General features: G+C 44.6%; 5 protein-coding genes across 7 annotated transcripts in view; 2 read left to right on the forward strand and 3 right to left on the reverse strand.

Moving 5' to 3' along the window:
- Positions 1-752: 752 nt before the first annotated feature.
- On the reverse strand, positions 753-16417 carry C16H16orf87 (chromosome 16 C16orf87 homolog). Its single transcript, XM_055000497.1, has 4 exons — positions 16153-16417; positions 5115-5211; positions 3010-3192; positions 753-1304 (listed from the first exon to the last, which is right to left on the reverse strand). The coding sequence occupies exons 1-4, from the start codon at positions 16216-16218 to the stop codon at positions 1186-1188; spliced, it is 465 nt and encodes a 154-aa protein (XP_054856472.1). The 5' UTR covers positions 16219-16417; the 3' UTR covers positions 753-1185.
- Positions 16418-29065: 12648 nt separating this feature from the next.
- GPT2 (glutamic--pyruvic transaminase 2) lies at positions 29066-60236 on the forward strand. Its single transcript, XM_055000646.1, has 11 exons — positions 29066-29729; positions 42294-42383; positions 45391-45499; positions 49381-49514; positions 52568-52811; positions 53689-53768; positions 53879-54015; positions 54647-54821; positions 55679-55834; positions 56952-57064; positions 57727-60236. The coding sequence occupies exons 1-11, from the start codon at positions 29400-29402 to the stop codon at positions 57815-57817; spliced, it is 1659 nt and encodes a 552-aa protein (XP_054856621.1). The 5' UTR covers positions 29066-29399; the 3' UTR covers positions 57818-60236.
- A 2650-nt stretch (positions 60237-62886) lies between these two features.
- Positions 62887-71100, forward strand: LOC129344055 (borealin-2-like). 3 transcript variants are annotated; one of them, XM_055000535.1, is made up of 10 exons: positions 62887-63073; positions 63224-63352; positions 64804-64853; positions 65123-65183; positions 66567-66643; positions 67318-67382; positions 67898-67996; positions 68978-69101; positions 70166-70252; positions 70892-71100. In XM_055000535.1, the coding sequence occupies exons 1-10, from the start codon at positions 62938-62940 to the stop codon at positions 70937-70939; spliced, it is 876 nt and encodes a 291-aa protein (XP_054856510.1). In that variant the 5' UTR covers positions 62887-62937; the 3' UTR covers positions 70940-71100. The 3 variants fall into 3 exon arrangements, with proteins under 3 accessions (XP_054856510.1, XP_054856511.1, XP_054856512.1); XM_055000536.1 differs by lacking the exon at positions 67898-67996; XM_055000537.1 differs by lacking the exon at positions 63224-63352.
- Positions 71101-75230: 4130 nt separating this feature from the next.
- DNAJA2 (DnaJ heat shock protein family (Hsp40) member A2) lies at positions 75231-94794 on the reverse strand. Its single transcript, XM_055000559.1, has 9 exons — positions 94573-94794; positions 89055-89114; positions 86538-86761; positions 82603-82683; positions 82091-82224; positions 80860-81056; positions 78881-79025; positions 78632-78759; positions 75231-76085 (listed from the first exon to the last, which is right to left on the reverse strand). The coding sequence occupies exons 1-9, from the start codon at positions 94648-94650 to the stop codon at positions 75897-75899; spliced, it is 1236 nt and encodes a 411-aa protein (XP_054856534.1). The 5' UTR covers positions 94651-94794; the 3' UTR covers positions 75231-75896.
- A 39214-nt stretch (positions 94795-134008) lies between these two features.
- The window catches only part of NETO2 (neuropilin and tolloid like 2), a 14062-nt gene continuing 4747 nt past the window's right edge, over positions 134009-143323 (reverse strand). Inside the window, exons 5-7 of the mRNA XM_055000655.1 lie at positions 141242-141470; positions 139008-139121; positions 134009-134589 (exon numbers count right to left, since the gene is read on the reverse strand). Of these exons, the coding sequence (XP_054856630.1) occupies positions 134009-134589; positions 139008-139121; positions 141242-141470 (924 nt within the window). The remainder of the gene's footprint in view (positions 134590-139007; positions 139122-141241; positions 141471-143323) is intronic.

Here is a 143323-nt window from a genome sequence, read left to right on the forward strand (position 1 = left end):
AAATTGATTGATTGGCGCCAGACTGTCTGCAGTGACGAACCAAAAAACAAACCAAACAAACCAGCCTAAAGTTCATGGCAGTTCATCAGAAATAGGCTCTGACGAACCATCGATTCGCAAACCACAAACTGGCCCGGTTCGTGCCAAACTTTGGTTTGTATTTCGGTTCATGCCCATTTCTACTCATGACCTATAAAGTGAATATGCTCGACTTTAAACAGTAGTTAACAGGTGAGTGTTAAAAAAATTAGCAAGACAGGCTAAGAGTGTTACAATCTTCCTTTAAATAATGGAGAATTTCAAATCAGTAAGAATGCATTTCTGACTCTGGGAGAGGGACGTGCTCAATTTTCACTTTAATGCCCATAGATAACACCTCTGTTTGGATCACTAGTCATCTGTTTATTGACTTCAGAACCATGCATAATGAACCCAGAAGAGTAGCTGTTGCAACAGAGTTAAAAGAGAAATCCAGTGACACCTTAAAGACTAATTTTATTCCATGGTAAGTTTTCTGGTGTATCTGGTGAAGTATGCATGAGAGTTTACTTCATCAGATACAATTATAATTTCATTTTTACAACCTCATGGAATTTAATAAAGTTAAGACCCGACACACTGGAAATTGAATGTTAGTCTTCAATGTGTCCTGGACTCCTGTTTAACGTATACGAGATGAAACTGAAGTCAAGATGTATGGGAAAGGGAATACAGAATTGTTTTAAACTAAATCCATTACAGAGAGTCAGAAGGGTCCATAAAATACTGATTTATTAAAAGGTTAGAACTATACACATGTAAGCTTCAATATAGTTGAGAATCTATGTTGTAAAGAAAATTTAAGTTAATTAAAATATTGCATTTTGAGGCAGCAAATTCAGAACAAACACAACAGTTTTTAACTGTGCACATTCTGGAAGAAGCTGTCTTTGTAGAATTTAAAGGATTTTGCCTTGTTTTCCGCCACCGCTAGGCAAAGTGTTGAACGCTTTGCTTCTTAGGAGTTAGCTGGACAACAACAGTCTGTAGGCTCCTAAAACCAGCATCTGTAGTAGAATTTCAGCCAGGAAACGGGCATGACTCCCCCCTCTCCAACTGATGGAGATGAGAGGACGTGCTGCTAGAGAGTCCAAAATCCATTATTTGGCTTAAATGCCACGGGATGCATTCGGGCCATCGAGATAATCAAAGAATCAGTCTTTGGTTGATGATTTTTCTGTTTATTTCTGCCAAGGCTACTGAAAACACAAAAGCCTTTTCATCCGAGAGGTTTGCATACATGTCAACTTCTTTCTCTTGTTTTTCTGCAGAAGAAAAGGGGGGAAAGGTCAATGATGTAATAACCCTGCCCTGCGCAGGTCTTCTGTGCCCCTACACTCACAACAAACCTGTAAGGCAGGTTAAGCTGAAAGAGAACTACTTCCCCAACGTCACTGAATAGTTTTGTGACCGAGGAGGGATTTGAACTTACGAACACAAGCCCCGCAGGATCAGACTCCTGAATATAGAGGTTCCCTTTATTCACCATGGCTATCAGTCATCGATGGACCTATCCCAAACTATAACTTGGTTCTAGTTTGGTATACTGTCCACGATAGATGACCTCTCTCTGCAGGAACTAATTTAGCCTTTCAAAAGATCAGAGAATCATGAAAGTCAGGCACAGTGATGTAGAAATTTGTCGCATAGGAATGCAAGGACTGGCCTAAAAGATCAGAGAGGGCCTGCCTAGACTGGCATCCTGTGACCGACAGCAAACTAAGATGCCTCTCTGAAACTCAGGAGCATGGCACGGAACCAAGTCAGGCTCTCCAGAAGAGAAGTGCAAACATTTCTGCTCACAGAAAACGGAATGGTGGGGTGGGAGCATGTGGGGTGGTTTTCCTTAAACCACCGAGAAGATTTACACCCCGTGGTATATACAGGGTATTTATACAGTGGTTGGCAATGCATAAATGAAAACGTTTAATTTTATTTCATTTTCTTCCTGTCCGACCTGAAGTCAGGAGATCTGATGCCGTCACATCATGCATAGAAGAGAGAAGAACCGTTTTTCTACATCTCAACAAAGTGGGTTACGTTTCAACGTTGGGAATATCTTTGAGAATTGGGCTGAAGTTTTAAGAGTGTACCAGACAAATCAGGAAAGGTAAAGAGATGACCCATTTGTTTTTTATTCGGCGTTAAATTTTAGAGTGGCCGTTCCTGACAGCAAGTGTTAACCCATGAAGCACTGGGGGTCACTGCTCAGCAAAACACAAAACTGTCTTGTGTCTGTTTGGCTCAGATAGACCTGAAACTCTGATCTGAGGCCCCTGGCTCTTTATGGTTGATTCCACACACCTTGGATAATGCACTTTCAATGCACTTTATCAAGTTTGAGGTGGATTTTTTGTTCCGCACACAAAAAAAATCCGTTCCAAATGATCTATAAAGAGGATTGGAAGTGCATTATCCAACGTGTGCGGAATCACTCTATAGCTGTTCTGTCCAATGACTGGCTACTTGCACAAGCCGCAGAAGCGATTCAAGTCTAATACGTAAAAATATAAGCAGGCACAATCCTTCGCCCACGCAAGGACACCCATCACAGAGAAGTCACCACGAAGTTTAACAGTCTCCTACACATGGGTGTATAAAATCAGCCTACCAGGCCACCACCGAGAATAAGAGGTCTGTGCACAGCTCCTGAATCAAGACGGCAAGCAGCAGGTTTATAAACGATTAGACTTTCATCCAAGGAAACACGGCTGCTTTCCCTTCCGTAGCAATTCCAGCTAGTTTAATCAGGGCAAGGCAACGAGGCTGCATCCCACAAGATCTGCTCTGCTAATGGAAGTTCTTTCACCTGGCAGAAGGAGTCCTCCCCCCCACCCTCGCCACACAACAGGCTCTCTGAGATCCAACCCAAAAGCAACCTCGAAGCTCCGCCGGGCCTGAAAGCGATTCTCCAATCCATCAACCCACCTGCAGCCATCGTATCGCAAAAAGTCATCGTTCTGTTCATACCTCTTTCTTCTTCGTGCTTTTTGGTCGTGGTGGTCTTCGGCCGCCCTCTTCCTCTCCGACTGTGATCGGAACAGCTGTTGGATCTGGACCGCCTCCTGTTTTCCAGGTCTTTGTTGATTACAGAATTTATCCTCTCTCGTTTAACTCTTTCTGTCCGCCGTCTTTTCGCTTCACCTCTGCTATCTGCATCAACAGATTTTTTTTAAAAGCAAATTTTAATTGCCGATCTTCAAACTGTGGAATAATTTCAAATCTCAGCTTTTGACCCACCTCAATATCTTCCCGTAAGTTCATCCACGTTTTTCCCTCCGTGCAGAAATTTAACAAAAAGGAAGTTGCCTCTCAAATGTGATTTTTTTTAAAAAAAATTGAAAACACTAAAATAAATTCTAATAAATGAACAGGCCTCAATCAACACATTCCACAACTCATACTACATCAAAATGGTGTAGTGGTTAGAGTACAGGAGTAGGATCTGGAAGACCCAGATTCGAATCTTCATTCTGCCATGGAAGCCTGCTGGGTGACCTTGGGGCAGTTATCAAGTCCCAGCCTAACCTGCCTCACAAGGTTGTTGTGAGGATGAAGTAAGAGGGAAAGGATGCAAGCTGTTTTGGGTCCCCACAAAGAAAGGCAGTGTATAAATTAAGTAAATAAAACGAAATAATCTCCAGGTTGCCACACACAAAAAGAAGAGGGAGGCAAGAAGATAAACACAGGAACAGAGAGACGGAGAATGATCTAAAGTCACCCGCTGAGCTTCCACAGAAGAGTGGAGATTCAAACCAAGGTTTCCCAGATTCCAGTCTGCCACTAACCACTATACAACAGTGCCTCTGCCATCTCTGGTGGGAGTGCTCTCATTTCTCAAGGCAGCCATCCCAGTCAGTTGCATGATGGGTTCAAGCAATCCTAGGCTTTCGCATCTCCTTATGGAAAAAGTGGTAAGAAAAAAAGCGCCGGTCATGTGAAATAGCCAGATATGTGGCCGTCTATAGCTCACACGTGCACTCCGGCCGCACAGAATCCATTCTGAATTCTAACAAAAAAGTCAGTTTGTTGGGATTTTTAGCAAGCGTCATTCACTTCAGTCATGAAAGAGTTAAATTGCTGTTCTGTTTGTTTAGTTAAATAGGGAGTTTCAATAGGACCACTTAGCTGCAGAGTAAGAGTTCCCGCCAGAGAAGAGGGAATTATTATGCTTAATTAAGGGACCTAGGATTGTCGATTGGATCAGCTAGTTTAAAAGTAAAGGTAGTCTCCTCTGCAAGCACTGAGTCATTACTAACCCATGGAGGGACGTTGCATCACGACGTTTTCTTGGAGATTTTGTTACGGGATGGTTTGCCATTGCCTTCCCCAGTCATCTACACTACAGTCATCTACAGAACCAGTTTACTGGGGGGCAATTAACTAGCAACATATACTAGGGTTTTATTGCTCTTTGTTCAGCCAGTGTGTTAGAAGTGTTGAGATCTAGTTAGCCATCAAGATGCAGAGTGATAGCTATTCATTTATTTTCTCACCGAATGTACCCTTTCCCCTGATATGTAGTAAAAGTATTTTTCTAGAGCGAAAACCACAGGAGTCTATCCTCTTTTTCTGATTCTACTGTGCAATAATTACTCTGCAACTTTACCCCGCCCCCATCACAGTTGTAGAAAAAATGACTGGGAGGGGAGGTGCCTCTGGAACATACAACCTTGCTGTGGGTTTTTTCTTTGAAGAATTCTACGCTTCTTTAGGCAGGGCAACAAGAGGAAATACAGAAGAATTTATTTCTGATTCATCACTGTGAATATTTACATAGTGCCTTTGAGAGATCAAAACATTTCTCCTGAACCATGACGGCGGCTCAAACATCACCTGTGACTGCCGTTGATGAAAACTTAGCTCAAAGCAATGCTGAACGTACAATCAAGACACCCTTTCTCTCCCCAAACGGGACAGCTGATCCAGCTATCTCAAGAATGTCTTTCTTCTACCTTGAGTGTGCCAAAGGGATTGTTCTCTCAATAACACAAGCCAGTTCTTTGGAATACCCTTTAAAACATTTTTTTTAACACTACAAGAGCAGAAGGAAACCCATCAAGCAAAACAAATACCTGCAGAGGGCGGCAGCCTCTCCAAACGTTTTGCATGTAAGAGCTTGCGACTAATAAATATATAACCACACGGACAGGATTTGCATGCAACAGGAACCTGGAAAAGATAAAAACCAAAAAAAGTTTCAAAGGGTCAGCATGTTTATTTTAGCAGGAAATGAACAAGCAACTTTTAGCATCATTTAACTCATCATGTTTAATACTCTTCTGATTTGCTGCAGCTCTCAGATTTCTGGCTGGTTCCAGGTTTCTACGATCCAAATCCTATTCCATTGTTTATTGGGTGCCCCGTCCTGTGGGCTGTACTGACTTACTCTGTGTAATCTGCCTTCAGTCCCAGTGAGAAAGGCAGACTATAAATAACGTAAATAAAGGAATAAAATAAAGTACCTCTTCAGGGGAAAAAAAGACAAGATAGATACCCTGAAGTGAGCAAACTGAATGAGTAACTTTTTAACACTACGCAAGATCATGGCGGTGAACTTGATGAATCCAACAGATGAATACCGCAATGCCCTCCCACTCATGATGGCTTGCACTGGAATAAAATTTGTTAGTCTTTAAGGTGCCACTGGACTCCGGTTTTATTGCATTCCTGGATTTTACCCTTCAGACGATATCATTTCAGACCGCAGGTTGTGTGCGTGTGGCAGGTCTGAATGCTTCCTCTCCCATTTGGGCAGGGAAAATTTCTCAAATCTCAACTATAAAATAAAAAAGAATATTTGCTACCCTAGAATACTAGCCTCATTCACTACAGCCAATAAAATTGTTAGCCTGCATTTTAGACAAACGACCAATTATCTTCCTCAGAGCATCGCACAGTCATAACCGGTATGTTTCATATTTTCTGTCAATTTCCTTAGCGGAGAAGTTCATGCTTGTAAGGTTTTATGAAAAAAGGAAAAGGAAACCTAAACCCACAGCAAAAACGAGACTGTCCCCCCCCCTCGTAATTATTTCCATCTTGCTTTTCCAAATAATTTTTGTCAAAAAAACCCACTTTTTAAAGCTGCAATAAAAACCTAAAGAAATAACAGAAGCAGAAAAAAATGTACAGTGCTGCTAGTCAACCAGAACATAGGGCATTATGGGTTAGATCCAGCGCAGCGCAGGTGCCAGGACAGCCGCCGTCCAATCATCATTTTCTCAAGCTCCTTTCCGCAACAGGTGTCTGGTGAGATCCTGTCTCTGGCGGAGAGAGGGCGACAGGGACAGCAATTCAGGCTGCTGTGGGAGGGAGGGAAACAGAGAAGGTAGCCAATATGCCAATAAAGGCTTGCTTGACTGGACTGAAGGTAGCACTGCGTGGGTGGAAGTCGTTGTGGATGCAGAAACACAGTGCCAGATCCAACCCAGAATCAGGCTAAGGGATGCCGGAATTAAAAGGTATTTCATGCTAGCCACAAAGGCATCAGGCTTCACCTCGTAGAGAAGGCTGTTTATTTTATTTATTTTTATGTTATTTATAGTCCACCTTTCTCGCTGAGACTCAAGGCGGATTACATAGTGTGAGATTAGTACAATTAGTGGCAAGGACAAGGGCAGGCATCTCCATACAGTGTCAAGAACATTTCCATTAAAAATGTCATAGGGTAAATTAATACAGTTTCAAGAACATTTCCATAAACAATATCATGGGGTAAAAGAATATAAGTTTACAAAGACATAGTATTAGCAAGGATTCAGTATGGGGTTGAGGAACTGCTGAAACAAAACATAATCAATTCTAAGACTTACATAAAGCACAGGTGGGATATAGGAGTAAAATTTAAAGCAACAGATAGTATGTAAGGCAACATAGTGGTGAAATCTCACTCATTAGCAAAACATCTGGGATCCCTTTCCTACAATACCGCCCTTAGATGAGAAAAGAGGCCTTTTTGAATAATTCAGTTTTGTATTGTTTGCGGAAAACCAGGAGGGTGGGGGCTCTCCTGAACTCCTCAGGCAGGCCATTCCACAGGGTAGGGGCCACCATAGGGGCCACCACAGAGAAAGCCCATGTGCAAGCTGGCACCTGCAAGAGACCCTGTTCAGATGAGCGAAGCTGCCGTGCAGGGACATAGGGAGAGAGGCGGTCCTGTAGGTATGCTGGACCAAAGCCGTGAAGGGCTTTGTATGTAATAACCATTACTTTGCATTGGGCATGCCAAGCTATAGGAACATATGAAGCTGTCTCATACTGAACAGAACATTGCTCCGTGAGCATTGTCTACTCAGTCCGGTAGCTGATCTCCAGGGTTTCAGGTGTAGATTTTTCACATCGCCTACAACCTCGACCTTTTAATTGGAATGCTGGGAATTGAACCTGGGACTTTCTACATGCCAAGCAGACGTTCTACCACTGAGCCACACTGCCCTATCTCTGGCCACCATCCACTTTGTTCAGATGATGAGAAGGAGAGAGAGAAAGGGGCTTCCAAAGAGCATCTTGGTGAACAGACCCATCCACAGGGGAGCAAGCAGTTCTGCAGGTACCCCAGGCCCAGGCTGCTGCCATCTACAAAGCTCCAAAGCAGCGCTTTGTGCCCGGAAACAAAAGCAAACGTTCTTGTAAAATGCAATAAATACGCTTCCTGTGGTCTGTCACTGCTAACGCTCATGTTGGATCATTTTCTGTGGTCTTTAAAATGCAACCTCATGTACAGCACATGTCAATGGGACTGGAGCATGGGGGAAAATGCAAATTACTAGAAGCTTTCCCCAGTTATCTAGGACTTTTTTTATACGAAAGGTGCAGCACGGAAGCAACATTACCACGTCACCTGCTGTTTGTGCTGCCTGTTGTTTATACACTCATTAAACGACGTTATCTTAAAGATAAAATGAAGCCGGCAAAGAGGAAGTTGTGTTAATGCTCAAAACAGCACCTCCTGCCCCATTGTTCCCACACACAGTTGTAGTCTTGCACAACTGTCTCAGTTATATGGTCTCAGTTATATATTGAAAAAATAGTTTCAGGCGGGCAGCTGTGTTGGTCTGCAATAGAAGAGCAAGACTCGGGTCCACCAGCACCCTAAAGACCAACTAGATTTCCAGGGTGCGAGCTTTCGAAAGTCAAAGCTCCCTTCTGCTACTGGAAAAAGTGTGCATATGGCAAAAGCACACCGGGATCTGCTGCAGCTTTTATGGCCGTAACTCTAACCCCACTTAAATTTAATCCATTTGTTTCAGCCTGGCAAAATGGGGGTCAAGAAGCGCTTGAGAAGTTTCCAAATATGAGCTAATATTAGCAGAGGAAAATGCTGCCCGACTGGTATGTTCATTTGCAAAGCGGGGGGGGGGGGATTTTTTTGCTGTTTGCATCACACCAAACTGTTACTAAGAGAGGCAAAGCACTACTTCCGGTGCCAAACAGAGGCATGTTTATGAGAACCCAACCTCGGGAAAACAGATTATTACTCACCAAGAATGCAGAGCAGAATATGCACCAAGGCATCGTGCCATTAACAACTGAGCCCATTCACAAGGCAGCTGAAAGAGGATGCATAGGACAGGGAGCTTGAAAGAACCAGAACACATCCTTCCATTTGTGTAATTCTCTCCCCCTCCACCACAGCCCTCTTCATATGCAATCTTAAAACTGCAAGACTGACAATAACTCCCTCCTACCTTCCCAAGCTCACAGGGAAGGTGAAAAAGCTCAAAATCAAGAAATTGTGGATATTTAAACATCCAAAGCAGCACAGAAGAAGAGGCACACCGGACCACCTCTGCCTGCTCATTTTCAAAAGCAGCACAGAGCTGCTATTCCAAAAGGGTGGCGGTGGGGGGATGTTTCAGCGCTCATGCACAAATTCAGGCACGTGCGTGAGGAGGCTGGCTTCCAAAGAAACGCTGGGCCAAGCAAAGTAGCATAAGCAACCACTTCAGTTCCATTCCACTGGGCCGCAGGTTTTGATTAAAGCCCAGCGTGCAGTTGCAGTTGAACATCATGCCCGATATGAAGCTTATCTGTCATGATAGGGAGGGCGCAAAATATGACCGTCTTGATCTGGTGAGAGAAACTCCCACACATAAACTGTCTTCCTTGCACGTTGCCGATGCAAGGATTCGGTCTCATTTCAATTGTGACACTCTCGCCCCTTATTGAGCGGACTGCACAATTGTGCCTCCGCACTGGGTCATTACTCATGCCTAGTTGCCAAAGGCTGTAGTTGGAAGAAGGCCCTTTTTCTCAGGCCCACGAAACAGTCATCAAACGAGCCAGAGCGAGTTACATACAAATGCGTTTCTCGTTCTTAAAGCAGTGGGAGGAGAGCGTTTGCTATGGAAACCATCTACTGCAGGTTTCAGGTTGAAATTTAGTGCCAAAACGGCATTTTAGAGAGGGGGTGGATTTCCCACACAGAACTGGAAAACGTACAGCAGGTTTCTCTGCACCAGCAACCAACAGTCGATCAGAACTTTGGAACTCCCTCCCTCAGAGATATTTACCTATCCTTTTCTATCACTGTCTTCTGCTAACAGGTGAAGACTTTTTTTGTTATCATCTGGCATTTCTTAATAACAACAACATTCAATTTATATACTGCCCTTCAGGACAACTTAATGCCCACTCAGAGCAGTTTACAAAGTATGTTATTATTATCCCCACAACAAAACACCCTGTGAGGTGGGTGGGGCTGAGAGAGCCCCAGAGAGCTGTGACTAGCCCAAGATCACCCAGTTGGCTTCAAGTGGAGGAGTGGGGAATCAAACCCGGCTCTCCAGATTAGAGTCCCACGCTCTTAACCACTACATCAAACTGGCTTTCTTCAATAATCTCTCTACCCTGCCCTATCTTTTTAATTGATGCCTCTCTCTTTTTATACAGATACATTTTAATTCTGGTTCTTCATCTGTTTTATGGTGTGTTTTTATACTCTGTTTAGCCATTAGCCACCTTGGTGACCCTGATTGGGCAGGAAAACAGAATAAAAACCTTCTAAATGAATAAAATCGCGGGTCCCCTACATAAGATGCAGTGTGGTATAATGGTTAGAGTGTCAGACTGAAGATATTCGAATTCATAGGACTGTAGTTGGTTTTCTTTTGCCCAACTACACACTTCCAGACTTTCAAGAGAATTTCTATGAGACCAACAGACACACACACACCACCATTTTAGTATGCACTCAGGAAAAAAAATCCACAGAACCAGCCATAACGTATTTCCTCTACTCTCTTGAGAAAGCTAGCATGAAGTGCTTGCTTGCAAACCGCCCGCCCGCCCCCCCCCCAATCTACCAATGTGGAAAAGAAGACTTTGGAAAGTTGACTGGCAAGACACCAAGTGTTCAACAGTGAATTTTATGACTGATGGTTAAACACCCTTGTTCTCTGGGGATTTCATAGTTCCCCTCCCACCTCTCTTTTATGCCCTGTTGGACATCTCATTATTTGTAACAGATGGTAAACCTCAAGCATGAGTAAGGTCAGGCCATGAAACTGAGAAATGTCCTCCAAAGATAACATATGAACACGTTGAAAGATCAGAATTTGGGGTCACCTTTTCTAAAAACAAAACAGGAAACTTCTATTTAAATCAAACCTTGCCTCAACATAAAGCCTATTTAAGAGAACTTCAGAAACTTTTGGTATTAGACAAAACTGCGTTGGCGTTGAGGTGATACATGCCAGGTTGCATCCTACCACTTCACCCAGCTAACTGCAGAGTTTCCCCCACCTACCAGGGGAAAGAGACTGTGTTTAAGTAAACTGAGAAGGAAGATACAATCCGCTGCACTTGCTTTCAAAAGGGCAGACATCACACAACGCCAAATCCCACTTCATACTCCAGCACACCATATGCTTAGAATTTAAACACAATTTTCCAGAAGTAGCACAAGATGTTCTCTTCCATGGCCCAGCAGGGGAAGAGAAAAAAAAACCTGCTATAATATGGTCTTGCTTTTATCAAGCAAGCAAAACTGGCTCGCTCTGCCTCCATTGCACAACATTTCATATGAGTCGAAAAATGCATAATTGCTGCAAGATAAAATAAATTGCAGCACACACACCCCTAAACCTGAACAAAGCAACATGTATTCAGCAAGCGCTTAATCTTGCATCAACGTGCAGACTACTCCCAGATATAGCAAAGGCTGTCTAACCTTTCTAGACCGAAAATCTACTTTTCATCTCGCTTTGATAAAAACAGGACGCACTTTTGTCGAATTTTTACTTTTATTCACCTAAATCTGTCCTTTCCCCTTCTGCCTCTCTCTATCCATCTTTCTCCTTAACTTGCCAAAACTGGATTTTGCTTCTCTGGCCAGGCCCATCATTGGTAAGGTCACAACCCAACTGTGAGTCATAGTATAACCCATGAACTCGATAAAAACCACCCATTCCCAGTACCAACCACCTATTGTCAATTACTGTAGCAACACACGATGGAATTGGTTCTATATCACCTGCTCTTGCCTTGCATATAAAATGGTAATCCATTTTTAAGTGATTGTCTTAGCTATCCAAATAGAGGACAATTTTATATTTCTAGAAACTAAGAGTCCTGCCTCTTCCTAGGCCAGTAAGGAAGCGCAGAACACATAAAATTATTTAAAGTCTCAACCATAAAAGAGACCAGAAGAATGCCAATAAAATGGTGCTCTTAACAGTTTTTAAAAAAGTTACAAGTGGGTTTAAAATGAAACTTGTTTTAGTTTCTGACCCTTCACAGCTGTGTGCCACTCAGGCCTTGCACAGCAAATGACTTTCCGGTGCAGCTCACCAAAACAGCCCAAGCTCAGAGACTGGTGTTTGGCAATGGTTGCAATATTGGACATGGGTAAACCCTTACAAAACATGAAAAGTTAACCGGATTTGGCACTTTGGTGTAGTAGTGTTTATGGCGCCTATCCAGAGACACAAGGCTGAGATGGAAACAGCAAGCCGCACGTAGAATTCGCTGCATTTTGCATGAGGCTCTTGTTGCTTAAGAACAGATTACACAAAGCCATTTCTTTCCAGACCAGCTCTTAAGGGAAAGAGGAAATGACTTGGCCTGGTTTCAGCGGGTTACGGATCAAGATAAGGACACAATTCTTAATGCACACTGAGAAAGCCAGGGCTTTTTAAAAAAAAAAATATATGGGAGTCTTAAAAGATAACTGAGGATTCTTTTCAGGGGGGGGGGGCATGGGAAACCAAGCCTTATAGGGCCATGAGGCATCACAGAACCACTTCAGTGCCATGGCTTCTGAGTAACTTTTCCATGCTTGGTGAAGTAAATCCTTTTGACTGAACAAAACAGCTCCTTCTTCAGAAGAATAGAAAGGTTTCCCGATTCCTCAACCCTGCTGTTTCAGGTTTAAAATCCCTGCTCTGATTTGGTTCTCCTTTGGACAAACCAGACCCACAAATTCTTTATTTTTCTTGCACCAAAATTTCCCCATGAAATGTACATATTTGCAAATTTACTTAGCACACTGTACACATATTATACATGGGATCACACATTGTACATATAAATACTGAATTGCGCTTAATAACATGGAATGATGCGATTTAATCTACAAAAATTGACAACAAAAAAACAAGAGTATAAATGGTTAAGGAAAATATTAATTGATATAACAATATTAAGACTATTTGTTCATCTCTGTAGAGGAAGCATCCAGAAGAGAGGAGTTTGAGCATATAAATGCTGTAACTAAGAACATCTTGTCATATTTTATTGCCATGTGCTTGCTGCATCTATATTGGTGTTTCCTACAGCAACATGTGAATAACACACACACACACGTACTTGTATTTCTGTACTTAAATATTTTACCCTTTCCTTTCCCCAAAAGAATTATTTTTACGGTGGCTAGCCTATTAAAAATTATTAATTTCACAATAATTAAGTATCAGTTACTAAATAGCAAAATGGCAGAAAATACAATTACAGCTAGCCATAAGGGTTAAAGGGTCTCAGATGCTTCACTAATAAGTTAGGGACCATAGACTTCAGGATGTTGCCTGACATCCTATCTGATGCTTTAAGTATGCGCTCCTATGTGCTACCTGTGCTTCAAGTATGATCCTACTGGGTAGTTCTATGTTGTCTAATATCAGTCCTAGAATTGCTTATGCTCCATTTCAGCATTTCTTCAACTTTGTATGGGATTTTTGCTAATGCTATGCTGTTGTAAACTTGAATTTATTTACGCTATGGCATTGTGTATGGAAATGTCCTTGATACTGATTGTACTAATCTCACACTATGTAATCCGCCTTGAGTCTCAGTGAGAAAGGCGGACTATAAATGACATAAATAAGAAGTAAATAAGCTGGCAGACTCAAAATCAATAGGGGAATGGGGGAGGAACAGACCAGGAGAATATATTACCTGGCGCAGGAAAGAAAAAACATACAACACCAGGCAGGCATTCCAAAACTGGTGCCACAATTTAAAAGGCCCTGCTCCTATTTGTGATTCCCCTTACCACTAAACAAGAAGGGAGCAGAGCAGGGTCTCAAAGGGAAGACAGGAACACACAGGGGAGAAGTCTTTTGTGTAAAGCTCTGGTTGCTAAAGATGCTTGCACTTTACAGCACTCTCTAAATCTGTTCAGCAAAACACACAACATCAGGAATCAATATGTCCATGAATGACCAATCTTGGGCACTTTATCTCCAGCAAATATACCATTTTAGAAGCCTGTGCATACTAGACCTGCTAAATTATAGGAACCCATTGTGATAATCCCTATTAACAATGGCAGCAGAGAAATCTGAGAATGCAGCATCAAAATCCATGCCCATAAATAATATCAAACTTGGGAGGGTAGAAAGGTAAAGGGAAACACTCCCCTACTTAAATACGTTCCCTGAATTATTTCAGTGACTGTAAAATATTCATCTGTTTATACCACATCAATGTTAGGCAGTATATAAGCTTTTAAGGGACACAAACGTCTCTGGCAGGATGAAAGCCAATATCCTCGCTTACATAATAACAGAACATGAAATGTTAAGTATGCTTGTCCACTGAGGCCTTGCAGTATTATTTTTGTTTGGGGTTTTTTTTTTTGTCAGCTCAAGCACACACAAACAATGACCAGCAGTGGGCCACACACATTTGCAACGCCTCAAAAAAAAAATCTCCTACAGTTCCTGAAGGCAGGAACACTGGCAAATCTGAGAACAGCTGCTATGATGACAGCAAAGGGTGGGCTGCAAAAAGACACGACCAGGAGACGTGGTAGCAACTGCATTTTTTTTTAAAGTAGCATCAACATTGAGGGGTAACAAGTCAATTTATAGGGAGTACATGAAACAGAACACTTCGCCCTCCCTCCTTAAGAACTGAAGATTCACCTTGCCATTTGTGAGAAAAACAACATTGCATGGCTCTTTCCTGTCGTTCTGCCATCTACTTTAGCCTACACCTCAAGAAGCCACGTTGGTGCTTTTATTTCGGAATACTCACCACACTGCAGAATTTGACAAAGCCCATATCAGAACGCAAGAGCCCTACATTTAAAGAGTTTCACCCACCAACACAGCTCCTTCTTGTTATACGATTGCAGCAGAAACAGTACAAAGCACAACGTTTGTAGTAAACAAGCCCTCTGCAAAGCCAATGTTTTCGAACCCTGTCAGCCCACCAGCATGGCATGAAGGCAACACACACACACACACACACAAAGATACACACTGCCTTCCTGGCCACTAACTGCCAATCAAAGCTATTGGCCACAAATGTATCAAATCCCCTTTTAAAGCCATCTAAGCAAGTGTCCCCCTTCGCACCTTGTGGAAGAGAGTTCCAGAAACCAACAATACACTGTGTGACAAAGTATTTCCTTTTTCTTGTCTTAAATACACCATTCACCTGTTTCATTTAGACACCCAGGGTTATGGGAAAATAAAAATTCTCCCTCTCTCCACTTCCTCCTCCCTGTACATAATTCCTCAAACTCTCCCCTCTCCCTGGCTGCTAGAAGCTCCAAGCACTTCAGCCTTGCCTGCTCCTGCCTTTTTCCAGCTCCACAATCCACACACACCCTTTCTTTTTGGACTAGGAGCCCAACCCTATCCTGTGCAACATTCCCTATGCAACACAGTGTGAGTGGAATAGCTGAGTTGGTCTGCAGTAGAACAGCAGGACTGGAATCCAGTGCACCTTAGAGACCAACACACGTATGAGATTTTGAGAGTCAAAGCCCCCTCGATCAGATACCTGAAACCACCCATCCCAACACCCTGCTTCCAACAGTGGTCAGCCCAATGCTTCTGAGAAGCCCACCAGTGTTGCATGAAAGCCACACACACACACACCCAACCTGCATGCAAAGATACACACTGCCTTTGAATATGGTGAGTCCATTGAGCTCTCTCGGCCAGTCGCTGCTGATCAAAGCTAATGGCCAGAAATGCATCTCATCCCCTTTCAGCCCCCCATACTTGAAGAAGAGAGCTGTGACTCTTGAAAGCTCATATCTTGGAAGTCTGGTTGGTCTCTAAGATGCCACCAGACTCCAATCCTGCTGCAGAACAACACCTGATACCATTTGGGGGAGCAAAATTTGGGTCCACCTTAGAGCCCAACTAGCACCTTAGAGTCCAACTAGATTTCCAGAGTGTGAGCTTTCCAGAGTCACAGCTCTCTTCTTCTGGTGTGGGGGGCTGAAAGGGCTGAAGGGAGCTCTGACTCTTAAAAGCCCTGGAAATCTTGTTGGTCTCTAAGGTGCTACGGGGCTCCAACCTTACTCTTCTACTACAGACCAACACGGCTACCCACCTGAAACGATCCATCCAATGACATCTCCCCAGATGCTAAGGACTGAAGGACACCTACTGCAGTAAGTGCAAATAAAAAAAATGGTTTGGGCCATCACCGCGTTCAGCTCAAACCCTGGAAACTGGCTGGTCTCCCGGGCGCCACTGGACTCCACTGCTGATGCTCCTATGCACCACAGGAGCTCGCCTAGGGAAGCTGCATCCCCAGGTGACCCCATCAGGTACCCGGGCTGCCCGGGAGCCCAGCAAAGCTACCCACCGAGGACGGCCAAGAGCCGCCCGGGCAGCCGCCAGCTGCTTGCCGGGGCTCCGCCAGGCTCACCTGCTGGTCGCACTCCGGGCAGGACTTGGTGGCCATCTTCACTTTCTTGGCCCGGCCTGCAGACATGCTCCCTCCGCCTGCAGCGCTGCGGGGCCGGCCGGGGAGGCAGCGCCAGCCGCCCCGCCCGGATGGAACGCCCGGCGCCGCCGCAGCCAATGGGGAGCCGGCCCTGCTCTGCCCGGCTCGCCCGCGCGCGACCTCCGCGCCCGGCGCTCGCCGCAAGGCTCTCCCCTGCAAGCGCGCTCCCGACGGCCGGGCTGGAACAGGAAACGGTCTCTCGGCCCGCAAAGCCACGCCTCTCTCCCCCTCCAGCTCGAAAGCGGAGCAGGGGCGGGGCCTCGAGTGACTGGCACGCGCGCCCCGTGCTGGGATTGGCTAGAGGGCGGGGGTGGGATAATGAGGCGGCTTCAGTCGCTTCAGTGAGCGGCCGTTGGAGGGCGACGGTTGATAAAAAGGCGGAAAAACGGATTAGCATATATCAATGTATAATAGTATAGTAATACACGTTATTAATACACATACTATATTAATAATCACAATATAATAATGCACAATATATCATTATATCATTATAATTAAATAGTATTGATAGGTAATATCAATATTAATATTACTAGAATTAGTGTATTAGTTAATATTGATTATTAATATTGGTTATTGCTATTGATGATAATGATATTATTATACATTAATAGGTGTTAGTAGGCATAATAATATATAAGTATTTTAGAAAACATTGATATCTATTCTACATGGACCTCCACTGTATTTCCACAGTTCACATCGCTATACTGTATTGTATACATTTAATAATACATTTAAAAATAATCATATAATAATAATCATATTAATAATTTATTTAATAATGATCATATAATAATAATAGACATTAGTAATAATGATATTAACATTTAATGGGAATTTTTTTTTAAACCATATCTGTTCTACAGGGACCGTCACCACATTTCCACAGCTCATATCACTATACTGTACTGTAGTACATTTAATAATGATAGGTATTAATGATCCAGAGGAGTTAGCCATGTTAGTCTGTAGTTGCAAAATAGTAGAGTCCAGCAGCACCTATAAGACTAACCAACTTTATTGTAGCATAAGCTTTCGAGATGCATCTGATAAAGAGAGCTGTTGTGCTTGGATGTTTATGCTACAATAAAGTTGGTTGGAATTAATTATGTTAATTATGTTATTATGTTAATTATGTTATGTTATTAATATATAATAGGCATTTTTTAAAAAATAAAACATTGAAATCTATTCCACATGGATCACCGTATTTCCACAGTTCATATCACTATACTGTATTGTACATTTTTAGTCACCTTCTGTTACAAGGGAACAATTCCTATTTTCTGGTAAATTACAATTTTATATGACCTTTTAAGAAAGAAGATTTAAGGGATGTTAGCTGTGTTTCACTGGATCAATAAGCCGATGTTTAAAAGAAAAAAATGAAGTTTTTGACATATTTTATTTATTTATTTATTTTCTTTGAATTTCTTTTCCACCCTCCCTACAAAGGGTTCAGGGCGGATTACAGCATTTTAAAACACATTTAAAATTAATGTATACAATTAAAACGATAAATAGATCAATATTAAAGACCTATTGAGGCAGATGCTTTTGTGGACTGGACCCCACTTCATCAGATACATGAAGTTTGTCCTGAATATATATATATATACACACGGGGGGGGGTATAGATAGACACACACATAAACACACACAAACCTCCAGGGGACTCACAAGGCATCCTGGCGGGGGGGGGGGATCAGATTCTCTCCCCCCTACTTCCCTCCCTGCCGACCTCTTCCCTTTTCTTTTCTTCCACTGCTGAAGACTAAGTCCACAATCACCTCTCCACTAAATCTTTCCATGACAACCATTTCAAGCAGAGTCATTTATGATACCCAAGCAGGGACTGTGGCTCAGTCATAGGGCATCTGCTTGGTATGAAGAAAGACCCAGGTTTATTCCACAGCATCTCCAGTTAAAAGAATCAAGTAGAAAGTAATGTGACAGATCTAGAAGCTCTGGAGAGCTGTTGCCAGTCAGAATAGACAGTACTGATCTTGACGATGGATCAAGGATCGACTGCTGAATGCAGCTTTACACATTCAGCAGACCTGAATGTACCTTTATTCAGCTAATCTGAAGGAAACTGAATTTATTATTGCAAGATTCGGATCAAGTTAATGACAACGTATTATAGCTAGCTTCCTGACTAGACATGGGCACGATCTGAATTACGATTTCAAAAAAACCCTGATTTTGGCTTTTGCGCCATCGTGACTCAGCTAATCAGTTCCGTCCACGGCAACCAATCCAGCTGTCAGGGGTTTGCTTGTTCGGGACTTGATCGGATATATCGGTTTCTGTTTGGAATTGCAGACACTCTTGCGCCAGTAATTTATTCCCGGGGCAACAGAGCCAGGGGATTGAGCTGTGTTTGCCCTCCTTCTGTCGCCCTTGAAACACGAATGGAAGCCCAGCTTTCCTTGATTAGCAGGCTTCCTTCCAACCACGGAGCAGCAACCTAGGGGAGGGAGGGGGAAGGGGGTGTTCTGAAGCCATGGGCACAAAGGAAAGGCAAAAGGCAGCGCGGGAGGCTGGGAAGCCACCCGCGCCATTCGTCTTTCCCCAGGACAAGGGGCGCGCGGGCAACCCGGCCGCTCCTTGTCTTGTGGGGCAGGTGTACTGGGCACTGGCAACCGTAGATCCGGCCCTGGGAATGTCCCCTCCCTGAGGGAAGGTGGCTCGTTGCTGGGTTAAAAACTCCCCCCCACTCTAAGTGTGTGTGTGTGTGTGTGTGTGTGTGTGTGTGTGTGTGTGTGTGTGTGTGTGTGTGTGTGTGTGTGTGTGTGTGTGTGTGTGTGTGTGTGAATGTCCCCTCTCTCCCTGAAGGGAGGCGACGATGCCCGCCGGGCCTGGCGTCCCATGCCACCAACCACCGTTCCTATATTGCTGGAAACAGTGGGGCGCCCTCCCGCTTTGGCCTTCCCAATTCCGGATCGGAAATGGGACTTGATCGGTTAGAATCGGTGGCCTGGGTTCGGCAGCAGCCCGGATCCACGAACGGCTTAATTGGTGTTTTTTTTTTTGGATCCTGCCCATCTCTATTCCTGACTATCTAATTTTGCAAGATCCCTCCCACCCTCTGCCTGGACTTTCAAACTCCTACCTTTTCCCACCCCATGTCCATGTGTCTGATGAAGGGAGCTTTGATTCTCCAAAGCTCATACCCTGGAAATCAAGTTGGTCTCTAAGGTGCTACTGGACCCGAATCTAGCTCTTCTACTACAGACCAACGCAGCTACCCACCTGAAACAAACTTATCATCGCCACACTTTCTTCTTGGGTTGCTTCCCTTCCTTCTTGCTTTCTCCATTTCAAGTGTTCTGGTCAAGTAGTGGGCAATAGTACATCCACTTAATTTGAGGCCTGGTATTTCCCATCAAGTGCCCAGACCTGGATAGCCCAGGTGAGCCTGATCTTGTCAGATCTCAGGAGTTAAGCTGGGCTGGCCTTGGTTAGTAATTGGATGGGAGACCTCCAAGGAAGACCAGGGTGACAGAGGCAGGCAATGGCGAACCACCTCTGTTAGTCTCTTGCCATGAAAACCCCACCTGGAATTGCCATCAGTCAGTTATGACTTGAGGGCACTCTCCACCACCATTTCCCATGAGGTAGCCACATTAGTCTATTATAACCACCCACAACAGTTCTGTGGAGATGTTTATTATTTTTACATTTTCATGTTTAGTGGGCTTTATAACCTCTTTGACAAGCAAAGCAACAAGCACCGTGATACATCAATCTTCTCCTGCCCAAGAATAACTTTCTCCTATGGATTTTCGCTTTTCCACAAGGTTTCTGAAATGTCTGCTCTATTTTTGTTCTCATACAGCACAAAACTCTCTGACTCCACCAGTTGGGTTTCCAGGCTTCTGACATTTGCTTATAAACACCTATCCCTTCTTTCCCTTTCCCTAGTGTACACATTTCCCCCTATGGCTCATTAATCACCTTAAATACCTGTTAAATTTCCTGCCACGTTCAAGGTCAAGTTCTAGCTTGTCCCTATTCAGATTAGAGCATTTACTCCATCGTCCTTTATGGATGAGTTGTCCTAATCTGAATACTCCCCAATTCCTGTTGGCTCTTCTAAACCTTCCTCTCCACCACTGTTTCATCCATGTTTTGCAATCCCTTACCCATGCCGGTCTAGCTAACCTGTGTTAACCTCTGCCTAACATTTTCTTCCCTACCACTACATTTCCCAATGCTGTTGAGGACTTGCACCATTTCTGCTAACTCACCTCCCACATTAGCTACAGTTCAATAACTAATTTGTGCTGAGTGATCTTGAATATAAAGCCCTGATGTCTCAGTTATTGGTTTATTATTAGGTTCTGGCATGGTCTGGTTTGAGTACTTGAAATAAAAAACTTACACGTTCTTCTGTATTCCTCATTGAAACTGAGTAGAAAGCTCCCTCGTAAATACACACACAGTTTAATGTGTGAGGAGAAAGAGAAATTGTGAATTGGTGATTCTTCCGGATTAATCTATCTGGAATAAATAAGCATGGCCTGGTTTATACCCTATGTATCACAAACAAGTAGAGACAGGTTTCAAACAAAATATTGCCAAACAAGGACCAAACGGTCTACAGAAACCTGATAGATAATAACAATAATGCAATTTTAATGGAAGTGCAAGGTAAGTATTCCAGTATATACACTCCAAAAATACTAGGGACTATCCATCTGCACGCATGTAGCCCCAATGCATGGATTACAGTCCATACAAGTATAATAACATGCATATAAATACAAAGTCCGTCTTTCAAAATGTACAGTTCCAACAGGTTGATTCTTCTGTCTTGCAGGCAAATCTGCCAATGAAGGGCGAAGAGGGTCCGATGGGAGCCAGAAGGTCGATAGGGAAGCTCCTGGGCTGTTGGCAACGGGTGCGCTAGCAATTTAGACAGCCCGTATTCACCTCTGAAATTAGGTGAATTAATGCAAACAGATGTGAATTCCTTCCCTTAAAGTGGAACGATAAACCACCCAGACAAAACATCTATCATATTAAAGCAAGTTCACTCATGTCTCCTCTGTGCAAATCCCAAATTACTTTGTCACGCGGCCAGGTACTATATAATTGCTGGAGGGCCACATGAAGAGGATTTCTTCTGAAGTCCTTCCAAAAGAACTGTCTGCCTGATTTCTCCCTCCATGAAAACAAGTATGAGTGTTATTCTAGGACAATGGCTTTTATACATTAACTGCTGTCACAGCTGACTGCTCTATAAAAATACAAGCAGTGAGCACAAAAATGAAGGAAGTTAGCACATGCTTGATACTCTAAGCTTAGCTTGATAGAATTCTCTCTCCTTTTCATTAAACCTGCAGACCACACAGTCAACTTTTTTTAAAAAAAAGTAAAGAATTTGCATTTGCACAAGATCAGGAAATAGGGAGAGACAGAGCACAACAAATGTGTAAAGTGACTTTCGTGGGTAGTAAACCCCATTGAATTTAGGGTTGCCAACCTCTGTGGGGCCTACAATCTCCCCGAATTACAACGGATCTCCAGAATACAGAGATCAGTTCCTTCGAAGGAAATGTCAGTTTTGGAGGGTGGACTCCATTGCATTACACCTCTGCTGAACTCCTTCCCCAAACTCCATTCTCCCTGGGATCCACCCTCAAATCTCCAGGAATTTTCCAAGCTAATTGGCAACCCCAATTGAATTAAATGGGAATTACTTCTGAGAAGACTAGTTTAGGATTGCTCCCTGTGAGTGGGAGAGCTGGCATGGTATAGAAATTGGAGTGTTGGAGAGTAAGATCTGGGACACCCAGGCTTGAACCCCATCTGTGCTCAGTGGGTGACCTTAGGCCCGTCGCACCCTCTCAGCCTCACCTACTACAAAAGGGTTATTGTGAGGATAAACCAGACGAGAGAAGAATGATGTAAGCTGCTTAGGGTCCCAACTGGGGAGAAAGATGGGGTATAAACGGAGTAAATAAATAACTTGCATTTGCTATGTCCACAGTTCTAAACTTTTATCCATTGCATCACTTTAATTTTCCCCCTGCTCTGAGTTCTCAGCTGTTAACTGAGAATTCTACCATTTCTACAGATTACATCTTTTAGGACTTCTTCTAACAATGAAAGAACAAGCGTTGTGGGGATTACAACAACATTCAAACTAAGGTGGATGAATCGTCTCTGTTTATATAACATTATCTTCTATCTGTCCTCCAATTCATTCAGATGATATTTCATTATCAGCAGAGCCCCGCTGGCCAGCTGTGATGTTGGTACATTTATCCTGTATTAACGTATACATTAAGAACATGAGAAAAATGGTCCACCCAGTGCCAACAAACACGGCACGTCAATTTGTATATTCAGTTTTCTTTTTTAGCCAGACTGCAACCCTTCACTGTCTCAGATACGAAAGAAAAATCTGGACTTTTCAATACAACCATTTGAAAGTTTATACTTTTAACAGATCCAGAGGAGTTAGCCGTGTTAGTCTGTAGTAGCAAAATCAAAAAGAGTCCAGTAGCACCTTTAAGACTAACCAACTTTATTGTAGCATAAGCTTTTAACAGTTAGCCAATTTGATGATCTGTATAAGCGGGAAACACAGTGTATAATGTAATCAGTCACTCAATATAAACAAGGACAGAATTCCTGTATGTGCAATATGGAAGCGCCCATTTCTCATATGCCTTTTCCAAGTGGTTTGCATGAGCTGCGATGAAAACAGGCCCAAAGGGGAGGGGGCAAATCCTTTCCCCTTTAACACAGGCTTAATGACATGGTATTTACCAGGTGGGTGTTATTTACTTCTGTGCCATGAAAAACTCAGTTCTCATACCTTAAGCCTCTCTTAAAGGGGCAAGTTGTTTTTTTCCCTCCAGGTTGTTGGCAAACCTAGTGAAAGTCATCGCTTTCTGACAAGTTCATGGCTGAGCTCTCAACCAGGAACTTTCCAACCATTATCTGAGCCTAATAAGCATGCTATAATAACACACACCCAGTTATTGACATAGTTACAGTGCAATCCTAATTACATTTACAACTTCTAAATCTATTGAAGCCAATGGGCTAAGAATGGCTGTAACTCTGGTTAGGATTGCACTTCTAATCTCTTTCTCTTTTTCTAAAGGAACACCATGTCTCCAAAACCAACTTTCTGCATACTGGGTGCAGGCTATAGCATGTTATTCCAAGAGCCTTTCTGCTTGCGTGTATAAGGAAATAGCATCTTTGTTCTAAGCTGCAACTGGGGCAAATACATAGAACTGTGTTGTGCAGACAAAAAAATGGTAACCGTTCATTTGTACCACTCTTCTGGACAGATTGAGTGGAAGTTTGGTTCCTGAATTTTTTTTTTTAAAAGACTCAGAAATATTTTGGGACTAATTAAAAGAGGCACTGGATTTATTTTTAAATTAATGGACCCATCTCCCCAAATGAAGTGCTGTTTTATCCTACTAGATTAGTCCTAACCAAAATTGTGCTATGCACACTCTGTGCTTCTAAGAAACTTAGCTAAACTAAAAGGTATCACACCACTGTTGCTTTCGTATTTTTTTTTAAACGTGGATCAACATGGCCATGTATAATTTTTTTCAACTACAAACTTTTTTTGGTTCATTGCTTCACCTATTGGGCGCACACTATTTACATAATGTTTTGCCTAATTATTATAATGCGTAGCCTGCTATGCTAATTTTCTCCTCCCTTATTAAATTCTTTTCCCCCTCTGCCTCTAGCTGGTTTATCTCAGATAGTATCAGCGCATATCCTTTAGAGAGTTACATCATTCTAAGATGAGACCATGTCAGCATGCCAGTTAGTACGCTTGTAATCTAAATCAATATTTAAGTTGCAATACCCAAATGTGAAGCGTGGCTTTTCTGACGTGTAAATTTCAGAAATGCTCCAAAGTAGGGCTATAAATCTACAGTGTAGCCTTGTACCGTTGTAAATCTGCAACAGTGTAATGGAATGATAGCAAGAGGCAAAGTATTTTTTTTTCCAAAACAAAGAGGGGTAGAGAAAAAAGAGGGGGGGATAACAGGGTCCAAGGAACGGTAGGATTTTGCACTACAGGGGTTGTTAAAATACAGCGTACACACAACATACCTTCATCAGAGTTCATCAATGTTAAAATGAAGATTGCAACTACTATTCCAGCTTCTGTGTACCTTACTGACTAAATACATTCTTTTTCTACAGTGTTCACTTTTAGATCAACTAAAGATCAAAACGAGTGGACTCCATGCACATTCTCACTGCTATATCTTAATATGATCTAATGCTTCTATACAGATCATTTCTATTTCTTTTAACTATTATGTCAAAGTTTCCATATCTTGTATTCTACCTCATCAATGATATTTAAGCATTTTCCATCTTATCAGATCCTAACCTTATATTCAGTCTAGAACAATGTATCAGTATACTATCTTATTCAGATTTCTAAAACTAAAACATTTTATGCATTTTCTCCTTTGTGAGTAAAATAATTCCCCCATTTCTCTTCGAATTCTCTCATTGGGCTTCTGTTTAAATAGCTTGTCAGTTTTGAGGCAAAGTATTTTTAATGGTTATTTTTTATCTCTTGGTTCACTTGACCCAAGCAGGCTCTTTATACAACGTTCAGCAAGGAGTTAGCTACAAAACTGGTGCACACGGATTATTACATCAGCATTTTGCGAAGGATACAACACCGTCTGCAAACAGTTCTGATGAAACACCTGAGCTTATCGGCATACAGAACAAAGCAAGGCTATTCAGGCAGATTTTTGTACGGTGATAACATTTTAACCTTAGTCCCAATCTTGCTGAAACAAAGCAAATTCGGTTCTAGTTCTGAATGGGATACCAACTGGGAAGAAAAATGGAATATAAATGCAGTAAGGAAATGTATTACTAGGACTCTGCTTCAAAATAACTGAAAATGATATAATGCTCCATAAATCCTCTTAAAGAGAAGACTTGTTGCACCTTAGAAACAAGCTCTCATGGATTAGAGCTCAAATTGTCAGTTGCACGGAGTGAATTCTGACTAAGCATACACATACACCAGAGATTATGAAGGAAAAAAATAATAGTGGGGTCAAAAGGCCATGCTATGCAGGCCATAGCCGATGAGATGTAATTATGGAAAATTCAAGTGTAATCAAGAAAAGTACAGAGACTCTTCACAGCAACAGCAGAAATTGAGGCTCAAGCCCTTCCCAGGGTGTTGCTAAGTTAAACCTTCTTGATGCATCCCTCTTTGAAATCCGCCTCTCCATCAAATGACTCAACTCTTTCTCCTTTGCTGGCTGCCTGGCTCTTACAGCTGGATCTGCATCCCAGAACACCTGTGCCATCTCTCTCATGTAGGTCACATACCTCTGCAGTTCCCATGAAACTTTCTTTGCAGGGGCGGTATTAGCCAATGGACAAAAGGAGCAGCTGCCCTGTGCCCTGTAGAGGTGGGGGGGGGAACCAACTGCCCAAGGCCTAGCCCTTCCAATGGAAGGGGGGAGAGAAGGAAAAAAGCAAGCTGCCACAATTTGCACCCACCCAGTCTGAGGTCAGCTAGCTCAGGAGCAGCCGCGTGCGGCTCTTCCATCTGCAGCACATGCAGCCAGCTTCTACACCCATCTCACACAAGGCTGCCCCTTGCTTAGCCCCATTAGGGGTGGAGGGAGGCAATTATTCCGGGTCCCATCCTAGACTTTCCCCAGGCCCAAAAATCACGAAGGGCCGAACTAGATGTGACAGAGTCCTCACGTCCATCAAGAGATACCACCACCATTGTAAAGCCTAAAATGAGTGTTTTTAAAAAGGGCCTTGAGGGCCTTGTCCTGATTGGACCCGCAGCATGGCAGGTGAGGTGTTCTTGTCCACCCCCCTGCCTTTTCAAGGGCAGAAACAGCCGTGGGGTGCGGGCTGTTTCAGCCCTTGAAAAGGTGCGCGAGGGGTGGGGACAAGAGTGTGTCCTCCTGCAACGCTGCAGGGCCTTTGTGGCATTTTTAAATGGTGCAGCGATGGACACGGGGATGCTGTCATGTCTAGTTTGGCCCTGAGATTGTCCCTGCTTTTTTTTGGCACAAATCCTGCTTCCCATTCAGAACTAACAGCACAATCCTAAACGCAGTTTTACCCTTCTGCGTCCATTAAAGTCAATGGGTTTAGAAATGCCTAACGATGTCTAGCACTGCACAGTTAAGTGGGTGCAGTCCTAAGAACACTTTCCCCGTTAAAGAGACTTGAATAGGATTCTGAACAGACCGGCTTGGGATAGCTCTTTTCGCGTGTGTAACTGGAGGGCTGGCATATGAAATCTGTACTAACTGGTGATTTTGCAAACCGAGTCTCTGCGCTTAATACACAACTATCATTCACAGACCAGCCTCATTCTTATTTGCACACACATGCACCCTTCCACCCATCACTCAAGCCAAAAGTGTAAGTCGATCAACCAAGACCGTCCAGTTATTTTCCATGTCAAAAAAGATGAATAAGATTTTTGGGGACACTAAATAGCCTCAAGTTAATTGTGCAAACACCGTGGCGCTGTTGTCGTTGGTGGTATGCCAATGATATGACTAGTGCTGTTGAGTCACAAATACTTTCCCATGTATAACAGAGGCTGTTGCTTTTCTTTTGTAACTTCAGGCTGTAACCCTAAATAAAGTAACTGGAAGGTAAGTCCCTTTAAAATTCTTTTTAAACTGTAAGAAAGCTTTAAGACAATTAACATAAAACTTTCTCAGGCTAGAAGACATACAGAGTTACTGTAGTGTAGTGGTTAAGTGGCTGGGTTGTGAATTAGCACTCAGCTGGTTTGAATCCCAGTACTGCCACAAGCGCAGCCAGTGGCCTTGGGTAAGCCACTCCTCTCAGCCCCAGCTATAATTGTGGAAATAATCAGGGCTTTTTTTCTGGGAAAAGAGGTGGTGGAACTCAGTGGGTTGCCAGCACAGGGGGCAACTCTTGGCGGGAGGTGGCGCCCCTGGTACCACATGTGCACGCACAAAGTGCACACATGCTCCCAGGGCCAATGATGTCACTTTGGGTCCGCTGGAACAAGGGGGTTGTTTTCAAAAGTTTAAATTGCCCTTGGTGAAAATGGTCACATAGCTGGTAGCCCCATCCCTTGATCTCCAGACAGAGGGGAGTTTAGATTGCCGTCCTCGCTGCTCCAGCGGCCCGGAGAGCAATCTAAACTCCCCTCTGTCGAGATCAGGGGGTGGGGCGACCAGCCATGTGACCATTTTCAAGAGGTTCTGGAACTCCGTTCTACCGTGTTCCAGCTGAAAAAAAGTCCTGGAAATAATTAAAAAACCTGAATTTTTTCAGTACTCTAAGTGGGGCAGTAATCTGTCTAGAAGAGCAGAATATAAATGCTGTTATTATTATTATTTCCTAGGAGCAAGCCCCACTGAATAGACTCAATTAGGATTCTGAGTAGACCAGCTAAGGACTGCTGTGGCAAAGATGTCAGTCCTGGCTCATTGTGCCTATAGATTCTTTTAAAAAAGCAGAATGCATTCAATTATTGGAAAAACACCTTTGAAAATCTAAGATGTAGAGGGGGGCAGTTTCAGAATCACAGGCTTTGCAATTGCAGAAATATTTCTGCCTGTTCCAGTCTTTGCACTGGTCCTAATTGTGATTCTTTTTCCGGCCGAAATAGTGCATTTTGAGCAGGGGAGAATAGGTAACACTCAAATTTCTGAAATAAAACATTCCCCTTAAAACCGTAATAGTTAACTTTATAGTTTCAGGTGGGTAGCAGTGTTGGCCTGCAGCAGAACGGCAGGATTTGAGTCCAGTGGCATCTGAAAGTCAAGATTTTTAGCTATAAGCTTTTAAGAATCACAGCTCCCTTCTTCAGATAACTGGTATCTCAAGAAGGGAGTTTGACTCTAGAAAATCTTTTCAAGTGGGTAGCTGTGTTGGTCTGCAGATAGAAGAGCAAGATTCAGGTCCAGTAGCATCTTAAAGACCAACTAGATTTCCAGGGTATGAGCTTTCCTGAGTCAAATTAAGTTTATCTGCACATTCAGAACAATGGACCGCCCTGGGCTTAATAGGGACATTGCATTCTTCTCTAGCTACAGATGCTAATTTTTTTTGCTTTTCACCCCCAGCTCTATCAAGCTAATTATTGTTGTATCCTTAATTTAAATACCTCTCCCACCTCCTGTCTGGATAAAACCCTACATGCTTCCACTTCTAGCAGTGCAATCCTAAACAGAGTTACTCCAATCTAGGCCCAATGAGCTTAGACGGGAGTAACTCTGTTTAGGATTGCACTGTAAATATATCTGAAGAAAGAGGCGTTGACTCTCGAAAGCTCACTCCCTGGAAATCTAATTGGTGTTTAAGGTACTGCTGGACCCGAATCCTGAAAATCTTGTTGGTCTCTAAGGTACCACTGGACTCCAGTCCTGCAGTGAATACTGCAGTAATGCTTAAACCTCCCAACCCGAGCCAGCACCCTGGAAAGGTGGCGTGATCGCACATCATCACCCACTCCCCCAATTCCCTCGTCGGTTCCTCTCCATCCCACCTTCGCAGAGCCCACCCAGCGGAGCCGCCTGCCGGAGGCACTCTGGGCGCGGTAGTTTTTCCTTTGGCCACCGGATGGCGCGGCGCGGCGCGGCCCCGGGCTCGGAAGAACTACCCGCCCCACCAGGCAGCGCGGCGGCGAGCGGCGGCTGGTGCAATCTTATTCTCTTCCTCGACGGCGGTGGGAAGCCGGGACTGGAGCTCGCGTGTTGCTCCCGCTTAGGTGACTGCTTGGGCTGTCCGTGCGGGCGCTTTTCTGGAATTGCCTTGCTCCCCTTTTTGCATTTTCTTTGCCTCTGCGGAGAACCTGCATTGGAGCATCTCGAACTGTTGCAGCGCTTTAGCGCTCTTTCCTAACTGGGGGGAGAATCAGGGATACAGACCTTTTCTTGGCCAACGTCGAACCCTGCCCTCTTTCGAGTTGCCAACAGCTGGAGAGATCCCAAGGGGGAAGGCAAGCCTCCAAGCCAAGCCCCTCCCGGGCATGCACTTGCAACCTTCCTTTTGCAGATGAGGAGGGCTTGAGTGCGCTTCTCTCTGGTGCGCTATTGCGGAAACCTTTTCTTAGGGGGCTGATTTTTAAACTGTGGGGTTTTTTTGGCTTAGAGAAAAGCGCCCTTTCCAGCATCATGCATCGCTTCTCCGGGCTCGCCAAGGAAGCCTCGGCCCTCCAGGAAAGGAAAGAGCCGGCCGTTCGCTTCCTGGCTTCGCTGGTGACCGCGACCCGGCAGCAGCAGCAGCGACCCAGCCGGCCCCATCGCCGCCCGCCGCTGGGTGCCGCGGGGCCGGTGCGCTGGAACAGCGCCGCGAAGGCCTCGGCCGTGAAGCTCCAGGAGAAGCCGCCGCGGGAGAAGATCCTCACGCTGGAGTCCATGAACCCGCAGGTGAAGGCGGTGGAGTACGCCGTGCGGGGCCCCATCGTGCTGAAAGCCGGCGAGATCGAGAAGGAGCTGCGGAAGGTGCGCGGGGCGGAGTGGGCGTGCGTCAAGCGGGGCGCACGGCGGAGCGGCCGGGACCGAGGCAGGGGGTGGATTGCCGGGGCTGGCTGCTGGGGCAGGGGGACCGGGGGGGACCGGAGGGGGGCGCAAGGCCTGCCTGCCGCAGATTCCACACCCACCCCCGCCTGCCCAGTCTCCCTCCGGCCGCCCCTGCAAGGGCGACCCCGGGGTCTGGCTCGTCCGTTGCACCGGCTTGGCAAAGGCGCAGGCCAAGCGCCTCTCTCCAAATTCGCCGCAGGGGCTCGGAGCGGCCAAAGCGCCTTTGCCTTCCTCTTTTTTCCCTTTAATTTTTTCCCCCTGCAGCAGTTTCGCTGGCCTGCCTGGGCCGCCGCCTCCCCGGGCCACTCCTCCGCCGCTGCGGCTCCTGATTGGGGCGAGCCCGAGGCCGGCGGGCCGCCAGCAAGGCGCGCTGCTGCCTTCTGGTTTTCGGCCTCCCGACAACCCGGGGGGTGGGGGGGGGAATAACCCCCGGGGGGGGGACGTGGCAGTAGCATTAACTTCCCTCATGTCAAATCCCCCTCCCATTATATATTTTGTTCCTAAGGGTTGCTACTAGGTTACATATTTACGTTGTATATTGCAAGATTTGTATCCAGGTGCTCCTAAAAGCCCAATCATGAAGGTAGTTTCAGGTGGGTGCCCGCCTGTAGTTGAACAGCAAGATCCAGCAGCACCTTAAAGACCAATTTATGGTTGCCATCTCCAGGTTGGGAAGTTCATGGAGATTTTTGGGGTGGAGCCTGGAGAAGGCAGGATTTGAGCTGGGTATATCCTCAGTAGGGTGCCGTAGAATCCATCCTCCAGAGCAGCCATTTCCTCCAGGGAGATTGATCTCCGTTGCCCGTAGATTGCTTATAATTCTGGGAGATCTCCAGCCACCAGCTTGAAGCTGGCAAGCCCGAACCAACTAGATTTCCAAAGCATGAGCTTCCAAGAATCACCAGCAGGATTTTCAGGGCATGAGCATTCCTGACTCGGATGACCCAGGTAGCCCCATCTTGTCAGATCACAGAGGCTAAGTAGGGTTGGAATTGATTAGTATTTGGATGGGAGACCAGCAAGGATGCCCAAGTTGCTGTGCAGCTGCAGGCAACGTAAAACCGCCTGTGAACACCTCTTGCCTTGGAATCTCTGCAGGGTCACCATAAGCCAGCTGTGACTTGACAGCACACACATAAAGCATTCTTACTCATATCTGACCGAAGATGCTTTGATTCGCGAATGTTCATACCTTGAAAATCTTGTTGGTATTTCAGGTGCTACTGGACTCAAATCTTGCTCTTCAACTGCAGACCAACACAGTTGAGCTTATATATCATTACTGTTAATGGTACATAGGCTTCTACCCCCAAAGAGATTACAATCTGTAATGCAAAATGGGGGAACAGATAGAGGGAAAGGTGAATTATGGCCTAGTATAATTCTTTGTGCTTAAAGGTTTGCGTTGGGCTTGAGGATTCAAGGGGTAAGTCAAAGTGACAATATTTATATAACACTTGAATAGTATTTATGTTTTAGTTAGCAAGTTGCTTCACAGCTGTGGCAGTTGTTACTGTTAACACAATAGCATTGCAAGCTAAGCTGCTATTGTTTTAACTTGACAGCTGAGAAGCTACCTGCCTGGTAGAGTTTTTTCTTGCTCTTAGTCCAACGGGCTCAGGGAATTCTCTGTTTTGTCTTCTCTGCAACCCTGTGAGGTAGGTCAGGCAGGGAAAGTGACTGCATTATGTAACGGGCTTCAACCCAGATCTCTCAGGGTTGACACCCTTCATTTTATCCCAGCCGGATGAGAAAGACGGCTTGGCCAAGATCATGCAATTAGTTGATGGCAAAGCTAGGATATTTATCTCCGTTGCCCAAGCCTAGCCCCCTTGGATTGCATCTGCAAAAATGGAACCTATCTGGAATAAAACCGTTCTTTCTCATCAAATTAATAATTCCAGTTCACTGTAATTTGAATAAAGTTAGCTTGGCTAACTTTACTTTTTACAGTAAAGAGACTTGAGATCAAGACAGAATAGACTATAATGAAGTGCCATTCTACTCAGAAGTAAACAACCACTGATTTCAGTGGGATGTCCTTCCTAGTAACTGCAATTTATCTTGTAACTATGAGTCTCTCTACATAAGACATCTTATATGGGGATGCTCAAGTGTAGGGAGACGCAATGTTAGCCGGGAAGCATAGTTTAAAAAGACAGAACTGGTGGACATTGCTCCTCAGAGGGTTTGTTAATTTCATCTTCACCTCTGGGAAGGGGAGGTGAAATTGACAGAGCTGGGGAGGGAGCAAAGATGAAATTAACAAACCCTATGAGGAGCTATCTCCACTGGCTCTGTCTTTTTAAACTATGCTTCCCAGCTAACATTGCATCTCCCTACACTTGAGCATCCCCATGTAAGATGTCTTGTGTGGAGAGACTCTTATCTGTCTGTAGCCTAGATTATACCCATTATATTCCATGGATTTCAGTGGAACTTATTCATTGATGGTTTTCATATTTATTTGATGACATTTGAATCACCTCGATCACAGCATAAATGTGTTTATGATCAGGATGATACAATTGTTGCTGTTTTAAAACCAATTAGGCATTCCTGTATATCATTAAACATTTGTTTTTCAGTAATATTTTGAGAGAACAGCTACATTCAGACATCATACTAAACCATGGTTTGCTTAAACTCTGCTTTAGTATGATGTCCCTAATTCTGGCTTGGCCACAAACTGGGATTCTTAATCAGAGTTACATCTCAGCTTGTGAATTCTGATTTGTAGCAACAGGCCAGTTATGTCTGAATGCAGGAATCTTGGCTTAATTCTAGCTTATTTGGTAGTACCGTACACAGGGTCATAGCTGTGAAGTAGCAAAAAAGCTTCATGCTGTACTTGGCTTTTGCCAGCAATAGATAAACTGGGGTTTCCAAACATATTTTGGTGAGTTTCAACTGCATGTTGCATTCCCGTGTTGGTTCAATAAAATCACAGTTTAAACTAACCGTGGTTAGTCATGAGGCCCGGATGCAGCCAGTGTTTTCCAAAAAGGTCTTTGTGTTTTCTTACAACATTGAAAAGATTGGGTTTCCTTTTAAAATATACTTTTTTGCAGAGGGGGGAACTGAAAGAACGTCATGTAGTTCTGAAGAAAGAACTGTAGACGCACTTTGTAGTTTAAAGCATTAGAATGCTTGAGCAGAAATGTTAAAGCTTCATAACCTAACCTGGCCCCGCGTCTGTTCCAAAATTCTGTTTTGTAATAACTGTTGTTAAACAGTTACTCAGAATTCTTTAACAAAAAAGAAAAACAAACAGCCACCTCCCACCTTCTGTGTCATTCAGTTGCGTAAGTAAGATTATATGCTTTGTCAATGAATATTTACTTTTCACTTGCCTCTGCTATCCTCTGATGTAATTACCTATCAGGGCAGTAGATAACAGTCCGATTTTGCTATTCTGTTGTACGCTTACCAAAACTAGGATTTTTGAAGAATTCCTTATAGTTAACCTGGAATCAGTTTCTAGGAAACTAGATTAAGAAATGCATATATGTTTTCTTAAAAAAATCATTCATCAGATCTCTTGGTTTTGATTTCTTTGCTCAGGCCATATGCAGCATTTTTAAATGTTTGCTCAACGAATAGCTCTTGCTTGCATAGAGCCTCGCGCTTAGCAACTATTATAGTGCTTGGATCCCGACCGCCAGAGAAGTTTTCAAGCATTTGCAAGGCCTCCCTGTAGAAACTGTTGACTTTGGGTGAACCTAGAATAGCTAGTTGTGTGTCTTGTCTGCTCATAAGCATGTCGTTTGAATGGAGGTCAGTGCTGATAAGGAGTAGATGGTCACTCTATAAAATTAGGTAAAGGTAAAGGTAGTCCCCTGTGCAAGCACCGAGTCATTACTGACCCATGGGGGGACGTCGCATCATGATGTTTTCTTGGCAGACTTTTTGTTACACGGTGGTTTGCCATGGCCTTCCCCAGTCATCTACACTTTACCCCCAGGAACCTGGGTGCTCATTTTACCGACCTCGGAAGGATGGAAGTTTGAGTCAACCTTGAGCCAGCTACCTGAACCCAGCTTCCGCCAGGATCGAACTCAGGTTGCGAGCAGAGCTTGGGCTGCAGTACTGCTGCTTACCACTCTGCACCATGGGGCTCTTCTATAAAATTAGGCTATTGCAAATTAGGCAGTCGCCCATCCCTGTCCATAATTTTTGGGGTGGGGGTGGCAGAGGTGGCTGTGATTCTATAGCAAGCACATTGGCTTGTGTGCAGGAGAGTTCCAAGTTCAATCCCTGATTTCCGGCACCAAAGGACATCAGCTAGCAAGTTGGAAAAGACTCCTCTCTGCTTAGGACTTTGGAGAGTTGCTACCAACCAGAGTGGACAATGCTCAGCCAGATGGTTCTTGACTTTCGGTAGCCTCATATGGTCATTGGAAAGGCAACCTACCATCAGGTTTGCTCCAGATGGACAGAACGCACCTCCTTTCAGGGCCAAACTACAAGTGACAACTGACACTTGAACAGCAAGTGTATTTCTTCCTGTTCACTTGCCCTCCACTTGCGCTCCACTTGATCCACTTGCCGTTCAAGTGTCATTTGTCACTTGTAGCTTGGCCCTCAGACTATGGTCCTCTGTTTTAGGTGGCATAATGTAGTCATATGGGGAGCTCTGACTCTTAAAAGCTCCTACCCTGGAAATCTAGTTGGTCTTTAAGGTGCTACTGGACCCGAATCTTGCTCTTCTGCTGCAGATCCACACAGCTACCCATCTGAAACAACCCTATGGGGAACGGCGAGTTATTTTCTGCCCCTTCCAAGCATGTGTCTTTATTGGCACAGGGCTGTCTCTGTGCCTTAGATTGTTTTCTTTCCGAAGTTAAAATTATTTCAGCGGCTTTAGAAGCTGAGCTAGGGAACGCTGCTGGTTGTGATTGTTCTTAAATCGGAGCATAGCTAGGGCTGAGTTCTCACGGGGGAAGTAAATGTGAGTTGGCTCAATGTGGTTTCAAACTTGGTAGGGCTCATATGATGTAATAGCTTTCCATTACAAAAATTACACACACAATAGACTAATACGTCAGAAGAGGGGTTCTAGACTCCATGCAGGATTTAATTTTTTTTTAAGTATAAAAGAACATTGAATCACAGTGAAGGATACAATCCAAATTGACCGTCTCTGAGAACTAGAATCTAGTTAGACTCTGAAAGTGCAATCCTAAGCAGAGTTACACCCTTTTAAAACAATAGAGGCCAGTGGGCTTAGAAGAAGGCAACTCCGTTTAGGATTGCACTGTGAATTAAGTATGGCTGTAACGATGAGCGTGGGTATTCTAGTTATACCGTGAATCAATGGGTATTTCTTACAGTGCAAACCTAAGAAGAATTACTACAGTCTAAGCTCATTGATTTCAATGGGCTTAGATTGGAGTAACTCTTCTTGGGACTGCACCGTTAATGGCTGGAATGGTGTTAATATTCCCTTGAGTTCCACCGAGCTTCCAATTAGACTTCATGGGATCCTCGGGATTCAGCCCTTGGTACAGTCTTGATACAGTCTCAGAACTATAAACCAATAAATATTCACCGAGCATTAGCTATCAAGATGGCGGAAGAGTAATTTTGAGTACTTTCATTTAAAAAAAAAAGTTTCCAGTTGATCTCATTAGATAAGGGTTCGCTATTTGGAGAAATGGGGCGAGGGGCGGGGGAGTTCTGCCTAAAAATGCCTTCCCTCTTCCAAGCACCTCAGCAGGATATTACTGACCACCCGCAATTCAAGCCACGTGAACGTGTGTGCTGCTTGACGTTGGTAAGGCCCACAAAATGCACCATCCCCCAAATGTGTGTCAGGGGGAAGAGAGGGCGATATCTGAGAAAGCTGAGTAAGTTTATCTGCAGGGACTCCGGGACCAGCCTGACCAGGAAAGTGCTTTGGTAGCAAATACTTCTCGCTTCCCTGCTCGGTTCCTTCGCATGGTTAAGAATCTGTTGGCAAACTCTGTTACAGACATTTTGCTGCTTTTCCTTCCAAGTGCCACAGCCAGAGGAACGCACTCCCTCTTACATGCTGTGCCTGTTGTACAGCTGTCTCGAAACTCGGGAGACAGTCGCCCAAAGCGGTTACATAACCTGGATCACCAGGAGACCCTCTCTGGGTCTATATTTGGTTCGGTGCGCTGTTATTAAGTGGATGACGCTCAGCTCGATTTCACTGTTTCACAAAAACAACTTGAACGGTGTCCGGTATAGCTTTTCTCAGAGCTCACTGAGCCAGCTCACGAGCGGTCAGGATCCCCAAAAAACTCGAGCAACTAATTCTGCCTGCCCCGTGGCATCTTGGATTTCTTGCAGCCCCCTATGTCAAGCGGTGTTTGAACGTTTGAAATAGCTTTTAGGAGGGGTCGTCGTGACTCAGTGGGAGGGCATCTGCTGGCACGTGGAAGGTCCCAGATTCAGTCTCCAGTGTCTCTGGCAAGGACCAGGTTGTAGGTGATACAAAAATCCTCCACCTGAGAACTTGGAGAGCCCCTGCAAGTCTGAATAAACAGGACAGCCTTTGATGGTCCAGTGGTCTGATTCAGTATAAGACTCGTGTGTTCATTATATAGAGTCAGACCATTCATCTGGCATCGTATTGTCTATTCCTGAGTGGTCAGGAGTCTTAAGGCAGAGATCAGAGTTTCCCAGTATTTGATAGCAGAGATGCTAAGAGCTGAGGTTAAGGTCCTGCCTCCGCTGCCCTGAAAGTGGTTAAAATATGCCATGTATGGAAGATGCGTTTGTCTCCACCCCATAGATGCAGACGAATAGACTGTCATATCAGGGATATTGGAGCAAGGATGCTAGGGGTGTGAAGCATACGGACAGATGCTGAGTGGTGAACCCTAGGGTGATGGATATCCATGTGGAACGGTGGTTATGTGCAGCATCAATAATATATGTCTTGAAGCTAACCTTGTCACTAATGCTTATCAAATATACACTTGGAGGAGGTAATGTGTACATTTAAACGGCCTCGAGTCTGCATTTTTTCATGGCAAAACGTGGACCTCCCCATTTACCATCTTACTGCTTTTTACTTTTTTACTGCTTTTTACTTGCTTTTTACTTCTTACTGCTTTTTTTTTTAACCACTGAATTGTTGGGAGCCAGTTTGGTGTAGTGGTTAAGAGCATGGGACTCTAATCTGGAGAGCTGGGTTTGATTCCCCATTCCTCCTCTTGAAGCCAGCTGGGTGACCTTGGCTCAGCCACAGCTCTCTCAGAGCTCTCTCAGCCCCACCCACCTCACCGGGTGTTTGTTGTGGGGATAATAATGACATACTTTGTAAACCGCTCTGAGTGGGGATTAAGTTGTCCTGTAGGGTGATATATAAATCAGATACTATTATTATAAAATGATTGACTGTATAACACAGAGTAGAGTTCTCAAGGTGGGAAAAATCCCCAAATTCTACAGGTATAGTAAGATTCCTTAGGCAGACATACACCAAGCTGAACAGAGCCCATTAGGAGGTTTATTGAACTTCTGGAGGGCTGCATTTGACTGAAGCTGCAAGTTAGTGGAGACCTGTAAACTTTCTGGAGTCTTGGTAGTGTTCTCTGAATCTCCATGTCAACTATGACATTGTGTGCTGGGGAAATAGTTCTTACTGCAGATATGTAAATATTATTACCATCAATGCTCAACGGGCTTTACTGGACTATATTTAAGGCCGAAATGTTTCAACAAAGGATGAGAAGCTGGGTAGGTCTGGGCTGGCTTGGGCCCCTTCCAATTAAACATTTTATACCTAGTGGCTGATGTTTTTGGAAGCGAGCCGTTAAGCATACTTGCATATGGAAGTGTATTAAGGGCAAACCCCAAAAAGGGTCCAGCACCATTCTGCTCATAAACCAGTCGAATCTGGAAGCAATGACCCCCAAATTCTGGGAAGGCATTCTGGCTAACAATAACGTTCAGTAGAGGTTGAGAACGTAGGATCTCACGCATTATCCCTCTACCTCCACTTCCCTGTGTTTGCGCGAGAAGGATACTCGTCCTATTCTTTCTTCCTCCTAGTCTATGTGCTGGCCAATAAAAGTCAAACACAGTTTTATGGCCCTGGAACTCATATACCAGATGCTTGGAGAAAATAGGAAAGGCACAAGGCAAGTGGATCTAGAGGATTCTGCAACAGCCCCAGGTGGGGGAGACATCTCAAATGACCTGATTTCTCCCACTTTTTTCAAGGATAGGAAACTCTTGTCTATAAAGAACTACTTAGATATTTTTGTTGAAAGGATAGGATTGCTTCCAATCTGTGGAGGTAATATAATGTCGGGTGTTAAGATGGACGGCCGTGGAAATTTCCTGGACCAACATCTTACATATTCGCGATGGAACGGTTGGTATTACAAGATAATGCAATGTACTAGCTAAACATAGCTTCAAATACCCAAGGCCTTTCTCCGCCTTGCAAATTATTCCAAATTATCAGTCCTTCGGAGATGCCTTAATAGAAGGAAGAACAGTCAGTGACATCCCCCTGAGTGTTATGGGAGAAGTAAAACCACATTGCAACTAAAATACACCAAGGAGCCATATTTTCCTGGATGATTCTAAGCACAAGGTCCTTTCTGCACTGATTCCTCCCCCCAGCTTCTAGTAACTTGCAATATTCTCTGTGTTTTTTTAACCTGGGGTTGAGTTTAGTTATGAAATTCCCGCTCCTAAGCGTTCCTGTGCCATCCGAGGTCAGTAAGTAGGCAGTTTATCTTCCTTCCCCATGACTGCAGTTCTTGTCAGCTTGCATTATGCATTAAGTCACCCCAGTGAAAAAGACTGCTTGCTTGTCAAAGCTGCTGGGAGCCTGTTTGAGAAAAGGAGATTAACTGCGCCATCCTAAACCGGTCTACTTAGAATTCTGCTTGGGTCTATTCAATGAGGCTTGTTCCCAGGAAAATGTTCATAGCGTTGCACTCTAACAATACATAGGGTTGCCATGTCTGCCTATTCCCCGGGCGGGAGGTGGGAGGTATGGTACCTTTAGTCGCGCATGTGTTTCCGGTCCATGTAATGACATCACTTCTGGGAAGTGACGTCATCGCGTAGGCCACATGCAGCCCCTGGGAACGCTCCTGTGCTCTGCAGGGGGTTGAATCGGGCCACTGCAGATCGTGGGAGCACTGCTGGGTGGCGCAAAAGGCCTTGGAGAGCTCCTGCACTCCGCAGCGGCCGGATTCAGGCCTAATCGGGCCTTGGAGCATGCCACGTAGCTCAGGAGCATGCCCCGGGAGGCATGTTCCCCCCTCCCGCCAGCCAGGTAAGTGCGGGTGGAGGGTGGGACCAGCAACCCTACTGAGCAGAGTTACTCTCTTCTAACAGTGAAATCTTAAGCAGAGTTACTCCAGTCCAACCCCATTGATTAGAAACGCAGAGTGTAAGCTTTCGAGAGTTAGAGCTTCCTTCTTCCATCTGAAGAAAGGAGTTCTGACTCTCGAAAGCTTACACACTGAAAGTCTTGTTGGTCTCTAAGGTGCCACTGGACTCAAATCCTGCTGTTTTACTGCAGACCAGCACAGCTACTCACCTAAAATTGGGCTTAGAAACCTGTAACTCTGCTCACGATAGGACTGCCGATTGTTGGCCGTTTTCACACGTCTTACTGTCTCCGGTACGTCACGCAAAGCTCTCGCAAGGACAGCATCTTCCTGACGTGATTTCCCGGTTCTCGTGTGAAATCAATCCAGGAAGACGCTGTCCTTGTGGGAGATTTGTGCGACGTACCGGGGCTGGTAAGATGTGTGAAAACGGCCGTTAATTCAGGCATTAAGGAGTTCTCATTTGCTTGAGTGCCTCAAAGGGTGAGTAACATTTTTTAATAACTTGTGTTAGTCTGCTAGGACGCATAAAATCAGAAAAGTTTTTTTCTCTCTGCCTGTGTTTTCTCAAGGACTTTTTTCATTTTTCTGACAGAAAAATTCTAAGTTTGGGGAGGCATCTACCAAAAAAAATGATCTTGGACTTCCAGCTTTTGAGGTGGTGGTGGTGGGGAGGCATTTTTAAAAACTGAAATATTTACAAAAATTTGACACACAAAGGAGAATTTCAGTCACTTTCCCTGATATGGAGAGGGGTTCACGTACTGGATTTCAGCCTGTATACAGCTGTTTATTATGACTAGCTTCATTTATAATCTGCCTGTTTCACTGAGGCCCAACTGGATTCAGTCAGCAAGTGAATTACAAAGAGTGATTAAAAACAAGGCTGTGAGAGGCCTGACCGAAAGAAAGCTCATAGCCCTGGTTTACATTATGCTCCTGTCAATTTTTCAAGTCAAGGAAGAACCTGTTTCTGAAATTAGATCTCAAACAATGAAATCCTAAGCAGAGTTACTCCAGTCTAAGCCCTTTGAAATCAATGGACTTAGACTGGAGTAATTCTGCTTAGAGTTTCACTGTAAACGGTGTTTCAATTCACAGTCGGTTTCTAGACAGCCTTTTTTTACTTTTGCCGTTGCTTTTAAGGGGTTTGGGGTTGTGTTATCTGAAATAACATGATTTCCCTTCTCTGAGCCTTGAGAATCTTAGATTTTATATTAATGACAGCTGTGTGGCTGTAACATATTCATTGTATCTAAATGCTTGATAGGATTTCTGTGGAAACAACAAATTCTTTTAATTCTAATCTTCGCAGGAGACCGGGAACAAGGAAATAATCTTATCCTTTGGGGGTTGCATATTTTGGCACATCCTGACTAAATGTTAATTTTGTCTTTTAAATTATCCTTGGCAAAATGTTTTCCAATTAAGAGCTTGATTGAGAATTGGTGCCCATGAAACATTCTTCTGTGCTCACAGAAAAGGTATCCACACGCATGCAATTCAAACAAACCCTCTTCCATTGCTGTAAATTGCAAAGATAAGGGGGCATGCTGTACCCCTTGAGTGTATTTTTAATACCTTTCATCGCTGGCCTCTTCGTGCCAAGCACAGTATGAAATTTTACGAGTGCATAGCCACAAAAGTGCTTATGACATAAATGGGTGAGGAGAGGCAGACGTGGGAAAACCATGCTCGACAATGTGTCCAAACAGTATACCCGTAAAAGGTTGCGTTTTCAATCTTATCATTGTCTCAGAACAGTATGAATTCTAATGTTTGACAATCTCTGTTTGTGCTTCAAGTTCTGTTGTGGCTTGGCCAGTATATGTTCTTCTCCCTCTTCTAAGGAGAGAGAAATATCATTAGATCTTGGGCTGGGTGAATGAAATGCACACTATCAATGTGTTCAATCAGAAGAGTGGTGTCAGGATAGTACCATAAAGAGCAGCTTTACAGGGAGAGCCGATATAGCTCCGTGATGGAGGGCATGCTTTGTATATAGGAGAGCCTAGCTTGAATTACGGGCATGTTACAAACCCATGGAGCTGCTTTGTGCTGAGTCAGGCGATTGGACTATCAAGGTCAACGTTGTCTGCTCTGACTGACAGCAGCTCTGTGGTGGAAGTCTTTCACGTCATCTCCTCCGTGATCCTTTTAACTGGAGGTACCGGGGATTGAACATGGAGCCTGCTTCCAGCAAAGAAGATACTTTCCCACTGAGCTTTGACCCCCATTCCTCCAAGTATCTCGAGCTTAGCCTGAGAACCTCGAGAGCCACCACCAGTTGGAACAGATAACACCGGACCTGGATGGATCCTGCTCAGCATAAGGCAGGTTAATATCTAGATTGAGAATACTCCCAGATGGCTTCAGCCGTAAGAATACTAAGTGATTCTTCTAGTCCAGACTTGCAGAATTCTTCAATCCCCAACAGTCCTCTGTTAATCTAAATACCTGACAGGTTGATGTGGAACGAGTGTGCTGTTGGTACAGCTCCTTTCCTGCAGGGCATAGCAGTGTTCAGGGAGATGTTTTTATTAATTGCATCTGAACTCTGCCTTTAAAAGAGCTCATAAGAAGCTCAAGGTATATATATGTCAAGTGATGGCGTTTTTATTTTCACCTTAAAAACCAGTGAAATGGGTTTGGTTGCAAGACAGGGACTTTTTCTTGGCCATGCAAAAGGCATTGTTGCTGAACAGAGATGTGACTCTGGGTAGCCCCTGTTCGTGTCTGTTTTACCTTAGCAGTGAGAAGTGCAGAAAATAACTAAAGGCACACGCCTTCTCCTCGCTCATATGTACAGAAGGAGGCAAGCCCCTTGTCGGTTTACACAGTTGGTGTGAATGCTTATTTTGTTTCAGACACGTGGATTAAGAGCACTGCAAACGAAACAATTATCCGCTCCGTTTCCTTACCGTGTCCACATTTCTTCTTGGCGAGTGCCATTTTGTAGGTGGAGTGGTGGCAGTTTTTCTTTTTCACATTAAATAGCCCTAGACATTTCTTTTTTTAAAAAAAAAAATCCTCAGTCTATAAGGATCCATCTGATATTTGCAAATGGTGGTGTGCCTAAAAGCAAGATAATCTTCATCATTTGCTTTCTTTCTATAAAGTTTATATTTACAACCTGCATGTTTGTTTCCCCCTGTAGGGAATCAAAAAGCCCTTCACAGAGGTCATCAAAGCCAACATTGGAGATGCCCATGCGATGGGACAGCGGCCAATCACCTTCCTTCGTCAGGTAAGACCCCTGTGGGGGTGAGTGGTAAAAAATCCTTCCATTTGTCAGGGAAGAGAGGCTGCAGCCCCAGCTCAATTCAGGCATCACAGCAAACCAGGGATAAGGAATTTTAAACCTAGGTTGGCATGATGTCTGGATTTGCAAACCGGGGTCTGACATCTGCAAGCACAGTTTGGAAGTGAATTTGCAAAATGGGATTTGTGCTACCGTTTGGCGTGGTGCTTGAATTGTCACCAACAGCCTTCAGAGACTGCTCTGTCATGGAGGTTTTGAAGATGTACATTGAGAGTATTTTATCACCTTTTTATCCCAGTTTTCCACAGAGGGCCCTGACCTGGATAGCCCAGGTGAGCCTGATCTCACCAAATCACAGAAGCTAAGCAGGGTTGGCCTTGGTTAGTAATTGGATAGGAGACCTCCAATGAAGACCAGGGCTGCAGAGGCAGGCAATACCAAACCACCTCTGTTAGACTCTTGTCTTGAAAACCCCACCAGGGGTCGCCCTAAGTTAGCTATGACTTGAGGGTACTCTCCACCACTACTTCCACAAAGGAGCCCAAAATAGCATACAAACCTCTCTCTCCTCCTTAGTTTTTCCCTGTAACAGTTTTGTGAGTTGGTTAGGCTGAAAGAGAGTGACTAGCCCAAGATCACCCCAGTGCACCTTTATGTCCCAAAGGGAATCCTGTTCTTCCTAAGTCCTAGTTCGGCGCTTTAACCACAGCACCATACTGGCAAACCAAAGCAGGCAAGTAACTCCACACACCAGTTTTCCTGTTTGTATGTTTGGGAGGTCCAATCAAGGTTGTTGTTCTCAACTGTGGTTACCTTAAACCCTGGTTTGGTGTGATGTTTGAAATGAGTTAGAGTGAGGGTACAATCCGTGTAGCTCTCTAGCTTAGCAGAAAGCTACATGGAATGACAATCCTGATTTTTTTTTTAACGTGGCCAGGATAGGATCCTAGGAATTGTAGGTAGTCGGTGGGGTGAAGGGTCAGGAGGGGATAAGAGCCTCCTGAAATGGAGGGGAAAAAGTGACTATCTCCAAATTAATATTTGAAAGAACATAAGAAGATCCTAAATGTACCTCAGCAATTGCAAAATATGTCTCAGTCCTTTTAGCTGTTGCATCCAAAAAATAAGGAACAAGTGTCTTCCGTGGTTCAAGATTTATGAATCAATGAGCTTCTACGGGAATAAAAAGAAAGGAAACAACCAGGGCCGGCTCTAGGGTTGCCGGCGCCCGGGACAACCCAAGGTCAGCTGCTTGCGTGTGTGCACGCAGTACGTGCATGCTCCTGGTGCTGCGTGATGACGTCACTTCCATGACATCATCACGCAGGGCTGGGCATGCTGCCAGCGGAGCAGCGGCAGCGCGGGCGACTGGGAGGCTGCCCATGGCACTCATCTGCCCCGCTAAGGGGGCAGCCGGCTTGCCGCCCTGCCTGTCCTGCGGGGCAGACGAATGGCACGGGTGGCCTCCCAGCCTTCCGTGCCACTCGCTTGCCCAGCAGGACAGGGAGCGCGGCAGGACAGGGAGCGCGGCAGGACAGGGAGCGCGGCAGTGGGGCAGGCGAGTGGCGCAGGCGGCCTCCCAGCCCTCTGTGTCATTCGCCTGCCTGGCTGAGAGGGCAGGCAGCTTGCCGCGTGCTCCCTGTCCTGCTGGGCAAGCGAGTGGCGTGGGCAGCCTCTTTGGCAGTGCCGGGGGCAGCACCCTGCCCCCCTCGACCCAGCCCTGGAAACAACGTAAGAAGAGCCCCCCTGGATCAGACTAGTAGTCCATCTAGTCCAGCATCCTGATCCACACAGTAGCCGATAGTAGCCAACCTTTGCTGTGGAGGGCCAAGCAAAGAAGCCACAGAGGTCAAGGTGGTCCTCCCCCCCTGGGGGTGTCTCCGGGCACTGAAATTCACAGGTTTGCTGCTTTTGTGTCTGGAGAAAAGGCTGCTTTAATGTTGCCGTCTAGAGGAAGGGCCCTGGCAGCAATTACAAACTGCGGTTTCTGTGGATGTCTCCCTCACTCCTTAGTCTCCAAGATCCACAGAAGGGTCTTAAGGAGCAATACTGGTTCCACCCCCCCCCCTTCCAGGAGACCTATCTGACTTATTACAAAGAGGGAGACACTTAAGCAGTAATCATCTGAAAGCTAGCGGGTATTTGGAGCAACGGAAGAGTGTTGCAAAGGCAGTCTTTTTTTAAAAAATTATTAAATAATTTAATTTCTAAAACAAAAAAAGGGGTACAGAAAAGAAAAAGGAAAGGGGACTGTGATTTAAAAAGAAAAAATTACAAAGCTTATTATTACAAGGGCTATCGGAGTACAAATATCTTATAACATTAAAGATATATTTTTCAAATCAACAACACATACAAAATTCAAACTTACTTCCACCCCGCACCTCGGGAGAAAAAACTCATTATTACCCTTATCTTATCTCTGGCTTATCCTTAATATATTTCTTAACAATATTGCAATACTGGCTATAGTAAATTGTATTTTGCTAATTATATTCAGGGATTTTTTTCTGGGAAACGAGGTGGTGGAACTTAGTGGGTGGCCCTCAGAGAAAATGGTCACATGGCTAGTGGCCCCGCCTCCTGAACTCCAGACAAAGGGGAGTTGAGATCGCTGCGCAGAGGGCAATCTAAACTCCCCTCTGCCTGGAGATCAGGGGGCAGGGCCACCAGCCATGTGACCATTTTCAAGAGGTTCCGGAACTCCGTTCCACCACGTTCCGGCTGAAAAAAAGCCCTGATTATATTACATTGATCAGATTAAAAAACTTATCTGTCTGTCTGTCCTTTTGTTATATAACGTCTATCCTCCGTCTCACATTTAAAGCTTAAAACAAACAATATCAAACAATAGCAGTCTTAATACAATATGTAGAGGGCTGCTGAGTATCGTGAGCTTGTTTTGAAAAGTAGGTGTAGTGCTACTAATCGTCTGTTTGCAGCAATAATAACCAGCTTGTGTACATGTGTGGTTTTTCCTTGGATGATGCAGGTGGTGGCACTTTGCACATACCCGAACCTGTTGGACAGCCCGAGTTTCCCCGAGGACTCAAAGGAAAGAGCAAGACGCATCTTGCAAGGATGTGGAGGGAACAGTTTAGGTAACCTTCCATTGGAATTAATCTAAATTTTGTTTCTTTCACGGGCGTGACTTCTTTTGGGTGGGGGCGTGTTAAGTGCGTTGTCTGTTTTTTTTACAACCGCCAGGAAATCATCTAATTTCTTTTGGTTTATTTTAATTGTGTCTATGCCTTGTTTCTCCGTGTGTGTGTGTAGATGTGTTACTGTAAAAATAATTAAACAGATCCCATGTTGCGGGATGGAGTTAAAGGTGGGAGGTTCAGGAAGGGTGGAGTATAATGGGCTGGATCAAGCGCAGAATTGGATCTGAATGCACTAGTGCTCTTGTGTAGGTGGCAGGGCTCACTTCGAGGGGGAATGCGCAGGAACGCAGTTCCAGCAGTTCCCCAAAGAGGTCACATGTCAGGTGACCCCGCCCACCTGACTCTCGGCCATTTGGACTCGTTTAGGCCTGGATTGGGGCCAAAATGGCCCAGATTGGGCCTCTGACGGGTGGTGGATCACTCTCTCACTCAGCAGTGGCCCAATCCTGACCATTTTGGGCCCCTTTTCAGCCATTTTCCGCCCCTTTTTGCCATTTTGGGCCCAATTTCAGCCCTGAATGGCCAGGATTGGGCCCAAAACAGCCAGGATAGGTGATGTCAGGGGGTGTGGCATATGCAAATCAGTTATGCTAAGGACACACTTCCAGTGATGGCAAGGGGCGTGGCATATGCTAATGAGGTATGCTAATGAGTTGTGCTAATGAGTTCCTCCAGCTCTTTTTCTACGAAATGACCCCTGGTAGGCGGAAATGCAAGAAAAAAACCATGGTAGCCATTTGCATTACATCAAATTTACTTTACCCCCAACCTATTTTGGGGGCGAGATATAATATAAGAAAGGCAGTGCTCGGTGTTGCAGGTCTTGCGCAAGTAGAACAGCACCAAGTTTTTTGTTTCTGTTTGCACACCTCTGGATCCAAGCCTAGCACATGCAGGTTTATACTCTTTGCTTGTTTTATTTATTTAGGATGTTTTTATGCCATGTCTCCAAAAGCCTGCTCAAGGTGGCTCAAAGTGGCTTTTGAATAAAAATAATCCTAATTCGCAGCCCAGCCACTTCACCACTATGCTACAGCGGCTCCCTTATAATAATAACTCTTCTTATATAAAGCTCTTCTAAACAGATCAGTGCCTCACCCAGAGTGGTGAACAAGTTAGTGATATTATTATCCCCACAATAAAGCTGGGGAGCTGAAGCTGAGAGGAGGGGCTTACCCAAGGCCACCTACTGAGCTCGTGGCAGTAGTAGGATTCGAACCAGCAGAGTTCTGATCCGCAGCCGAACCACTTTGCCACTGTGCTACAACAGCTCTCTAAGTACAAGTCCAGGGTCGCATCTGTGGAGGAAAGTCTCCTCTGGTGTCATCTCAGTGTACTGTTGGATTCTCTCAGTATATGTTCAGAGAGGCAGGAGGTTTGGTGTCTTTGCTCTCTATGCAGGTGGGATAACAGCATGTCCTTCCAAAAAGTAGCTGCAAAATTGGCAGCCCCGAAGCTCCTTGCATGCCAGTAGGTGAGGCTCAGTGAACAACTAAGGATCCTATCCTACTGGTAAAAAGCCACTGTGCTGGGTTCTGTTAGCTCCTGATGGCCGGTTAATTAATTTAATAATTTAATTTAATTTATTAGATTTATATTCCATCCTCCCCACATCAGCGGGCTCAGGGCGGATAACAACACAATTCAAACATATTAAGTATCACTAAAACATTTTAAAATTTCTACACATAATCATTAAAATTACAACTATGCAAATATAAAAATATATACATATACAACAGAAAAAAGAGGCAGCACATCATTTAAATTCGGCGTTCCATACAGCAGTTCTTCACAGAACAAATATGTGAAGTATAAAATATGGACAACAGCATCTAAGTAGGAGGGCATATGGTTTAACCCCCTCCCCCCGGCCTAGGGTGGGGGCACCGCCCGGCATCAACCATATGCCTGGCGGAACAACTCTGTCTTACAGGCCTGGCGAAATGTTAACAAGTCTTGCCGGGCCCTGGTCTTATGAGACACAGCGTTCCACCAGGCTGGGGCCAGGACCGAAAAGGCCCTGGCCCTGGTCAACGCCAGGCAGGCCTCCCTAGGGCCAGGGACCTTTAATAGATGTTTCCCACCCGATCGGTCCTCTGGGGCTCATATGAGGTTACTTGAAAGCTTTGACATGTTACAAGGTGGGCTCAAAAATCCAGGCAGTTTGGGATGCATTACTCAGGTGTGAAAGCCATGCATCCAAACAGGTCTCATCATTGGATAATGAATACATTCAGTCAGTTTTTCTCAGGGCTTTTTTTCTGGGAAAAGAGGTGGTAGAACTCAGTGGGTTGCCCTTGGCGAAAATGGTCACATGGCCGGTGGGCCCGCCCCCTGATCTCCAGACAGAGGGGAGTTGAGATTGCCCTCCGCGCTGCTCCAGCGGTGCGGAGGGCTAGCTAAGCTCCCCTCTGTCTGGAGATCAGGGGGCGGAGCCACCAGCCATGTGACCATTTTCAAGAGGTTCCGGAACTCCGTTCCCCCGCGTTCCCCCTGAAAAAAATCCCTGGATTTTCTATATAAAAACGGCCAGGAAAGTACGTGAAACTCTTTCAAGCCTGCGAACAGATTGAGGAGACATGCCGGGTCTTGATTTTCAGACTCTGCAGAAAAAAGTCCCTCCTCCGATAAGCGGAGAATGTTTATACAGCTGACGGTTTTGTTGGTTTTTTCCCTCGTCAATGATAAGATCCGACTTTCGTGATTACCTTGTGCCGGAGGAGAAGCAGTCACTGTTTACTGAAATATATTTTCATTCCTTTACCCGAGAAATTCCTCGTTGCTGAACACTGAAGCCTGGACTAAAATGATCAAAACAAGAATGAAATCCATGTAACACCTTTTGTTAAAACTGTGCAAATGGACGCTGTGTGAGTTTTTGAGCTCACCGGAGCAGTTCATCAGGCTGATAAAGAGCTCTGGTGAGCTAGAAAGCTCGCGTAATTTATTTATTTTATTTATTTATTTAATGTTATTTACAGTCCGCCTTTCTCACGGAGAATCATGGCGGATTACACAGTGCGAGATTCATACAGTCAATTTCAAGAACATTTCCATAAACAATGCCATAGGGTAAATAGATACAAGTTCACAAAGACATAGCATTAGCAGGAATCCAGTACAACATAGCGGTAAAGCGGATCATCTGAGGTCCCCTCCCTATAATACAGTCCTCCTATCTGAGTAAAAAGCCTTTTTGAATAATTCAGTTTTGCATTGTTTGCGGAAAGCTAGGAGAGTGGGGGCTGTCCTGACCTCCTCAGACAGGCCGTTCCATAGGGTAGGGGCCACCACAGAGAAAGGCCTTGTACGGGATGCTGTTGATGTTGCCCACGTGCGGGGTGGCACCTGCAGGAGACTCTGTTCAGGTAAGCAAAGCTGCTGTGGAGGAGCAGGGGGGGGGCAGTCTCGTAGGTATGCCAGACCAAGGCTGTGAAGAGCTTTGTAACTGATAACCAATACCTTGAACTGAGCATGGTAACTGATGGGTAGCCAATGGAGTGACTGCAGGATGGAAGTGATATTCATGCATGCTCCTGCTCGCTCCTGATAACAGTAGACCCGCAGCGTTTTGCATTTGTAATGTAGTGTGTACATTTGATTGGTCCTAATGAAAAGGTATGACACAGATTTCTTTCCAATGTGGAAAGAAAATGCATGCATCTGACGAAGAAAGCTGTGTTTCTCAAAAGCTTATGCTACAATAAAATGTGTTAGTCTTAAAGGTGCTACTGGACTCTTTACCATGTTACTCTTGTAACGTTTCTCCCTTGTCCGAGGGTGGGTGTCTGATGGGGCCTCCCTTTCCCTTGCAGGTTCTTACAGCGCCAGCCAAGGTGTCAACTGTATCAGAGAAGATGTTGCAGCTTACATTGAACGGCGTGACGGAGGGGTCCCTGCTGATCCCGACAACATATACCTGACAACGGGAGCCAGTGACGGCATTGCGGTAGGTGTTTTCTCTTTGTCTGATGTGCAGTTGCAACTTGTAGGGGTCACTACACCGCTGTTATTCTGAGAGTTTCTAAAAATCCCGACCCAGTGCTCCAGACAAGTAGGGTAGAGTCACTGAATGCACGCAAATGCATTTAATTTGCACAGGCTCTTTAGGCAGTGCTATTCGTATTGTTGTGAAGAGTTGTTTGAGGGTTTCCAGGAGAATTGTGAAGGATAAAGTGAGGAATCCAGGATTGCAGGGTCTGAGTAGGGAAACGCGGTCTCAAGATACGACGGGTAGTGGCTCTCATGCACCTGCCCTTCTTCCAGCTGGATTGTGTGTGTGGACCCTTCTTCCGCTGTGTTAGGACCACTGCCCCAAATGTATGAACCATGACAGAGCTACGTGCCTAAGGAACCTTAGCAGGATGCAGAAGCCACGCCTCCTGGCACCTGATTGGTTTTCCATTCCTCCCAGATTTTGGAGAGTGTCCAACAAGAAAAAGCAGAAAAAAAAGTCTTAGGGGGGCGGGGGGGACAAGTATACTGAACACATACCAATTGAATGATACAGCGATATGAGGACGGCTTTGATTTCAAAGTTTAAACAGAAGTTTTTAAAAAGGATGAAATGCAATAGCTATTCAATTTCCAAGTCTAAATAGGCACTGTGAAAAATAAATTTTTTAAAAAAATTCGGTCCCCAATCTAAACATACTGTGAAACATCTGGGACTCTCAAAGAGCAATTGAGAACACAACCTTACAGCGATAATAAAAGGTTGGGACCCACCCACCCCACCCACCCTCTTTAAAAACCATTCCATGTACTGCTGCTGCCTGGACTGGAGGAAAATTGGAGGGTTTTATAAAGGGTTGAAAGCATCCAAGGCAAAGATCACGATATAGTTTAAGCCATCCAGAATCATGACAGCTTCTCTTATTTTGGGAATTTCACTCTGACCCCCCCCCCCCATGAAAGCTCTTAAAAGAAAACCCAGTTTTGCTCAGCCCACTCAGCAAAAGGCCTTCATTGCATAATTAAGCCTGGAGTTAAAATCTTCCGCCAGTCGTCACCCCCTTCCCTCCCACGTATTGGGTAACCGAGTGGGTGCAATAAGCGTGGAAACACTCTTTTGGTTGACCTTGAGCAGAAAGCTCATCTGTGGTTTGGCGTACCTGGTGCCGCGTGGTTGCTTCAGCCCAAGTCGGTCAATATTTGTCTTGCCTTTGAGCTTGCGCCTGCGGCATCGTCCCTTTTATCCTGCCGGAGAGATTTGCTGCCTTGCGAAAACTTAAACTGCCCTCTGCTGGCACCGTTTGGTATTGCAGCACTCTCAGATCTGCGTCTTGATTTATTGAACGGGTGTTCTTGGCAATGACGTTGGCAGCTGTTAGAGGTCGATGTGCCAAAACAATGAGCCGCTTATGTAAAACTTCGCCAGAAAATGCAGATTGGCTCCACTTGTTCCTTTTTCAATCTCGCAATTGGAATTGCTTCATTCATGATAAAAGCCCTCAATGAATCAGATTTGTCTATAGCTGTCAGCTGCAGTCAGAGAGCAGTCCTGAGTTTTGGTGTTGTGGACTTTTCGGCTTGCTTGTGTGTTAAGGATCAGGTGATCCGTGTGAACATGCAAGACTTGGTTTCCTGCAGCTGTCTCTCCAACCGTTCTGCCATTTGGCAAGGCCGTGTTTGGAAAGCATGGTATTTGACCAGTCTCTGTATCAGGCATCTGACGAAGAGAACTGTGATTCTCGAAAGCTTATGCTACAATAAAATTGGTTAGTCTTAAAGGTGCAACTGGACTCTTTTTGATCATGGTGGGATAGAATCTCAAGACCTGGTGGAGAGAAACACCACAGTCAGGGAGTTGAAGGAATGCTTGTGGGGCAAAGCTATATAAAACTGCAGAAGTGACAAGGCCACAAAAATAGTTTATCTTGCCCACATGACCTTAAAAAAATATTTTTTGCAGCGCTTTCCTGTGTTGTTATTCACAACCCTGATACTTATTTGGGAAACTTGTGACCCGTCTGTCCGCCAAATAGTGCTCGAGGCAACTTACAATTTTTAAAAAAACAACAACAATGAAACTATTCCAGATGATTGGAAAGTGGGCGAAACAGTAGTATCGAATAGTAATGAACATCGTTAAAACAGAACGAGTAGCAGCTTTGGAGAAAGTTCCGGCAGTTTCAAGACTCCTTCATCCTCTTCAAAATAAAAAACAGACATTTGAGAATGAGGAGATCAAACTGGCACCCTGAGGGAGGGCCTTCCATAGACCGGCCCCAACTGTTGAGAGAGCTTTGCACTGTATGCTTACCCTACAGTTGAGAGGGACATGCACAACAATGCCGAAGTAGATGATTTTAAATCACGGGTAGGTACGTGTGTGGGGTGGCATTCCTTCCAGGTAGCCAGACTCGAGGCAGAGAGTGAACCTTTGTCCTAAACATGCAGTGCATTCTGCTACAGAGGATGCTGTCCTTATGACAGGTTGGTATTCTGGAGACCTGGATCCACCTTTTGGTATTTTTGATTAAACCTATGCGAAAGGCCATGTGTTCTCATGAAGATTAGGAACTCAATATCTTATTGCACGCCCTGACCTGGACGGCCCAGGTGAGCCTGATCTCGTCAGATCTCAGAAGCTAAGCAGGGTCAGCCTTGGTTAGTAATTGGATGGGAGACCTCCAAGGAAGACCGAGGTGGCAGAGGCAGGCAATGGCAAACCACCTCTGCTCATTTCTTGTCATGAAAACCCCACCAGGGGTCACCATAATTCAGCTATGACTTGAGGGCACTCTCCACCAACAACCTTGTTGGTTTTAAAGAAGTGCTGATAACTGTGATTTTTAAAAATCCCCGATCAGCTGAGTCCACTACAGTCTGCCTTCCTTCCTTTTAATCTCTCAGAGTTGGGCCTGGCTTCTGGAACTTTTGACCCAGCAGGAGAGACCCGACTACATCCCAGAGGGGAGGGCTTTTGATTCAGAACCCAAACAAGACCTGTGGAAGCCTTATCTTAAATAACCTTTTTTTTTTTTGGTCCCCTTTCAGACTATTCTAAAGATCCTCGTCTCGGGAGGAGGGAAATCCCGAACCGGAGTGATGATCCCTATCCCCCAATATCCCTTGTATTCCGCTGCCATTTCGGAGTTGGATGCTGTTCAGGTGAACTATTACCTTGACGAAGAGAACTGTTGGGCCCTCAATGTGAATGAACTCCGTCGTTCTTTGGAAGAGGCCAAAGTGTATTGCAATCCAAAAGTCTTGTGCATCATCAATCCAGGAAATCCCACAGGTCTGTACAACTTCTGTAACTCTGCTCTTTTCCAGTACTTAACATACTATTCAAGACACCGGTCTCAGCTTTTCATCTTCTACGTTTGGGGGGTCCCTTTGTTGAATTAGGGAAGGACTGTACATTACAGGCATTATAATTCCTTTATCCTGGACCATCAACGTGCATGGCGTTTGATGGCTTTACAGGAGGCAGGCCTCTGGTCCTAGTAGCATACAGCTTCCCCCCAAAGAGCAAATTTGACAGGCAGGTGGAAGAAGCAAGCCAAGGACTTACATTCATCTCCTGTGCATGAGCTTGGGCTTAGTTTCACTGGGGGAGAGGAATAACTGGCTGTTCTACACAGAAAGGTGGGTTTTGAGGAAGCATCGGAAGGAAGTGACCTCACGCATGCGTTCTGGAAGGCAGTTCCAGGCATAACAGGCGACAAGGGAGGAATACTGGAAATGTTTGAGAGAGCAAGAGACCTTTGGACAGCCAAGGGTGCTGGACTGAGAATGCTCGATGAGGACTAGCACCTTGACGCCTGGTTTTACACTCATGTCTGGTCCTGATCCTGAAAAAGATCTAAGTGGACCAAGCCTATTAGTTTGCTTTTACCTTGCTTTTAAGTTTGTGCTTACAGCTTCACCTCTTCCTTTGTGGATACGCTTTGTTCGCTCTTTGCCTCTTGGCAGTGTAATGGTTATTGGATCCCCTGGTATTCACCACCTCAGTTTTTCTCCTGCTTTGCTGTTTGAGTTTGCCTTTTTTTTTTAAGCCAATTTTTTTTGCCTACTTTAAAGGACTGTAAGGGTTTGGGTTGAAAATTTATTGCTGCATCTTCCACAGATCATGACTTAACTAGAATTTTTTCTGTGTTCTCCGGTGCATTCAGGTCAGGTTCAAAGCAGGAAGTGCATCGAAGATGTGATACACTTTGCCTGGGAAGAGAAGCTGTTTCTTTTAGCTGACGAGGTAATAACCCTATTAGAACCGGCGGCTGGGGCTTGGTAACGTGCTTTCGATTGTTCCTAATCAAGCACAGAGCTCGTTTAATTGTGTCTTTTCCCCCTCTAACGGCGCAGGTCTATCAGGATAACGTTTACTCGGAGAGTTGTCAGTTCAGTTCTTTTAAAAAGGTTCTTTACGAGATGGGACCAGATTACTACAATAACGTGGAACTAGCTTCCTTTCATTCCACCTCCAAGGGATACATGGGAGAGTAAGTATTTTATCATTTTCTTTTTTTCCTCCCCACGGTATTTTGTACACAGACTGGGGGAAGGGCCATTGCTCAGTGGTAGAGTCCATGTTCAGCCCCCCAGCGGGGCAAATAATGTCATTCTAAGTCAAGAAAATAGCATGGGGGGAAGCTAGAGCTTCTCCTGCCCCCCTGCTCTTGTCTTAAGACAAACTGGGACCCGGTGGTGGAGGAAAGTGCCCTCAAGTCATAGCTGACTTAGGGCGACCCCTAGTGGGGTTTTCATGGAAAGAAACTAACAGAGGTAGTTTGCCATTTTCTGCCTCTGCAACCCTCGTCTTCCTTGGAGGTCTCCCATCCAATTACTAACCAAGGCTGACCCTGCTTAGCTTCTGAGATCTGACAGTCTAGTGGCAAGTTAGGAAAACATACGTGAATCTGTTTCAGAGAATGGATTTTCTAGCTGTATATGGAATGCAAAGTTCTCCGTGTTGGTAGAGATCTCGTTGCCGTTCCAGTTGACTGTTTCTCTTTAGTGGAGTACAGGAAAGGGTACAGCTTGCTGTCTCTATAACGGTGTGCTGTGGCTGTTGATTGATGGTTGCTTTTTTTCTCTTCTCATTGCTGTTCCCTGCCACCCTGTTGGTCTCAGATGTGGTTACAGAGGAGGGTACATGGAGGTGATTAACTTGCACCCGGAGATCAAAGGGCAACTGGTTAAGCTGCTATCAGTCCGTTTGTGCCCACCTGTCTCGGGGCAAGCAGCCATGGACATTGTAGTGAATCCGCCGGTACCTGGGGAGGAATCTTACGCACAGTTCATCAAGGTGGGTAGTATGCGTGCGCACACATGCACGCAGTTCTTCTCCCACAGGTCTCAAAATAGGACTTGGAACTTCCCAACAAGTTAGCTAACTGCCAGCATAAGAGCAGAGACAAAGAAATTGACAGGGTAGGGGAGCAGAATGAAATACCCTACTTTCAACCCACTCAAGGCCTAATTTGCAACTAGTTTTATGTAGCGACTTTCCAATCTCGGGCATGCAGCCTGCTTGAAGATACGGTTGTTGTTGGCTACCTTTTATTCACATGCGTTTAGTTCCAGACTTGTGCTGTATGTGGCTATGTAAAAATAAAGAGCAATATTTCAAATTGTTTGCTATTTTAAGATATGGACCCTCCCTGCCCCCATGGGGTCATGAGATATTTGAAAGGGGGGTCCTATGTTTTGAGGTGGCAGGAATGAAGAACTACTTGCTAGAAAACAGTCGGTGTTCACCCCCTCTTCAGTACCCCATGCGAGAGTATAGGTACAGATATGAGGGGCAGATGGTAGCACTTCTGCTAACATGATATGCAAAGCAAACACCCTCTGCAGACGTGTGCTTAGGTAGCTGTTATGCACAAGAATCTTCCCCCCGTGTCATAGATTTGTGCACGGGATACGTTTCCACTGACTTTCTTCCCCTATAAGCGTAGATTGCAAGTTTGTTCATAGGGGGACGGTTTTCTTCTTAAATTTTTGCACGATGCTTGCTGTTTTTCATGCATATGGTTTATTCAGTGTAGGAAGGACAGGGCTGTGTTCAGACTCTATAGGGAAACACAACTCGCTAGGAAAAGCTACAGAACACTGTCTGTGGTTTTGCCCTCTGTGTGAATATGTTCCCTTTACCTGACGTAGGAAAAGGAATCTGTCTTGAACAACCTAGCAATGAAAGCCAAACTCACAGAAGATCTGTTTAATCAAGTGCCGGGCATCCACTGCAACCCACTCCAGGGAGCCATGTACGCTTTCCCACGGATCTTTATCCCTTCCAAAGCCATCGAGACTGCAAAGGTAAGCCTTTTTTAACCAATACGGGAGAATGTGACGATCCTAGGTGTAATTAAACTAAAACATATGGGTAAAATGTTAACTTCCATTTTGGCTCTGGAAAAGAAGCTACGCCAGGGCTGTAGTATAATGAAGGAGGCTGCTTTAATACAGGGAATGGATCTGTGGACTATGCCACTGTGTACAGATCAAGATGGGTAGCCATGTTAGTCTGTCTGTAGCAGCAGCAAAGAGCAAAAGTCCTGTAGCACCTGTAAGACTAACAACATTTGTGGTAGGGTAGGAGCTTTCGTGAGTCACAGCTCTGAAGTCACAGACTTAAGAAGTGAGCTGTGACTCATGAAAGCACATACCCCACCACAAATTTTGTTAGCCTTATAGGTGCTACTGGACTCTTGCTCTTTGCTACCACAGTGTACAGTGCATATTATCTGTCTGCTGTAGCTATTATCCTGCTCTCACTGCATTGTTTTCTACTTCCATAGTACCATTTTCTTCATTGCTTAACCTATCCTGTCTGGTGTTTATGCCGCTGTAGCATAGTGGTGAAGTGGTTGGGTTGCGAATCAGCACTACTTGAATCCCACTACTGCCACAAGCTCAGTAGGTGGTCTTGGGTAAGCCCAAGCTGCCCAGCTGTATTGTGGGGATAATAATAACACTGACCTTGTTCACTGCTCTCAGTAGGCACTAATCTGTCTAGAAGAGCAGTATATAAGCACAGTTATTATTATATTTGTTCTAGATTTCTGTAATCCTAGTCCTATTACATTGCTTATTAGATGTCTCAGCCAACTAATTCCATTGTCTTACACTGTGTAATTCATCTTGAGTTTCAGTGACTATAAATACTACAACTATAAATAAGGTACTATAAATAATGTAAATAAATAGTTATCAGAAGTATTTAGAAACCAACGCAGATCGAAAAATATTTGAGAAGAAACTTCCTGTAATATTTTATTCTTTCATGTATTTTATTGTTTTGATTTTTATGCTTAAGACTTCTAGTCAAAATAGTTTATTAGTCAAAAGAAAGGGAAGACACTTCTGATTGCTTTTGCATCTAGGGTCTTTTGGTGAGAACACCTAGTAAATCTATTTTTTAAAATCTCTGCAGATTCACAAAATGGCTCCCGACATGTTCTACTGTATGAAACTTCTGGAAGAAACGGGGATCTGCGTTGTTCCTGGCAGTGGGTTCGGCCAAAGGGAAGGAACATACCACTTTAGGTACAGTCGTGTTCAACGCGCGAGTACAGAGATGTTGTAGATACACGAGGCAATCCTAAGCAAAGTTATATCCAGGGCTCATTTCGAGGGGGAACGCACAGGAATGCAGTTCCGGCAGTTCCCCAAAGAGATCACATGTCAGGTGGCCCTGCCCACCTGACTCGGCCATTTTGGGCCCGTTTCAGCCTGTATTGGGGCCAAAACAGCCGGGATCGGGCCTCTGACGGGTGTTGGATCACTCTCCCACTCAGCAGCGTCCCGATCCTGACCATTTTGGGTCCCTTTTCGACCATTTTCAGCCCCCTTTTGCCATTTTGGGCCCAATTTCGGCCCTGAATGGCCAGGATTGGGTCCAAAACAGCCAGGATAGGTGATGTCAGGGGGTGTGGCATACGCAAATCAGTTATGCTAATGACACACTTCCTGCGATGGCATGGGGTGGGGCATATGCTAATGAGTTATGCTAATGAGTTCCTCCAGCTCTTTTTCTACGAAATGACCCCTGGTTATATCCTTCTTAGTCCATTGAAGTCTTAGGCCGGGAAAGGTGTACCTCTGCTTTGGATTTCCACAGAAGCTGCTTAGTCTGTGTTCATTTTTTTTTCTTTTGATGGCGCCACCCCCACCACACAGGTTTAAAACACCTTTTCCTGTTTTCCCAGGATGACCATTCTGCCTCCAGTCGAAAAGCTAAAGATCCTGCTGGAGAAAGTGAAAGATTTCCATATAAAGTTCCTCGAAGAATACTCTTAAGCAAAACAAAGACTTTATCTTTTTTTCCTCAGAGTGAACCTGGAAAATAAAGCTGTGACGGGAGGGAAATACGCATCTTATCTCCTGAAATCCAATCCATAATACAATAGCTATATCCCAGCTGTGAAATTTGAGTACATTGTGGCATATATTTACTATGTGTTAATGTTATGGAGAGGGATGGAAATAAGAGAAGGAAATGCAAAAAGTAAGATTTTGTGCCTTGATCTGAAATTAGAGGCTTAGCTTCCCCGGTTGGACTGACTAAACAAGGTAAGGGGTAGAGACGCTATTTAAGAAACACTGAAACTTAAATATAAGACATTAGAAACATTTGATGAGAGGTACAACTTACTGTCAATAAACACCTTTCTGTACTTTAAAAAAAACCTCTTACCCTCTATACAGAAAACAACATACTTTTCTGTTTTACTTAACTGGGCTGAAATATTATTTTCATAATCTCGTGCATCTCTCATTTACTTCAGAGAGTTTTGCACAGAAGTTTGTGGTGGATTCTGCCCCTTTGACATCCTGTTAAGGCTCACAATTTGAGCGCTATAGAATTGTTATATCAACTCTCCCTCCCCCCCCCAAATTCAAGAAGTTGCCAAAATTATGCTCTGACTGCCTGTTGAATTCTACCTTTTTAATATAGGCTAGGCTAGGATATCAGATTGCCTGCAAATAGGGCCCAAGGGTTATGGTCAGTAGAAAAGAGGGCCAGTTTTCCAGTATAACACTGCCTGCCTATACAGCCTCCCTAACAGGCCTGTAATTTTCAACCAAAACAGACCGCACACTTGGATTTCCAGCCCAAGATGTTACCCTATTGTTATCTCTTGATGCTTCCGCCTTTGGAATGGCTCAAGTATTTTCGGCAGGGCAATTCTAACCAAACTGACTAGTTATGACCCCGATCTGATGAATCGTAACTGTTCAAAAGTCATTAAACTTCAGCCATTATTTCCAATGTTTGTCCGAGATTCAGGGTCGTTTTTGATTTTGTGGCACGTATTAGGTTGTGGTGGCGAGTGGGCCTTCAACATTGCTAACCAGAGTGGCACCTAACCACCGCCACAGCCTATTGTCATTGTACCCAGGAGTCCCCCATGATAATTCCAGTTGGAGTTAACCTTGATGATATGTGGAAGTACCATTATTTGTTCATTGATTATGTCGCACCTTGTCCATCTTCTTGGCTTCGTATTTGTAACTGTTCTTGGTGCCAGCCCAAGTTCCCAGAAAAGTGAATGGTTATACTGGATAAAGTAGACCAGACTGTTGGTTGGAAGTTACTGTCCTTACTTAATTGTAGACCTGCCGTGGACTTTCAAAAAGCAAACCACCAAAACTGGCGAGGGGCATCAGTGGACACAGCCACCTGGCCTCAAACACCAACCCTCGCAACAGCAAGATCAGACTTGGTATCTTCACCTGTAGGGGTTGTTTAACTCTTCAGCCCCGCTTGCTTCTCATGAGGAGAGAAGCGGTAGAAAACCATAACCTTGAATGGAAACACTGCTTCTTAAGTGTTAAGTGAAAGGTGGGTGGATGTGGTTGAAACAACGTCACGCCTGGAGCATTTCAGTAAGCATTCTCAAAGCAATTGCACTTTCCCCTCAAGTCTAGCTTTGCTTGAGAGGGGCTGCCATGTCGAACGTGGAGGTACAACCAAATCCTGTGCTCTAAAAATGGCAGTTAGTACGTTATTTTTATATTTTTCTAAGTAGGGTTTTTTTCATTGGGAGGTGTGGGGTTGGGGTAGAATTTCTAGTCTGAACAAGCTGGTGGGTTTTATATTTACCTTGTGTTTACACCCAAGAATCCTGAAAACAATACAAGAGTTTACATGTTTCTAAAATTACACTTTTGCGGGTGTTTTAAAAGGGTTCTTTTCCTTGTCTTTTAAATATAAGGGCAGCGATCCTTACAATTTACTTGTAAGTCAAGGAATGCTGTCCTACCTTCTGTTGTGTTTTGTACACCATCTATTACGGTGCCTTTTTTTGGGTATCTGGTACTGCAAAAGAGAATGTACCATTTTGGGGGGTCTTCTCCGCATTTCTTTGAAAGCGGCGCGATTGTGTCCTAGTTGATTGACGACGTTTGTATGCACTGTTTCTGTTTAAATTCTGTTGTGCTTGAACTGAGGCCGTGATCCTCAGAAACCTGTTCTGGAATTGACCTTGATAGACGTTCTGCAAGCGAACCCATTTGAGGATTGCGACATAAGAAACTGGGAAAGTTTAGACACTGATTCTCGTCTTACATTATGTTTTATGTTAAGACCTTGAATAATACGGCTAATCGTGATGCATGCTCGTAGGTAAGAATTTCCTACAGGTGCTCCTGAATATTGTATTCAAGTGACTTTTTAAATGTACCTACTGAATCAATAAAACAGCTATTGAAAACAGTTTGTGGCAGTATGAAACCTCTGGTTGATTGATTTATAATCCGCACTCCCCGCTTATGGGCTCAGAGCGAATAACGGCAGCATTAAAATTTAAAATAAAATTTGCATTAAAACCATCAATGAGCATACAGTTCAGTAATAAAACAGCTCCAGATGGTGGCAGTGGTCCAGCCGATGGAAAAATCAGGGTGGAGATCGCACTACACCCTGGTGGGAAGACTCGCCCACAGCCCAGTCTCAACCATATGGTGGCAGAACATCTCTTGTCTTACAGGCCAAGGGAAAAGATAATAAATCTTGTTGGGCTCAGAGTTTCACCAGGCTGGTGCCATGACCAAGGCCCTGGCTGTGGTCAAGGCCAGGTGAGCCTCCTTGGGGCCAGGGACCACCAGCACTTTTTATCAGCTGATCAGAGCACCCTCCGGAGCACACGTGGTGAGAGGCAGTCCCTCTGGGGGATGAGTGGGGTGCATATTTTACAGCAGTAGGAAAAGAGCTGAATACCCTCCACCCCACCACTCAGGAGATGCTGAGTGGACCATAGAGATGGGTGAACAGAGCGGCTACATCTGCATAGTGCTGCAGGGTGAGACCCCTGGTGGAATGGAGGAAGTGGTGCGACTGCTCAGTTAAGCGTGTATGTACTGGGTGCTAACCCCATTTTTTATCCAAGCACTGGCTTTCAGGAATCAGAAGGCAATATGATAGTGTTGCTTGGAGCTGCCTTCTCTAGATGGCAGAAACTAAAGTTTTTTAGCTGGAATGGGCATCAAGCATGAGAGCCTAGCGGCTTTCCACCCTTTTACAGTGACGGGAAAGCCCACATCACCCAAGTGTCCTATTTGGTGTAAGCTTAAGAGGACAGGACTCTGGAGAACTGGGTTTGATTCCCCACTCCTCCACTTGTTGCCCAACCCACCTGTTGTGAGGATAATAACACACTTTGTAAACCACTCTAAGTGGGCATGAAGTTGTCTTGAAGGGCAGTATATAAATCAAATGTTATTAAATTGAAAGCTACCATGGGGAAGGGGAGCCAATTGCTGTATGCTGGGCATCTTTAGCGGTGGAAGAATTTTGTGGGAGCTTGCATACACAGCTTCTGTCTGCCATGTTTTTATCCCACCCGTTTTCTAAGGAGCACGCATAACCCTCTCCTCAGTTTTATCCTCACAACAAACCTGTATGGTAGGCTAGGCCCATGGCTTCATGGCAGACTGGGGGTTTGACCTTGAGTCTCCCTTGCCCCAATCTAACATTTTTAACCAGTGTGGATCTCATTTATGTTGATTCTGTTTTGAAAAGTAGTACGAGAGGTTAACACTGCTTAATTCTTGCAGGGGTCATATGGAGCTGCTTCACTCAGGGCGTTGGTCTGTTATGGACAACATTGTCTCCTCAGGCAGCAGCTCTCAAGTCTTAAAAAGAGGTCTTTCACTTCACCTACAATTTGATCTTTTTATCTGGAGTTGTCCGGGATTGAATCTGAGACTTTATGCAAAGCAGGAGTTCTCAGCCGTGGCCCCACCTCCACGGTCACTCTGAAGGCTAGTCTATATGTTACATGTCAAAGCCATTTTCATAGTTCTCCATTCAGCAGCTGTTAGCCTTTAGTAACCACTAGGAAGTATTACCATATAGTAAACTGGTCAGGATGAGGTTGGGATAATCCCACCCACCCCTATCATGCAAGTATGCCACTGTATGAAAGTCATCAGAAAGGCAATAGCAGCTATGAGCTGATAAAACTGTAAATGCCCTTAATACAAAAGAGATGAATTAAAGAACCAGCTGGGATTGTCTCTGTGCCGAGAACTAGCCCCTTAATTCCTGCCCAGGGAGGACAGTTGATTAAACTCCAGAAAGGAGAGGCAAAGCGACTGCTGGCTAAACATGATCCATTGTGGGGGCAGTTCCCGCCCCTGTTCTAGCATTGCTGGTGTTCTGTTCATGCCTTGGGGATTTCAGATCAAGGCATATCCCATCTACCATACAGGCCAGCCAGAAGTCCTCTGGCAACTCTCTTGTCTGTTCCTGACATCTGCAGTATTGAGTATGCTGCTCCTGAACATGGAAGTTCCATTGAATTAGCTCATAAACCAACATTCCTTTTTTTAAAAAAAAAAATGCAGTGGCCATTGCTGTATCCTGCAAATCCCTGTTTGCACCCGAGTCTTTTAGAATGAAGCCCCTCACTAACGCCTTTGCATTCTTCTGGAAGAGATCCCTTTCTCCTGGCACAGGGGTCTTGTGCTGGGGTTGCCAGCTTCAAATTGGGAAATTCCTGGAGATCTGGGGAGTAAAACCTGGAGAAAGTGGGGTTTGGGGAGCGACAGGACCTTGGCATGGTATACTTCCATAGAGTCCACCCGCAAAGTAGCCATTTTCTCCAGGTGAACTGATCTCTGTGGCCCGGAGACCAGTTGTAAATCCGGGAGATCTCCAGCCACTACCTGGAGGCTGGCAACCCTATCTTGCGCCCATTTAGCCCCTGCGTGGCATGTAGGAATCCACCAAGTCAAGTCTCCTCCCGGCATCCCAGCTGCAGTGGTCCCTAAGATGAGGATTGGGACCCAAAGGTTGGTCCTTCACCCCCCCCCCACCCCAGGAAAGGGCGTGGCCAGCCAGCGGCCGGGCCTTTCCCAATAAAGTCTCCCCCGGCGGCGTTTCCTCTCCTCTGCGCTCCCCGCCAGCGTTCCCCATGGCGCTCAAAAAGTACTTCCCGGCCCCCAAGAAGCGCAGCGGGGACTCCGGAGTGGAGCCGGACCGGAGCCTCTTGAGCAGGGAGCAGAGGCACCAGCGGCTCAGCCTGTTCCTGCAGGATTTCGACCACCAGGGTGAGGGCGAGGAGGGGCGGAGGGGCGGCCTGCCTTGCGGGCTTCGGCTTGGGGCGCTGGCCGGCCCGCAGCGCCTGGTTTCCGAAAGGGGAGCCCTTAGCGCACGCTTCGAGCGCCTGAGCGGCCGGTTTCGGCTCTGCTTCCCCGCAGCCAAGGAGCACCTGCAAGCCATGAAGCACGACCTGGAGGCCCTGCTGCAGACGGTGGAGAAGGCCTTCCGCGTGGAGCTCCTCACCATGCCGCTCGTCATGCGGCAGATGCGGAGGAAGGACCTGCTCCGTGAGTGGGCGGCGGGGCCGGGGCCGCGCTTACTCGGGAGCAGGGCCGGCCGGGCTGCTTACGCGCGGGGCGCGCTTGCTAGGGAGCAGGCTGCTTTGAGCTCGGTGGGTCTTACTCACGAGCAGGCAACGAAAGACTCCGCCAGGGAGCTTTCCTTCCTCTGCTTGGAAGAGGGACCTGATCTGAGGAGGGTTGCCAACCTCCCGGAATTACACCTGATCTCCAGCCCGCAGAGATGATAATAACGGTGTGCTGCTGCCCTTCTGGACATATTAGTGCCCCACTTAGAGCAGTGAACAACGTCCGTATTGTTATTCCCACAAGACAGCTGGGGAGTTGGGCTGAGAGGAGGGGCTTCCCCAAGGCCACTTGCTGAGCTCATGGCAGAAGTGGGAGTCGAACCAGCAGAGTGCTAATTCGCAACCCAACCACTTCACCACTATGTTACAGCAGCTCCCTTGCAATAACTGTGCTTATTCTAGACAGATTAGTGCCCCACTCAGAGTGGTGAACGAAGTCAGTGTTTTTACTATCCCAATACAGCCAAGGAGCTGGGGCTGCCAGGAGCGGCTTACTCAGCACCGCCTACTAGGCTCATGACAGTGGGATTCAAACCAGCAGAGTGCTGATTCACAACCCAACCATTTAACCCTGGAGAAAATGCCTATCTTCAAAGGTGGACTCTATGGCATTATAACCAGCTAAGGACCCTCCCTCCTCATACTTTATCCCCAAATCTCCAGGAATCCCCGTACCTCGAGCTGGCAACCCTAGAATCAGCCTCCCTCACCCTGGTACCTTTTCCTGAGAATTTCAAATCCATTTTGGCTTAATCTGTCAATTTGTGAGGCTGGGGGGTGCTTCTGCTGGAAGATAAAAGAATCCACCCAATGGACCACTGCACAGTCCAAGCCGACCTGTGGGTGAGCTTTGGGCCCCGAAACCTGATTGGATCACTGTGACATCCCCAAAAATGCTTTTGTCTGTGCTTGTCCCCTTTAGTATTTTTATTATTATTATTATTTTGAAGTATTCATTCACTGCCTTTTCTCCAAAGGTGCTCAAGGCCACTTACATAAATATATCAAAACACAGTGAAAAACAGAGTTAAAAAGCTGTCCTAAACAAAACAGTCTTCAGCTGCCTCCTGAAGCTAGAGGGGGGGGGGCACCCTGGGGAGATTGTTCCACAGTCATGGGACTACCACCAAAAAGGCCCTCCTGTGTACCATCCAACTAAGCTTCTTTGGTTTATGGGACAGTCAGGAGGGCCTCTCCCTGTAGCCAAATCTCCCCATAGGGTTGCCAACTGATGGAGGCAGGGAAGTACTGGTTGAATTTTATGTTGACTTGCAAAAATCAATAATTGGGCATCATCCAGGGATGGAAAAAGAGTTCTATGGCATCTTGAAACCAGGCACCTTGATCTGATGATCTGTCTTTGTCTCGCAGATCTGAAGGAAGAAGAGGCAGCCGCCACAGTTGTGGCTGCAGTGACAGCGGTAAGTTTTCTTTTGCGTAGCAGCGGTCAACCCTACTAAAACAGCATCACTATACACTCCTGTGCCTTTCTGATAGCCATGTAGGTGAACTCACTCATGGCACAACTTCTTTTAAAGTGTGTATTGAATCCAACTCCCCTAGGTCGTCAATCTGCCTTTAAATCACCACGACGCATTAGGCTAAGTCTGCAGTAGAGGCACTGGCACAATGCAGGTCACAACTTCTTTTTCTTCTTTCTTTCTCTCGCCCCTGCCTGTCTATGCTACAGAATGACTGCTCGGTGGGAGATGGGCCCAATCCCAAGCTAGTGAGGACGGGAAGCAAGCGAGGTGAGTTGTTTGTGAGGCTTAGAAGGAGGCCAGTGTGTCTTTGCAATGGATGTGCCTGGCTGGATGCTGACCGGGGCCGGTAGCGGATCTTCTAGTTGTCTTGCCGATTTTCTAGCGGGGGGAATTATGCCAGAAATCCCCCCTTCCTCGCCAAGGTAGCTTGCTGTGTGTATGCATCTGAAGAAGAGAACTGTGATTCTCGAAAGCTTATGCTACAGTAAAGTTGGTTAGTCTTAAAGGTGCTACTGGACTCTTTTCTATTTTGCTGCTACAGACTAACACGGCTCACTCCTCTAGAACTGTAAGATGCAACCTTTAATTCCTTCAGGGCTACACTGTAAACTCTTTTTTTCCCTTTCAATGTGTTTGTGTGGCTTAGCACTTTGTACTTTGTTCTTGACAGAGGTGACGATATAATGGAATGCGTACCTTTGACCCTAAGAATGTTTGTTTATTTACTGCATTTATACGCCAGCTTTCTCCCAAATGGGGAGCAAAAGTGGCTTACATTGTTCTACGCTCCTCCTTTTTTTCCTCACAACAACCCTGTGAGGTAGGTTAGATTGAAAGCATGCAACTGGCCCAAGGTCACTCAGCAAGCTCCCAGGGCAGAATGGGGAATTGAACCCGGGTCTCCCAGATCCTAGCCTGATACTCTAACCACTACACCATATGGGCCCTGCCTTGGTGGGAATTGGCTGCGGAAAACAGGAAGTACCTCTTTCGTGCACCTTTCCTAAATGGCTGGAATTTGCTATAATGCCTCTTAGGTATCTCATTACTATTCATACAAAGCTGTGATTTATCTATTCATTCACGTTACTTATACCCAACCTCTTTTACAGTGCAAGTCAATTCACAGCGATGGATCACTGCTTAAAACATATACGCTGAAGTCCTGCACCAGGGTAGCCCTGCTGCATCTGTTGCGTTGCACAGAGTACAACATTGAAGGGTTGTTGTTAATTTAGCCAAGATGTACCGCTATCCAGAGCTCTTAAGGTTGGTGGTGGAGTGGGGAAAACTAAGATCAAGAAGAGTGTAGCTTTGCTTCTATGGCATGGATTGGCTTGTGTAAGCAGAAAGCACTTTTACTTGAACATTTGGCTTGGGGGAGGATGCAAATCCTACCCCCCCCCCACGAGACTGTGTGTCACTCTTGAAGTTTCCTTGACCTTCTGCAGTGCCTTCTCCATGGTTGCGGAGGGGTGTGTGCAAAGCTTGCCGGTTATGTAGAACATCTTGCGGCTTGATCGATCCAACCTACAATGTCCCCAGCAAGTCTTCGCAAGACTGTTGGCTCTCCATGCCCAGCCCATGTGAGAGTTGACGAAAAGCCAATCCATACATGCCTAATTATGCGCTGCTAAATTCTCCTTCTAGTTAAGGTCACCACGATTGTGGAATACGAAGATGGCAAAGAAGAGAGCAGATCACAGGGAAAGAAGACGTCGCAAAAAGTTAGTCTGGAAAGGGTATTTTTTGTGAGTTTGGTTGGGGCAAAACTTGTATTTCAGAAGTTTCCCTTTTTGCTGGAGGAGGTATTGATTTTTTTAAAGAAACCCAATCCATGTTCCCAGGAACTCTTGTCTAGTATGTGTTTCAGCCTCTCAGGTGCTATCTTTATGAAAGCTTCTCTGAGAAAGCATCTGGTCCGAGGTCATCCAGCAAACATCTTGGCTGAGTGAGGATTTGAACTCGGATCAATTCAATGCTGATCCAGTTTTCTTACTTTTGCTCCCCACTGGTTTTCTAATGTTTTATTTATATGATGCAGGGGAGAAGAGGGGTTGGAAGAAGGGGGATATAACTTTGAAATGCATTTGCTTTGTGCAAAGGGTGGAGGGATGACAGGGGACCTGATAATGTGCTATATTCTTGGTGTGTGTGTGTGTGTGTGCGTGCGTGCGCACAACCGTGGGTGGGATGATTTATGAAAGTTTTGAGAATTGCTTTGCAGCTTTACTCATGAATGCTGTCGACATCTTGGGGAAGATGGAGTGAATAGAAGCTTGTTGGAACTGGGCCAGACCTCACAGTACTGGTGGCTTCCGTGAGATCTAGGCTAGCTTGTGATCTTCCGATTGGTTCCTTTTGGCCCGTAATTCGGTTTTATCGCTTACTCTTTCTTCAGATTTTTAAAACCAAGTCACTGGCTTCCTTGGCGTCTGCCTTTAAGGGCAAGCACGGTGCCTCCAGGTAAGGAATACATAGCAACTTGAAAAATCACAGTTTTGTCAGACTGTTGAGGACTTGTATACTGCCTAGTTGAAAGTAAATCCAGTTAAACATTAGTTCCCTCGGTTGGGTGCTCAGATACTGCTCTGGCTGGCATCTGGAGCATTCAAAGTGTTTAACTTTGGTTGGGTTACACTCTTATTTCTTATAACGCTGGTTGTTTAAACGTGTTGTTCTTACTAACTGTAGCCATACTAACTGGGAGGGTATAGGTATTGCCATGTGAGAACAACAGCTGCTGTGTGGAAGATGGTGCAAGCCTAACAGTGTAATCTTTCCATATGAGCCACTACCGAAAAGGCCCTGCATCTTGTACCTATCAGCCTGATCATGGTAGATTTCTGCCTGACGAAAGATTCATGCAGGAGCAGGTACAAGAGGAATGCTTTCTAGATTCAGAAATGCTTTAAATGGCTGTTGTGGTGGTCTTGTCTCCCCCTCCCTTTCTCCCTTCTTCCCCCGTCCACCTTGTCTAGGTCTGTTAGTTCCACTCCAAATGTGAGAGGTCCTGACAAACCCTGCATGCTCGAACGGTCAGCGTCTGCCCCCAAGTGCACCCCAGTGGGCTATAAGAGGTAAACCTGGCAGCTTTTTGAGTTCTGTCCTCAGTTTCTTTTGTGGGCGAGGGGTTGGGTTGGCTGTCTGTAATGGTAAAAAATGCTTGGATTTCCAAATAGCAAATTCTTTTTTTTTTAAATCCATTAATGTGGTGTATTGAATTGAGTTTTAGATTGAATCTCTACTTGGCTGCAAAAGCTCGCAAGATGGCCTTGAAGTAGTCGTTCTTGGCCAAATCTTCATCTTGCAGGGAGAAATTCAGCTGAGCCCTGTTTAAGATTCTGTGAGTCCCTTGGAGGAAGTAGAAGATAAAAATAATGAGTTTGAAGAGTAGGTGAAAGGGGAGAGATGGTCTCTGGGAGGGAACCAGTTGATGTCCCTGGATGACTCCACTTAGATGTATCAAATGTAGCTATGCCAAAGTTGCACTCCAGCTTAATTGATGGTAGAGCCCAAGAGGCGGAGCTGTTTGCCAAGAAGTGCTTGGATCAAGTTTCATCTTGGCTAAGAATCAGCAGAGTGGATATAAGCCAACAACTGCCCTACAGTTTTCCCCCTCCTGCATCCTGGGGTGAAGATACTGACCATACTTACAGGGTTTATTTTTATTTATTTATACCACCCTGTTTAATTCTTTTGAGGATCTCAGGGTGGCATAAGTGTTCATTGCAACAGGAGAGAGGCAGTGTCATGTAATGGTTAGAGCATCAGGCTAGGGTCTGGGACACCCAGGTCCAAATCTCCACTCTGCCATCAAAACTTGCTGGGCGGGCGGGGGGGTGGGTGGCACTCACAGTCTCAGCCAAATGGAGAATAGCTATGCCTTCAATGTGTGTGTAATTCTAATATATTAAAAAATGTTTTTGGTTGTTTGTTAGAAAGCAGTTATGATGAAATCTCACTTAGAACCAGAGCAATTGTTAGCAAGGTGAGTCTGTTGGTGGCTTCTGTTTGCACTGACAATACCAGGACTGCTTCTTCTTCTTCCTTAATCCTAGAATTCCACAGCGGGGCCTCTCCAAAAGTGCTTCAGAAACAGGTTGTGGTGCAACTCTAAGGAGCGCTTCCATGCCACATGAGAAAGCAGTTCCTTTCGTCAACATACCTCTAGCGGATGGGCAGGTATTGTACTGGAGCTGTGTATATCTGGTGGAAAAACTAAATCCAGGTTGTCTCTCAAAGTCAACAAAGTCTCAAAGTCTTGACATCTTCTGGGCATGGAACAGGGGTCACTGGGTGTGTGTGTATGTGGAGGGGAGGTATTTGTGAATGTCCTGCATTGTGCAAGGGGTTGGACTAGATGACCCTGGAGATCCCTTCCAAACCTGATTCTATAAAGAAACCTGCATCGTTACCAAGTTCTGCAAGCCATGAAAGTAAGGGAGGACTTAAGCAAGCTTAAGCACTGATTCCTAATGTCCCTGCACCGTGCTTGGAGCGGCTTCTACAGTATTTCTTTACAACCCACCCACCCCGCCCCCTGGCATCTTGGTCCTCACCAAATCAAGGGGACCTTTTGATGCTTGCTGGCCACCCCCAGTATACAGGTTCGGATGATGCCCTACATGAACAAGGCTCATTTGGCTGTCTTGTTGCTCTGCTAGGATGCCTGTATCACTTACCTGCGGCTTCAGAGTAGGTAGATATTGGGAGAGAAGTTGTTCCTCGAGGAACATCTGGGGACTTTCTGTGGTACCCTAGAGTCTTCCATCCCTCCACCTTGCAGAATTGCAGCATTGTGTGTGAATGAGAGCCAAAATACACAGGTCACAGTAATGTCTTTACCTTCTTCTTAACTCTTGCATCTCTACCAAGGAAGCCCTTTTTTCTCTTCTCTGCCTGCTTCCCATAATCTGAGGCTAGTGACAGCCTAGCTGTGGGGTCCTCAGCCATCCCACTGCTTGGTGGAACAGCGATTGTGTGAAATGCTGCATGCTTCCTTGGAGCTGGAAGAGACTGCAGAAGAAAAAAATCCTTTAGATTGTGCCATTAGATCTGACCCAGAGTGGTGAAGCCAACTAGAGAGGAAGTTCATTCTTGGGGTCATGAGATCTGCATGTGGATTAATAGCTACACAAGTGTTGTGAACCCAGGAAGTCAACTTTCTTGGGGTTGGGGAAGCTGACTGTCGGTGCCTTCTGCCGTTATTGTTGGACCCAATTTGGTATTTTTCTCCTCTTGTTCAGACTCTCTGTTCGGCTGGCGATGACCTTCAGAACATCAATGTGGACTTGTTAAATGATGACACGGTCCAACATATTCATACCCTGGTGGTAAGTATGCAGAGCAGAGTGATTAATTAGCTAGCTCTTTCCACAGAAAGGGGAGTGTGTCTGTTGAAAAGTCTATCTTCTAAAAGCAGCCTCCACCCAGACGAACCCAAAGCAGGAACGATCCAGTGTAGTTCATCTTTGAAAAGTATCCACACGAATTTGTTGGTAGGAGTGGGATCTTTGTGCTATAAATGGCCAAAGAAGAGTAGTCATACTAGGCTACAAGACTACTTGGAATGGGCTTTGCTTCTACTTAAAAGCATAATGGACTTGCTTAAGTCCAGAAAGTGGTTCTCTTCCACCTCCAGACGGGCTATGCAAGAGGAGCTCTGACCTGGATGGCCCTCGTTAGCCTGATCCCATCATTCTCGGAAGCTAAGCAGGGTCATCTCCGGTTAGTACTTAAATGGAAGACCATTACAAGAGTCAAGGGTTGCTATGCAGAGGCAGGCAATGACAAACCACTTTTTTGTCCCTTGCCTTGCAAACCCTACAGGGTTGCCTAAGTCAGTTGCTGGAAATACTTGATGGCACTTCACACATGCGCATGCACATACAAGATGAACGGATGAAATGCGGAGGGATCTATCCAAAGTTGATGCCCGTTATCTCCTGCTTTCTTTTTTGCTTATTCCTTAGAGCCAATTGACGGTCTTGTGTGGAAAAGCAACAGGAAAACCAAGCTAAGGGAATCTCCCCGGAACTCTTCTCCAGTCTTCTGCAGGAACATCTTTGGTAACTTCATCCTCCGTGATGCTGTCACGTTTTAAAGGATGGATGATTCTTTCTCCGTTGTTTTTAATGGTTTAGACACTTGACTCTTAAATATTAAACTTTTGTATTTCTTCATAGAACTCACTCTTGGTTGGATTGCTCGTACAAAAAATGGTGTAGAACAAAAAAAAAAATCTGCTCCGCACAAACTGCTCAACTTGAGTGGGATGTTTGTGTTTTGTGGTAAATAGAATAGGCTGTATCAGGTCAAAATTTTATTGTAGTCCTTAACAGCTTCAGGCTTCATTACTGTAGTAATGTATGGATGAGTGTGGAACTGCTCATGTAAGACAATCCATGCCCTAGAACCAGATGCAAAACTATATGCTTCTTGAGCTTAGTTTCCCCCCACCGTTAATGTTATATGACTAGCTTTGTGTTTTCTGGTAGAAAACCTATGCAACCTAGGAATACTGTTGGACTAGAACAGATACTTGGAAACTCTTTTCAGCTACAAGTGTTTGATAGTCCGCAGAACTAGAAACTCAAAACATCCAGAAACACATGCTACTTAATGTTGCATTGACCCTTAATCAAAACTCTGGATTTTGGCATTATTGAAAGATGACCAAATTGCTGCATAGGGATATTTAAATTTTTCTTATTTTTGATGCCACTCCTCTTGTGAATAGGAGGGGGAGAATAACCACCTGGGCTAAATGCAACTGCAGAAGAAGAAAACTTCAACACTAGAGATGGGCACAAACTGAAATACAAACCAAAGTTTGTCACGAACCAGGCCATTTTTTTTTTGGTTCGCGAACTGGCAGTTCATCGGAGCTCATTTCTGACGAACCGTGACAAACCACTGATTTCTAGAGCGGTTCATTTTTTGGTTCATCACTGCAGACAGCCTGGCGCCAATCCATCAGTTTCCTAGGCAATGGGGGGGGGAGCTTCCTGCAGACCTGCTGCTGCCCTGGAAGTGACATATTCACAAACCAAATGAATGGGTTCACATACTGGGCAATTTCATGCGGGTTCGTGAAACATGACAAACTGCTACGAACCACCATTTTTCCAGTTCATGTCCATCTCTATTCAACACACGAAATATTTATTTTAAAGCCTTTCTGAGAATGTCAAAATTGAAAGCTATTTTCTTGAACCCAAGGAATTTAGGGGATGCGGAAATAGTTTTCTGCTTCCTCTTATCCCCCTGTGATAAAGATTAGGTCAAGAAAGTGACTGGTCCAAGGTAAGCCAGCAAGCTTCATAGAACAAGAGGGATCCAGAGCTCGTCTCCCAGTTCCTAGTCCAATAATGATTTTCCTGATTGACAACTGCCTTCCTTGCCCATCTTAATATGCCTGTTCCTCTAAGCTTGCTTGGCATGTGTGTTTCACAGCAACTGAAGGTTAAACAAAAATTTTGAAGACTCGATGTTTACCTTTGTTCAGACTTGGATCAGATTGTCTGAGTGTAAGGGAATTCTGCTGGCGTAGAGTATGTCCTAGTTGATGTATTTGCTGGGGGCTGTCCCCAGGTGACCCTGCGGTTGAATGATGTAAGGCTGGATAGAGTATGAGCACAGCAGGTTAGTGGGTGTTGGCTGAGGGCCAAAGTCTTAATTGGAGCTTTGCTGAAGGGCCGTTGCCATTAAGGTTGCTCTGTCCCTAAGCAACTGGCGGTTATTAATAGATACTTATGTTTGCAAAGACAGTGGGGACAGCTCCAAGCCTATGCCAGATTCCTTTATCTTTAGTCAGTGCTGTGGGTATGCCTTGTTTACAGCGGAGTAGGGGATACATGCAATCTGTCTTTTAATTTTTTAATCCACTGAAGCCCTTTACACGCCTGCCTCTGTCCCCGACATAAGGAGTCACTCTATAAAGCTAAAAGATTCCTGCGTAGACATGTGGCTGTAAAAGCAAACAAATTATACACAGCTGCCTACGTATACAGAAAGGAGGGGGTGTAGGAATAAATACATCCACCCCCCGGTAGTGTACTACTAAAAGTTTCCAGCACTAGAAAGCAGCAAGATGAAGGAGGACTTGGTTTTGTTCTCTCAGTCGCTATGGTTTCATCTTAAAAGTACCACCCACCTTGTTTTCCACATATCCACATATACCTCCAGCTGACACTAGTTCCAGTCTAAGCGGCTACTCCAAAGTAGTGGGGAACTAGTAGCCTTGTGAACATGTAGTAAAGGGAGGGAGCTGTAGTAAAGGGAGGGAGCTGTCTGATGTACCTTGGATGAAAGACAGGGTGCATACTTCTCCGTTTAACTTACCCAAGTCCTGCCCCCTTTCTGCCTTTCTTACCCATGCTTTTATGACAGATCTACTCTAAACCGTGTTCATCTTCACTTGCCAAGCCTATGTTGTCTTATGTGGAAACGTAAGCATGCTTAAGCAGTGGCAGGTGGTGGTGATCTCAGGCTCGGCTGTTTGGTTGCAGAAGCAAACTATGTTGCTTAATCTATAGATTTTAAGGGGATATTGCACTCCATGGAAATACTCGATAGGAAACGATTTAATGCACTCCTTTTAACACAAACCAGCTATCTGAGGACTCTGCGAGTTAGTACACAGATGTAAAAATGTGGCAGTGATCTTTCTAACCTATAAAGCTGCGCTTGCTGAAACAGCGGTCATTTTTCTAACCGGCAGAAGAACATACATGAAATTCTAGGTTTGTTACCTTGGAACAAATGAGCTCAGGTGAAGGCTCTACCTATTTCCAGTTAACCAGACTTGGCTGGAGGGAGGAGTATTCACCATTCCGTGTCAGGATGATGTGCCATACTCCTCCCCCTTCCACTTGTTTGAACACGTAAGACAAGGATGCTAATCTGAAGTTAGCTCTTTATTACTCCACTCCAGCCCTGCACAGCGCAGTAACTTCATAGCAGACTTTATTATTTACAGCCCACCTGCAGTCACTCCATTGGCTTCCCATCCGTTACCAGGCTCAATTCAAGGTCATGAATATCACCCTCAAAGCCCATCACGGTCTTGGCCCCTCATATCTGAGCAACTGCCTCTCTCCCCTTATGTTCCACCACAGCAGCTTTATTCAAATGGACCCCGGGCCTTCTGAAGGTGCCACCCTGCAGCAGGGCAAAATCAGCTGCCCGTACCTGTGCTTTTTCTGCCCCACTTTATGAAATGGTTTGCCAGAGGAAGTCAGGGAAGCTCCCACGCTGCTGGCATTCCACAAACTGCAAAACTGAATTACTCAGGAGGGCTTTCTACTCAGATTATAGAGAGGTGTCATGAGGAATAGCTCAGACTGTACAACCTGGAGTAAATTAATAACTGTGCTTATATACTGCTCTTCTAGACAGATTAGTGCCTCACTCAGAGCAGTGAACAAAATCAGAGTTGTTACCACCACAACAGAGCTGGGGCTGAGGGGAATGGCTTACCCAAGATCACCTACTGAGGTCTTGGCAGTAGCGGGAATCGAACCAGCAGGGTGCTGATTTGCAACCCAACCACTTCACCACTATGCTACAGCAGCTCCCTAATTAAGTTTTTAAAAACTCTGCTTGAAACAGAAACCATTTAAGTGGAATTTCTATTTTAATATGACTGCAGAATCTGGTTTAGGAAGGAACCTGAACAACTGATCCCTGCCTCCATTGCATACTGCTTAATTCTGGAGACCTTCCTCCATTTCAAAAGCAGGTCCCCCATGGAAGACTATCATCCAAGAAAATGTCTATGGCCACGGAACGCATTTCCTTGTTCTTTAGACACTCTCCCTCCTTCACCACAGTGGATCCCGGAAAAACCACAAAACTTGGCCTCAATGAAACATGACACTGGGATGGTGAACAGCTATAGGACTCTGAAAGAGCTGAACTTCTCATTTTAACTGCTACCCCAACAATGAGTCGTGCTTGGTTTGCATGCCGACAGAATGCTGCTCTCTGGCATTCAAACTAAAAGACGCTAAGCCTGTGCAGAGCCACAAAGGAAACCTCTTTGCTTCGCAAATGTCAAGCTTCAATCAGGCTTTGAGCAGAGACATTTGGAATTGTCTGACAGCCAGTTTTAGCTCATCGTGGCCTACAATGCACAGCACTCGTAACTGCAGATGCCACAGAATGAACCCAAAACTTTCACCATGCAAAACATCCTAGCAGTGGGGTCTGGCCAGGAGTTGTATTTTTCCCCTTCTGAACTTTCCAATCTGAAGTCCCAACGCTAAATTTTAAAGATACGAGTTTAAGGAAACTTTACGAGCCAGGGGGTTTATCATACACCAACGGCTTTTATTTTGTTTCAGAAACCTTTCACAAGATGGTAAAAAAAAAACTTTTACAGCCACTTCTAATTTTGTCTTCCATGGTTCCCCCATCAGTTCTTCCAGCCCACAGTGTGCAAAGCCCCATTGACTTACCATGCACCTAAAGTGATAGATACAGGCTATGAAATTTCTTTAGTCTATTTGTAGCAGCTTACGCAGGTGCAGCCAAATACCAAACTTCGGGACAAAGTTTTACACGAGAAACTTTACAATGTAGAATTTGAATTCTTTTTTTAAAAAATATGGAACTTAAAATCTACACAAAAAACGGGTAAAAATCAAGCACAAATACAAGGACTGAAACTTAATCCAGGTGAAAAGGAGCCTCGTCTTCCTTTCAAGTGCCTTTATCCTGCTACCGAACAGTCAAAAAAAAAAAATGAAGATGTAAGCTTTTGTGGTTAGTTTAAATTATACACTCTGTAGATACTATGGACCAATTTAAAAGTTACACATACAGCAAGAGATGTCCATCGGGTTCGTGTGGATTGTGTGTGTGTGTGTGTGTTTAATACAATCCAACTGGACTGCTGAAAACAAGTCAGGCAAAATTTGAAGAGAAAAATCCATGTGTAACTCCCCCCCCCCCACCTGCCCCAGACCAAACTTTTCACTGATGGGCGCACTGTACCCCAGGTCCATGATGGCTGCTTTCCTCATCTGAACTATCGTTGTAGGCTTCACGCCTCTGGCCGCCACCTGAACCACGAGTGGTATCGAATTCTTGGAGATCCACCTCTTCTGCATCGCTGATTATATTGGGGACTTCCGGTCTGGCGGGCAGGAGATCTTCAAGCTCCTTTAAAAATAAAGCAGAGAAAGAGTGATGTACTATTTTTTTAAAAAAAGATTTACTTCATTTATGAGGCCTTTCTTTCCAATGAGAGCACCTTCCATCATTCTCTTCTCTGCTTTTATCTTCACAACAGCCCTGTGAGGTAGGTTAGGTTGAGTGTGTGTGACTGGCCAAAGGTCACCCAGCTGGCTTCCATGGCGAAGTGGGGATTTGAATCTGGGTGTCTCTGATCTTAGTCCGACAAGCTACGCGCTCTGGGTCTCTAGTTTAGATTTGTGCACATCGAAAGTTTTCCCCACTTCTTGGTCAGGATAAAAACTCCCCCTTAGTCCTGTCTGCCCTTTGTGTGACCTGCATAATATATCTAGTTAGTACAAGTTTGTATTCTGGAGCTGATCCTCAGGTTGCTGGAATGCAAGGAAGATCCAAAGGAGAAAGATAGCCACAGCACTGATCTGTATGCATGTGCCTGAAAGTTTGTGCAAGAGACTCTGCAATGTTACGACAGGTAAATACCGAGCTATTTAGCTACCCTGAGCAGAGTTGCACAACCCCTTGCCAGGGCATGAAATGACACTCAGTGTTTGTTTTCTATGTATACTTCAAGCTACAGCATAATGTGAGGAAACAGCCCTTCCATCAGGGGAAGTGCTTTGTTCAAGGGCCCAATTTGGGATCCAGTCCAGAATGTACACAACAGGCCATTTCCACATACTGAAAATTTCCTGGTTTTCAGTGTTTTTAAAAACGGGGTACCTACAGTAAAGCTGTTAGTTCAAAACCTCTACAGCTCGAAGTGCCTTCTGTGAGAGTGTTTACAAATAGAAACTTCACACCAGCACAATTCAAGCAGATAGCCTCTTTCTAGCCAAATGCAAACAACTGGATATTCTAAAGGTGTAGAGGTCACCACAGTCCACATCGTAAGAATGACATTAAGAGCTACATTCTTTCCAGGGCACAGATGAACCAGCTAGTCAGCATCTCAAGCTACAAACACAAAAGAGAATCCACGAAACCCAGCACAAACAGGATTCTTCTATGGAGAGTTTTTCTTTTAGAAGGATTTTCCCCCAGAGAGGCAAGCCGTCTACAACATTCAATTTATTTGCTCACAGAAGAGGACAAATAATAAACTTGTGTGTGCTGTAGTAGGCACAACCCCAACACTTCAAACTACTCGACAATATTGTGAAACGCTCACGTCACCCACGTAGCCTCACACAGGAATCTGTTCTTTCATACAGGCTGTCCTACTGCCCTACAAAACCCACACAGATGGTAGAGTTCAGCAGTGACTTGGAAATGCTTCTTCAGCACTTCTTCAGCACTTAGCCATCAATTCCTCTCCTGTAAATTAGGGGTGTTTTTTCCCCCTCCTGGACGTGTAGGAAGGACGCTTGAGAGATTCCACCAAGATGTCAACAACTTTCAATTCATCAACCTGAGCATGGATTCATCCACACAACAGGCACACTTTTCTGGACGCCACTGTGCAGCTATGCGGTGGGTGCATAAGCACCCTAATAGAAACAGGTCAATTCCTACACAAAAGAACAAATGGGAGGCAGGCTGCACCAGGCAGAACTTGGTGGGCGAACAATTTAATCTTCCGGCGCATTCTATTGCCGGTCACTGTTCTCCTACAGAAAAACTTCAAAATGGAAATCCAATGTGCAATTGTGAGTTCAACTCGATGCTGACCACCATCTCTTCTCCTCCCCGTTCTTTACAAGGACTCGCATTCCTCACTCACTACAAAAGCAAGATTCAAGTCCCGTAGCACCTTAAAGACCAACCAGATTCCCAGGATATGAGCTTTTGAGAGTCAGGGCTCCCTTCATCAGATAAGAGGAGTGGAAAAAGAGAGCTCTGACTCTAGAAAGCGCATACCCTGGAAACGTAGTTGGGACTGAAGATTATGCTGGACCTAAATCTTGCTCTTCTACTACAAACCATTGCCCACTTGAAACTACTTCATTATAGGTGCTAAAATTTTGCAATTGTACACCTTAATTAGTTCAGCTATACTTTCAACACTCCTTGTTCATCACGTTTCATCCTGCACCTGCCTGGATCACATTATACGTTAATCTTCTGATACTCCTCTATTCACAGTTGAGAGTGGTCCTCAACCCATTCTGAGTGAATTTTTTAAACTGTATTTTATAACCGGCCTCTCTTTGTAACATATCCTGACTGCTCCCCATTCTGTTGTTTGCAGCCTTTGATATAAATGCATCCACCTTAGGGACATATGCTTCATGCTTATCTAATGAAGTGAGTTCTGACTCATTTCTGCTGGGATAAGGTTTTTTCCATCTCTAAAGTTTCACTGGACTTCTCCTGTTTTATTTAGGCATGATTTAGTGCTGCTTAATATTCATTAAGAATGTTATCACCACGATCTAATCCAAGGAGCAATCTTAATCCACTGAAGCAGTCAAATATTGCAGACTCAAATTTATTCTCCTCATCACTGGACGGTGTGAGAAAATTTTGTGTGCTGAGCTAGTGTTGAGCATTGTAAGCCACCATGGGATACTTACTGTAAGTTTTTCTGGGCTAATCCAGTTGTTTTCAGGAAACTGCACATCAAACTTTATATAAAGGTCTCCCTTTTCAAAGGGATTGCGGTACTGTGGCATTCCTTCCATTCGAACAACACGAACACAGCCTGAGGTTCACAAAGGGACAGAGGTGCGGTAATATTAATGGCGAAGAGGCAACCAATCCAAAACAATCACAGAAGATGATCATGGCCATCTAAAGGCCCCTAAGGTCACATTAGCGGTTACCTGGCTCAATTACTTTTCCCGGAGGGTATTTCACCACAATCTGACGTCCATCAAGGTGCTTAAATGTGAACTGAAAGCCACACAGTGCTTCAACAAGTCCTATCTTGTGTGTCATGTGCAAGTCATTTCCGTCTCTCTGGAACACCTTTAAAAAGGAAAAAAAAAAAGATGTGTGTCTGTGTGACAATAACCCTATGGGGAGGTGGCTTTCCACAGTCAACAAAACCCCTCCTCCATGTTTAATTCAAGTTCTTGGAAAGGAGGACTATTTTAGCTCTCGGTCCCAGCTATTCTTCCAGCAGTTCTATCTAGCTAGAACCTCCAATGTGCCCAACTGCCCCAGATACCAAGTATGCAGGAAGGCACAAGAGCGTTCACAGAACAGATACTGGATACAACCATTTTTGCCAATACCGGATTTTCTAGAAGCTTTCCCCCCGCCATTATAAAATTCTTCCAGTGCCCTAAATCAACCGGTGCCTGATCAGCACAGGCTCACTGAAGGTTTAGAACAGTGGTTCCCAACCTTTTCAACATCAAGATTTTTTGTTTTTCAACGTCAAAAAATTTCACCGCCCCCCCCCCCACCTATAGCAACTGTACTATTAGCATCCGTTGACTGAGAAAACACATAATGATGAAAAAGGTCAAAATCACAAGGCTTTGCGTGCACATGGGTTCATGGACCTCTGAACCCCAAACGGGTCTCGGCCCTCAGGATAGGAACAACTGGTTTAGAAGATAAATATGTGCTTGTACGCTTCCAAGGATCATCAGCTGAAAAGAACTGTGAAGTGGCTCCAATTGGCGTTACATCCATTCGTTATGTTATTTTATAAAAATACTTTTTTTTTTAAATGGAAAACTTTCTACAGAGAAATATAGTAATGGAAAATGGTCCACCTCACATTAGTAACTGCGCTTCTTACTAAATGGGTTAAGTGTCACATCTGAAAGTCATGCTTGTCTGAGAAACCGAACCTACCACTCACCAAGCAATTTACTCTGTGAAAGTAGAAAAGAGCAAGAGCCCAGTAGCACCTGTAAGACTAACATAATTTGTGGCAGGGTATGAGCTTTTGTGAGTCACAGCTCACTTCTTCAGTTAGTCTTATAGTCGCTACTGGACTCTTGCTCTTTTCTACTGCTACAGACAGACTAACATGGCTACCCATCTTGATCTAACTCTGTGAGAGTTTCTTGGGACACCCCCCTCCCCCAATTAATATCCGTGGGAGAGACAGAAGAGATGAGTGGTTGGGAGTGATGAACACAGGCAAGCCAGCCAAAATATCAGCAATAATCCTCTACATTGGGAGTTCCTTGAGACGCAGATCTGTCTTTTTGCTTCTATTACTCTGTAACGTCCAAAGAACAAGCAGAAAGTCTCTCTAGTTGTATCTTTTCACACATTTCCGACTGTTCCCCTGTGGATTTCATGTTGAAAGAATGGTGGAAAGCATGAACTGCCAAGTGTTACAAATCCAAGAATCGGAGCACAATCCTATGCTCATTTACTGTGAAGTACCACTGAATCCAGTGTAAGTATGCATATTAAGTTCATGAGCAAGTCTTCTTGGATTCTGAACCTTAAAATTAAGACACAGCGCATGTAAGCAATAGCAACTCACATGTAATTAAATAGCTCTGGTCCCAAAGAAAATTAACACAATCCGTTTAACCAGAGTAGTTGAGGACAACAAGAACAGTGTATCATATAGGGGCATGGCTTTTGTTACGAAAGACACGCCATGCTAGCCAAAAGGTGAATTCAGAGTAGCAGGTTTCTACATATCCTTTCTAGTGGATGAGAACTTTACATATGTAATTGCAGGGGGGAGGGGGAAGCCACAGGCGGTTTTCCCAAGCACATTCCCACCTGAACATTTAACCAAACATCACTGACTCAAGCAGCTTCCATGGTCAAGAACTCCAACTGGCACTTACAAAACAGCTTTATGTTTCAACTATAAAGTTACCTCGTGTTCCTTTTCTTGGAGCAGGAGAACGATGTCGCCCGGCTCTACTCCCGGGGCTTGATCCGCTTCTCCGGTAAAGGTGATTCTCTGACCATGCTTCATGCCTTTATCCACATGGACTTCAAGGATCTTGACTTCTTTTATCACCTTCTTCCCTTCGCATTTTTTACAACGATCTTTTTCATTAATTACTTCCCCTACCAAAAAGGCATCACGTTAGGACTTCCGTACTTAGCTTCCTCGCTAAGAAGCGAGACACCACAGCTCACAGGCACCCGGTTCTTAGATGCTACCATTCCGATATAGTTTCAAATAATACAGTATGTGACTTTGTGTATCCAGATCAGTGACTTCACATGGACCCACCTAATGATTTCCAACTTAAACCAATAGGGCAGGCGTTGAGGCACAAAAATCCCAGGGTTCTACCTTGACACAAAGACTCTTTTCTCCCGTTATGGAAATGGCTTGGCAGTTCCATCCCATCCTAATCCCACAACTCCATCTCATCCTAATCTGGTAAGAGGTATGTCAGAACTATACAGGAAGGGATCATACAAGAGGCTTCGGGGTGTGTGTGTGTGTGTGAAGTGCCATCTAGCCACAGCACACTCATGGCCACCTCGTAGGGCTTTCAAGGCAAGAGACGAACAGAGGTGGTTTGCCATCGCCCGCCTCTGCATGGAGACCCTAGACTTCCTTGCTGGTGACCCAAATAGTAACAAGGGACAAGACCCTGCTTAGCTTCCAAGATCTGATGAGATCGGGCTAGTCTGGGCCATCCAGGTTAAGGTGCCTTGAGACTGTGAATGGTTTTTTCCCTCATAAATGATACAGTTATTATATTGCAACATGGCTGGAATGGCAGCCAGACCACTCCTAAAAAAGTCCTTAAAAAGGTACTGCATCCAACCATGACTGAACCACCAAAGAAACTCTTCCAGCGAGTGGTGATTCGATCAGTCCCAAAGGCCCGAAAATCCCGTGATGCTGTTTAAACCAACATCATAAAAGACTGGAAAATCAAGGGGCATCGTAAAGCCCCCTGAAAAGCTATCCAAGCCATTCTAGGGCAATTGCTTCTGGTATTTACGTGAACTGCCCTGTGAAATTGCAGGGTAGCTTCAGAGCAAAGGTCGTTAGGTACTGATGACCCGTATGGGGTCCAGCCTGCCCAAACACTGGAGATTCTAGCTTGCTCACATGTTCACAGAAGGGCTAGCCAGCCTACCTTCTCCATTGCAGTCAGAGCACACGGACTGCATCTGCTGAACCATTCCGGGAGCCAGCTGTCTGATCATGATACGCACACCTCTGCCTCGGCAAGCTGTACACTTCTGAACGGCTCCAGATTTACCCCCTTGGCTGGATCAAAAGGTGTTGGTTAGGCATTATTAGAGACACACAGCAGCAAATAAAGGCTTGCACCCTCTGAAGCCAATGAGGCCTCTGGGGACATCCAATACTGCAGCAACTGCTGCAGTTCGGTGGGTTTGATCAGAACCAGGATCCAGTCCCTGGATAGGAGACCCACACAAGCCTCTTTAGGTTTAATAGAAAAGAGCAGGATAAAGGCCAGTGGGTCTTTTTAACTGCTGCAATTATCATGCTGATTCTTTCACTTAGTTTTTCTGAGCGTGACTCTTGACAGTTTTTCGTACTTAAGGCTTTGCTCGGTTTTCACTAGATTTTCCTCCAAGGCCAAGTGATCTAAAAAGCAGATGAACAGGAAGCGCAACTCACCCGTTACACGAACTACAAAGGACATTCTTGCTAAGCTGTAGTTTGGTAGTCTTCCCGTTATATAGATCTTCTAAGGAAACTCTAGAAAGAGAAGGGGGTTTGTGCTTTAGAGGAATGAGAACATTTAAACACCAAGCTGTGGGCATATTTAGGCAAAGGATACATCAAAATCTGGGCTTATGCAGAGAACCATTCGTATTACAGCTTTGAAGTCAGGCTGCGCTACCTGACAGCAACTGCCCCGGGGCAAGCAGCCAAGCAACACTTGCCCAACAGCCAGTCAGGGGCTCTACATTCACTCACTTCCTGGCTCCCCAAAATGTCACTGGCATGTGCCTGAAAACCTCCACCCCCACATGGCAGAATATAATATGTTACTTAGCCAATGGGAGGAAAGCAGATTTTGAGCTTAGAAAAAGGAATGCTTTAAAGCAGGGACTCTAGCTTTCTGGTTCCAGGAGACACCTTTAATTCAATCTCTCAACATGGAAACAGCTATCGAGCAGAGCAGTAAAGGGGTGACAGTGTGTGTGTATGGGGGGGGGGGGGGGTCCTGCAACTTGGGCTCCAGAGCCAAATGTGGCTTGATATGGAACCAAATACAGCACTTTAAAAAAAATGAAACTTTTAAGTTATTATACATATATACACACACACATACACACACACACATATATACATACACATATATATATAAAAATTAAGTTAAAACACTTAACTAAAGAATAGGTGGGATGCTAACCAGGATAATAATAATATAATAACAACATTTATATACCGCCCTTCAGGATGACTTGACACCCACTCAGAACGGTTTACAAAGTATGTCATTATTATGCCTACAACAAAACACCCTGTGACGTGGGTGGGGCTGAGAGAGCTCCAGAGAGCCGTGACTAGCCCAAAGTCACCCAGCTGGCTTCAAGCAGAGGAGTGAGGAATCAAACCCAGTTCTCCAGATTAGAGTCCTGTGCTCTTAACCACTACACCAAACTGGCTCTCTGGACTAAAGGGATTCTTAGAGATGCTTTGCAGAAAGAGAGATAATAGAGGTGAACAGTGACCAGTAATCCAAGGGCAAACCATGTGTAGATTTGTGCCGATGCACTTTAAAAAAAAAAAAAGGCAGCAGCTTTTGTGTAAATGTATTGACTAATTGTAAGATCTCATGTGTACCACTTCCTATTAATTTGGACTGCAGAAACCTTAGGGGTTACTAAATTATCAAGTGAATTACCACTAAAATTGTGTATTTTCACTTATGCAAATGTGCTCTCATAATAGCTGATTTTTCATTTCTTGCAGTGAATTTTACTGCTGTTTGGCTCTTTAATTATAAAACATTGCCAACCGCTATGTCAGAGCATCAGACAATGATCTGGGAAGACATGAATTCAAATTTTCATACTGTCATGAAGTTCACTGGGTGTCCTTGGGCCACTAGACCTATTCGACTTCACAAGGTGGCTAGGATAAAGTGGGGGAGAACCACATGTGCCATTCTGAACTTCAAGAAAAGATGGGGTACAGGTCTACTAGACAGATCAGAATGTTATCGCTTCTCTCTTCCCTAACGATTGTTTGCTTCTCTCTTCCTCCTGAAGCACCAGGACTTTCACAGTTAATGCAACAGCCATTTCAGAGCCACTTCCTTAAGTCTCTCCTCCTTATCTTAGGGATAAGGCTCTCCTCCTCATCCATTTGTACCAGTGTTCCTCTGCCAAGTAACAGCAATGAAAAAAGCCGAATCGCTGGAATGGAATGGAGCTTACACAAGTTTCATTCTACCTTTGGAATACTGGAGTACAGGAAAACAAAAACCAGTCTGCTGTCTTTTCAAACACCCAAGCAGCTACAATATAGCATTTGGCTGGTTTATTTTGTTCACAAGAATTCTCTGAACTCTCAAAAATAGACCCTGCACTAAACATTACCCAGTATGTATAAATGAGAATTTAAGCCAACTGGCATCATCATAGTTTTATATAATTCTGTCAGCTAGCTGCAGATAGTCGAGGAACTATATTTTATTTATTTATTTATTGGATTTTTAGCCCTCCCTCCCCGCAAGCAGGCTCAGGGCGGGTTACAATCATAAATAAGGTACAATAGGTAAAACCAATAAAACAGCATCTCAGTGCAAACATGGATATCCACATTCCAGATGGGGCACCCTTCCCCCTTCTCCTGCCCACCATACACAAGGGAAGAAGAGAGTGGAGGTGTGGGTTGGTGTACAAGACATCATGCCCATCTCCTGCCACAGAAATCCTCTTCACCCCACTTGCTTTCTACAGACATTGCTGTTGCATTTATCTCTGGGCAACCATAAGGATGTTAGAAGTTTGTTTTTAGAAATTAAGGTTGCCCAGTTCTGCACCCACTATATGCATCTGTGCTTCTTCAGCCTATCTGCAGGTGAGCTAGAACTGCCCATAACTTAAAACTCACTGTTTTCCCCACCTTAATCTACCTACAAGACTTCCTTGTTCAAACCTGCCCGTTTCTCACTGTAAGGGGATGCTGAAATGCTCGCGCTTCAGTGCCTTTAGTCAAATTGCCTCGATAGAACTCTGGCTGAAAAATTCATTGTGATCCACTTGTTGGGCTGTTAATAAGCAGTTTTATAACTCCAATGATGATTTTCCTCCTTATGAACTTCTTAAATTACCTCAGGCATGGGTGAGACTCTAATACGCCATTCAGTAATCATTTAGACTTCGCCCAATTTTTGCAGATAAATATGTAAGCAGGTAGAAATTCCTTGGGGCAATCTTCTACCATGCTGGGTTTAAAGTTTTCAAAAGTTAGGGACCAGAACCAAGATGTAGATACACATCACGCTTGTGCGGCCATGGGAGGGGGCGGGGGGAACGGTCCAGACTTTTAATACGGCTGTCAAAATGTGACTCCTTCCCCCGGCATGAGCCCTTAACTTCTTCCCAACAGCTCTGTGATAGGGCTGTTCTTTAATTCTCTTCATAGGTCAGTGGGGCATTCAAGCTCAACCTTCAAAATGCACTGAAAAATTAAGTTTGGTGGGAAGTTTTCCACCGTCAGATTTGCCTTGGAATTCCCTGACCAGATCCACATCAAATGAACTCTTCCCTTCCCTCTGCGCATCCACACTGCAGCGTCATGGCTATTACCAGGAAGAGGAGGCAGGTAAACTTCCTGTTTCCCCATTCTTAAATTTCCAATCCAGGGCCTAGCCCCAAATTTACCTTAAGCTGGGGAAAAAGCTCAGCTCAAGCCCTTGATTGGAGAGGGATGGCTGGACAGGGACAAAGAAGACACTTCAACCTACCATTCTGTATAACTGCTGGCATGGCGAAAGGGCATCAAGGCTCCTTTGGGTATCGTAGCAATCCCTTTCCGCCGGCAACGTTTTCCGTGCACTGGGAGGGATTAAGGCCCTAGTTTGCAGTGAGTAATGAGCTGCTCGGATCTTACCTCTTAAGCAGTTACCTTTTGATTCCATTTTGCCCTTAATCAAATGCAGACCTTCTAGCTTAGGTTTTAGCGATACAACACAAAGGAATACTACTGTGTATAGCATGCATTATCTGTTCTTTGTACATTTTATCTTGCTGTACATTATTTTCTACCTATATTACTCCACTTTTCAGCACGGATAACACATCACATCTAACAGCTATCCTTTCCCCCCCCAGATTTTTGTAATCTATGGCTTTAAAAAGAGGCCTTCTTCACTTGATGGCACCAACTTACACTGTATAACCCGCCTTGTGTTTCAATGAGAAAGGGGGGCTGTAATTAATGTAAAAAAATAAATTATTTGACTATAAGTCATACAGGCTCTTTTAACACTAGTTAGCTGCAGCTTTAATTAAACTGCACTTTGAACTTCCATTTGTTTTGAGAACTTCAGGATCTTTCCACATAACCTTCGAAACAGTTGGCATGGTACTTACTTAAGGGGATGCATCATGTCTTCGCCTCTTCTTCTGCCGTTGCGACTTCTACTCTGACTACCCATGAAACTGAACAGCCCCCCACCAAATATGTGGGAGAAAATATCGTCCATTCCTCCACTTCCGCCACTACCTTCCCGGAGGCCTTGTTCTCCATACCGATCGTACAGTTCACGTTTCTCTGGATTGGAGAGGACTTCGTAGGCAAAGCTTATTTCCTTGAACTAAGTAAGATTAAAAAGCAGATGGGAAAAAATTATTACTTGACAGTTCAGTGACACTGACGGAAGAGTATGCTCATGGGAGGCCGCTTGGGAACTTCTATAATCATGTAGAGGGGCTGTGAAATTTGTGGGGGGGATCCCAGGGAGCCTGCCTCCCCAATATCGCGATCTTCCCTGCATTGCTTTTCCTAACCCCCAAACCTAACTCCTAGCTTTTCCTCAGGGGCAACTTCTCCAAACCGCAACTTCCCTGTTACTCTGTTCTCCCCCGCACCTGCCCACCTACCCTTCCTTGTTCTTTACTTTTGGTTGCTCTAAGCTGGGCCTGCCGTGGGTTTGCCACGCAAGAGTAAGATCATTATTTATATCTTGCTTTTCAGAGAATCGTTCCCAAAATGTAGCCTTTCAAGGTTTAGAAACTAAAAAGCAAGACACACAAGGGAAAGAGAGCGGAGCAGGAGGAGTAGTGAGATCTGTTTGATGTTGTCAGCGTTTATATCCAGATGTATTTATTTGTTGCTTCTTTCTGTGCTGCTTCCCAGTGGCTTGTGGACATATGACCAGTGGTACAGGCCACATTATCCTTCCCTGGGCAGCAGGCAGTTACAGTGTTTAGAGGAGAGCGCCCTGCAGCAGTCTTTTTCTGATCAGTGGCTTGAATCACACTGGTTTCCCCCTTATGCTGGTGTTCTTCCTGGGAGGAAGGTTGGGCAAGTACCCAGCAGACCTTCAGTCTTCCGGCCAATGTTTTACAGGTAAATACAAACAAAATGCCTGCCTGCTCTGGATTCGAGCCTGCCCTTCGGCATTCCAGCTTTTCTTTAACGAGTACATTTCTGGCCTTTACTTGGAAAGCTCAGGTTGACCCTGCTCCACATACATAACCCATCATTTCACTGCCTGTTTTGTTCCCCAGGCATCTCAGTAAATCACCTGATAATTGGGCCACTTCCTTCTTGCTAAGCGCTTCATTCGTGGGATCTCGTTACTTACATTAAAATTCCTCGGGGCTGGAATGGGAAGTTAAAGCAGCCCAGGGACAAGCAAGCTGAGTGGCCCCTAGGGGGCTGCAAGCCAGCAACGCAAGGGCCACTCAGGTCAGCAGCAATGATAAGTGCCAATTCCATACTTTCCTCTTCCCGCAATGCTGAAAACCAGCAAGTGATAACGTTGACAGCAAACACGGCGGAAGGGCCGGAGACCAGCAACGCTTGCGGTCTTGGTGAAACCGCTGGGGTTCCTGGCTGCTAGTGGACCAGTGTGGATTTTCCCACTTTGGGCCAAGAGCAAGACCACCCCTGCAATCTTCCCAAAGTGCTCCAACAGCACCAGAGCAAAGTGAAATGATGACAGCAACCCAAACACTTTATCCTATTCTTATCTCCCTGTTCTTCCCCGGGTGTCACAGCGTAATGCATGTAAGTCAGCCTGATTTAATGTCATGAAAGTTCAGAGTGACTCATGTCGATCAGGCCTAGCCCGGCAATGCTCATAACTGAAGTGCAAGGGGAACACTCCACCCAATACCACTCACGGCGGGCTTTTCTTAATCAGTGTCGTCTTTTCCAGAGGCAATTCTTTCTTTATTATTTCCCCGGATTGGACTGAAAATCCTTCAATGTACAAGCTATTTAGGTGTTCTGTATCTACTGACTGTTACATTTATATATTCAGCCTTTGTTTCATTCAATTTCTATACCACCCTTCAAGACAACTTAATGCCACACTCAGAGTGGTTTACAAAGTATGTTATTTTTATCCTCATGACAATCACCCTGTGAGGTGGGTGGGGCTGAGAGAGCTCCAAGAAGCGGTGACCGACCAAGGGCACCCAGCTGGCTTCAAGGGGAGGAGTGGGGAATCAAACCCGACTCTCTAGATTAGAGTCCTACCCAGGGTTTTTTTTTCTGGGAAAAGAGGTGGCGGAACTCTCGAGGGAAATGAGGAAGAAACACACGGGGTTCTTTGAAATCATATTATTTCCAAGCACTATTGTTGAGTATTTTGAGAGGTGCTGGAACTCTGTTCCACCATGTTCCCCCTGAAAAAAATCCCTGGTCCTACCACTCTTACACCACTACAGCAAACTGGAATAGAAGGTGGCCTGCAAAGGGTTCCCGGGAGGTCTCTCATCCAGGTACTGATCAGTCTTAGATCTGCTTAGCTTTAGTAAAGCTGCTGCATCAGAGGCCTCCCAACCATACCTTGGAACCTCTATTATCTCGACTACACCTCTGAAAATGCAGTTTCATCTGCATTTTAGCAGCACCTTGAGAAAAGAAAGAAATCTTACCTTGTCACCTGCGTTTGGATTCTTATCAGGGTGGTACTCCTTGGCAAGCTTTCGGTAGGCCTAAAATGGGAAGAATAAAAAACAACACAGGAAGTTAGAAGGCAAATATTTTCAAGTTCAGTGTGATGCCTAAACACAGTCAAGGTGGGCCTGAAGAGCTCCTTCCAGACACAAATTCTGCTACAGGGAATTGACGACTTATTTCAGTGAAGGTTGTTTAAGCTTCTGAGAGCCCCGCTGAAAGGAATGTAGATTAAACAGCAACTGGGGTTTGAGGCTTGTATCCAAATTAACAGAACTTGGCAACAGAATGCATTTACATCATCTGAGTGGAACTACACAGGTGGCCTGAAATAATCAACTCAGTTCTTGACTTTTCAACTCCACAGCTAGAGTGCAGTGACGTTTATGTAGCTGCTGACCATGTTATTTGCATGGCCTTCAAACTAATTTGAAGATTTTTTTTAAAAAAAATGGAAACTGCACAACAATGTCTGAAGAGGCTGCTTTTGATTATCTCCACGCTTCCATGTATGCAACCTTTTCCAGATTCTGTTCTTCCCATCAATACTCACAACAAAGGCTCTCTCTTTCCAAGAAATTCAGAATTTCTTTACCACCAAACAACTCATCCTGTCTACTGCTTACAAATTACTAAATGCAGAAAGGCATAGAGGTGCTAGGCCAACATGGTTTTACTCACAAAGGCAGGCACTGGGCTCACAAAATGAAAGTGATGATGTAAAGCGGTACTCCTAAGTTATGGAAATACTGTTAAACAAGCTAACAAATTACTAATGCCATGCTGTTAGTTGACTTGAGCTTTTTGGAGACAGGAAGTGTGTAAATGCAAAATAAACTGTTGCAATGCCAAATAGGCCTATCAAACACTTTTTTCATCATATTTTATTCCTGCTGCAACATCATTTACGTAGTTAGTTCTTTTAGTATGTAGTTTTTAATCTTACATTTGACCTTACAAGAATCCTGTTAAGCAGGTCACTACTTGATCCATTTTAGAGAGGCAGAGATAATTATGTCAAGCGCACCCAGTGGAGATAGTACTCACACTTCCAGATTTCAACAAGAGGTATTGTTTTTCCCTTTAATTCAGTGGCAACCCCTACATACGCATGGGTACCTACAGTAGAAAAGAGCAGGAGTCCAGTAGCACCTATAAGACTAACAAAATTTGTAGTAGGGTAGGAGCTTTTGTGAGTCACAGCTCACTTCTTCAGATATCATGGAGAAGAGAGTTGTAACTCACAAAAGCTCATACCCTACCACTCCTTTTCGTTAGTCTTATAGGTGCTACTGGACTCTTGTTCTTTTCTACTGCTACAGACAATCACGGCTACTCATCTTGATGAGTACCCACAGAGAGAAATATTTATGCAAACTCAGAACACATCCTTCGTTTTTCAGTGTGATTACATCAAAGTTGAGTGGGCATTACATCCAACAAGGGCTAAATCATTTCCTTGGAACAAAAGTAACATTAGCATTTGTTAGGGCACGGCACAGCTTCTGAAAAGAGCATGTTCCAACAAAACCGAGAAACACCATACCTACTGCCAAGTAATTGTTTGCGTAACATGACCAAGGTCTTCACATGCTTTCGCCCCCAAGTTACCACCATATGCCAGCCTACTGGAAGTGAGATTCTACTAGGATTACAAGTGTTGTCAGAAACGGAGCCCTATTCTGTGAACCTGAAAAGTTTCCCTGGTGGGTATCATCTTTAATACAAAACTGCACAGACCACCTCTCCTTTTACACTGCATAGTTCAACAGTCTAGGATCTTAGGCACAACTCCATCTTCCCGATTCGCAGACATCATTATTACTACTCAGTTTTCAGAGCCTCTTATTTTTATTCAAGTGTGGCGCACGTAGCACCCCGTTCTCCCGGTGAGTAACACTAGAGGAGGAGGAGTTCAGCACAACACAATGCAATGGCGCTGAAGTAGACGGACAACGTGCACATTTTCAAATGCAAGCCTTCGACCTTTTCAGAGCCACTTAACTCAAAGGGACCCGGCGTTGCTTTACTTGAGATCTCTCTCTGGATAAACAGGTCCACAGAAAGGAATTCTATTTAAAACATTTCTATGCCTCCTTTCCACTCAGACAGAGTCCCCAAGGCAGCAAATATCAAAACATAAAATTTTATTGTGGACAAACAATAAAGGAATTATGCGCTGCATGTCACACCCATTCACTTTGTCTCTGATGTTCTTCTTTTAAAAGAAAAGTGATCCTGAACTATATATTGTAACCCAGGAAGCGCCTTCTGGTATGTGCCAACGGTGATTAAACCACGCAAGAACTGTGATTTCCCACATTTCACTGCTGCTCTTGAGACTTTAAACACTCAAAACAGATCTTGCTGAGATAAGCAGGAAGGGAAAGAGAAAGGATGAACTGCGAATCGCATAGTTTTCTGGCCTGTATATTTTCCCAAATGTTTACTTGCAGGGAGAAAAATATTAACTCCGGAGCTAAACATCCATGTATTTGTATCCTACCCTAGCACAGCCTAGAAACAGTAGTTAGTGAAATAGCCAAAATTATCCAACTAGTTTTCCTAGCCTATAATTTAATCTTCATTATTTAAAATATTTTTATGTGAGTGGCTTTTTAAAACTCACATTCCAATTACATTATATTTTGATGTCTTCTAATATATATTAAACTCGTTTGATTTTAAAGAGGGAAGCATTTGCAACTGACACTAGTCAGTTATTTTTGCTTCTCATGTGACGTTTGATTTTTAAAAGAGAAAAGACATTTCTGAATCTCAGCAAATCCTTGGTTTAAAATATCAATAGTGTGATTTATTAAACATATGACAATCAACAAGCAAGCTGTCTTATTTGTTGACTGCCAAAGAAACCAAAATTACTGGTAGTTTTACAAGTCTTACTGCTACCATATGATCTCAAGTAACATTTCAAAGAGAGAGCGCAAGCACAAAGACAACACACACACCTACGGAACACAAAAAGGATTTTTCAATCCACAAAGAGGATCATGTTTTCCAGCTGACATCGGATTCTCTTTTGACTGCACAAGACATCCTAGAGACACCTGCTGCCCCAAACGCCCAGCCCAAACCCATTAAGAAGCCATTACATGCCCAGACGGAGGGGACTTACCCCCTAGCAGCTCCACCCTTCCGTCACAAACAGAGTGATTAACAAACTGAAAGCTGTGATGTGGGAGGAAGCTCTTTGGGTGGCTGAGGGAAAGAAATGCCTTATGGGTTATTAGCACAACCAATAAAATGCAGAGGAAGCCAGTGTGAAGTATAAGACCAGACTTCCATTACCAGGTGACAATTGTCCCATCTCTCATTTTTTTTAACCCTGATTTTATTTTCTACACCCTGTGACAAGATCACAAAAAGAAAAAAAAAAAGGTCCAGAAATGAAGCTGGCACTACCGGGAACAGGAGTGTGTCTTGTTGGGTACCTGGAATGGGATTTACTATAGCTGAAAGTAAAAGAGAAATGATAACTATATGCTGGAAGCCTTCATCACAGATCACCCAACAGGAACTAGCATGAAGAACATTCCTAGGTCATGTTTGTCACAAAACTCACAGTTGTGTGGGATCATGTTATGACCATACTGGCTAGCATGAAGTCATCATCAAGGATTTAGAGGGAGAAAAGAAAGTCGGAGACAAAATGAAGAGCTAATCACCTTAGAGCAACTCACTGAGGCGGGAGGGGGGGAACCACCTCTAGTTCACGTGTGTCATTCCAGAACATCTCCCAGATAGGCATAAATGGGCTGGGAGAGACAAGACAGAAATGTGGGAAATACTATCCAACTTGTCCTGGTTACCATAAATTCTCAAGGGACACAACACTGGGACTAGGGACAGGAAAATAAGGAGAGAGGAAAAATGGAGAGCTTTACTCTAGGACAGTTATACTGTATATAACATATCTCGAAAGACAAACGATTTGAAGGGTGTGGGAGCCAGAGGAAACAGAAGACAGGTGCCATCCATTGCTCAGAGGGTCCTTAACATAACCCGTGGCACCTCCAATAAGAAAGAATGTCAGATTGCAGGTGATCGGAACCATCTCCTTCAGATGCAGGAAAGCCCAAATAGACAGAACCAGGTGGACTTGACTTGATGTACAGCAGCTTCATACCTTTTGCCAAATGCCAAGAAACAGCGACTGTCAGGAGACAGGAAGAGACTAGAGGAAGGGGAACTAGACAGCCTCCAGATACTTCTGGGTAGGAGATATGTAAACCCCGTAAGGTATGCATAGGTGAAGGGGGGATGGATAGAAACAATAAAGAGCTCATCCAGAGGCGACCTATGGTCACCTCCCAAGAGAAACAAAGCAGAGAAGGAAAAATCAGAAGACCGTCAATGGGAAAATGGTTTCAGGTGGGTTGCTATGTTGATCTGCAGTAAAACAGCTGGATTTGAGTCCAGCGGCACCTTAGAGACCAACAACATTTTCAGGGTCTGATCTTTAGAGAGTCAAAAGTCCCTTCTCTGGTATCAGACGAGGTTTGATTTCAGATACTGAAGAAGGGAACCTTGACTCTCAAAAGCTTATACCCTGAAAATCTTGTTGATCTCTAAGGTGCTGCTGGACTCGAATCCCGCATGGGAAAATGGGAAGAGTTGCATCCTTCCCCCAGTTTCCCGCCTTGCAAAAAAGCCTGTGAAATGGACCAGGGCTTCCTACTGCCTTACAGATCTGCCTATGCTCTGTTCAAGGTAGGTCACCATTTCTAAGCACCTTTGGTCTTGTCCATCACTGTCGCCAAAGGTTGAGGGTAGATCTCTGAGATTCCTGTATGAACTACTTTTCTCTCCCCAATGGGTACCTAAAGCAGTTTATCACATCGTTCTCTCCACCACCATTATTTTACCCCAACCACCTCAAGCCGGCCACTGTTTCCAAGCAAATTTGTTCTTGCGGATCACCAGAGCCTAAAATGGAGGGGCAGACAACCGATTGAGATCCCTGCACTTCCTGCTTCTCTCTCCCCAACGGGGTCCCCAAAACAGCTCGTCACATCATTCTCCCCCCCCCCGCCCTTCTTCGCTTTTTACCCCAACGACCCCCCTGTGAGGGAGGCTGACCAGGAGCATTCTTCACTCCTCTGCCCCAGGCAATACAAGTACATTCTTACATTCCTCCTTCCTGGGCCGCCTTCCTCAACCCGCCCCCCCTCCTCTCCCCCCCTCCCAGGGTTGCCAGTTCCAGCTTGGGAAATTCCTGGAGATTTGGCGAGCGGAGCCCGGGGAGGGCGCCGCTGGGGAAGGGAAGGGGCTCGGCGGGGTCGGACGCCCCAGAGCCCACCCTCCAAGGCAGCCATTTTCTCGAGGGGGGGGGGCGATGCCTGCGGCCTGGAGATGGATTCCGGGAGGTATCCAGGCCCCACCTGGAGGTTGGCAACCCCGCCGCCCCTCCCCTCCCTCAAGCTTCTATTCTCCCCTCCCCTCCCCCCCCCCGGCAGGGCCCGGCCGGCCTCGGACCTTCTTGAGCTCGTTGTCGGAGGCCCCCGGCGGCACCCCGAGGATGTCGTAGAGCTTGGTGTCGGCCACGTTCGCCATGCTGGCTCCGCGTCAGGAAAGGCCGCGCCGGCGGGGGAAAGTCCGCGAGAGACCGGGCAGCCGGAGGGCCGAGTGTGAGGAAGGCCGGGAGAGGGACGGGGAAAGGGAAGGCCGGCGCGACGACGTCACTGCGGCGCGACGTACGGGCGTGCGTGTCTGCGTGCGCGCGACCCGGAAAGGGAGAAGGGGCAGAGCGAGGAGGCCACGCCCTCTTGTGGCGGACAACACGAGTGAGGCCACGCCCATTTCGCGGAGAGGGACACGCCCCCTTTTTCTTCTGGAAGAGCGGCGAGAGGGCTTGTACGGCTTCCCGCAGGGAACTCTGGGAATGGTAGTTTCGAGTAGGAGAGGTGACTAAGTGCTATCGGCTCACCAAACTACAATTCCCAGGATGCTTTGAACGGAAACCCGGGGCTTTAGCTGTATCGCCGCACCGGGCTAAGAGTGGGGGTCAGATCGTTAGGAAATAATAAACTGACAATTTCTGGTCAGGCGATTAAACTTATTTCCTAGTTTTTTAATATATCGAAACCTTCTATGTATGTCGCATCGTTGCTTGCAACTCTTTTTTTTGCAGAAATTTTAAAATCGAACCAAAAGTCAATTTTAAAATCAATTTTTCAGTTTTAAAAATCAATTCTTTCTATTCCGTTGATAAACAATACCCGCACGTTTATCACACCGTTTATATAGATTGTACGGTATTCTTTACCTGTTGGGTTTTTTTTGCGACATGAACATAATGCCTGCTCATATTGCATCTTCTCAACCATATTGCCAACTCTAGGTTGCGAATTTCCTGGAGATTTGGGGTCTGGGAAGGGCGGGGTTTCAGGAGGGGAGGGACCACAATGCAATAGAGTTCGCCCTGCAAAGGAGCCCTTTTCACGAAGGGAGCTGTAGCCTGGAGATCAGTTGCAATTCCAAGATATCGTCTACTCCCAGCTGGAGGTTGGCAACCAAACAATGTTGGCAGATTTTGCTCCCAGTCCTAGTCTGACACTGGTAACTTCTTTGCCACACTGGCTCAAGAGTATAAAGGCAGCTTCCCTTCAGAGACTGCTCAGGGAAAAGTTGCCCAATGGTTACAATGGTTACAAAATGCACACGTCTCCTTTGTTCCTGCTTCTTCACTTGCTCCAGGTTGAGTACTGGCAGTCTCAAGAGAGTGGCAGTGCTGTGGCTCAGATTGAGGCTTGTTACTCATGAAATAACCCAGGGAATAATTTCTGACCTAGATTAAGTGTTCAGATAATGGTTTAAATTCATACATGCGTTTCCCACGCTAGATATCTTGCATGTGTGAAACAGTTTCAGGGAGGTAGCCGCGTTGGTCTGCAATAGAACAGCAGGATTTGAATCTAGGGGCACCATTTCTCGAAACAAGACATCTTCCACGGGGACGCTCAAGTGACTTACTTTCTGCGTGGTCTTGTATTCGAGTGTACTCTGTCTCCAGCAGTGCACATGTATACACAACTCGGGAGAACAAGTATCAGATCTTTAATTTGATCCTACTTGTGATGTCTTGAGTAGAGAGAGACAATTAAAGACCAGGCCAACAAGATTTTACGGTACAACAGGACTCAAATCTTGATGTGTGAAACAGCCACTAAAGATCTAACGTCACAGGTGGAACTCTCATGTCACCCCTAAACTGCATCAACAAGATATTTTTCACCTTAGGCAGGTTCAGACATTCAGCGGCAGTTCTTGTTTTCATGCTCTGCAATGGAACGGAACACTTCTTTCTCTTGATTACTTGAACTTCTGGCCCCGTTTTGTAATAACTTCTTTGTATGCATGCCTGTTGCATGTGTCATATAGATCCAGAGGAGTTAGCTGTGTTCGTCAGTAGTAGCAAAATAGAAAAGAGCACCTTTAAGACTAACCAACTTTACTGTAGCATAAGCTTTTGAGAATCACAGTTCTCTTCTTCAGACCAATGGAAGATAAGAAGAAACTGGTCAGATAAAAGGGAGTAGATGCGATCAGTAGCTTCTGATAATGGGATCAGTTACCTGACCCGTTATATCCGACCAGTTTCTTCTTACCCTCCATGCATCTGAAGAAGAGAACTGTGATTCTCGAAAGCTGATGCTACAGTAAAGTTAGTCTTAAAGGAGCTACTGGACTCTTTTCTATTATTGCATGTGTCTATATTAAACTACACAGCTGCCAGTACCACTGAGGATATCAGTTCATGAACTTGACCAAGTGAGCTCTGCTCATGAATGTTTATGTCACAATAAATGCATGTCTTTAGGGCAGTGGTGGTCTTGGTCAGGGCTTTTTTTCTGGGAAAAGAGGTGTTGGAACTCAGTGTGTTGCCCTTGGAGAAAATGGTCACATGGCTGGTGGCCCCGCTCCCTGATCTCGAGACAGAGGGGAGCTTAGATTGCCCTCCATGCTGCTCAGTGGCATGGAGGGCAATCTAAACTCCCCTCTGTCTCGAGATCAGGGGGCGGGGCCACCAGCCATGTGACCATTTTCAAGAGGTTCCGGAACGCCGTTCCACCACGTTCCAGCTGAAAAAAAGCCCTGGTCTTGGTGATTTAGAGGATGAGCCACTACACACCCTCTTTATTCCCACCCAACCCACTCTGAACAAGAATAAAACACCCAATTTTCACAATGTGCACCCCAAAGTACACCAATTGCTCAGGCTGCTCTGCAGGTAAGACCGCCCCTGCTTTAAGGCGTTATAAGGTTCTCCATTACAAAAACTGATGGTGTTCGCTTGGCCAAATGTGTTTGATCTGTACTGAGCACAAAGTCCAAGGTGAAAAGTCGCTCCTGCACTTTTGGATGCCTTCCTCTGCAGCTCTGGAGTTGGGGAGGCTTCCTCTCTGGGGAGATTGTATTCTTTGACGCCACACACAAGGAAAGGCAACAAAACTTGTTTTAAAAGGTCATGTTGGCTATCTGTCTCCTCAAACAAGAACACCGTTTAGTTTTCAGACCCAGGGTTCTTTATTCTGGAGTGGTGACTCGGCAGAAAAGGAGCAAATATCAGGGGGGTGAGGGGGAGTCAGATGGTTGCAAATAAAAGGTGACATTTTGCAGCGGACAGTGTCAGAAGCACAGGCCATGGAATCCACATTTATACAAAATGGCTGCTTTGAATATCAGGCACAAAATAACAACAGAGAGGCTCCCTCGCACAGAAGGTCAAATGTACAAGCAGTATAAACTGCACGTGAAGGACAAAAATGAATTAAACACTAATACAGGAGGTAAAGCTGGAATTCATTCAAGAACCAATGAAATGTGAAGTTAAATAAATACATCCAATAAATACATATAAAGGATACAATAAAGCAAACGTATCTCAAATCAAAGCCACTAAGATCAAATAGTAAATCACAGTCCTTTTGGTCATGCTATTCAACAGGTGCGGAATCCAACAAGCCACCCAGGTAAGCAATTATCAGTCAATAAGTAGACATAGAGGAGAACAACTTCTTTTTTCTTTTCCAGATGGTGTTGAAAAAGTCGGGATGCCCAAACAGGATGTTAGCCGCCCGCCCGACAATCGGGGCCGGCAGAGGTACCTGATATTTTGTGGAAAACCTCTTCAGGGGCGGATACACATTTTACCTATGTTACTGTTTAATAAATACTATCTCCAGGCTTGCACATCGATAGTGAGGGGCAGGGGGGATGGATATGTGCTTCTGAAATAATTGACATAATTTGACTATTTATTTAAAACTTGTCTGACCCAACTTTGCCACTTATGGGAGTTGTCAAGGTTGCTGACAGTCTAATAGTAAAAATCAACAGATTAATAAAGCAGAGACCATTAAAACAAAATAGCACAGGCACGTCAGAGCTGCTGTAGCATATTGATTAAGTGGCTGGGTTACAAAGCACTCTGATGGTTCAAATCCCACTACTGCCAGGAGCTCAGCAGGTAGCCTTAGGTAAGTAAGTCACTCCTCTCAACCCCAGCTGTATCGTGGGGATAATAATAACACTGCTCACTGCTCTGAATGGGGGACTAATCTTTCCCAAAGAGTAGTAAATAAGCATACAGTTAATGGCATATTGACAGCCAGTTTGGTGTAGTGGTTAAGAGCAGCAGGACTCTAATCTGGAGAACCGGATTTGATTCCTCACTCCTCCACTTGAAGCCAGCTGGGTGACCTTGACTCAGTCACAGCTTCTAGGAGCTCTCTCAGCCCCACCCACCTCACAGGGTGATTGTCGTGAGGATAATAATAACACACTTTGTAAACCACTCTGAACGGGCATTAAGTTGTCTTGAAGGGCAGTATATAAATTGAATGTTGTTGTTGTTGTTAATATAAGCACAACAACTCAGTCTCATATCAGGTCAAATGGGCTGGGTAGTGAACAGGAAGTATTTAACTTGACCTGGTTCCTTGAAGTGGTCAGGGAGTAGCCCAGACAAGGAAATGCTCTCCGGTGTCCTGGCTGAACAGCTAAGAAGAATCCATCTCATGTATCCACTCATTAGGGATGCTGACCTCCAGGTGGACGATGGAGTTTCCTAGAATTACAACTGTTCTCCGGGCGACAGGGATCAATTCCCCTGGAGAAAACGGCATTATACCTCGGCTGAGGTCCCTTCCCTTCCCTCCCCAAACCCCGTTCTCCCCAGGCTCCACCCCCAAATCTCCAGGATTTTCCCAACCTGAAGTTGGCAGCCCTGCCACCCATTGATCTCCAGAGTTTGATAGCACAGGGATCTCACTTATGACATGAGCACACAAGCAGTTTCAAACATGGCATACAGGTTTTCAAGATCAGTTTCTTTATCATTTATTTAGTTAGGGCCCTTTTATTCCTCAAACTCAGTAGTCGCCGTGCCTGCAACATAACACTTGAAAAGTCAATACGATGCCGTAAACGGATGATAATAAAATACCGTAATATTGTGGTATCCTCTTGCTAACTGTAGACTAGGCAAATTCATGGGAGACAGACAATGAGAGTTATCAGTGCGCGATTGTATGCGTCAACGTCCTGGAGGCATCTCTAGGAAGCAAAATGTTGGATTGGATGGGTCTGCAGTCTGATCCAGCAAAGTCATACCCAGATTCAGGTTGCTAACCACACACAACTGAAAAGTTTCGTAGGAGCACCTTATGGACTCTTCCTCTGTGCCTGTGATGCGCTCCCTTCCTTTATCCTTATATCTGACGAAGGGCGCTCTGATTCTTGAAAGCTCCTACCTTGGAAATCCAGTTGGCCTTTAAGGGGCTGCTGAACCTGAATCTTGCTCTGTCCATTCTTGGTCATTAAAATGTCTTTGAAGGGGCTGTGGCTCAATGGCAGAGCACTTGCTTGGCACGCAGAACATCCCAAGTTCAGCCTCCAGCTTATCCAGTTAAGGATCAGGTTGGACGGGATGTGAAAGACCTCAGCCTATGATGACCTTGGAGAGCGGCTGCCAGTTAATTATGCTGAAATTTTTAATAAAAAGTGATTGAACCGGAAAAAAAAAAGAGGGGCTGCCAGTCTGAGTACAGACAATACTGACCTTGATGCGCCCAGGGTCTGATTCAGTACAAAGCAGCTTCCAGCTTTATCTGAAGCCCACATTGAAAAACGCCCCTAAATCAGCTTTTTGGGTGCACTGAGCTTGCATGTGTTACATTTTGCATTTGATTATGCAGCATAAGAAAATTTTCTTTGCCGGTTGCATTTTATTGCTGCATGCAAGGCCCTGTCGGTGCTAACGGGCTGCTTTGTCACGCACCTAGGGTTGCCAGCCTCCCAGAATTACAACTGGTCTCCAGGCCACAGAGATCAGTTCACCTGGAGAAAATGGCTACTTTGGGGTGGGGGGTGGACTCTATGGAATTATGCCATGCCATGGTCCTTTCCCTCCCCAAACCCCACTTTCTCCAGGTTTCTCCACCCAGATCTCCAGGAATTTCCCAACTTGGAGCTGGCAATCTGCATAGGTAAAGTAAAGGTAGTCCCCTGGGCAAGCACCGAGTCATTACTGACTCATGGGGGGATGTCGCATCACGACTTTTTCTTGGCAGACTTTTTGTTACGGAGTGGTTTGCCATTGCCTTCCCCAGCATGCATAGCATGTACATAAAGTCCATTCTTCCTTATTTGTAGCTGCTTCTTATGAGTTCGCAGAATCTCTTCCAGCAGAGATTGTGTCTCTGGAGCTTGGCAGCAGGCTACAGAGCGGCAGCCAGCTCTGGCTTCCACAAATTTCTGGTGGAATCGTGAAAAAAACTGGCTTTTCCCGATGTAACACTTCCAGAAATATAGGTCCTAAGACCAACGGGAAAACAATTATTTATCAATCATATATTACATATACATAATCATTCTTTTAATATAGCATATTACAATATTGCAGCCAATTTTTATCTTCGTTTTACAAGTTTCAGCATATAATTTATATTACGTATATCATTCAAGAATCCTCCCCAGGAGGATCAAGGGGTGCAGCGGCAAATTAATGACTTGTACTATATCAAAGTCCTTTCAGAAGCTGGTTAAACAAGTTCATGGTTTGTTCCAAGATGAAAAGTGGAACCATGCACAGCAGGGGGGGGGGGGACAGATGCCAAGCCTTCGGGTCAGGCAGCAAAGCTCTTGCTCATCTTTGCCGGATGCTGACACCAGAGGGCGCTTCAGGCTCTCAAATATACTCTGTACATCTAATTCCTTTGATGAGACAAAAGACAAAAGAAGGCAAAAAAGTTCAACTGCACCGTCCCTATTGCCATTTTTTAAATTTGACTTTTAAAAAAATCGGTGTAAAGCCTGCAGGAGTTTCATCTTCCTCCCAAATAAAGCACCATCTTGTATTAACCATCAATTCCTCTTCCCGGGAAGAGCCTGCGCCTGTACAACTTCGGGATGCAGCGTTAACCATTTTTCAAAATTCAGACTGGCTTTTGGTGTCCAAGGATGAGGCACGTTCTTTGCCATCCCTGCTCTAAACCTTTGAAGAAGCTGCAAACACCAAATCTGGTTGTTAAGTGGTTGGGGACCAAAGTAGTGCTCTAAAAAGTATGTCAGATTTGGCTCCCAGCAGCAGTTTTTATTATTCAGCTGTTGCATTAGCCATCAAAAATGGCAACCTGTCACTTCTGGTTACCAGTGATGTATTTTGCGGGTAGCTTGTGTACTCTGCTGCTGTAGTTGCTGTTTTGTTCCATCAGGAACGTGCAAGAAACCAGAACTCTGACCATGCACAGCACGAGGTGGGTGGGGGATGGATGGTTTGGGCTTCGGAGAGTACCAGCAACCCTATCAGAGTCACTGCCATAGAGATGCTCTCAGCTAAATTGCAGTTAAAGACACAATGCCTCCAATATGCACAGACTGCATTAGGGTGCTGGTTGTCTTCTGTTAAGGAACTAGTGTCTATGGTAACATATTCTTATGTCTATGCCATTTTTGTCACCCATTCTGTCAGGCTTCTGCTGTATCCTTCCACAGGTTGGGGTTTCTAACAGGCCATTTCAGATGCACAGTCCATCAAGAACAGCGCCCCACCATCTTCCTCCACAGGTGTCCATTTCTGGCAGAAAGGCCATTTCCATTGCACAGTTCTTCTTCCAGAAGTGGAATAGCAGAGATGTCACTATTTGCAAGAGAGATTCTCTCACCCAGGGAGGGTATATTGGACCAGCCACCACTCACCTGGCCGGCAGAGGGGCAAGGTGTGGGAACGGGCCTCCAGGGCATGCTCCCAGGATGGCACGACGGCATCACTTCCCAGGAGTGACATCTTTGCACCACCCCAAGAGCACGCCTGTGCTTTGCAGTGGGCTGATTTGGGCCCCAAACAAGCCAATTTGGGCCCGCAGCAAAGTGAGGACACACTTCTGTGCCTGTGGGCTGACATCACTTCCTGGAAGTGACATCATCATGCAGGCACAGGAGCGTGCAGGCAAGCAAGACAAGATAAGTGCTGGGAGGGTAAGGGGACCTGGCGACCCTAGGAGTGTGGGGGAGCTAAAAGCCCCCTGGAAAGGACACTCATAGGCCCTCACATGCCTCCTCTTACCTGCAACATGTTTATGAAATTAAGAAAGTATTGAAATGTAGGATGCAGGTCAGAGGTGTGGAGTTGGCAACGTTCTTATTACATAAACCAAAGAACTCGGTGGAAAACCACAAAGGAGGTCCAAAGAAATACAATTATAAATATATGATACATGAATATATTCAGGTGAAAAGTGACAAGTGCGTTCTATATAATTATTAATAAATATTTCAGATCAACATTCATAAATATGTGTGGATACACATATCCACAATACACAATACAGTTCTCTCTCATCGCAGCATGCCGCCTGTGCCTTTATGAGCACCACTGACAGACGGTAGGACCACAGGAGGAGCTGTCCCTGTATCACTGCATGCCCATTGAAAGGGACAGCCCTGTGATTCAAGCCATCCTCCGTAAAGCAACTGGCATTAGCGCAGGAGCCTACCTAGGACAAGGGAGTTGGCAACCGCACACCACAGCAGCAAAAGATTGTCGCCATCGGAAGCCCAAGACCCCTTTCTCCCACCCCATGTGTGCATGCTGAGAGGCCTTGTTTCCTGCATGAGCCTGATGGGACCCCCCCCCCCAAAAGCAGTAGAAATAAGAGGCTATCAAAACATATCACTGGTGGCAAAAAATGCCGTGTGTGTGTGTGCACTCAGAAACGGCAACGTGTGGGAGAAGATGGTGGGCTGCCGTTACTGGCAGGCTGTGCAATTGAAATGGCCTGTTCGTTGGAAAGTGCAGTCTGCGGAGGAAGATGACAGGAGCCTGACAGAATGTGCAACAGGAACGACATAGACATCCGAATTTGTTACCGTTGCGCTACTTCCTTAGCAGAGGGCTACCAGCGCTCGAATGCAGTCTGTACATACTTGGAGGCACTGTGTCTTTGGCTGCAGAATTTGGAGGAGAGACGGCAGGAGCTCCATTGTGGCTGGTCCTGGAGAGAAAGCTCCTAACAGTCCAAAGCCCCAAACATCCTTTTGTTTCTTTTATTCTGTACGTGCTCAGAGGCCTTGTTTCCTATGTGTTCCTGGTAGGAAGCACGAATTCAGATATATCCCCCATACTGTGTTCATTTACTATTTCCTCATGCCCTGAAACATCCATTTCCTTCCTGGCTCCTGTTGGTAGTTTATATTCAGGCAGGTGACCTAAGTGCGCTCACAGTCAAAAGACGCTTTGCCTGTTCCAAGTAACCACTCCCATCCCAACAGATATTCCATGGAATGGAATGGAACCTTCCCAAACGGTTTCATTCTGTGAAAATGATTTTGTGTAAAAGCAGTAAAAGTTAAAAGTAAATAAAAAAGCAGTAAAAGTAAAATCCTGTGAAAAAGCTGTGTGTGAAAGCAGAGAGTAGAAGTGCAAGTACAGTGACTGTATTCTATACAAATCAGGAGTTTTGGTAAGAATTTGAGAGCTGGGAATTTGCTATAAAGGAGACAAGATAAACCAAAGGAGAACTGCTGTAGCATAATGGTTAAGTGGTTGGACTGCAAATCAGCACTCTGCTAGTTCGACTCCCATGACTGCCATGGGCTCAGCAGGCGGCCTTTGGTAAGCCATGCCTCTCAGCTCTATCTCCCCAGCTGTAGGGATAATTATAACACTGATTTTATTAACTGCTCTGTGGCGCTAATCTATCCAGAAAGGTGGTATATAAGCATTCTTCCCAACTCTGAAAATGTTTTGCAGCAGGACAGATTTTTCAGTACTCTCCTTATCTAGATGGTTTTGCTCTGGTTATGTGCTAAGTTGCACATTACACAGTCTATCAACCTCCTTCCGCTAATTAAGGTCATGTAGACTATATTGTCTGCAGTTTGAAACTTTCTGACAGCACTCGTGGGCAACAGAAAGGGAATAAGTTCACTTGCTGCTTCAGTTGCTGCTATTGAGCGTGCTCCTTTGGAACTAGGCTTGCCCAGCAGCATTTAAAAGCCAAATCTGACAGGGATGTTCTTTTTAACACTACATTGGCATATCACTTGGCTTGTGAGTCTGTCAGCTGCCAACATGGAGTGATTCCGCACATGTTGGATAATGCACTTCCAATCCTCTTTATAGATCATTTGGAACGGATTTTTCATGTGCGGAACAAAAAATCCACCTCAAACGATTGATAAAGTGCATTGAAAGTGCATTATCCAATGTGTGCGGAATCAACGACGGCATGTAGAAATAGGACTTTGTTTCTAAAACACTCAAACAAAGGAATAGGCATAGAATTGGGGCTGGATCCGAAGTTTTCCTTCTCTAGACTGCGTAAGATTTAAAATAGCAACAGCCCATGTTTAATTGAGGGTGGGGGGAGGCCAGTGTACTAATTTGTACGGAGTTAAGCACTGTGTATTACTCTGCCTTGCAGAGGGTGGATTCAACAGTCTTTAGGGGACAACCAGACCAGAGGGTGTGAACTTCTTGCAGGCATCTCAATGCATTCTGATAAATGCGGTATCAATCTTCTTGCACGGTAGTCAGCAGGAGCAAGCCAGGGGGACATATGGCAGAACACAGCCACCATATGGCTAAACTTGCTTCTGCTGAAAACAGGTGCAACTTGGTTGGAAACACAGCAGCATGCTTACTTTAGCTGGAAGTGCTGAGAAACGTCCACTTGGCAGGATAAATGTACAATGGGCCACGATCTGAATGAGACACGAAGTAGCTCCCCAGCATGTCCTTGAATTAGACCCAGTGAATGGATCCTGGTTCATTGGACAAGAAAGGTGTGAGCAGATGGGTGAAGACTGGTGAAACTCTCTTCATTTTATCCTTTTGTGTGCTACGGGAATCCCAGAACCATTCATTCCTGGTAATGCTTTGTGCCAATTCAGTCAAGTGAACCTCTTCAGACTTGACATTCCCGATCTGTGTCCCAGAGAGAACTGGTAGTGTTGGAGGAAAAAATAAAGAACTTAGACTTCTGAAGATGCCAGTCACAGCTGCTGGCAAAACGTCAGGAACTACAATGCCAAGACCACGGCTATACAGCCCGGAAAATCCACAACAACCATCGTTCTCCGGCCATGAAAGCCTTCGACAATATTTTGACAATATAGCTTAGACTTCTGTCAGCCCAAACTACCTATCCAGAAAGGAGGCTGCCTGCTGCAACTCTACATGAGTCAGTGAGCTAGCCTCTTCCAGACAGCCCCTTATGGGGGCAGCTAACTTTGCTGTATCTCATTGGGTGTGATGGGATGACTCAATTATTTTCAGTGCAGAGATGCTGGAAGATGGCCTGCCTTCGGCTATGTGTCTCTGCATGAGTCACAGCTTTAACATGGCAGCTTGATCTTTCAACCCGCCTTCCCCTTGTCTGATCACATCAAAGATCAGGAATGGGATTATTCTTTCTGGAAACAATGATGTGCATGGGGTGGGGGGAGGTCCCTTATACCCGTCGTCACTCTCTTCACTGACATGGGGTTACTGGCAGAGAGGATGGTGGGTACTGATGTAGTTTAAAATCTTATGCTGGTTTTGCTTGAATTGGATGGTACCATATTAAACCGTTTTATCATGCTCCTTTATGCTGTTTTGAGTGTTTTTACTATTTTTTGTTTTCTGTGTTGTTGGTGTTTTATGCTGTTGGCATTGCTTTGACTGGTTATATGATTTTACAGTTTTGTTATGTTTTGTATTTTGATTTGGAAATTGCTGCAGGCAAATTTTTAGAGAAATAAATTATACAGGGCCTTCATTGGCGACGGCTTGTGATCAGGTGGCTTCATCTTTTAAGGTTCACTTCCGCCCTTCTCATGGCGCTCAACCTGATGCTTTCTTAGCAAGCTAGCTAGCAATCTTTCTTGGCACAGTTTCAAGGTGTTTCAACACAGAAGCAAGCTCAAAAACCTTGTGATGTTTTATTTATAATTATTGGTGTCTAAGGCACATTATATACAAGACGCAAAGTGCACAAACAATAACCTTTCCCCCAAGGAGCTCATTATCTTGATAGCAGAGATCCCCAGGTATGCCGCTCTGAGCTCCTTGGAGAGAAAATGAAATACGGCACGGTAAATAAAACCATAAAAGGAAAGAAAGCACCTGCTGCCAACGGCACGTGATCGCTTGGGATCATCCGTTAGCCTCATGGTGTGTTGTAGGGCTAAATAAGTTGGGGGGATATCTAGTCCCCAGCACTATCCAAATTTCATGGAGGCTGCAGTTCTATACAGTCATTCTTGGTTTCAAGGCTGACAGTAAAAGAAGCAGGAAGAGAAGATATGCTATATTTACCTTATTGACTTCATTTAATAATAATAATAACATTCGATTTATATACTGCCCTTCAGGACAACTTAACACTCACTCAGAGCAGTTTACAAAGTGTGTTGTTATTATCCTCATGACAATCACCCTGTGAGGTGGGTGGGGCCGAGAGAGCTCCGAAAGAGCTGTGACTGACCCAAGGTCACCCAGCTGGCTTCAAGCGGAAGAGTGGAGAATCAAACATGGTTCTCTAGATTAGAGTCCCACCGCTCTTAACCACTAACAACAACATTCAATTTATATACTTCCCTTTAGGACTACTTAATACCCATTCAGAGTGGTTGACAAAGTGTGTTATTATTATCCTCATAACCATCACTCTTTGAGGTGGGTGGGGCTGAGAGAGCTCTGAGAGAGCTGTGACTGACCCAAGGTCACCCAGCTGGCTTCAAGCGGAGGAGTGGGAAATCAAACCTGGCTCTCCAGATTAGAGTCCTGCCGCTCTTAACCACTACACCAAATTGGCTCTCCAATGGGATCTGCAGTGGCTGAGAACATCCTTCTCTTTTCCTCCACTTTATACTCACAACAACCCTGTGAAGTATGTTAAGTGGATTATTAAAGCTGAGCTTGGCCATGATATCACATGCTCTCCTTCTCTAGCTCCCCACTACAAGCAGAGTCAGGATATCACCTGAACCATCTCCAGTTACCATCCTCCTCATTTTAACAGGTAGGGGGACTTGAAACAAGAGGAACTTATTGGATTTTTGAATGGGTCCACCCTGCATTAGACAAGATGTGCCTTCCAGCACTGTTAGCACAAAACAAGTTTGCGAGGCCTACGCCTGTTAGCTAACACAGTGAACAGTACAAAAACTGCTTTAGAAACACAAAAACTTGTTACGTTCCCATTCTCCTAGACCCTGTTAGCAAGCATGCACCAATGGGGACGTCTTGCTGTCATCAAGATCAAAGATGGAGCCATGTTGACAGGAATTAAAGGACACAGTATTTTCAAGGCACTCAGCCTTTGAAGCTCTGAACAACGGAACATTATCTTCATCACCATTCTGGGGAAGGTCAGGAAGAGGCAGCGGAATCTATACCTACACACAATTGCAGAAACAGCCAGGATCTTCTCCTTTTCCTTTGTTCTGGCTTACTGGGCATGTTTTTTGTCTCTTAGTATTGCAAAGATTGCATATTACTATTTTTTCTGCCAAAGCAAATTGCACCTGGATTCAAGAACAGGTGCTTACCATGCCATCCAGGGTGAATACTCAACTTTGGGTGTTTCTGAGGATTGCATTCTACTATATAATTCTCCCACTATCTATCTATCTATCTATCTATCTATCTATCTATCTATCTATCTATCTATCTATCTATCTATCTATCTATCTATCTATCTATCTGTCTATCTGTCTATCTGTCTGTCTGTCTGTCCGTCCGTCCGTCCGTCCGTCCGTCCGTCCGTCCGTCCGTCCGTCCGTCCGTCCGTCCGTCCGTCCGTCCGTCCGTCCGTCCGGGGCTTTTTTTCAGCTGGAGTGCAGTGGAACGGAGTTCCGGAACCTCTGGAAAATGGTCACATGGCTGGTGGCCCCGCCCCCTGATCTCCAGACAGAGGGGAGCTTAGATTGCCCTCCACGCTGGAATGTGGAGGGCAGTCTAAACTCCCCTCTGTCTGGAGATCAGGGGGGGCGGAGCCACCAGCCATGTGACCATTTTCTCCGAGGGCAACTCACTGAGTTCCACCACCTCTTTTCCCAGAAAAAAGAAATCTGGAACAGAAAACTGAAAACAGAATTGAAGCAAAGTGTTAAGTATTAATATGATGCATTAAATGCTGCAAAAATTACATAGTAGGATCCTATTTACAGTAATAGGCAGCAAGAGCTATACACAGTAATATAGACCAGAATTGCCCTTTACCCAAGAAACTCTGAACCATTTTGTTACGGTACAATTTAATGATTGTTAATTTGTAATTCTGTCTCTTGGCCACAAGGAAAAATAGATTAAAAAACGAAACAAAATACATACACAATTAAGTAATTGGCCAGAAAGGAGCAGATGCAAGGAACGTGGTTCCTCCTTTCGCTGCTGGTAGGAACTAATTACCAGCTTTCCTGAGGTCGAAGTGAATACATTCTGGTCTTTGTCACCAGCTTGAGAAATGAGAGTTGCAGGACAGTCTTATTGCTTGCGTACAGACAAGAAGACCAGCAAGGGAAGACCAGCCTAGATTCGACCAGATATAAGTTCTAACTTTCCGATGAATCTCCTTGCCTTCCCTTGAGGCCTTTGTAAACCTGAGGGCAAGGCGTAAGCTGCTTTGGGAGACAATTGTGAGGAAAGCGGGATATAAAGATATTAAATAAATTAATAACGGACCACATGTCCCACTGATTTCAGTTGATTTTGATTGATTTGATTTGTTCAATTTTAGCCTGCCCGCCCTGCAAGCAGGCTCAGGACGGGTTACAACATAATAGTCACTTATAAAGATAAAACCAGCATATATAAAATCAAAATTAATCAATATACGATATAAGATACAGTAAAATAATAGGATTCCAAGATATGGCATCTGGCATGCAGATTGAATAGAGCACCCAAAGCATTGCTGGTCAGATGAATGGGCAGAGATCCACCAAGACTGAAAGCAGCAGGAGACGGATCAGAACCAGAGCAGGGAAGGCTGGTAGGGCAGTTCGACATCGCCTCAGCCACAGAGATAGGCCTGGTGGAGCACCTCCGTTTTACAGGACTGGCGGAACTGCAGCGGATCCCACAGGGCCTGGATCTCAACAGGGAGAGCATTTCACCAGGCTGGTGCCAGAGCCAAAAAGGCTCTAGCCCTGGTCAAGGGCCAGGCAAACATCCTTAGGGCCAAGGATCACCAACAGATGTTGATCAGCTGAGCGTGAAGCCCTCCGGGGGATGAACGAAGAGAAACAGTCCCGTAGACATGTTGGCCCCAGTCCGCTAAGGGCTTTAAATGTCAAGACCCCCTTTGAGATGGGGGACCTTTCCCGATGGGTCCTTGGAAGAGTATTTCTCGTGTCTGACTTCCCCTTACCTTCAGAGAGCATGCATGTTAACTCGGTTTAACGTTCTTCCTTCTGCTGTATTGTAAGGGAGGTTTAAGAAAATCCCATGCTCCTCTAGGCTTTGTGCTTGTGGTCTGAGGGAGGTAGAAAGTACTGAACATGTTCTTCTGTATTGTTTATTTTATTGTGATATCTGTGCTGTGTATTTAGAACCTCTTCTGCAAAATCATGAAGGGCAATCTGATGTCAGTAAGACTTTCCTCCTATTATTCACCCCAAACCACGAGGCCATTGAGTCCGTGGCCAAATTCCTCGGTCGTGCATCCAAGAGGAGATGATTGGTTTAAATATTCAGGTAATGGTGGACTGACTGTGCATGTTCACGTTGTTATGCCAATAGAGGTATTCTTAAATGGTATGGTAAATGTCAAGACCAAGACCTTGAGTGATCAAGATCACAAGTCTAAGTCAAAGACAGCTAAATAGGCCTTCTTAGAATCCTACTCAGGTCCATTCAGTGGGGTTTATTTCCAGGGAAGTGTCCTTAGAATTGCACTGAAAGTCTGTCAGCCACCATACAAGGGACATTACTGCAGAGTAAGGTGAAGGAGAGGGGTGTGTGCACACGTGTGCGTACAAGAAATGTGTTGCATTTAGGGATGGGCTGCCTCTCAACAGGCAGAACATCTGCCTTACAAGCAGAAGGTCCAAGATGGTTGTTGTGGGTTTTCCGGGCTGTATTGCCGTGGTCTTGGCATTGTAGTTCCTGACGTTTCGCCAGCAGCTGTGGCTGGCATCTTCAGAGGTGTAGCACCAAAAGACAGAGATCTCTCAGTGTCACAGTGTGGAAAAGATGTAGGTTATTTGTTATCTTTTCCACACTGTGACACTGAGAGATCTCTGTCTTTTGGTGCTACACCTCTGAAGATGCCAGCCACAGCTGCTGGCGAAACGTCAGGAACTACAATGCCAAGACCACGGCAATACAGCCCGGAAAACCCACAACAACCATCGTTCTCTGGCCGTGAAAGCCTTCGACAATACACAGAAGGTCCAAGGTTTCACCCCTGGCACCTCCAGTTTCAAGGATCAGTAAAGAGGTATGTGAAAGATGTCAACCAGAAAGCTTATGGCAGGCAGAGTGGACATTGCTAGACCAATGGTCTGATTCAATGTATGACAGCTTCATGTGTTCGTGTGTGCACAGCCCTCCACTGTTGTGTGGTATAGGAAAGCTGTGGATTCTGCATTTCCAACAAGGTAAAGTGTCCATTTAGGAGGGGGGGGGGAATCTTCTCATCAGTCTAGATGGATTCTTTGATACTCTTGGGGGCTGTTTGCTCAAGAAATAATACATTATTTTAAAAGCATTCCCTCAATTGCTGCGGGTTCATAAATAACCCCAGAAGAGGTCTCCTAGGACTAAGAAATGACAGGCGAAGTTCAATTCAGCTAATTTGTAAGCAGACTAATTAGCTAATTATAGGGAGGGCTGCAGAAGGGTGATATGATTCCAAGAGTTGACCCGACGAGAAGCAAGCTTGTCTTCAGAACCACAGAATCGAATGTAGAAAGGAGTTTGCAAGCTGCTTCCCTGACTGATTGGTCCCAGGAAGATGGCTTATACTGAATTAGGCCGTTGGCCCATCAAGGGCAGTATGGTTTACTCAGACCGGCAGCGGCTCTCCAGAGTCAGGCAGAGGTCTTTCACAGCACCTACTACCTGGTTCTCCAAACTGGAGATGCCGAGGATTGAACCTGGGACCTTCTGCATGCCAAGCAGAGGCTCTTTGACCGAGCCACAGCACACACACACCCAGAAGCACACCAGTGTATCTTAGGAATGAAAGAGATCAAATAATTAACAGTGCAATCCTAAGCAGATCCAGAGGAGTTAGCCGTGTTAGTCTGTAGTAGCAAAATAGTAAAAAGTCCAGTAGCACCTTTAAAACTAACTAACTTTATTGAGGCATAAGCTTTCGAGAGCCACAGCTTTCTTCGTCAGATACATCTGATGAAGAGAGCTGTGGTTCTCGAAAGCTTATACCTCAATAAAGTTGGTTAGTCTTAAAGGTGCTACTGGACTTTTTACTAACCTAAGCAGTCTAAGCCCATTGAAATCGAAGGGCTTAGACTGGAGTAACTCTGCTTAGGATTGCACTGCAAATGCTACTCTGAGCCCATCGTAAACACCCAGAGGAGGTTACTCGATGTGTCTCTGCATGATGGACTTTTACATGGGGTGGACAATTCTGCTATGTCTCTGCATCAGACATGATGGGCAAGAATCAGCTGTGTAAATAACACTGTGATACACTTATTACTATTTTAACATATAACAGGCTTTCTAGAGATGTTCGTTTAACATACATTGTGACCAGATGGTAAAGGATTTTTTTTTGTTTGAGTTTATAAGGATATAATAATAAAAAAGGCATGTCTTTGTAAACAACTACACGTATTGAGCAGAAAGCCTGTTATAATAGCAATGTGTATTACAGCATTATATACACAGTTGATTTTTACTTATATTTTGGGACTGAAGCTGTGTTGCCTAGTTTTTTTGTTCTGATATGATGAGATCAATTGCTCCTGATGCAGAGATGGGACACAATTACTTACCGTCAAAGGAAGTTGGCAGAGAATTGGGCTGTTTTCACACGTGCCCGTAAGATTGCGTGAAACTTACGGAACAAAGCATCTTCCTAACATGATTTCCTGGCATGATCCCCTTTAATGGCATGATGACGTCAGAAATGGCGCCATTAAAGGGGATCATGCCGGAAAACCGCGCTAGGAAGACACTTCGTTACGTGAGTTTTACGTGATCTTCCGGAGGCTTTGGCCATGTGGTCTGGGTACCTGTGCATTCAAGAAAAATTCTAGTTAAAAAAAACTAACCCCCTTCCTCCTTAGACCCTTTCCACGTTTCCTATCAAGACCATAGATTATAATAATTTACTGATTTATACATGTAGAGAAAGTAGATGGAGTGAGACTTTTCTCCTTTTTCTATAATTCTAGCAACTCAAGGATGCCCAGTGAAGTTACTGATAACAGATTTAGGACGGGCAAAAGCAAGTTCTTTCAATAATGAGCTTGCAGGACTCACTCATAGTTCATAATGACTGCCACTGCCTTAGATGGGTGAGAAAGGGGGCTGGGAGAATTCGTGGAGGAGAGTTCCATCGAAGGCAAAAAGAGAATCAGGCTTGTGGGCCTTCTGGTGGTATCTGGTTGGCCACTGTGGGATGCAGGATACTGGAATATAGGGACCCTCGCTTTGATGCAGAAGGGCTCTTCTTCAGTTCTTTGAATGATACTGAGCGCATTGACTCTCTACAATGTCTGCAATAGAAGAAGGAGATCTGTATCATCAGCAAGTGAGGGAGAACTCGGCGGGGAAAAGAGTCCATTGCGTAAAAACATTTCATCATCTGTTTCTATCCAGATAAAAATCACCAACATATGTGTGAAACTAGTTTGGGATGAAACCAATCCTCGACAGCTTGTGTGTGCTTTGGACTGTCACGACCAGTTTGTTGTGACAGCAGAACTGCGATCCAAAATGGGATTTTGTCAATACGGGTAAATGACGGGCATCTTCGGTGTCCTAATATCTCGTTAAAAAAAAGGATTAGCAGTATCTTGAAGGAAGAGATCAAAGCTTAGTGGATGAACAATTATGATACCAGGATCCTAATTACTCGCACATCAACACAACGTGCCCCCCGCCACTATACCAATGGCTCACTTCTCACGGTCTGCCGGTAGGTGCTTTGTTGCCCAATGGAAGCAGAAACCCTGGTTTGGCCATTCGAGAGGGCTGGTACTGTTAAATCCCCATGCCCTTCTGTGCTTGAGAAGCACTTGTATTATCCTGTCCAGATACTGAGATCCACAAATGGTGCTCTCCTGCTGGAACAGCTTTAGTTGAGGTTGACATGAGTTTGCTGGGACTTTCGAGTGGGCTTTTTTGGACGGTACGCCTCGCAGCCCCAGAAGATAAGGCTAACGTTGTCCATACAGATCTGCCAGAAGAAAGTTTTGCTTTAGTTCAGTTTGGATTGGAAAAGGACCAAGGTTGTGGGTTGGCTGCTCTTCAGTTTTAAAACAAACGGTGCTATCCAATTTTAACTTTTGCACTGCCTCAAGCATCTTTGGATGGAAAAGTGGGTTGACGAATAGTCTTAAGGAATAAAATAAAGAAATGGAAAGCCTCTTGGCTGCTGGGAGAGCGGCTGTAGCATAGTGGTTAAGTGGCTGAGCTGTGAATCAGCAGTCTGTTCATTGGACACTTGCTACTACCATGAACTCTGCAGGTGGCCTTGGGTAAGTCACTTCTCTCAGACCCTGCTCCCAGCTGTATTGTGGGGAAAATAGTAACACTGGTTTTGTTTGTCACTCTGAATGGGGCACTAATCTGTCTAGAAGAGCAGTATATAAACACACTATTGGTTGTTGTGGATTTTCCGGGCAGTATCGCCATGGTCTTGGCATTGTAGTTCCTGACGTTTCGCCAGCAGCTGTGACTGGAGTCTTCAGAGGTGTACCACCGAAAGACAGCAGTGCCACACCTCTGAAGACGCCAGTCACAGTTGCTGGCGAAACGTCAGGAACTACAATGCCAAGACCATGGCGATACTGCCCGGAAAATCCACAACAACCATCGTTCTCTGGCCGTGAAAGCCCTCAACAATATATCAAACACACTATTGTTATTAGATTGGGTTCTGTTCCCTTGAGAAGCCCATCCTCCGCTCTGGATCCTGACAACTTCATCAGTGGAAATTCTGTACCTGTATCCCTGTAATGCTAGTCATTGGTCTTTGCGCGTACTTTGCAAGAACGCCTAATAAACGCTTTGTGACTGAATATACTATACAAAAGATTGATACGACTACCCAAAATCCCTGCAGTTCATTACAAAAGAAGGATCGTCTCTCCCCGCTGGGATCGCCCGCCCTCATGCATTCAAACTGCGGCTGAAGCAGCACTCAAATTCCCCCTTTAATTTAGCATCCTGTTCAGCTTCCAGACGATTTCTCTGTAAGAAAGTTGGTTTCAATTACTCAAGAGCTATTTCCCTTTTCACTGCGAGTTTAATTTCCTTAATGTTCCCGTAATCATATTATGGTTTACAAAGGTAATGGCATTAGATAGACTAGCTTTGTGTGTAAATGTAATGATATAATTAAGATTGTATGTCCTCAAATAATTGATTCCTTTGGGGGAAAGCCTGTCTTTCCAAACATTTCCAACAACCCAGAAACATGTTAACTTTTCATCGTTTTATCTGCCTGGTGATGCAGCCATTTCAGAGGGAGAATTCGGTGGGAACAAACTTGTTGGAGATTTCTCACTTTTAACTTGCATGCTGAACAAAACTACTCACTGCTATGTAGAGCCGTGCTGGAAGGAGCTAGATATGTCAAGAGATGTGTGGCTGCCATAGAAACTGGCAGCTCTGTGTCTATTCTAGTAATGTCTAGAAAGAAAAAGAACATATGAAAGAACAATGCTGTTCTTTTTGTGTCCTTGCTCCTGTGAGTGACAGTCAATGAAGTGGAATAAGGGCAGGGGAACGCTGAGAAATATACACAGAGGGTTCTGGTTTCAGTGGTAGCCATGAGTCTCTAACACTAGCAGCAAATGGAAAAAAACAGGTGTTTCTGCCATTCTTGGGAAAGGAAGAATGAAGAGTCATGATCTTCTATAACTTAGATCCCTGTAATGTGAATCAAGTCTCTGAGAGCGGAACCACAAGTGATGCCTGACACAGGTTGGACACTTGCCAGCTTCCCTCCAGTTTTGATGGGAAATGTAGGCAGCTTGGTGGAATGTTGGACAAGTGACAGTTGAAAAGTCCATTGGACAGCATTCAGAGAGCCAAGCTGCAAGACCAGGATGCCTACATTTCCCATCAAAACTTGAGGGAAGCTGACAAGTGTCCAACCTGTGTCAGGCGTCACTTGTGGTTCTGCTCTGAAAGAGGTACAGGCAGTTCCTAGGGGAAGCACAATTTCCAACCTGATCCGTTCAGATTTAGTGTATGACACTGCAGGCGTGCAAAACGGCCTCTCTTGCTACTTGAGGGATGCTACTAGGTCCTGAGTTAGCCCTTCACCTAACAGTGACATTGCCCTGTATGGGGAATTTAACGTGCCTCCTTGGGGCCGTTTCGCTCAGGAGGCCTAATCTACCTCTTCCCACGTGCCAATCTGAGTAGGGCCCACTGGACTCAGGAAAGTACAGAACGGCAGAGCACATCTCTTGCCCCAACTTGGGGACACCCCTAAGGAGAATGCGATGTGTAGTTGGGTCCTTGAATCACAGCATTTGGAATTTGCTTGCAGAGTTACTGAGAGAAGTTGCATTTTGAAGAATTCAGAAGATGGGTGTTGCTGTGACTTTGGTACTGCCTTTGTGCTTGCATCAGCACCCCATTTTATACTTGCTCTGGCAGTGTACTTGTTAATACACAGCCTATTGCAATAACATCAGTGCGGATCCAGACTAACAATTCCACGGACACAAAGATTTCCGTCCAAGAGCATGATTTTCGTGCCTCCCCACCCCCGTGGCAGTGTGAAATGCTCTCCAAATCCTGCTCATGGGGGTCCCTCTTTTGAGAGAGAGTAGGATTTGGGGGAGGGGGTTATTTTAGGCTGCCATGTCTGGGGGAGAAATTATGCCCCGGGGATGAAAATTCTTGTGCCCATGGAAATATCTAGTCTGGATCCAAATCTTTTAAGTTTTGAAAGGGAATTTGCCCAGGAAAAGCTGCCTGGAATTTACCACCATTCAAGGGAGAGGAAGCACCAAGACAAATTTCGGTTGGTCCAAAGAGGAAAGTGAGCCAAGCTCATCCTGCCGAGCATAGCCAACTATCTACTTTATTCGATGTTGACTAAGGGTGGTATATTTTTAATTGCAGTGATATTTTCTGCAATTCAAGGATGCTGTTAGGAAGCATTGGCAGTTCATGTAAGGCTTTTCCGAGGGTAATGGCTGCAGCTTGTCTAAAAGAGGGAAGGGATTGTTGTTGACTAAGCTTCTTTAACTGAAAGGTGACAATATGAGCTGGTTCTTATTGACTTGCTGTCTTTGAAGAGCGATGGAGGGGGACTTGGGGGCTTGTCCCCCCCCCTCATCATAATGCAGTTCCCTTTACTTTTAAACCTTATGATTATTTATCGTTGAATGTGGTTTTGTTAACTGTGTTGTAAAGCTGCAATCCAGCTCTCTCTGGGGCTGTTTTATATATCAGGATTGGAAAAATGAGACACTTAGATCCATTTGCTCCAGAATCACTTGCGTGTTGCATCAAGAAATATTCCTAAACTAAATTTCAAGCTAGTGTGGTGTCACCAGAGAGTGTTTGACTAGGGAGATCTGGGTTCAAATCCCCACTTTGCCATGAATTTTACGAGGTGACCATGGGTCGGTCGTCATAACCGTCATCGTTAAAATCTTCATCCGCATCCCGCCTTTCTCACTGAGATCCAAGGCGGATTACACAGGGCAAGTGAAAATACAATATAATCAACAGCTAGGATATTCACTGATCAAGGTACAATAACGAACAGCATTTAGGACATTCAGTGAAAGAGATTTGATAGGATATGGAAGCAGAAAAAAAACTGAGAAACAAGCATTAAGCCAAGCACGGAGATGAAATCTTTCTGAAACCAAGTGTTACTAAATTACGCGGCATATTTAGCAACACAGAAACTGCCTAGTAGGCGCATGTCTGCCAGTGCTCCATAGTAGGGTTGCCAGTCCCCCACTGGGGGCAGGGGATCCCCTGCTCCCACCCCCACTCCCCACCCCCTCTTAGCTGGCCAGTGGGTGAAAAGGTGGGGGAATGAGCCTCCTGAGGTGCACTCTCGGGTGGGGCAGCATGCTCTTGTGTGTCGCAGCAGCCCAAATCAGACCGGATTCAGCCTGAATTACGCCGCTGTGGAGCTCTGGTGAAATATGCTGTCAAGGGAATTATAATGTGAGCGAAAACTCGGATGTGTGATTTGCACAGAGTTCACAAGAGTCTGGACATTCAGGCTTCTGTTTTCCTTCCGAAAATGTGGAGGGATCTACACCTCTCTCATTCTTGCCATCGCAGACTGATTCTCTGGTGAGAAACCGACAGCCAGGCTAGTTACTTGTGAATAAGTTCCTGTGATGACTGATAAATACACAGTGCACAGCTGTGCCGGCTCTTCCCAGAGCAAAGTAAAATATATCTATTTCTCATTGAAGGCCCAAGGGCTTAGGTCTGTGAAAACATTTTGAAAATTACATCTGGTCATGTTTCTTTTCGAAAACATTGGCAAGGCCCCTTTCGCTGTCTGGAGGCCTACTCACCTCTGCTCCCTGTTTTGCCCCTTGCAGAGTTAAGATGTTTTTCCTGGCTTGGGCCCCCCTCCTCCCATCACATCTCAGAGCAGATCAGTGATGCGGTTTGCATCTTGCTCCGTTTCTCTTGTGTTTTGTGTCTCCTCTCTAATAGAGCTGTCCTAAGCAGAATTATTCCCTTCCAAATCCACTGACTTCAATGGACTTAGAAGGATGTAACTCTTAACTTAGGATTCTGTCCCAGCCACAAGACAATGCATTATTTTCTTGCTAAGTCTCTCCATCAAAGAAGAAGGCTTTCTTTTTGAAGTTTCAAACAGCCCATTATATCCATTTTCTTTTCTTTTTTAAAAATCATGTTGGGATAAGAGTTGCTGATGTGTTTGTGTGCACCTGTTTTGAAAACCTCTTTGTCCATTTGTCTCTGTTAAGTAATTCCCTGCTTACAAAAGTCCTTTCTTCCCACCATTGATCTTTAAAAAAAACCCACTTTGAATTAGAATGGATCAGCTCCACTGATGGTGTTTTCCTGTGGGGCAGGAGACCTTCTGCTAGCAGAACAGACCCATGGCGTCAACCCTGTGGTTGTAAAGAATCACTTTGCCTGCTGCCCTAACTTTCTCCTACCTCATTGCTCAGTGGAGTTTACAATTCATGGCCATACCATATAAGAGTGTGTGAAAGAGTGTGTTTTTTGGCCTGCCTTGCACACACTTTTGGGATCGCCTGTCAGTTTTGGAATATGCAAAGAAAGAAACTACAAGGTCAAAAGGTAAGATTCAACAGTTAAAAATTTATAAACCGTTATACCAATGCACAGAGCAGCCAATCCCAACCACGAAATGATCTGAATTATAACCCCTGCACATCTGCCAACAGAAAAGCTTTCCTGTATTGGATTTTCCCCCACCTGAGTTTTTCCAAGCAGTTGCCCAGGCAGGCTTTTCTAGGGAAGGAAGGAATTCCTCCAGTGCAGAGGAGGACACAGCAAAGCCCATAATCTTTCTTCAGTTAGTAAAAGTACCTGGAGCATATGTAAAGGGAGCTGTTCCTTCAGGTATGTTAGATCTAGATTAATTAGGTCTCTAAGGTCAAAACTGGGAGCCAAGCTACAAGTGACAAATGACACTTGCCTGGCAAGTGAACAGACTCACGTGTATTCCTCCCTGTTCACTTGCCATTGATCAAGTGGAGAGCAAGTGAACGGCAAGTGAACAGGGAGGAATACACGTGAGTCTGTTCACTTGCCAGGCAAGTGTCATTTGTCACTTGTAGCTTGGCTCTGGGTTAGATTGGAGTCAATCCCTGCTGATCCAGCTACAGATGTAAAGACCCATATATCTATATTTTTTAAAAATCTCATCCTTCCACCAATGAGTTCAGAGCAGCACACAGGGTCCTCTCTTCCACCCTGTGAAGTAGACGGGGCTGAGAGTGACTGAATCAAGGTCACCCAGTGAGTGTTGTGGCAGCGCTACATTACACCGGCTCTCTGCTGTGTTGCAAAAGCATGTAAAAAGGAGGTTATCTTCACACAACACAGAATGTATGGAATTCACTGCTGCAAGATACAGCAATGGCCACCGGTTTACATGGCTCACATAAGGTGTTAGAGAAATCAGTGGAGGCACCTGTTAGCGGTTAGTAGCCAGGATGGCTCATGGAACTTGCGTTGGAAGACTGAGCACCTTTGAATACCAGATGCTGGAGGAACAACATTGAGGAAGAAGGACTTTTCGTGCCTCTTTTTGGACTTCCCACCAACATTTGGTTGGCTGCTTTTGGAAGCAGACTGGGTCCGTACACTGAATTCTCTACAAATACAGCCTCTCTCTCCCACTCCGTCAATTCCAGCACATCATGGGCTACGAAAGGAGAGAAACAATCCATTTTTAAGTGTCATAATCAGACTGCATTAAAGTAACAGTTCAACCTGTCCCTTCCATCTCCATAAGGTATCCCTCTCTCCTCTCCAGGACTGGAGACCTGATAGCTGAACTATCTAACCCAGAGATGCTCTTACTTTCTTAAGAGATTATTCCTCGGTAGACTTCTTTCCAAAATGCTCTTTGGGGAAGGGCTATTGATCAGTCTCATGAGAACAAACAGGAGCAAAGGGATTCCGCAAATATTCAGCAGATGTGAAGCCAGCCAGTTCGGATAGCTCAACCGGGGCTCCTCATCTGATCCTGCATCCTAGGTAATTTCAATTTGGCTGCAGCAAGCGGCACAGGCAAAAGCATCAATGCATTCCAACAACTCCTATGAAGAAGAAGGGTTTGGCTGTAAACATGCAGCAGAGGGGCAAATAAGAAAGCTCTGCAGGAAAATTAAATATAGTGAAACTATGGGTCTCGTCTCACCTTCTGAAACCTGTATCTTTTTTTAATTATTTGTCTTTTCCATTGTAGATCCTGTATGCTAAGATGAAATTCTCAATTATTACAAAGCCTAAGTTGTTTGCAAATGCCACTGCTTTAGAAAACCACCTTCCTTAGTTCCTTTATTCTTGTTTCTCTGCAATCCTGCGGATATACTGACATTTTCATCAAAGCCTCCCTGTTTGTGTCTTCTTGGCCTCTTTGCTTTAGTTTGTCCCAAAACAGTTTGGTGGTTGGTTATTCTCCAACCATCTCACCCCATCCACATTAGAAAGCAGAAAATTTTGATGGTTTCCACAAAGATTATCTGCCCTGAGTTCAATGCTTTTGGACAGCAGTTTTTTTTCTTTACCTCTCGTAAGATTATGGGGCAATTTAGGATTCCCAGGAGCCTGCCGGTGGTGGGCAAACTCCCAGGAATTTGCCCCCTCATCCACCGATCGGTCAGCGATTGGCAGGAGGTGGCAGGCTCTTGGAGGTTGTCTGCCACTGGCAGGCACCTCATGAATGCACGCTGTAAGCGTGCTCTCAACAGGTGCGGAGACGTCACTTCCGGAAGTGACATCATTGCACCGGCCATGGGAGCATTCCTGTGCTTTGTTTGGGGCTGATTAGTGTCAGGTGCTCAGGATCACCTGTCATGTTCAATACCCCCCTGCAGCTGAAGCTGTTGGGGTGATTCTGTTATTTGAACCTGGGGTGGGAAACTGAGAACAGGAGGTGTTTGTTCCCGTTGTAATCTCTCCCAAATCTGGGAACCTGCTTGACCTTGAACAGTCCATGAATCACACAGCCTGTTTTCCTGTCTGCAGAGTTAGAGGACTGTTAAGAGAAAGGGGGGGATCAGGAGTAGCCTTGGGGAACCTATATCTGCTTGATACTTGTCTGTAGCCACCAGTCCTAGCAAGGATGGCATAAGTGTATGATACTGGCATCTTATCAATAAAGAACTTTTACTCATGAAGTGAAGTCTCTTGAGAGTCACCTAGCATCTTTACAATTTGGGCCCTAAATGGGCTGAATCAGCCCTGTGCAGAGTGCGGGAGCATTCACGTGACCAGTGCAGCGATGTCACTTCAGGAAGTGACATTGCTTGTGCCCGGCACAAGGTAAGTGCAAGGGACTCTACCCTCCCAGTGAGAGGGTAGAAGGACCAGGTAACCTTACCTGGAGGTCACCCATCACCGGCAGGCAGCTCAGGAACACGCACAGCCGGGGGGGGGGGGCATGTCACTTCCAGAAGTGACATTGTCTCGCTGGCCATGGGAGTGTTTCCGTGCTTCGTTTGGAGCCAATTTGGGCCCCAAACAGGATGAATCGGCCTCATGTTGAGCACACGAGCACTCCTGTGGCTGGCATGATGACATCACTTCTGGAAGTAACATCAATGAGCAAAGTGTGCATGCACGCACAAGGACCGTCCACACAAGCAACACAAGGCAAGTGCCAGGTCCCCCCACTTCCATGAGGAGGGTATAGGGATAGGGTTGCCAGGTGCTTATCATCTCCCATCAGGAGGATGGAGTCCCTGGCACTTACCTTGTGCACGGCACAAGGTCCTCTTTTGTGTGCGCCCCAGAGCCGACATGATGACATCACTTCTGGAAGAGCCGTTATTATGCTGGCTGCGTGAGTGCTTCCATGAGCCGCATGGAGCCGATTTGGCACATTTGGGGCCCAAATCGGCTCCAAACGAAGTGCAGGAATGCTCCCATGGGCAGCGCAACGACATCACCACTGGAAGTGACGATGCTACACTGGTTGGGAGCATGCACATGGCTTATGTTCCTGAGGTGCAATCTCTGGGAACTTTCCCAGTGAGCCTGGGTGACTGCTGTGTAGGCAGGAAAATTAGGATTTTCCGGCTCACGTGGTAGCCATTTTCCCAGTCTCCAAGCCCAAGCCTACATAGTGAGGCCTAGTGGTTCCAGGGAAGCCTGTACTAGAGTGACTATAGGACCTACATTTCCCAGGTCCCCTTTGGACTTTGTGATTGGTTAATGGGAGATTTGGAGGGAAAAACAACACCAATAGAGGGGGGTGGTGCCTGAGAGAAGGGATAAAAGGCCTCACCACAGTGGGAGAGCGTTCACTTCTAGGGAGAAGAGCTGAGGAGAGGCTGGTGCAGATGGAGGGATCCCTCATCCAGAAGGGGGTGGGTCAGTTGAAGCCAGTTACCAGGAGACAGCTAGTTACAGTCTAGATAGTCACGTTAGGGTGTTTTGTTTGTTCTCCAACCTTTACTGTTCTGTTTGTTCTACAAAGTTTTTGAACACTAATTATTACTGACCCTCTTAAATAAAGTTGTTTATTATTCTGCCCGAGTCCTCGTGCCTCATTCGGTCACATATACAGTAAAACCTACTGGGGAAGAGTGGACAAAAGGGGTTGGTTGGGTGCTCTGGGCCTTCCCAAGGAAACCTGTACCAAAGTGGTGGAAACCCACAGAGAGCTTCCCTGGTCCCCTGCCTGCGACACCACACAACAGCCATTTCCCTCACCAATAAGGTTTTTAAATTAAATAAATAAATAAATTGATACTAAGGACATTTCTGTTTCGGATCAGGGCCTTACAAATGAACACCATTCTGTTATCGGTTTGTTCTGGATGGGCTGGTGCTCCACATGCATACCGCATAACCACGATCCTTTGCCTTTGGCCCTCAATCTCTCTTGACGGCCACACTCAGAAGATGGCAGTGCACTGGTGGAGAAATGCTAGGGGGCACTGCTGTGCCATCAATACGGGAGTCAGTGTTATGTTTCCTAAAACCAAAGTGAGATTGGGAGGGGGTGGTTTGTTTGGTTTTGTTAATGGATCATTGCGGGAATGAGGGATGACCACCTTTCTTTTCTCCATTTTTTACAAATAAAAGTGGGACACTGGCAGGTTGCCCGGTCTTCCTTTTCTGATTAAAACTGTTAGCCTAGAATTGATGGATGAAGGACAAGAAGTTAACTGAAACCAAAGCCAGTCTCAATAAAGAAAATGAAGGGAGTTCTGTCTTTAACCAGACCGGTCCATGTGGAATACTGATCTGGAAAAACTTTGGTGTCCGCACGGAACGGTCCACAGTGCACAGCCCTGCTATCTCTGCTCATTTAATGAATTGTCTCTGGGTGCTTCTTGACCAATTGTCTTAGGTTGACTTCTACAGTCACTGTTGGCTAGTTGTGGTGGTACCTAAGCAAAGAACAGCAGCAGAAGGGCAGTAAATTGGCAACTCAGTCCACACATGCCTGGATCCTCCTTGGTGAGGCTCTCCTTTAATAATTGTTGTTTCCAATTTTCATCCTAATTTGCATTACATGAGCCTTTGCAACAGCCAGGGACACGGAGGCTGAAGGAAGAGACCTCTCCCTCCTCAATCCCACTTGTGCACCCGTGTAGATGGTTTTTTTGCTTGCCTTCCCTTGCATTGTGTGTTAAAGCTCATAGAAAGGGAGGAATAGTTTGTTGGTTTTGTTCATAGGAAGGGAAGTAGGGGGAAGACGGCCGTTTCTTTTTTCTATCATGTCACCCAGTCTCTCTTTCCGACTAAAACTGTTAACTCAAAGTTGCATGGAGGAGGAGTTGAATTGAAGGGAAAGTGATGGAAAACAAAAAAAAGTCTAAGTAGACCAGTCCTCCCACATACAATACTGATCTGGAAAGATAGCTGAGACCACACACGGACCTGCGGAGGCCCTTCTCTCCTGTTCTTTAACCCAGAGTTTACAGTTTTAGAAGAGCCAAGAAAAGACACAAGTCTTTCTGGGAAGGGTAAAGTTCCTTTTGATGCACCTTGACCCATAATCTTCAGAGGACTTCTTTAGTCGCAGTGGTGGCACCTAAGTGGAGGACATCAGCAGCAGTAGAAGGCCGCTGGTACAACCTGGTCCACACATGCCCGGGTCCTCCTTGGCGCAGCTGTCCTTTAATAATTTATTTCCGATTTTCACCCCAAAATTTGTACAACATGAGCCTTTGTGGCAGCCGGGGACTCAGAGGTCCGAGGAGACCCTCCCCTCCTCAAACCCATGTATGTGTGCTTGCATAGATACTGATTGCTTGCTGGCCTTTCCTTGAATTGTATGTAAAAGTGCACAGAAAGAGATTGGCAACAAGTGATGCCAATGGCACTGTGCCATCTTCCCCTCCCTGGTGCAAAGCAAACCTTTTGTAAATCGATCCCCACAAGGATGAGCCACTCACTACCAATGCTGGTGCCGTTGTCCAGGAGAAGCCAAAGACAAAATGCCATTCCCTTTCCTGCCGAAGTTACACTATGCTATGGCTCAGTCTCTCATCTTGGGACCCAACTGATTGGTTGCCAGTAAGGAAAATAGTGTTGCCACCTGCCAGCCCAGCGCATACCTGCCACTGTGCAGTAAAAACTGAACCCAAATACATGAACTTTTTGGTGGGCATAATCGTTACAGCTTCATTTCCCAAATATATTTCACCATTCCAGAAACCACTTTAATGAACTCAACCAGCAATTTCTGCGTGTATTTCTGGCTCATTTGTTTTGTTTTGCACACCTCTAATTGTTACATCAATATACCATTGCAACCATTGGTGTAGCAGGTCCTCTCAATTCTCAGCTTTCATTAAAAAAATTAAGTCTCTCTCTAGCCTCTTCCCTTGCAAAGGTATAAGGGAAAAGGTGTATCTTTGCAACCAAAGGGATTGGCACATCAATATAATGGTATTCTAGAGCTAATTTTTTTTAAAAAAATCACAAAAGCAGTGGTGGCCACTACTGGCAGAGCAGGGCTGGGAAACCATGGGGAACCTGCCGCTGCTGTTGTGCTTTATCTGCAGCCACACCAGCAATGGGGAAACCACAAAAATCCCATTTTGGAAGACCCCTTACACAGGAATACTGGTTTTATTCCCAAAGTCTCTTGAATTAATTATAAATTACTTTGTTCTTATGCAATATTCCTCTAATTTGTTAACTCAATGCTGGGTTGTTGATGGCTTTCAGAGAAAGAATACCCAATCTCAAAGGGACTCACCCCTTGTATTCCCCCGATCTAGCGTGGTCAGGAGCCAAGTATAAAGCAATGACTCTTACAGAGACTCAACAGTCTCCTCCGAGAGCTGAGAATTCTATGCATCTCTGCATCAAGATCAATTGGCTCACTGGATCATTCCCAATACAAAAGACACAGCAGAATTATATTCAGCGGAGGATGAATGGAAGAACGTACCCTTCTCCTAAGCTGGGTTCACAGAGGCACAGCAGCAGTCGATATCTCATTTGGGTTAAGGGCTTGAGGCTCTCTCAGGAGCAGCCAATAGTTTAATCACAGTACATGGCCTTGCTGTTTCAGGGTTCCACTGGGTGTCCAGAAAAAGCCAAGTCCCATTTATTGGTGAACTAGACATTACCAGCATTCGCTTAAAGCTTAAAGCACTATTGGCTACTAAATTTATTTACGCCTCTGCCACTTGCTACTTTTTCTTTTTTTAAAACAACAAGAGAAACATCTCTTCACCTTACCACCCTCTAAAACACAGAATGTACAAAAATGCTTTTTTAAAAAGCACCTGAGGGCTCAAAGGACAGCGTCCAAATTACCACTCTGCTAAATTTCCCTCTTCGTGGCTTGCAATGACTGATGCAAGAGTAATGTTTCAACATGCTCTACAGGACTGCTGTGTGCAGAAGCCCAAGACATTTGACACTTGGTCTTATTAGGAAGGGGATCAAGGTTGCCCAGAGGTCTTCCTGGATGGAAATCAATGAATACATCTGATCTTGGCATGATATGCTCCATAATCAATGTGCTCACTAAACTAAGACAGCAGCCTTTCGGGACGGCAAGCAGAATGGACCTGCTTAGTATGTCAGTCTTATAATGTTGGCCGTTGGGAGCAGAGAACATTCTATTACCTTCTTGTAGAGTTATTCTTGGACCTTTGCTGTGGGGCACCATCTAATGCCTGTTGAACTCAAGAAAGGGTTTGCCAGTGACAACTTCCATCCTCAAATATCTGACAGTCGATAGATTGATCATCAAGAGCTGAGAAAGGGGTGGGAAAAGGGCTAACTACAGATGCTGCAACCGTGATGTAAATGGCACACCACCACCTTTATTGCTACGAGCTAGAGCAGCAGCTTTCAAACTTTTTAGCTCCATGGAACACTATTAACAGAGCTTCGGGGAGGTAGTTTGCTGGAATAAATTCTGATTCCAGAGGCAGATTCCTGCTTTCAGACATCTGTAGGAACACTTTCTCAGCCCTGGTGATCTGTCCGAGGTGCTGGACAGCTGCCTTTCCTCCATACTATAACAGGAAACGGGAGTCTTCAGTCACAATGGGGTATCTCATGCTTGATCCAAGTATGTGCCAGTCAACAACTCAGCTCCTCTGTAGGACTTGTCTGACCAACCGTGTGAGCTCTACCATGCTGGACCTCGGTGCTGCTGGGGAATGCTTGCAAGCTACAAAGGATTTGGAGTGTACGGTTCCTTCTGAGCCTACACAACCCCGACTAAAAAAGCATGCTCTCAGACACACTGAGTATTCTTGCCTCTCAAGACTGCAGACTGTACAAAGTGGCTTTACTCTCTCTCCAAATGGAAGTGCTGCCACAGCTGTCACCCAACAAAACATAAAGAAATTACAAGCGTCTAGAGTCAAGAAAAAATCCTCTAGTACAATATTCTTTTCAAAGTACCTTTGCTCGGCAGTCTGGGAAACCAGTGCCTTGGTGAAAACCTTGAAGGCCAACAGGGTAAAGTTTCTTTGAAAAAGAAGATGAGAGGTTGGTGAAGCAACGATCACCCAGCTTTGCTGTTTGGCTGATAATTATCTCCCAAACTCTCTAGATTAGCGTTATCTAATGAAACCACAGCCAGATCACGGGGAGATTTCTGCTCATTATTCTTAGAAGATTTGATGGCCACTCTTGCTCATTTAAGAAGATACTGAACAGTTGACTATATCTTATGATGAGACCTTTTATCGCAGCTCGCTTAGCTAAGAAAGCCAAAGCTATTGCAGTTGCAATGGCTCTAAAATTTAAATAGAGTGAGGCTCTTTGCTAAATTGGTTTTTTAAAACAAAAACGCAGACACACTTGTTGATTTATACCCTACATCCATGGAGCAGTGTCCAAACTGATAAAACTGTGTGTTTTTTAATTTGGTTGGTGGAAATTCTTGAGTTTTGTATCAGACTAGCAAGCTAACAGAAGACTTTTTTTTTAAAAAAAAACACCTGATTAACTGTTTGATTTTTCACTAGTTAACTGTGGGGAGAATACCAAAATCCATCCAACCCTCGTCATATTTCCTTTGACTTTTACAGTGAAATCCTAAGCAGAGTTACTCCTAAGCCCACTGAAATCAATAAGATTTGCGTAAGTGACTATCATTTTAATTTTGCTGGTGGTGTTAAGATTTTTGTTATGGTAGGCTGGTGTGTTTTCTGATTGCTATTTTTTATTCTTGATTTTATGGTTTAATTAGATATTTTTGTTTTAGTGCAATGCTAGTTCTAAGGTAACCAGAATGCTTTTTAAGGAAAAGGATGGGGTACAAATCTTACCAATCGTTATCCACTTTCCCCTCTATGCTGTAGACCCTTAAGTTTTCCAGGCAAGCCAAACCCTTACTGACCCAACTAGCTTCCTTTGGCTTATTTGTCTCTGCCACTGTAGATATCTCAACAGTCAACATTTGCGGTGGGGAGGGGGAAAGACCTCTAGTGCCTTCACAAACTAATTTAACTGGTGAATTTTCTCTTGGCACACATTAAGACTGGATACATGCTTCTACAAAGGGAAGCCATGGTAAAAAGTTTGCCCAGTTTTCATTTAGAAGGGGACACATACTAAATGTTATAGCTCTCAGTTGGATTTAACAGCATTCCCGTTCAGTTTCTGGTTATTCTAGTCTTATTTTATTACTTTTTGATTCTTTGGGAGAGGAAAGAGACAATCCTACCCTAAAACTAGGGGAAAGCCCATAACTTTAGAACGGCATGAAAAAGTTTAGAAGCAATTGTTCTCAAACAAAGCCCAAGCTACTTTAAGCCTAGCCGCCTACTGATTCTTTTCACAGCTGGCTTATATACTCATCAAGAGTTTTCCAAAGCCTGTTCTCAGTAAAAGTGAAGGAAATAGCTAAAAATAGCTTGCACAGGTTTTGATTTCTCCACTAAGTGCAAGCAAAGCTACATCTGTTTGCTTTATTGGATTTCTTTCTTTTCTAGCACAGCAGTAAAGTTACAGATGGAAGGTTACATTCTGTGGGATTCTAAAAGCCTGGCCCAGAATGCTGTTGCCGTCAAGCTTCCATTTTTGTTAGCTCCTCTCTTTCCCCACGTCTTGGTGCCAAGACCAGTTCTTTGCTGCCAGTAATCCAGAGTCTAAACCATCTACTGTATATAAGTCAAGAGCTGGCAGAGAAGGGCAGAATCAGGTGTAATTCCACATTGTTTCATCATGTTCACTGGGGGAAAAGCACCTTTGGAGAGGAGTGAGAGCCAAACTACAAGTGATGCCTGACACAGGTTGGACACTTGTCATCTTCCCTCAAGTTTTGATGGGAAATGTAGGCATCCTGGTCTTGCAGCTGTAATGGAGAGCCAAGCTGTAAAACCAGGACGCCTACATTTCCCATCAAAACTTGAGGGAAGCTGACAAGTGTCCAACCTGTGTCAGGCGTCACTTGTAGCTTGGCTCTCAGTCTTCCCCTTGAAAAGTTCCAGACCACTGATTACATCTCAGTAACGGATCAAGATACATTAAGACACAAAGGATTTTGCTGCATTAACATTCCTGTCAACAGATTCAGAATGGATTTCTTGATTAAACGTTTTCCTGTGCACGCTGACCAAGTACGTGGCACTTGGAATTTCCTCCCAACACAGCCGCTGAATGAGATAGCCAGGACTGCCTCCAACACAAATTACTTTCAAGAGTTCTTAAAAAGACAAAAAAAGTGGGAAGACAATCCCCGTCCTCTTCTGAAAGAAAACGTCCCCAAGGAAGAATTTAAATTGCTGGAAATATACTGCGCTTTCTTAATAACGTGTACATTTTTTTCCCACTGCAGCGTGCCTGATGCTTCTCCTCCTAAACGTACTATCTTTGCCCATTTTACACCATGTGAAACATGCTCCGGCGACCTGTTTGACAAGTGATTGAGCCTCTTGTAAAAAGCAATAAATGCCGACTGTCCAAATGAATGAAGTTGAAGCTATTTAACACATCGAGGAGGGCAAGCTGAGATATCTGAAGATCAAGCTAGTGAAGCTACTCTCGTTTTCAGGCTGGAGGAAGGGTTGAGAAGATGACTAATGGTCCACCAGTTGATGATGCACAGACCTCAAAGATTCAGTGATGGAGAAGGTGGCTGCCCCTCAGGACACTCCCTGTCCCTTCATTAAGCACAGCAATACACATTTTTCCCCCATTCCAGACCAGTGCACAATCCACATCCATCTTTTCATTTTCAAGCACGCCTGAAAATGCCATATAAACATTAAGAGTACACAACTCTCAAAGCCTTTTGCTCCTTGCTGGCCTGCCTTCATGTCGTCAAAAAGGGTTTATAAAAACAGTAACAACTGCATTTTGGGTTAAACGCTAGCTAAAAGCGAAATAAAAGAATACAAGTGTGATGGTTTTGAAAAGAGCTCCCCCCCCCAATACTTTGCCATCTCTCATTTCTCCCTCTTTCATCGGTTAGTTCTTTATAATGGATACAATAAATATCGCAAGTGCAAAACACAAGTCTATTCGAATATTGAACATAGCTTCTCACAGACGAGGATGGTTTGGCACATGGTGCGGGATTCTTCAGCCTCCGGTTTCACTGTTCCGAAAGATGCCAAATCATCCATTTCTATTTACTGCATCAAAATGAGGTGGCACCGTGTGAAAGGCATTATTGAAAATGACAACTGCTTTAGCTGAGATGGTTGCAAATTCTTTGCTGTTTCCATTCTGTCATGTTCACGACATCCTCTTTTGCACATTTCCTCCCTTACTCTTCTCCGAACCAAGTCAATTAACTTGGATTGCATTGTTCTTACTGGGACTGTAGATGTGTTACTTTCTGGGCCCATGGCCTTGACTGAGAGCTTCAACTTGTTCAAATGAAAAAAGCAAACAGGTAGGGAACATGTAATTCACGCTCCTGCTAGGCAACTGAAATTCAGTTGCGGGTAGAGGCAACTCAAGCAGAAGGAAAGAGCACAGACAGCATTTCCTTTGGTAGATCTCGGGACCAGGTTTGCGCTGGGAGTTCTGTGATCGGCACTCCCAGCAATTTTTAAAACTTAATTTCTGAGCCCCCCTGTCCCTGTTCTTCAGAACTCCTGGTGTATGTTTGGTTCATCTCCAAGACACAAAATACAAAGCTAGAATATTTGGTAGAGACTTGTTCCCATGAAGAGGATTCCACACATTTTTAAAGAAATGATAAAGATCAACCATGGGGTCCCCAAAGTAGGTTGGAGTTGTAGCACACAGAGGGTGCATCTCTTCTCTTCCCCTGACTTTAATCCCCTTCCCCCTCCTCCAATTTGCTACATGTTCCACTGGGGAAACTGAGGTACCTGGCTGTTTTCCATCACAGAGCAATTAACAGTTCTGAGAGAGATGGATGCGTTTGCACGTGACAGAGAAAACTACAGGTTAACCCGCTTCCCTAGCTTGCTAATGCTCCTTTAAATACAAACTGAGTTTTGAAAAGACTTCCCAGTAGTCTTTAGACTAAAACACTTGAAATGCAATCATCTTCCAGTTCAACGGCAAACAGTACAAACAAACAGTTTGTAAGTTTCTTTTATATACATTTTTTAGTACAGGGTATTGCCCAGGGGCTCAGAGTTGTAAGGTCACATTTAGTGAAAAACAAACAAGTAAACCAAGAAAGCTTCAGAAACTCGTGAATTTCAAAAAGGCTAACTGGTAAAGAAATTAGTTATTCTTCACAAGTCGCAACAACACAGTTTGTAGCTGTTGGCATGTACAGTGAAAACCAGATTGCTGAACAGACAGATGCTTGAGTGGTGTACTATTACAGGGCATATATCATGAAGCTATATGAAAGAAATACAAAAAAAAATGAGAGTTCTGTCTTGTAAATCATTTGATCATAAAAAATATGGAGGCAATAGTTAAAAGAATTTAAACCTCAGGGCCAGACAAAGAGTCAACAAACTTTTTCTGGTGGAAGAGGACGTTTGGCTCTAGAGCGCCTCCTGGAAGGCTCTGTCAATTTCACCTCTCTGCACCAGGGTAGTTTTAAAAAACAGAGCCCGCAGAGAGCGCTCCTGAGAGAATTTGTTAATTTCATCTTCATCTACCCTAAGGCTCTTGTCAATTTCACCTCCCCTTCAGGGAGGTGAAGATGAAATTAACAAACTCTCTGAGGAGTGATCTCTGCCAGCTTTGTCTTTTAAAACTACTTTCTTGTAGAGAGGTGAAATTGACAGAGCCTTTGGCTCTGTTTTTAAACTACACTTTCAGGCTAACATTGCATCTCAATACACTTGAGCATCCCCACGTAAGATGTCTCGGGTAGAGAGACTCTTGAGTGGACTGAGGCAAGAGCAGCCAGTGCTAGCACTACTGGGGTAGAGGCTTGTAAGGAAAATAAAATAAGCATGCCTCATGTTACAGTTTCTACAGTATACAATCTGGGTTTTGATGATTTGCGTTAGCTGGGAGCCAATTTTATGTGTTGGATTATGACCACTACTGGCAATAAATAATAGCACGGTTACACTTCTTGTCTCCGAATGGAGCTCTGGGAAGCCAGAATACCCCAGAATCTCTGAACGTGAGCCCTGCCTAGTTTGGTATAGTGCCACTGCAGAATAGACCATGGTTCCAAAAGTATCATGGTGGACAATGAGTGACACTTCCTTGAAGAAGTTTAAATCGTACAGAATCTTGCCAAGAAACAAACAAGCAAACCATGAAAGCAGAAAAAAAATACTTCTGACGGCATCTGGATTGTCGACAGGTATTCAGATGACCCACAACCAACTTAATAGCGTTTTATGTAACATACAGTTTTTTAAAAATGCCCCTCTTAGCCTCAGTTCATCTGGGCCATCCATAACAGCTGGTATTCTTAGAACACTCGGAGAAAGGAATGTGCACTGTTCATCGACCCCAGGAGAAAAATTGATTCTAACCATGACATCTGTAGGAAAAGCTTTAAAAAACAAGACCACTGTCAGACACTGATTAACAACTCTTCTGAAAGACTCTGGAAAACATGGGTCAACAGTCCTTTCACAGTTAAGAAGCTGCAACAATCATGGCTTGCACTGTGTGGAATATGGCAGAATTTGCCTACAGTTTGTTTTAAAAAAAATCCCTGAAGTATTGTTGGAAGAAGAAAATACACGCTGCGAAAGAAGCACTGAAGCTTTCGATAACTGCTCGACCCAGGTGTTGCAGCGATATTTGCTTGTACAACCAGCACCATATGGTAACAAACAATTCAGAGAGTGCTGTCACAAGGAGTAACACAACTAGAAGACGTCGGCACATTCAGCAATTTCATGTTGAATCCATCCACTGATTATTGTCTATCAAAAGCCTCTGTTCCACAAGGGAATGCATTCCAAGACGAAACAAAGATTTAAAAGGCCAACCCCACCATTAAAAACACACACCCCCTTTTTTTTTTTTTTGGCAAGAACACAGATCTTGAATTAATCCTGAATATCGGTGCTGGTATAAAGGTTCCTACAATGTCACCAGCCAGGACACTGCTTATCTGCTGGCCCGAAGAACCTTAGAAGCAAGTGTACAAGCAGTCAAGTGTACAAGCAGTCAATGACACAGCAATATAAAATCAGTCAGGATGAACCAGACGGACTCAGTGTAACTCATTTGGGCCTTAATTGGCCCTTAACACAGTAACTCTAAGCTACAATTGGACAAACAGAAGAAACACTTGGATGTTAGACTGTGTGGTGCTGGACCCACTTATTTTTATTACTGAAGTAATTAAAGTTTTGAATTGAAAACCAAGTACCTGAAGGAAGAAAATGTAACCAAAGGAAAGTAGAAAGAATATTGTAGGCAGTGATTGTTTCACATTTGTGGGTTTTCCTTCAAACATGAAGTAAGAGATGTCCCATGCAAAACCTGTTTTGTTTTTCAACCAGACGGGCGTTTCAAGGGAAGAAATTTGCTCTATGAAGAACCTTCCTTTAGGGGCGCAAAGATAAATGAAACTTAAAAGAAAGTGAATACTCAATTTCTCCATCAAATCCCATATGGTACATTTATGTACAAGGAAATTATAACTTTATATATATATATATTTATATACACATGTATCTGTATAATATTTACATACACTCATTTCGACTAGAAGTCAATGGATAAGGAACCCTGTGCTGCATCTTCTCGACCCCGCACATAGATTTCACACGGAATCTCTTCCATCACCCTGTCTTCTATGACCTGTTCCGGGCACTCGTGAGCCTGTTTGAACGTGTAACTACTTTTTTTGAAGGTGCTATTAAAGGTCTTCATGGGCTGAGGCTGTGCAAAATCATTGCGGAAAGGAAGTTCCATCGAACTGAGGTTGGTCCTGCTTTGCTTTACAGTAGCAGCTTGGGAGCCACAGTGGTGGTCGTGAATACATCTTGAAGCCGTCGAAGAGCGCCTCATTTTCTGGTAGTTTTCAAGTTCTTCAGACAGGTCAGCCAAGTCGGCGGAAATCTCTTTGTCTCTCAACGAGAAGAGTTCGTAATGAGGCGGATCGAACACCTCCTGGAAGCCCGTTTTGTTGAAAGTGGTTTTGCAAGCCATGACCTTCTTCCTCGGCTGCTTGACCTGCACCAGGATGGAAATGATGAGAAGAACCAAGACGACTCCTGAAGTAATCCCGATTATTGTTCCATGGGTTTTGGTGATTTGCTCGAACAGTCCCGTTCTCTTCTTTTCTACAAAGAGAAGAGGGCAAGCAATTTTAAGCCTCTCATGTTAAGCACATGGTTAGAACGCCATTTACCAGAGCAGGATGATTTTAAAACACTGCTTCCATAATTTTGTAAAGAAAATTTAAAATTCTCCCTACTCTGCACAAGTGGTTGTGTGTGTGACATTTAGTATGATTTGGCATCAGCACTGATTAATCCACAAAGGGGAAAAATTCTCTCATTCGATTAAGTGATTAAATACAGTGGATGCTTTTGTGGTGGTGGGGAGACCCTCACGGACTGCCACAGAACACTGTTTCTACAGAAAGAGCCCCACAAGAGGACTGCATCCAACGCAAACATTTTTCTGCATCAGCTACATGTAGAACAAAGTTATGCTCTTCTATAAAAGCCTGCAATTGAACAAATACAAAGGAATGGAGTTTGTTCACTGGAAGAGGAAGAAACAAGGTCAGAAGCAGATGTGTGACAGGAGGGTATTCAGAATATAATAGGCTTCATCTTCAGTTCAGAAGATTTTGAATATTAAAATCCAGTTGAAACCAGAGACTTTTTTTGTGGGGAATGACGGACAGCCAGCTGGAAAGAAGTTTTGGAACTTCGTTCTTATATTTGATCACAGTAGCAAGACAATTGTATGCACAAAAATGGAAAACTCCAACACTGCCTACAATGGTGGATAAACTGCCTACAATGGTGGATAAAAGTTTTGGAGTTTGCGTCAATAGCAAAACTTACTTCACTGGTTAGAGAAAAGACATAATCTACATTTCTGGCTGAATAGAAACCGTTTATAGACTGTTTACATGAAATAGATAATAATGATTAGATGGTAGCGGGATTTATGGATTAAGAATCATGAACAATAGAAAAAAGAGGGCTTGAATAAAAAAAAATTAAGTCCAAAAAGAAAAGAAAAAAGAAGAGAGGGATCTTATGTTTAACAGGATAGGCAAGACTGAAAATGATATATAGTTGTTGCGGAGAAAATCGGAACTCAGTTTGTAGTTTAGTTTTTTGTCTTTGTCTTTTTCTTATCTTTCTAAACTGTATTCTCTTTTTATTATTATTAGCTGCTTGTCTTGTTTGTTATTTTATGTTTATATGTATTGTCAGTGTGGGGTTTTTTAGATTGTTGTGTTTTTTTTATCTTTTATGCTTACTGTTTATAGCTTAAATAAAATTTGTAAATCACACACATCCATCCACAAGCTCAAAGGCTTCAGAAAACTCTCTAGCAGTGAACAATCCATGATATTTCTAAAGAGCAGAGCAGACAAACTCACTGTGACCACAACACACCAAGATGGTTGTAGGCCAATAACTCCCTTCCAGAATATGGTACGGTTACACTGAAGGCTCCTCCTGGAATATCATCTAGTTTGGTGGTACCAACAGCAAACTTACAGTTGATCACACAGGCTGCATAGCTAGCCCAAAAATATCTATCCCTAGATGGTATTGTCAAAGGAAGCTTTACACTGAAAACCTTAGATCTCTTTCACTTAAACAGATTTTAGAGGGTTGTTGACTTGCACACTATGTTCTACTTAATTTTATTACAATAGTTTCTAGAAAAGACAGAGATGAACCAACCATCTGGTTGCATTCAGATGCTGTACTCAACTTTTGAGAAGTAAAAATATATATGAATCTGGCATGTTGCTGGATTTTGCTCCTCCCTTCTCATGAAGAGAATCACAATAAAAATTAACTTTGATTACTTGTGATATAGGAAAGCAGGTGGGTGGATTAGTGGCAGTTAAAATCCTGTTTTGTGGTAGGGAGAGGGGAGAGAAACTAAGCCTGCATTAAAACTTGGTTTAGGACCTGCTTAGTGGTGGGGGAATTGGACTGGTTAACTTACAACTCTCAATTTAAGAAAGGAGGAGTAAGACTGAAGTGCACACAGAAGTCTAGCAACAAGAACATTTTTTCTTCACTGCAGTTAACCAACATCTGATTACAGCCACAGTGTATTTTCAAGTTGTGCTTATGAAGAGACACCTTGAATGTCTTTGCAAAGAGACACAACATATTTACTCCCTAGACACATCTCTTTTTAAACCTGGAAATATGATGGCTGTGTATCTAATGTGATAAACAGCCACTTTAGATCTCATTAGCGGTAAATAAAAACACTGAATGACTGAATAATTTATTAGTTTGACCTCCCAGCTCAGCTAATGGCCTACAGATGTACATTGAAAGCAACACCCTGGAGCAGTATTACAACATGGTAATTACAGTATACACTTCTAGCTAGGAGAAGGCCCAACATATAGCAGATCTCTTTCAGACCTCTTTTGAGTCAGATGGGTGAATGACAGTGCTCTTATTACATGCTCACATAGCTTTACATACAGATGAGGACTGGAGAGAGAATTCCTGCGGTTTTTTTTTACAAGAAAATAACACAAGATGTGCCACACACTAACTTCTGAACTTCAGTAACTATTGGATTGATTGGTTTGATCCACTGGTTCTTCTACATGAGACACAAACCACATGGAGGGCATAAGATCCCCAAGAAAGAGAGGATACTACAGCAAACATTCATGTGCTATATAGATGGCTGACAGTGGGATGGGGCAAACTTAGAAGAAGAAGAAAGGAGGAGGAGAGAAATCAGAAGGGAGCAAGTGTTCAAAAATGGATCCATGCTGTATTTGGTTGACTTAAAAAGGAGTCTCTTATTAAACTGGGCAACACATTTTAAAAGTTGCTTTAACGTAAATAATGCGGGTAAAAATTGCAGATGACAGAGAGCCAAGCTACAAGTGACGAGTTACACTTGCCTGGCAAGTGAACAGATTCATTCCTGTTCACTTGCCATTCACTTGCTCTCCACTTGATCAAGTGGAGCGCAAGTGAATGGCAAGTGAACAGGGAGGAATACACGTGAGTCTGTTCACTTGCCAGGCAAGTGTCATTCGTCACTTGTAGCTTGGCTCTGAGTGCCATCTTGGAAGAGGCATTCCTCCTCCTCTTCCTCTCTCAGATGAACAGTTTCTAAGATGCTCTTTGCTGCAAAACACAGGCATCATCTTAAAACAAAGCATGTCTCTGAGCAATTGTACTATTCATATGAGACCAGGTTTAACCTACTGGCCATTTGATCAATCAACTCATTTGATTAATCAACTAAGATTTTGTTACAGTGACAGCCCTACTAATTCCCTTCCTCCTAGTTCAAAGCAATTTAAACTGATCTCTGTCCTGAACTACTTGCTCTTCTGAAAACTTCAGATCCTACTGCACCAATCTTTATATTCTAACGCTGTAAGGTCTAGGAGACATGACATCTCTCGAAGACGAATGATTAATGAAAGCAAGACAAATCCACAAATTATATTTGCTTTGATTAATAGATTATAGGATGATGTTTGCCACACCTCAGGCACTGAGAGTTAATGGCTGCAGAAAAGAATCACAAAGAGATCTTACAGTACTTCATTTGAAAACACACAAGATGGCACTACAAGATTACAGCAATTTTCTCCATATAGCTGCTTAAAGAGGCGGAAAACCACACAAGTTCAGAAAGAAAAGGTCATTACTTTGAATAGTGACAAGAGCTACAACTATGAATTAGATAAGATATTCAGGAGAGAAAACACTAAAATTGTCATCTCTTGGGTATAACCCTTAGAACTATGTTCATATTTACAGCTAAAATACAAAGGATAATTTATTTTCAACACTTCATTCTGTACCTAGAAAGACAGCACATAGTTTAAGCCACTGCACTTGCTGATGTGAGGCTGCTCTTCTGAACTGAAAGAATATAGGCGGAAGAACCAAAACTGTTACCTAGAGCAACATTTTGATTAATGCTAGCTGTACTGTGGTGGAATGGCCCCGATGACCCTCAAGCGCCATTCTGTTTGGCCTTCCAAGGCACCTAGGCACCATCCCACGCCTCCACTTGATGATGCAACACCCCTCCAGCTCAGAGGGGTTGTTCTCTCAATTCCTTAGGAATTCTGCTACCAACTGGGCATTTTAGGCATTATCTTCCAAGATGGCATGTTCTCCCAGCTTCCCTTCTGCATTGCCATTCTAAGGCTCCACCTAGTGTCTGTGACTCTCCCACTACTCATGGTCCAGTTATCACAGAGATGGCTTGTTGCACTTTTGGGGGAAAAGCAATTTAGCAACTGACTGCCTCCCTTCTCCTGGAGCTTTGGTGATACTTCAGTTCAAATTCAGAAGCCATATACATGAAATAAACAACAGGTTTCTGCTTCAAGCTTCTATCATACACTTTGCTATCTTACAGATCGGTAGACAGATCTCTTGGGTGCTGGGGAAGAGACAGTGTTTGGCTCACAGTCTCTGGAGCTCTGAAGAGAACAAGTGTCCTTAGGCACAAACGAGCTGAAGGTCCTGGGTTAACTACTACACTGCACTGCACTCACCTTTGCAATGGTTTTCATCCCAAGGATATGCACAGTTCTGAATGCCGTTGCAGACAAGAGAATTATTGATGCACATGTTGCTATGGCAAAAGTAGGTACTGCCTGAGCAGGGAGCTGAAAGGAGAGGGGCGGGGGAGAGAAAGGAAATGTTATGAGCCGCCCAAACTTTTTGAAATACACCTTCAGTACGTAATTGCTTCATACTTTGATGCAGAAATCTAAGTCTGAAGGAGACTGCTGAATGCTACAGTGGGGCATATTCAGAATATCTCTCATGCCTGTGGCTTCATCGTTAATATTACAAGCATTCAAAGCATCGTACCAGCGCTGAGTCCCCCCACCCTCCACTTATGCTATTTGGGCAGCTTTTTCTTTTAAGGGATATTTACAGTAAATTAAACAAGCAGTAATATAGCCATATCCTCTCTCCAGGCTGGTTAATTACTTAGCTGGATAATGCTTTTAGCTATGTGGTATGTTTTAAAAATTTCTATATTGTGAGCCTTCTTTATTTACACTTACACACACACACACACACACACACACGGAGTGCAAGTGCACAAAACTGAAAATACAGTAATCTGATAATTAAAGTCACTAACCTAATGGAAAATGCATTATCTCTCTAGCACCTTTTTATCTTGCCTTTCCTCCAAATAACTCAGAGCATAATTGCACGGTTCTCTCGTCCTCATTTTATCCTCACAACAATCCTATGAGGTAGGGAAGACCAACTGGCCCAAGGACACACGGCGAGCTTCACAACGGGCTTCATTTGGACATGGAGTTCTCAGATTCTAGTCTAACTACTGCACTGCAATGGCTCTATTTGTATCCAACTAAAAAGCCATTTGACTTTTAATTAGACTGCTATTTCCATCTATTCTTAACAGTGAAGCTTTGTTCTGAAAGGACTGTGAATAGCACCAACACATTCAGAGGTGTGTACTTATTCTAAGAGAGCGTGCAGGTGAGTAGGTTTAGATCAAAATGGCCAACCATCATTTCAGAGTCTTCCAGTTTTAAATTCCTGGCCTATAAAAAACAAACCCAGTTTTCCTTATACAGCATATCCTGAAAGTTTCATCTATGATTTAGGATACAGCTCTGCCCTCATTGAAGCTACAGTATTTTTAAAATACACAGGATAAAAGCCTTTCTGTACACACAGTACACAACGTCACAGAACTGCAACTGGTTTATAGCCAGGGAAGGTACGGCAAGTGACAGCCAAATCTTTCCAGCGATTCCTCCTCTATAATTTCCAGCTGATGAATCTCTCGCTGGATAAGAAAAGCCTTTGCCCCCCCAAATCATGACACACTTCACAGAGTCTGAAATTACCCTAAAATAGTATGCTAAAATTGCACACACAGTGGCTGTAAGCATTTCTTATCTGATTCTGACACCTCTCTTCCGAGGGCTAAACTGAAAAGTGTTCCAATTTATCTACAGGTTATGAGAGAGATCCGATCTGCTGATATTTTAAAATGCACCTGAGGTGAGGCCCAGATGTTGGCTGTGATGCTCTTCCTCCTCCTGACATTTCCCCAGTAGAAATCATACCCCCTCCCATAAAAGTACAGTAATGAGCACCAGTGGGGAACAGGTAGGTAGCCTGTTGTATTCTTTTCTCTACACCATGGTTAGTCGAAGCTTAGGGGAGCTGTCTGTCAAGGAAATTACAATGGGGTGTCTGAGAAGGGTATCCCTCCTCATAACGCCTTCATCCCAACCTATTTCAGGCCCTGGTGTGGCTGTTTTTCAATACTGAAGGAAAACACTGACACAATCAGATCCCAGAGACCATATAGTTAAGCTCCGGCTAATTTTATTTATTAACTTTATTTATACCCCCACCTTTCTTCCCAATGGGAACCCAAAGTGGTTTAGACAATTCTCTTCTCCTCCATTTTATCATCACAACAACATTGTGAGGTAGGCTAGGCTTAGAGTGAGTGACTGTTCCAAGGTCATCCAGCAAGGTTCCATGGTAAAGTGGAGATTTGAACCTGATTCTCTCAGACTCTGGCCGTTTCCACACGGCTTACCTTGTTCCGGAAAAGAGCGAAATCTCACGAGAAGATGCTGTTATCACGTCTTCTTGCGTGATTTCGTGAGAGATTTTGCTGTTTTCTGGAACAAGGTAAGCCGTGTGGAAACGGCCTCTGACTACACTACACTGGCAATGCTGTTCTGTGGTTTCTAAACTGTTTTTTTAATAAGATACTTACGATCCACAAAAGATGTGAAGAGCATTCTGAATCTGCTCAGTCGACTGCCTTCATCGGCCCACATCCGTACCACCCCAATTCCGGTCTGAAGCATCACATCGTTTGCCACGGTGCTGCAAAACTTTGCTTTCAAGTTCTCAATAGAACTGCTTCCATCATACACGGCCACAAAGTTTCTCTTGCATTCATTTGAATGCTCCATTTGGTAGTCTAGAAACCTCAAATAAATCTGTTTGCCGGAGGGGAAAGGGAAAAAAAAAACCTTTTTAAAAAGTGCGCTAGTAGTTAAGTTGCATAAAACCAAGGAATGCCACAACTGACATTCTGACTTCCAATTCTTTTAAACTCACACATTTACAACTTAGTGAAAATAAAGAAGGCAGACAGAAAGCAACTCTATATTCCGATTTATTTAGTTAGGGAATTAAGATGCTGCCTATCTGGAGCTTGATGCGAGGTACCTTGAAAATACCATAAAATCATAAACTATCAACATAAAAAACAAAAATAAGCCATTAAAATATATGCCAAAACAGTAAGCAGGCGGAAACAATTGCAGTTTCTGACTGATAACATCCCATCCCCTTTCTCAGTCTGAAAAGTTAACATAGTTCCATAGTATCACAATATCAATCTCTTTTTAAACATGTGTTCTTCCCAGACAAAAACTGACAAAACCTCATAAAAGATAACTGAGTCCTTATTTTTCCAATGTTTATTTTCTCAGTGCTTGCTGACTTAAACAAGCAAGTTAAATGTGTATTAGTCACGGAACTATAATAGGCCAGTAGGGAAGTTATGTAACAATTTTATTTGGCAGGCAAGATTCCTTGGTTGTGAATGTTTTTCCCTTCCCTGTCTTCCAAATTTTTTCTTTGATTAAAGGTAGCAACTCTTAAGAACAACTCTGTATTAGGAACTGGTACAAGACAAGCACAACATTTTATATTTTCTAAAGGGATGCAAGCCTTCACTCATATGAAATTCCCTCTATCAAGTCCTCATTTCTAAGTGTGCATTTCTGCCTTGGCAGGAACATCAACAAATGATTTCCTTATATGGGGTATACTTGCAGTACAAGTGGACAGGGAATTGCCACTTGGTTTCTGTTTTACGGGGTGCTTGCACATCCAAAGACTCAGAGAAAGGTCATGAGTCTGCACTGAAATAACTTCAGTAAATACTTCAGTCCAGCTTGAAGGCAAGATTCAACAGCCTAACAAGCTACCAAAATCCAGAATTCACTCCAGAGGGCACCAACAGGATAGCACAAAACAATGCCAAGCTTGTATTTGACATGGGAGAACAAAAAAGCAAGCAAACCCCTCACGCCTTGGGAAACTTTCCCCCTCGTCTCACTAATCTTTCTGCAGCCATTATATTGTTGTGCTTACCCTTTCTCTGTTACGGTGCAGAGGCTGGAGCTTCACTCCATTGTGGAGGGGAACTTCTCTGCTTTCCGCTGAAGCCCACTAAGCCCCCCCCTCTTCTGCCCATGGGCGTTATAGGACTCTCAAGATCAGTGGGAGAGTATCCAGTGCACTCTCCCTCCACATGGAACCTGGCCTTGAAAACCTGTGGTTGGTTCCAAAGGTGACATTTCACCAGTGGAGCAGTACTTCCATTGAGGAGATAATGCAGTTCTCCATTGGGAACTGGCAAAAACTGCTCTATCCTCTGTCAATGGAAATATCGCTGTACCAGTGGGAATGTCCAACCCTAGGATTTTAAGGCCAGTTTCCACGTGGAGGGAGAATGCTCTGGATATGTATGGTGGCTCTTATTTACAAATCTACATGTTTGTCAATGCCGTGACACAGAAAAAAGGACACAGCAATATTATCACTGCATCACAGTCCAAATCAGTTTCCCCTCTTGGCTAGGAATGTACTGTTTCTTTACACTAAAGTTCAAACTGGCTTTCGGTTGTCACTTCAACAGATGGGTGTGACTTGCATTCTCCCCAGTTGTCCTTGAATAAAGGGCAGCCTAATTGCACATGAGTGGCCATTGGCATTACCCGAGCCATGCCAAGTATCAGTATTATAGGACAAGACGGGTCACAGCACAATGATAAAAATC

This window comes from Eublepharis macularius, chromosome 16 (genome assembly GCF_028583425.1).
Source record: "Eublepharis macularius isolate TG4126 chromosome 16, MPM_Emac_v1.0, whole genome shotgun sequence".
Lineage (NCBI taxonomy): Eukaryota > Metazoa > Chordata > Lepidosauria > Squamata > Eublepharidae > Eublepharis > Eublepharis macularius.

Coding starts and splice junctions, on each gene's coding strand:
- C16H16orf87 (XM_055000497.1), bottom strand. CDS start 16,218: ATGTCTGCAGGCCGGGCCAAGAAAGTGAAGATGGCCACCAAGTCCTGC. Junction 3,193..5,114: donor GAGGCTGCCGCCCTCTGCAG/GTATTTGTTTTG, acceptor CTGTTGATGCAG/ATAGCAGAGGTGAAGCGAAA. Junction 1,305..3,009: donor AAAGCACGAAGAAGAAAGAG/GTATGAACAGAA, acceptor TTTCTTCTGCAG/AAAAACAAGAGAAAGAAGTT.
- GPT2 (XM_055000646.1), top strand. CDS start 29,400: ATGCATCGCTTCTCCGGGCTCGCCAAGGAAGCCTCGGCCCTCCAGGAA. Junction 45,500..49,380: donor ATGTGGAGGGAACAGTTTAG/GTAACCTTCCAT, acceptor TTTCCCTTGCAG/GTTCTTACAGCGCCAGCCAA. Junction 49,515..52,567: donor GAGCCAGTGACGGCATTGCG/GTAGGTGTTTTC, acceptor GTCCCCTTTCAG/ACTATTCTAAAGATCCTCGT.
- LOC129344055 (XM_055000535.1), top strand. CDS start 62,938: ATGGCGCTCAAAAAGTACTTCCCGGCCCCCAAGAAGCGCAGCGGGGAC. Junction 63,353..64,803: donor GCGGAGGAAGGACCTGCTCC/GTGAGTGGGCGG, acceptor TTTGTCTCGCAG/ATCTGAAGGAAGAAGAGGCA. Junction 65,184..66,566: donor GAGGACGGGAAGCAAGCGAG/GTGAGTTGTTTG, acceptor TTCTCCTTCTAG/TTAAGGTCACCACGATTGTG.
- DNAJA2 (XM_055000559.1), bottom strand. CDS start 94,650: ATGGCGAACGTGGCCGACACCAAGCTCTACGACATCCTCGGGGTGCCG. Junction 81,057..82,090: donor CTCTGACTGCAATGGAGAAG/GTAGGCTGGCTA, acceptor CCTTTTTGGTAG/GGGAAGTAATTAATGAAAAA. Junction 78,760..78,880: donor GGGAAAAGTAATTGAGCCAG/GTAACCGCTAAT, acceptor TGTGAACCTCAG/GCTGTGTTCGTGTTGTTCGA.